The sequence below is a fragment of the Pristiophorus japonicus genome, chromosome 2 (genome assembly GCF_044704955.1).
Source record: "Pristiophorus japonicus isolate sPriJap1 chromosome 2, sPriJap1.hap1, whole genome shotgun sequence".
NCBI classification, from domain to species: domain Eukaryota; kingdom Metazoa; phylum Chordata; class Chondrichthyes; family Pristiophoridae; genus Pristiophorus; species Pristiophorus japonicus.
Window position 1 is genome coordinate 324,336,119 of NC_091978.1, and position 144,179 is coordinate 324,480,297.

Below are 144,179 nucleotides of genomic sequence, written 5' to 3' on the forward strand. Positions count from 1 at the left end.
GTTCTGCTGCTGTTCTACTACTGTTCTACTCCAGCTCTACTACAGTTCCACTACAGTTCTACTACAGTTCTACTACTGTTCTACTACAGTTCTACTACTGTTCTACTACAGTTCTACTACAGTTATACAGTTCTACTACAGTTCTACTACTGTTCTACTAATGTTCTACTGTTCTACTACTGTTCCACTATTCTACAACTGTTCTACTACAGTTCTACTACTGTTCTACTACTGTTCTATTGTTCTACTACTATTCTACCACTGTTCTACTGCAGTTCTACTACTGTTCTACTACTGTTCTACTGTTCTACTACTGTTCTACTACAGTTCTACTACTGTTCTACTACTGTTCTACTACTGTTCTACTGTTCTACTACTGTTCTACTACTGTTCTACTACAGTTCTATTACTGTTCTACTACTGTTCTATTACTCTTCTACTACTGTTCTATTACTGTTCTACTACTGCTCTACTACTGTTCTATTACTGTTCTACTACTGTTCTATTACTGTTCTACTATTGTTCTACTACGGTTCTACTACTCTTCTATTACTGTTCTACTACAGTTCTACTCCTGTTCTACTACAGTTCTACTGTTCTACTACTGTTCTAATATAGTTCTACTACTGTTCTACTCCTGTTCTACTACTGTTCTACTTCAGTTCTACTACAGTTCTACTACAGTTCTACTGTTCTACTACAGTTCTACTACTGTTCTACTACTGTTCTACTACAGTTCTACAGTTCTACTACTGTTCTACTACTGTTCTACTACAGTTCTACTGTTCTACTACAGTTCTACTACTGTTCTACTACTGTTCTATTACAGTTCTACTGTTCCACTACTGTTCTACTACAGTTCTACTGTTCTACTACAGTTCTACTACTGTTCTACTACTGTTCTACGACAGTTCTACTGTTCTACTACAGTTCTACTACTGTTCTACTGCTGTTCTACTGTTCTACTACTGTTCTACTACAGTTCTACTACTGTTCTACGACAGTTCTACTGTTCTACTACAGTTCTACTACTGTTCTACTACTGTTCTACAAAAGTTCTACTGTTCTACTACTGTTCTACTACTGTTCTACTGCTGTTCTGCTGTTCTACTACTGTTCTACTACAGTTCTACTACTGTTCTACTACTGTTCTACTGTTCTACTGTTCTACTACTGTTCTACTACTGTTCTAATACAGTTCTACTACTGTTCTACTCCTGTTTTCCTACTGTTCTACGACTGTTCTACTACAGTTCTACTACAGTTCTACTGTTCTACTGCTGTTCTACTACAGTTCTACTACTGTTCTACTACTGTTCTACTACTGTTCTACTACAGTTCTACTGTTCTACTACAGTTCTACTACTGTTCTACGACTGTTCTACTGCAGTTCTACTGTTCTACTACAGTTCTACTATTGTTCTACTACTGTTCTATTACTGTTCTACTACTGTTCTACTACTGTTCTACTGTTCTATTACTGTTCTCCTACTGTTCTACTGTTCTACGCCTGTTCTAATGCAGTTCTACTAATGTTCGACTCCTGTTCTACTACATTTCTATTATTGTTCTACTACAGTTCTACTACAGTTCTACTGTTCTACTACTGTTCTACTACAGTTCTACTACTGTTCTATTACTGTTCTACTACAGTTCTACTGTTCTACTACAGTTCTACTACTGTTCTTCTACTGTTCTACTGTTCTACTACAGCTCTACTACTGTTCTACTACTGTTCTACTACAGTTCTACTGTTCTATTACTGTTCTACTACAGTTCTACTGGTCTACTACAGTTCTACTACTATACTGCCACAGTTCTACTACTGTTCTACTGCAGTTCTACTACAGTTCTACAGTTCTACTACTGTACTACTACTGTTCTACTACTGTTCTACTCCTGTTCTACTACAGCTCTACTACAGTTCTACTACAGTTCTACTCCTGTTCTACTACAGTTCTACTACTGTTCTACTACTGTTCTACTACAGTTCTACGACTGTTCTACTACTGTTCTACTTATGTTCTACTGCAGTTCTACTGCAGTTCTACTGTTCAACTACTGTTCTACTACAGTTCTACTGTTCTACTACAGTTCTACTACAGTTCTACAGTTCTACTACTGTTCTACTACTGTTCTACTACAGTTCTACTGTTCTACTACAGTTCTACTACTGTTCTACTACTGTTCTACTACAGTTCTACTGTTCTACTACAGTTCTATTACTGTTCTACTACAGTTCTACTGTTCTACTACTGTTCTACTACAGTTCTACTGTTCTACTACAGTTCTACTACTGTTCTACTCCTGTTCTACTACAGTTCTACTGTTCTACTACAGTTCTACTACTGTTCTACTACAGTTCTACTGTTCTACTACTGTTCTACTACAGTTCTACTGTTCTACTACAGTCCTACTACTGTTCTACTACTGTTCTACTACAGTTCTACTGTTCTACTACAGTTCTACTACTGTTCTACTACTGTTCTACTACAGTTCTACTGTTCTACTACAGTTCTACTACTGTACTATTACTGATCTACTACTGTTCTACTATTGTTCTACTGCAGTTCTACTACTGTTCTACTACTGTTCTACTACAGTTCTACTACAGTTCTACTACTGTTCTATTACTGTTCTACTACTGTTCTACTGTTCTACTACTGTTCTAATACAGTTCTACTATTGTTCTACTCCTGTTTTCCTACTGTTCTACGACTGTTCTACTACAGTTCTACTGCAGTTCTACTGTTCTACTACTGTTCTACTACAGTTCTACTACTTTTCTACTACTGTTCTACTGCAGTCTACTGTTCTACTACAGTTCTACTACTGTTCTACGACTGTTCTACTACAGTTCTACTGTTCTACTACAGTTCTACTACTGTTCTACTACTGTTCTACTGTTCTATTACTGTTCTACTACTGTTCTACTGTTCTACGACTGTTCTAATGCAGTTCTACGATTGTTCGACTCCTGTTCTACTACTGTTCTTCTACTGCTCTACTACAGTTCTACTACAGTTCTACTGTTCTACTACTGTTCTACTACAGTTCTACTACTGTTCTATTACTGTTCTATTACTGTTCTACTACTGTTCTGCTACTGTTCTACTGTTCTATTACTGTTCTACTACTGTTCTACTGTTCTACGACTGTTCTAATGCAGTTCTACTACTGTTCGACTCCTGTTCTACTACTGTTCTACTACTGTTCTACTACAGTTCTACTACAGTTCTACTGTTCTACTACTGCTCTACTACAGTTCTACTACTGTTCAATTACTGTTCTACTACAGTTCTACTGTTCTACTACTGTTCTACTACAGTTCTACTGGTCTACTACAGTTCTACTACTGTACTGCCACAGTTCTACTACTGTTCTACTGCAGTTCTACTACAGTTCTACAGTTCTACTACTGTACTACTACTGTTCTACTACTGTTCTACTCCTGTTCTACTACAGCTCTACTACAGTTCTACTACAGTTCTACTACTGTTCTACTACAGTTCTACTACTGTTCTACTACTGTTCTACTACAGTTCTACGACTGTTCTACTATTGTTCTACTACTGTTCTACGACATTTCTACTGCTGTTCTACTACAGTTCTACTAGAGTTCTGCTACTGTTCTACTACTGTTCTACTACAGTTCTACAGTTCCACTACTGTTCTACTACAATTCTACGAGTGGACTACTACTGTTCCACTACAGTTCTACTGTGCTACTACAGTTCTACTACTGTTCTACTGTTCTACTACTGTTCTACTGTTCTACTACTGTTCTAATACAGTTCTACTACTGTTCTACTCCTGTTCTACTACTGTTCTACTTCAGTTCTACTGCAGTTCTACTACAGTTCTACTGTTCTACTACAGTTCTACTACAGTTCTACAGTTCTACTACTGTTCTACTACTGTTCTACTACAGTTCTACTGTACTGCCACAGTTCTACTACTGTTCTACTGCAGTTCTACTACAGTTCTACAGTTCTACTACTCTACTACTACTGTTCTACTACTGTTCTACTCCTGTTCTACTACAGCTCTACTACAGTTCTACTACAGTTCTACTACTGTTCTACTACAGTTCTACTACTGTTCTACTACTGTTCTACTACAGTTCTACGACTGTTCTACTATTGTTCTACTACTGTTCTACTACTGTTCTACTGTTCTACTACTGTTCTAATACAGTTCTACTACTGTTCTACTCCTGTTCTACTACTGTTCTACTTCAGTTCTACTGCAGTTCTACTACATTTCTACTGTTCTACTACAGTTCTACTACAGTTCTACAGTTCTACTACTGTTCTACTACTGTTCTACTACAGTTCTACTGTTCTACTACATTTCTACTACAGTTCTACTACAGTTCTACAGTTCTACTACTGTTCTACTACAGTTCTACTACTGTTCTACTACAGTTCTACTGTTCTACTACTGTTCTACTACAGTTCTACTGTTCTACTACAGTTCTACTACTGTTCTACTCCTGTTCTACTACAGTTCTACTGTTCTACTACAGTTCTACTACGGTTCTACTACAGTTCTACTGTTCTACTACTGTTCTACTACAGTTCTACTCTTCTACTACAGTCCTACTACTGTTCTACTACTGTTCTACTACAGTTCTACTGTTCTACTACAGTTCTACTACTGTTCTACTACTGTTCTACTACAGTTCTACTGTTCTACTACAGTTCTACTACTGTACTATTACTGATCTACTACTGTTCTACTATTGTTCTACTGCAGTTCTACTACTGTTCTACTACTGTTCTACTACAGTTCTGCTACAGTTCTACTACTGTTCTATTACTGTTCTACTACTGTTCTACTGTTCTACTACTGTTCTAATACAGTTCTACTACTGTTCTACTCCTGTTTTCCTACTGTTCTACGACTGTTCTACTACAGTTCTACTGCAGTTCTACTGTTCTACTACTGTTCTACTACAGTTCTACTACTGTTCTACTACTGTTCTACTGCAGTCTACTGTTCTACTACAGTTCTACTACAGTTCTACTACTGTTCTACTACTGTTCTACTACAGTTCTACTACTGTTCTATTACTGTTCTACTACTGTTCTACTGTTCTACTACTGTTCTATTACATTTCTACTGTTCTACTACTGTTCTAATACAGTTCTACTGTTCTGCTGCTGTTCTACTACTGTTCTACTCCAGCTCTACTACAGTTCCACTACAGTTCTACTACAGTTCTACTACTGTTCTATTACTGTTCTACTACTGTTCTACTGTTCTACTACTGTTCTATTACATTTCTACTGTTCTACTACTGTTCTAATACAGTTCTACTGTTCTGCTGCTGTTCTACTACTGTTCTACTCCAGCTCTACTACAGTTCCACTACAGTTCTACTACAGTTCTACTACTGTTCTACTACAGTTCTACTACTGTTCTACTACAGTTCTACTACAGTTATACAGTTCTACTACAGTTCTACTACTGTTCTACTAATGTTCTACTGTTCTACTACTGTTCCACTATTCTACAACTGTTCTACTACAGTTCTACTACTGTTCTACTACTGTTCTATTGTTCTACTACTATTCTACCACTGTTCTACTGCAGTTCTACTACTGTTCTACTACTGTTCTACTGTTCTACTACTGTTCTACTACAGTTCTACTACTGTTCTACTACTGTTCTACTACTGTTCTACTGTTCTACTACTGTTCTACTACTGTTCTACTACAGTTCTATTACTGTTCTACTACTGTTCTATTACTCTTCTACTACTGTTCTATTACTGTTCTACTACTGCTCTACTACTGTTCTATTACTGTTCTACTACTGTTCTATTACTGTTCTACTATTGTTCTACTACTGTTCTACTACTCTTCTATTACTGTTCTACTACAGTTCTACTCATGTTCTACTACAGTTCTACTGTTCTACTACTGTTCTAATATAGTTCTACTACTGTTCTACTCCTGTTCTACTACTGTTCTACTACAGTTCTACAGTTCTACTACTGTTCTACTACTGTTCTACTACAGTTCTACTGTTCTACTACAGTTCTACTACTGTTCTACTACTGTTGTATTACAGTTCTACTGTTCCACTACTGTTCTACTACAGTTCTACTGTTCTACTACAGTTCTACTACTGTTCTACTACTGTTCTACGACAGTTCTACTGTTCTACTACAGTTCTACTACTGTTCTACTGCTGTTCTACTGTTCTACTACTGTTCTACTACAGTTCTACTACTGTTCTACGACAGTTCTACTGTTCTACTACAGTTCTACTACTGTTCTACTACTGTTCTACAAAAGTTCTACTGTTCTACTACTGTTCTACTACTGTTCTACTGCTGTTCTGCTGTTCTACTACTGTTCTACTACAGTTCTACTACTGTTCTACTACTGTTCTACTGTTCTACTGTTCTACTACTGTTCTACTACTGTTCTAATACAGTTCTACTACTGTTCTACTCCTGTTTTCCTACTGTTCTACGACTGTTCTACTACAGTTCTACTACAGTTCTACTGTTCTACTGCTGTTCTACTACAGTTCTACTACTGTTCTACTACTGTTCAACTACTGTTCTACTACAGTTCTACTGTTCTACTACAGTTCTACTACTGTTCTACGACTGTTCTACTGCAGTTCTACTGTTCTACTACAGTTCTACTATTGTTCTACTACTGTTCTATTACTGTTCTACTACTGTTCTACTACTGTTCTACTGTTCTATTACTGTTCTCCTACTGTTCTACTGTTCTACGCCTGTTCTAATGCAGTTCTACTAATGTTCGACTCCTGTTCTACTACATTTCTATTATTGTTCTACTACAGTTCTACTACAGTTCTACTGTTCTACTACTGTTCTACTACAGCTCTACTACTGTTCTACTACTGTTCTACTACAGTTCTACTGTTCTATTACTGTTCTACTACAGTTCTACTGGTCTACTGCAGTTCTACTACTATACTGCCACAGTTCTACTACTGTTCTACTGCAGATCTACTACAGTTCTACAGTTCTACTACTGTACTACTACTGTTCTACTACTGTTCTACTCCTGTTCTACTACAGCTCTACTACAGTTCTACTACAGTTCTACTACTGTTCTACTACTGTTCTACTACAGTTCTACGACTGTTCTACTACTGTTCTACTTATGTTCTACTGCAGTTCTACTGCAGTTCTACTGTTCTACTACTGTTCTACTACAGTTCTACTGTTCTACTACAGTTCTACTACAGTTCTACAGTTCTACTACTGTTCTACTACTGTTCTACTACAGTTCTACTGTTCTACTACAGTTCTACTACTGTTCTACTACTGTTCTACTACAGTTCTACTGTTCTACAACAGTTCTATTACTGTTCTACTACAGTTCTACTGTTCTACTACAGTTCTACTGTTCTACTACAGTTCTACTACTGTTCTACTCCTGTTCTACTACAGTTCTACTGTTCTACTACAGTTCTACTACTGTTCTACTACAGTTCTACTGTTCTACTACTGTTCTACTACAGTTCTACTGTTCTACTACAGTCCTACTACTGTTCTACTACTGTTCTACTACAGTTCTACTGTTCTACTACAGTTCTACTACTGTTCTACTACTGTTCTACTACAGTTCTACTGTTCTACTACAGTTCTACTACTGTACTATTACTGATCTACTACTGTTCTACTATTGTTCTACTGCAGTTCTACTACTGTTCTACTACTGTTCTACTACAGTTCTACTACAGTTCTACTACTGTTCTATTACTGTTCTACTACTGTTCTACTGTTCTACTACTGTTCTAATACAGTTCTACTATTGTTCTACTCCTGTTTTCCTACTGTTCTACGACTGTTCTACTACAGTTCTACTGCAGTTCTACTGTTCTACTACTGTTCTACTACAGTTCTACTACTTTTCTACTACTGTTCTACTGCAGTCTACTGTTCTACTACAGTTCTACTACTGTTCTACGACTGTCCTACTACAGTTCTACTGTTCTACTACAGTTCTACTACTGTTCTACTACTGTTCTACTGTTCTATTACTGTTCTACTACTGTTCTACTGTTCTACGACTGTCTAATGCAGTTCTACTATTGTTCGACTCCTGTTCTACTACTGTTCTTCTACTGCTCTACTACAGTTCTACTACAGTTCTACTGTTCTACTACTGTTCTACTACAGTTCTACTACTGTTCTATTACTGTTCTATTACTGTTCTACTACTGTTCTGCTACTGTTCTACTGTTCTATTACTGTTCTCCTACTGTTCTACTGTTCTACGACTGTTCTAATGCAGTTCTACTACTGTTCGACTCCTGTTCTACTACTGTTCTACTACTGTTCTACTACAGTTCTACTTCTAGTTCTACTGTTCTACTACTGCTCTACTACAGTTCTACTACTGTTCAATTACTGTTCTACTACAGTTCTACTGTTCTACTACTGTTCTACTACAGTTCTACTGGTCTACTACAGTTCTACTACTGTACTGCCACAGTTCTACTACTGTTCTACTGCAGTTCTACTACAGTTCTACAGTTCTACTACTGTACTACTACTGTTCTACTACTGTTCTACTCCTGTTCTACTACAGCTCTACTACAGTTCTACTACAGTTCTACTACTGTTCTACTACAGTTCTACTACTGTTCTACTACTGTTCTACTACAGTTCTACGACTGTTCTACTATTGTTCTACTACTGTTCTACGACATTTCGACTGCTGTTCTACTACAGTTCTACTAGAGTTCTGCTACTGTTCTACTACTGTTCTACTACAGTTCTACAGTTCCACTACTGTTCTACTACAATTCTACGAGTGGACTACTACTGTTCCACCACAGTTCTACTGTGCTACTACAGTTCTACTACTGTTCTACTGTTCTACTACTGTTCTACTGTTCTACTACTGTTCTAATACAGTTCTACTACTGTTCTACTCCTGTTCTACTACTGTTCTACTTCAGTTCTACTGCAGTTCTACTACAGTTCTACTGTTCTACTACAGTTCTACTACAGTTCTACAGTTCTACTACTGTTCTACTACTGTTCTACTACAGTTCTACTGTTCTACTACATTTCTACTACTGTTCTACTACTGTTCTACTACAGTTCTACTGTTCTACTACAGTTCTACTACTGTTCTACTACAGTTCTACTGTTCTACTACTGTTCTACTACAGTTCTACTGTTCTACTACAGTTCTACTACTGTTCTACTCCTGTTCTACTACAGTTCTACTGTTCTACTACAGTTCTACTACTGTTCTACTACAGTTCTACTGTTCTACTACTGTTCTACTACAGTTCTACTGTTCTACTACAGTCCTACTACTGTTCTACTACTGTTCTACTACAGTTCTACTGTTCTACTACAGTTCTACTACTGTTCTACTACTGTTCTACTACAGTTCTACTGTTCTACTACAGTTCTACTACTGTACTATTACTGATCTACTACTGTTCTACTATTGTTCTACTGCAGTTCTACTACTGTTCTACTACTGTTCTACTACAGTTCTGCTACAGTTCTACTACTGTTCTATTACTGTTCTACTACTGTTCTACTGTTCTACAACTGTTCTAATACAGTTCTACTACTGTTCTACTCCTGTTTTCCTACTGTTCTACGACTGTTCTACTACAGTTCTACTGCAGTTCTACTGTTCTACTACTGTTCTACTACAGTTCTACTACTGTTCTACTACTGTTCTACTGCAGTCTACTGTTCTACTACAGTTCTACTACTGTTCTACGACTGTTCTACTACAGTTCTACTGTTCTACTACAGTTCTACTACTGTTCTACTACTGTTCTATTACTGTTCTACTACTGTTCTACTACTGTTCTACTGTCCTATTACTGTTCTACTACTGTTCTACTGTTCTACGACTGTTCTAATGCAGTTCTACTATTGTTCGACTCCTGTTCTACTACTGTTCTTCTACTGTTCTACTACAGTTCTACTACAGTTCTACTGTTCTACTACAGTTCTACTACTGTTCTATTACTGTTCTACTACATTTCTACTGTTCTACTACAGTTCTACTACTTTTCTACTACTGTTCTACTACAGTTCTACTGTTCTACTACTGTTCTACTACAGTTCTACTGTTCTACTACAGTTCTACTACTGTACTGCTACAGTTCTACTACTGTTCTACTGCAGTTCTACGACAGTTCTACTACTGTACTACTACTGTTCTACTACTGTTCTACTCCTGTTCTACTACAGCTCGACTACAGTTCTACTACAGTTCTACTACTGTTCTACTACAGTTCTACTACTGTTCTACTACTGTTCTACTACAGTTCTACGACTGTTCTACTATTGCTCTACTACTGTTCTACGACAGTTCTACTGCTGTTCTACTACAGTTCTACTAGAGTTCTGCTACTGTTCTACTACTGTTCTACTACAGTTCTACAGTTCTACTACTGTTCTCCTACAGTTCTACTACTGTACTACTACTGTTCCACTACAGTTCTACTGTGCTACTACAGTTCTACTACTGTTCTACTGTTCTACTACAATTCTACTGTTCTACTACTGTTCTAATACAGTTCTACTACTGTTCTACTCCTGTTCTACTACTGTTCTGCTTCAGTTCTACTACAGTTCTACTACAGTTCTACTGTTCTACTACTGTTCTACTACAGTTCTACTGTTCTACTACAGTTCTACGACTGTTCTACTACTGTTCTACTACAGATCTACAGTTCTACTACTGTTCTACTACTGTTCTACTACAGTTCTACTGTTCTACTACAGTTCTACTACTGTTCTACTACTGTTCTACCACAGTTCTACTGTTCTACTACAGTTATACTACTGTTCTACTGCAGTTCTACTGTTATACTACTGTTCTACTACAGTTCTACTGTTCTACTACAGTTCTACTACTGTTCTACTACTGTTCTACTACAGTTCTACTGTTCTACTACAGTTCAACTACTGTTCTACTACTGTTCTACTACAGTTCTACTGTTCTACTACAGTTCTACTACTGTACTATTGCTGATCTACTACTGTTCTACTACTGATCTACTTTTCTACTACTGTTCTACTACTGTTCTACTACTGTCCTACTACTGTTCTACTACAGTTCTACTACAGTTCTACTAGTGTTCTATTACTGTTCTACTACTGTTCTACTGTTCTACTACTGTTCTATTACATTTCTACTGTTCTACTACTGTTCTAATACAGTTCTACTGTTCTACTACTGTTGTACTACTTTTCTACTCCAGCTCTACTACAGTTCTACGACAGTTCTGCTACAGTTCTACTAAAGTTCTACTAGAGTTCTGCTACTGTTCTACTACAGTTCTACTGCAGTTCTACTGTTCTACTACTGTTCTACTACAGTTCTACTACTTTTCTACTACTGTTCTACTGCAGTCTACTGTTCTACTACAGTTCTACTACTGTACTACTACTGTTCCACTACAGTTCTACTGTTCTACTACTGTTCTACTCCAGTTCTACTACTGTGCTACTGTTCTACTCCTGTTCTACTACTGTTCTACTACTGTTCTACTGTTCTACTACTGCTCTAATACAGTTCTACTACTGTTCTACTCCTGTTCTACTACTGTTCTACTTCAGTTCTACTACAGTTCTACTACAGTTCTACTGTTCTACTACTGTTCTACTACAGTTCTACTGTTCTACTACAGTTCTACTACTGTTGTACTACTGTTCTACTCCTGTTCGACTACAGTTCTACAGTTCTACTACTGTTCTACTACTGTTCTACTACAGTTCTACTGTTCTACTACAGTTCTACTACTGTTCTACTACTGTTCTACTATAGTTCTACTGTTCTACTACTGTTCTACTACAGTTCTACTGTTCTACTACAGTTCTACTACTGTACTACTACTGTTCTACTACAGTTCTACTACAGTTCTACTACTGTTCTACTACTGTTCTACGACTGTTCTACTGTTCTACTACTGTTCTATTACATTTCTACTGTTCTACTACTGTTCTAATACAGTTCTACTGTTCTACTACTGTTCTACTACTGTTCTACTACAGTTCTACTACAGTTCTACTGTTCTACTACTGTTCTAATACAGTTCTACTACTGTTCTACTCCTGTTTTCCTACTGTTCTACGACTGTTCTACTACAGTTCTACTGCAGTTCTACTGTTCTACTACTGTTCTACTACAGTTCTACTACTTTTCTACTACTGTTCTACTGCAGTCTACTGTTCTACTACAGTTCTACTACTGTTCTACGACTGTTCTACTACAGTTCTACTGTTCTACTACAGTTCTACTACTGTTCTACTACTGTTCTATTACTGTTCTACTACTGTTCTACTACTGTTCTACTGTCCTATTACTGTTCTACTACTGTTCTACTGTTCTACGACTGTTCTAATGCAGTTCTACTATTGTTCGACTCCTGTTCTACTACTGTTCTTCTACTGTTCTACTACAGTTCTACTACAGTTCTACTGTTCTAATACTGTTCTACTACAGTTCTACTACTGTTCTATTACTGTTCTATTGCTGTTCTACTACTGTTCTGCTACTGTTCTACTGTTCTATTACTGTTCTCCTACTGTTCTACTGTTCTACGACTGTTCTAATGCAGTTCTACTACTGTTCGACTCCTGTTCTACTACTGTTCTACTACTGTTCTACTACAGTTCAACTACAGTTCTACTGTTCTACTACTGCTCTCCTACAGTTCTACTACTGTTCAATTACTGTTCTACTACAGTTCTACTGTTCTACTACAGTTCTACTACTGTTCTTCTACTGTTCTACTGTTCTACTACAGTTCTACTACTGTTCTACTACTGTTCTACTACTGTTCTACTGTTCTACTACTGTTCTACTACAGTTCTACTGGTCTACTACAGTTCTACTACTGTACTGCCACAGTTCTACTACTGTTCTACTGCAGTTCTACTACAGTTCTACAGTTCTACTACTGTACTACTACTGTTCTACTACTGTTCTACTCCTGTTCTACTACAGCTCTACTACTGTTCTACTACAGTTCTACTACTGTTCTACTACTGTTCTACTACAGTTCTACGACTGTTCTACTATTGTTCTACTACTGTTCTACGATATTTCTATTGCTGTTCTACTACAGTTCTACTAGAGTTCTGCTACTGTTCTACTACTGTTCTACTACAGTTCTACAGTTCTACTACTGTTCTACTACAATTCTACGACTGGACTACTACTGTTCCACTACAGTTCTACTGTGCTACTACAGTTCTACTACTGTTCTACTGTTCTACTACTGTTCTACTACAGTTCTACTGTTCTACTACAGTTCTACAGTTCTACTACTGTTCTACTACTGTTCTACTGCAGTTCTACTGTTCTACTACATTTGTACTACTGTTCTACTACTGTTCTACTGTTCTACTACTGTTCTACTACAGTTCTACTGTTCTACTACAGTTCTACTACTGTTCTACTCCTGTTCTACTACAGTTCTACTGTTCTACTACAGTTCTACTACTGTTCTACTACAGTTCTACTGTTCTACTACTGTTCTACTACAGTTCTACTGTTCTACTACAGTCCTACTACTGTTCTACTACTGTTCTACTACAGTTCTACTGTTCTACTACAGTTCTACTACTGTTCTACTACTGTTCTACTACAGTTCTACTACAGTTCTACGACTGTTCTACTACTGTTCTACTAGAGTTCTACTGTTCTACTACAGTTCTACTACTGTACTATTACTGATCTACTACTGTTCTACTATTGTTCTACTGCAGTTCTACTACTGTTCTACTACTGTTCTACTACAGTTCTGCTACAGTTCTACTACTGTTCTATTACTGTTCTACTACTGTTCTACTGTTCTACTACTGTTCTAATACAGTTCTACTACTGTTCTACTCCTGTTTTCCTACTGTTCTACGACTGTTCTACTACAGTTCTACTGCAGTTCTACTGTTCTACTACTGTTCTACTACAGTTCTACTACTGTTCTACTACTGTTCTACTGCAGTCTACTGTTCTACTACAGTTCTACTACTGTTCTATGACTGTTCTACTACAGTTCTACTGTTCTACTACAGTTCTACTACTGTTCTACTACTGTTCTATTACTGTTCTACTACTGTTCTACTACTGTTCTACTGTTCTATTACTGTTCTACTACTGTTCTACTGTTCAACGACTGTTCTAATGCAGTTCTACTATTGTTCGACTCCTGTTCTACTACTGTTCTTCTACTGTTCTACTACAGTTCTACTACAGTTCTACTGTTCTACTACTGTTCTACTACAGTTCTACTCCTGTTCTATTACTGTTCAACTACATTTCTACTGTTCTACTACAGTTCTACTACTGTTCTACTACTGTTCTACTACAGTTCTACTGTTCTACTACTGTTCTACTACAGTTCTACTGGTCTACTACAGTTCTACTACTGTACTGCTACAGTTCTACTACTGTTCTACTGCAGTTCTACTACAGTTCTACTACTGTACTACTACTGTTCTACTACTGTTCTACTGTTCTACTACAGCTCTACTACAGTTCTACTACAGTTCTACTACTGTTCTACTACAGTTCTACTATTGTTCTACTACTGTTCTACTACAGTTCTACGACTGTTCTACTATTGTTCTACTACTGTTCTACGACAGTTCTACTGCTGTTCTACTACAGTTCTACTAGAGTTCTCCTACTGTTCTACTACTGTTCTACTACATTTCTCCAGTTCTACTACTGTTCTACTACAGTTCTACTACTGTACTACTACTGTTCCACTACAGTTCTACTGTGCTACTACAGTTCTACTACTGTTCTACTGTTCTACTACTGTTCTACTGTTCTACTACTGTTCTAATACAGTTCTACTACTGTTCTACTCCTGTTCTACTACTGTTCTGCTTCAGTTCTACTACAGTTCTACTACAGTTCTACTGTTCTACTACTGTTCTACTACAGTTCTACTGTTCTACTACAGTTCTACGACTGTTCTACTACTGTTCTACTACAGATCTACAGTTCTACTACTGTTCTACTACTGTTCTACTACAGTTCTACTGTTCTACTACAGTTCTACTACTGTTCTACTACTGTTCTACTACAGTTCTACTGTTCTACTACAGTTCTACTACTGTTCTACTACAGTTCTACTGTTCTACTACTGTTCTACTACAGTTCTACTGTTCTACTACAGTTCTACTACTGTTCTACTACTGTTCTACTACAGTTCTACTGTTCTACTACAGTTCTACTACTGTTCTACTACAGTTCTACTGTTCTACTACAGTTCTACTACTGTACTATTGCTGATCTACTACTGTTCTACTACTGATCTACTTTTCTACTACTGTTCTACTACTGTTCTACTACTGTCCTACTACTGTTCTACTACTGTTCTACTACAGTTCTACTACAGTTCTACTAGTGTTCTATTACTGTTCTACTACTGTTCTACTGTTCTACTACTGTTCTATTACATTTCTACTGTTCTACTACTGTTCTAATACAGTTCTACTGTTCTACTACTGTTGTACTACTTTTCTACTCCAGCTCTACTACAGTTCTACGACAGTTCTGCTACAGTTCTACTAAAGTTCTACTAGAGTTCTGCTACTGTTCTACTACTGTTCTACTGCAGTTCTACAGTTCTACTACTGTTCTACTACAGTTCTACTACAGTTCTACTCTTCTACTACAGTTCTACTACTGTACTACTACTGTTCCACTACAGTTCTACTGTTCTACTACTGTTCTACTCCAGTTCTACTACTGTGCTACTGTTCTACTCCTGTTCTACTACTGTTCTACTACTGTTCTACTGTTCTACTACTGCTCTAATACAGTTCTACTACAGTTCTACTACAGTTCTACTACAGTTCTACTGTTCTACTACTGTTCTACTACAGTTCTACTGTTCTACTACAGTTCTACTACTGTTCTACTACTGTTCTACTCCTGTTCGACTGCAGTTCTACAGTTCTACTACTGTTCTATTACTGTTCTACTACAGTTCTACTGTTCTACTACAGTTCTACTACTGTTCTACTACTGTTCTACTAAAGTTCTACTGTTCTACTACTGTTCTACTACAGTTCTACTGTTCTACTACAGTTCTACTACTGTACTACTACTGTTCTACTACTGTTCTACTGTTCTACTACTGTTCTACTACAGTTCTACTGTTCTACTACAGTTTTACTACTGTTCTACTACTGTTCTACTACAGTTCTACTACAGTTCTACTACTGTTCTATTACTGTTCTACGACTGTTCTACTGTTCTACTACTGTTCTATTACATTTCTACTGTTCTACTACTGTTCTAATACAGTTCTACTGTTCTACTACTGTTCTACTACTGTTCTACTACAGTTCTACTACAGTTCTACTGTTCTACTACAGTTCTACTACAGTTATACTGTTCTACTACTGTTCTACTACAGTTCTACTGTTCTACTACAGTTCTACTACTGTTCTACTACAGTTCTACTACTGTACTGCTACTGTTCTACTACTGTTCTACTACCGTTCTACTGTTCTACTACATTTCTACTACTGTACTGCTACAGTTCTACAACTGTTCTACTACAGTTCTACGACAGTTCTACAGTCCTACTACTGTACTACTACAGTTCGACTGTTCTATTACAGTTCTACTACAGTTTTACTACAGTTCTACTACTGTTCTACTACTGTTCTACTACAGTTCTACTGTTCTACTACTGTTCTACTACAGTTCTACTGTTCTACTACAGTTCTACTACTGTTCTACTACTGTTCTACTACAGTTCTACTGTTCTACTCCTGTTCTACTACAGTTCTACTACAGTTCTACTACAGTTCTACTGTTCTACTACTGTTCTACTACAGTTCTACTGTTCTACTACAGTTCTACTACTGTTCTACTACTGTTCTACTAATGTTCTACGACAGTTCTACAGTTCTACTACTGTTCTATGACCGTTCTACTGCAGTTCTACTGTTCTACTACAGTTCTACTACTGTTCTACTACTGTTCTACTACAGTTCTACTGTTCTACTACTGTTCTACTACAGTTCTACTGTTCTACTGCAGTTCTACTACTGTACTACTACTGTCCTACTGTTCTACTACTGTTCTTCTACTGTTCTACTACAGTTCTACTACTGTTCTACTCCTGTTCTACTACAGTTCTACTACAGTTCTACTGTTCTACTACTGTTCTACTACTGTTCTACTACAGTTCTACTGTTCTACTACAGTTCTACTACTGTTATACTGTTCTACTACAGTTCTACTACAGTTCTACTGTTCTACTACAGTTCTACTACTGTTCTACTACAGTTCTACTGTTCTACTACAGTTCTACTACTGTTCTACTACTGTTCTACTACTGTACTGCTACTGTTCTACTACTGTTCTACGACCGTTCTACTGTTCTACTACAGTTCTACTACTGTACTGCTACAGTTCTACAACTGTTCTACTACAGTTCTACGACAGTTCTACAGTTCTACTACTGTACTACTACAGTTCTACTGTTCTATTACAGTTCTACTACTGTTCTACTACAGTTCTACTACTGTTCTACTTCTGTTCTACTACAGTTCTACTGTTCTACTACTGTTCTACTACAGTTCTACTGTTCTACTACTGTTCTACTACTGTTCTACTACTGTACTACTACTGTTCTACTACTGTTCTACTATTGTTCTACTGTTCTACTACTGTTTTACTACTGTTCTACTACTGTTCTATTACTGTTCTACAACTGTTCTACTGTTCTACTACTGTTCTATTACATTTCTACTGTTCTACTACTGTTCTAATACAGTTCTACTACTGTTCTACTCCTGTTCTACTACTGTTCTACTACTGTTCTACTACAGTTCTACTACTGTTCTACTACTGTTCTACTACAGTTCTACAGTTCTACTACTGTTCTACTACTGTTCTACTCTAGTTCTACTGTTCTACTACAGTTCTACTACTGTTCTACTCCTGTTCTACGACAGTTCTACTGTTCTACTACTGTTCTACTACAGTTCTACTGTTCTATTACAGTTCTACTACTGTTCTACTACTGGTCTACTGTTCTACTACTGTTCTGCTACAGTTCTACTGTTCTACTACAGTTCAACTACTGTTCTACTACTGTTCTACAGCAGTTCTACTGTTCTACTACTGTTCTACTACTGTTCTACTACATTTTTACTGTTCCATTACAGTTCTACTACATTTTTACTGTTCCATTACAGTTCTACTACTGTTCTACTACTGTTCTACTGTTCTACTACTGTTCTACTACAGTTCTACTACTGTTCTACTGTTCTGCTACTGTTCTATTACTGTTCTACTACTGTTCTACTACTGTTCTACTACTGTTCTACTGTTCTACTACCGTTCTACTACTGTTCTACTACTGTTCTACTACTGTTCTACTACAGTTCTACAGTTCTACTACTGTTCTACTACTGTTCTACTATAATTCAACTGTACTGCTACAGTTCTACGACTGTTCTACTACAGTTCTACTACAGTTCTACTGTTCTACTACTGTACTACTACAGTTCTACTACAATTCTACGACTGTTCTACAACTGTTCTAGTACTGTTCTACTACAGTTCTGCTGTTCCGTTACAGTTCTACTACTGTTCTACTACTACTACAGTTCTACTGTTCTACTACTGTTCTACTACAGTTCTACTGTTCTACTACAGTTCTACTACTGTTCTATACTGTTCTACTACTGTTCTACTGTTCAACTACTGTTTTACTACTGTTCTCCTGTTCGACTACTGTTCTACTACAGTTCTACTCCTGTTCTATTACTGTTCTACTACTGTTCTACTGTTGTACTACTGTTCTACTACTGTTCTACAACACTTCTACTGTTCTACGACTGTTCTACGACAGTTCTACTGTTCTATTACAGTCCTACTACTGTTCTACTACTGTTCTACTGTTCTACTACAGTTCTACTACTGTTCTACTACTGTTCTACTTTTCTACTACTGTTCTATTACTGTTCTACTACTGTTCTACTACTATTCTAATACAGTTCTTCTACTGTTCTACTACAGTTCTACTGTTCTATTACAGTTCTACTACTGTTCTACTACTGTTCTACTGTTCTACTACTGATCTAATACAGTTCTACTACTGTTCTACTACTGTTCTACAACAGTTCTACTGTTCTACTACTGTTCTACTACTGTTCTACTACAGTTCTACTGTTCTATTACAGTTCTACTACTGTTCTACTACTGTTCTACTGTTCTGCTACTGTTCTACTACAGTTCTACTGTTCTACTACTGTTCTACTACTGTTCTACTACAGTTTTACTGTTCTATTACAGTTCTACTACTGTTCTACTACTGTTCTACTGTTCTACTACTGTTCTACTACAGTTCTACTACTGTTCTACTGTTCTGCTACTGTTCTATTACTGTTCTGCTACTGTTCTACTACTGTTCTACTACAGTTCTACTATTGTTCTACTACTGTTCTACGACAGTTCTACTGCTGTTCTACTACAGTTCTACTCGAGTTCTACTACTGTTCTACTACTGTTCTACTACAGTTCTACAGTTCTACTACTGTTCTAGTTCAGTTCTCCTACTGTTCTACTACTGTTCTACTACAGTTCTACTGTTCTACTGCAGTTCTACTACTGTTCTTCTACAGTTCTACTGTTCTATTACAGTTCTACTACTGTTCTACTGTTCTACTACTGATATAATACAGTTCTACTATAGTTCTACTCCTGTTCTACTACTGTTCTATTACTGTTCTACTACAGTTCTACTGTTCTACTACTGTTCTACTACAGTTCTACTGTTCTACTACAGTTCTACTACTGTTCTACTACTGTTCTACTCCTGTTCGACTACAGTTCTACAGTTCTACTACTGTTCTACTACTGTTCTACTACAGTTCTACTGTTCTACTACAGTTCTACTACTGTTCTACTACTGTTCTACTACAGTTCTACTGTTCTACTACTGTTCTACTACAGTTCTACTGTTCTACTACAGTTCTACTACTGTACTACTACTGTTCTACGACTGTTCTACTATTCTACTACTGTTCTACTACAGTTCTACTGTTCTACTACAGTTCTACTACTGTTCTACTACTGTTCTACTACAGTTCTACTACAGTTCTACTACTGTTCTATTACTGTTCTACGACTGTTCTACTGTTCTACTACTGTTCTATTACATTTCTACTGTTCTACTACTGTTCTAATACATTCTACTGTTCTACTACTGTTCTACTACTGTTCTACTATAGTTCTACTACAGTTCTACTGTTCTACTACTGTTCTAATACAGTTCTACTACTGTTCTACTCCTGTTTTCCTACTGTTCTACGACTGTTCTACTACAGTTCTACTGCAGTTCTACTGTTCTACTACTGTTCTACTACAGTTCTACTACTTTTCTACAACTGTTCGACTGCAGTCTACTGTTCTACTACAGTTCTACTACTGTTCTACGACTGTTCTACTACAGTTCTACTGTTCTACTACAGTTCTACTACTGTTCTACTACTGTTCTATTACTGTTCTACTACTGTTCTACTACTGTTCTACTGTCCTATTACTGTTCTACTACTGTTCTACTGTTCTACGACTGTTCTAATGCAGTTCTACTATTGTTCGACTCCTGTTCTACTACTGTTCTTCTACTGTTCTACTACAGTTCTACTACAGTTCTACTGTTCTAATACTGTTCTACTACAGTTCTACTACTGTTCTATTACTGTTCTATTACTGTTCTACTACTGTTCTGCTACTGTTCTACTGTTCTATTACTGTTCTACTGTTCTACTGTTCTACGACTGTTCTAATGCAGTTCTACTACTGTTCGACTCCTGTTCTACTACTGTTCTACTACTGTTCTACTACAGTTCTACTGCAGTTCTACTGTTCTACTACTGCTCTACTACAGTTCTACTACTGTTCAATTACTGTTCTACTACAGTTCTACTGTTCTACTACAGTTCTACTACTGTTCTTCTACTGTTCTACTGTTCTACTACAGTTCTACTACTGTTCTACTACTGTTCTACTACAGTTCTACTGTTCTACTACTGTTCTACTACAGTTCTACTGGTCTACTACAGTTCTACTACTGTACTGCCACAGTTCTACTACTGTTCTACTGCAGTTCTACTACAGTTCTGCAGTTCTACTACTGTACTACTACTGTTCTACTACTGTTCTACTCCTGTTCTACTGCAGCTCTACTACAGTTCTACTACAGTTCTACTACTGTTCTACTACAGTTCTACTACTGTTCTACTACTGTTCTACTACAGTTCTACGACTGTTCTACTATTGTTCTACTACTGTTCTACGACATTTCTACTGCTGTTCTACTACAGTTCTACTAGAGTTCTGCTACTGTTCTACTACTGTTCTACTACAGTTCTACAGTTCTACTACTGTTCTACTACAATTCTACGACTGGACTACTACTGTTCCACGACAGTTCTACTGTGCTACTACAGTTCTACTACTGTTCTACTGTTCTACTACTGTTCTACTGTTCTACTACTGTTCTACTACAGTTCTACTGTTCTACTACAGTTCTACTACTGTTCTACTACTGTTCTACTCCTGTTCGACTACAGTTCTACAGTTCTACTACTGTTCTACTACTGTTCTACTCCTGTTCTACTACTGTTCTACTTCAGTTCTACTGCAGTTCTACTACAGTTCTACTGTTCTACTACTGTTCTACTACAGTTCTACTGTTCTACTACAGTTCTACTACTGTTCTACTACTGTTCTACTCCTGTTCGACTACAGTTCTACAGTTCTACTACTGTTCTACTACTGTTCTACTACAGTTCTACTGTTCTACTACAGTTCTACTACTCTTCTACTACTGTTCTACTACAGTTCTACTGTTCTACTACAGTTCTACTACTGTTCTACTACTGTTCTACTACAGTTCTACTACAGTTCTACGACTGTTCTACTACTGTTCTACTACAGTTCTACTGTTCTACTACAGTTCTACTACTGTACTATTACTGATCTACTACTGTTCTACTATTGTTCTACTGCAGTTCTACTACTGTTCTACTACTGTTCTACTACAGTTCTGCTACAGTTCTACTACTGTTCTATTACTGTTCTACTACTGTTCTACTGTTCTACTACTGTTCTAATAAAGTTCTACTACTGTTCTACTCCTGTTTTCCTACTGTTCTACGACTGTTCTACTACAGTTCTACTGCAGTTCTACTGTTCTACTACTGTTCTACTACAGTTCTACTACTGTTCTACTACTTTTCTACTGCAGTCTACTGTTCTACTACAGCTCTACTACTGTTCTACGACTGTACTACTACAGTTCTACTGTTCTACTACAGTTCTACTACTGTTCTACTACTGTTCTATTACTGTTCTACGACTGTTCTACTACTGTTCTACTGTTCTATTACTGTTCTACTACTGTTCTACTGTTCTACGACTGTTCTAATGCAGTTCTACTATTGTTCGACTCCTGTTCTACTACAGTTCTACTACAGTTCTACTGTTCTACTACTGTTCTACTACAGTTCTACTACTGTTCTATTACTGTTCTACTACATTTCTACTGTTCTACTACAGTTCTACTACTGTTCTACTACTGTTCTACTACAGTTCTACTGTTCTACTACTGTTCTACTACAGTTCTACTGTTCTACTACAGTTCTACTACTGTACTGCTACAGTTCTACTACTGTTCTACTGCAGTTCTACTACAGTTCTACGACTGTACTACTACTGTTCTACTACTGTTCTACTGTTCTACTACAGCTCTACTACAGTTCTACTACAGTTCTACTACTGTTCTACTACAGTTCTACTACTGTTCTACTACTGTTCTACTACTGTACTGCTACAGTTCTACTACTGTTCTACTGCAGTTCTACTACAGTTCTACGACTGTACTACTACTGTTCTACTACTGTTCTACTGTTCTACTACAGTTCTACGACTGTTCTACTATTGTTCTACTACTGTTCTACGACAGTTCTACTGCTGTCCTACTACAGTTCTACTAGAGTTCTGCTACTGTTCTACTACTGTTCTACTACAGTTCTACAGTTCTACTACTGTTCTACTACAGTTCTACTACTGTACTACTACTGTTCCACTACAGTTCTACTGTGCTACTACAGTTCTACTACTGTTCTACTGTTCTACTACTGTTCTACTGTTCTACTACTGTTCTAATACAGTTCTACTACTGTTCTACTCCTGTTCTACTACTGTTCTGCTTCAGTTCTACTACAGTTCTACTACAGTTCTACTGTTCTACTACTGTTCTACTACAGTTCTACTGTTCTACTACAGTTCTACGACTGTTCTACTACTGTTCTACTACAGATCTACAGTTCTACTACTGTTCTACTACTGTTCTACTACAGTTCTACTGTTCTACTACAGTTCTACTACTGTTCTACTACTGTTCTACTACAGTTCTACTGTTCTACTACAGTTCTACTACTGTTCTACTACAGTTCTACTGTTCTACTACTGTTCTACTACAGTTCTACTGTTCTACTACAGTTCTACTACTGTTCTACTACTGTTCTACTACAGTTCTACTGTTCTACTACAGTTCTACTACTGTTCTACTACTGTTCTACTACAGTTCTACTGTTCTACTACAGTTCTACTACTGTACTATTGCTGATCTACTACTGTTCTACTACTGATCTACTACTGTTCTACTACTGTTCTACTACTGTCCTACTACTGTTCTACTACTGTTCTACTACAGTTCTACTACAGTTCTACTAGTGTTCTATTACTGTTCTACTACTGTTCTACTGTTCTACTACTGTTCTATTACATTTCTACTGTTCTACTAATGTTCTAATACAGTTCTACCGTTCTACTACTGTTGTACTACTTTTCTACTCCAGCTCTACTACAGTTCTACGACAGTTCTGCTACAGTTCTACTAAAGTTCTAGTAGAGTTCTGCTACTGTTCTACTACTGTTCTAATACAGTTCTACTACTGTTCTACTCCTGTTCTACTACTGTTCTGCTTCAGTTCTACTACAGTTCTACTACAGTTCTACTGTTCTACTACTGTTCTACTACAGTTCTACTGTTCTACTACAGTTCTACGACTGTTCTACTACTGTTCTACTACAGATCTACAGTTCTACTACTGTTCTACTACTGTTCTACTACAGTTCTACTGTTCTACTACAGTTCTACTACTGTTCTACTACTGTTCTACTACAGTTCTACTGTTCTACTACAGTTCCACTACTGTTCTACTACAGTTCTACTGTTCTACTACTGTTCTACTACAGTTCTACTGTTCTACTACAGTTCTACTACTGTTCTACTACTGTTCTACTACAGTTCTACTGTTCTACTACAGTTCTACTACTGTTCTACTACTGTTCTACTACAGTTCTACTGTTCTACTACAGTTCTACTACTGTACTATTGCTGATCTACTACTGTTCTACTACTGATCTACTACTGTTCTACTACTGTTCTACTACTGTCCTACTACTGTTCTACTACTGTTCTACTACAGTTCTACTACAGTTCTACTAGTGTTCTATTACTGTTCTACTACTGTTCTACTGTTCTACTACTGTTCTATTACATTTCTACTGTTCTACTAATGTTCTAATACAGTTCTACCGTTCTACTACTGTTGTACTACTTTTCTACTCCAGCTCTACTACAGTTCTACGACAGTTCTGCTACAGTTCTACTAAAGTTCTAGTAGAGTTCTGCTACTGTTCTACTACTGTTCTACTGCAGTTCTACAGTTCTACTACTGTTCTACTACAGTTCTACTACAGTTCTACTCTTCTACTACAGTTCTACTACTGTTCTACTACTGTTCTACTGTTCTACTACTGCTCTAATACAGTTCTACTACTGTTCTACTCCTGTTCTACTACTGTTCTACTTCAGTTCTACTACAGTTCTACTACAGTTCTACTGTTCTACTACTGTTCTACTACAGTTCTACTGTTCTACTACAGTTCTACTACAGTTCTACTACTGTTCTACTCCTGTTCGACTACAGTTCTACAGTTCTACTACTGTTCTACTACTGTTCTACTACTGTTCTACTACAGTTCTACTGTTCTACTACAGTTCTACTACTGTTCTACTACTGTTCTACTACAGTTCTACTGTTCTACTACTGTTCTACTACAGTTCTACTGTTCTACTACAGTTCTACTACTGTACTACTACTGTTCTACTACTGTTCTACTGTTCTACTACTGTTCTACTACAGTTCTACTGTTCTACTACAGTTCTACTACTGTTCTACTACTGTTCTACTACAGTTCTACTACAGTTCTACTACTGTTCTATTACTGTTCTACGACTGTTCTACTGTTCTACTACTGTTCTATTACTTTTCTACTGTTCTACTACTGTTCTAATACAGTTCTACTGTTCTACTACTGTTCTACTACTGTTCTACTACAGTTCTACTACAGTTCTACTGTTCTACTACAGTTCTACTACAGTTATACTGTTCTACTACTGTTCTACTACAGTTCTACTGTTCTACTACAGTTCTACTACTGTTCTACTACAGTTCTACTACTGTACTGCTACTGTTCTACTACTGTTCTACTACCGTTCTACGTTTCTACTACATTTCTACTACTATACTGCTACAGTTCTACAACTGTTCTACTACAGTTCTACGACAGTTCTACAGTCCTACTACTGTACTACTACAGTTCTACTGTTCTATTACAGTTCTACTACAGTTCTACTACAGTTCTACTACTGTTCTACTACTGTTCTACTACAGTTCTACTGTTCTACTACTGTTCTACTACAGTTCTACTGTTCTACTACAGTTCTACTACTGTTCTACTACTGTTCTACTACAGTTCTACTGTTCTACTCCTGTTCTACTCCAGTTCTACTACAGTTCTACTACAGTTCTACTGTTCTACTACTGTTCTACTACAGTTCTACTGTTCTACTACAGTTCTACTACTGTTCTACTACTGTTCTACTAATGTTCTACGACAGTTCTACAGTTCTACTACTGTTCTACTACTGTTCTACTGCAGTTCTACTGTTCTACTACAGTTCTACTACTGTTCTACTACTGTTCTACTACAGTTCTACTGTTCTACACGGTTCTACTACAGTTCTACTGTTCTACTGCAGTTCTACTACTGTACTACTACTGTTCTACTGTTCTACTACTGTTCTTCTACTGTTCTACTACAGTTCTACTACTGTTCTACTCCTGTTCTACTACAGTTCTACTACAGTTCTACTGTTCTACTACTGTTCTACTACTGTTCTACTACAGTTCTACTGTTCTACTACAGTTCTACTACTGTTATACTGTTCTACTACAGTTCTACTACAGTTCTACTGTTCTACTACAGTTCTACTACTGTTCTACTACAGTTCTACTGTTCTACTACAGTTCTACTACTGTTCTACTACTGTTCTACTACTGTACTGCTACTGTTCTACTATTGTTCTACGACCGTTCTACTGTTCTACTACAGTTCTACTACTGTTCTACTACAGTTCTACTGTTCTATTACAGTTCTACTACTGTTCTACTACTGTTCTACTGTTCTACTACTGTTCTACTACAGTTCTACTGTTCTACTACTGTTCTACTACTGTTCTACTACAGTTTTACTGTTCTATTACAGTTCTACTACTGTTCTACTACTGTTCTACAACAGTTCTACTGTTCTACTACTGTTCTACTACTGTTCTACTACAATTTTACTGTTCTATTACAGTTCTACTACTGTTCTACTACTGTTCTACTGTTCTACTACTGTTCTACTACAGTTCTACTACTGTTCTACTGTTCTGCTACTGTTCTATTACTGTTCTACTACTGTTCTACTACTGTTCTACTACTGTTCTACTATTGTTCTACTACTGTTCTACGACAGTTCTACTGGTGTTCTACTACAGTTCTACTCGAGTTCTACTACTGTTCTACTACTGTTCTACTACAGTTCTACAGTTCTACTACTGTTCTACTTCAGTTCTCCTACTGTTCTACTACTGTTCTACTACAGTTCTACTGTTCTACTGCAGTTCTACTACTGTTCTACTACAGTTCTACTGTTCTATTACAGTTCTACTACTGTTCTACTGTTCTACTACTGATATAATACAGTTCTACTATAGTTCTACTCCTGTTCTACTACTGTTCTATTACTGTTCTAATACAGTTCTACTGTTCTACTACAGTTCTACTACTGTTCCACTACTGTTCTGCAACAGTTCTACTGTTCTACTACTGTTCTACTACTGTTATAATACAGTTCTACTATAGTTCTACTCCTGTTCTACTACTGTTCTATTACTGTTCTAATACAGTTCTACTGTTCTACTACAGTTCTACTACTGTTCCACTACTGTTCTGCAACAGTTCTACTGTTCTACTACTGTTCTACTACTGTTCTACTACTGTACTACTGTTCTACTACTGTTCTACTGCAGTTCTACTGTTCTATTACAGTTCTACTACTGTTCTACAGTTCTACTACTTTTCTACTGTTCTACTACTGTTCTACTACAGTTCTACTACTGTTCTATTACTGTTCTACTACAGTTCTACTGTTCTATTACAGTTCTACTACTGTTCTACAGTTCTACTACTGTTCTACTGTTCTACTACTGTTCTACTACAGTTCTACGACTGTTCTACTACTGTTCTACTGTTCTACTACTGTTCTACTACAGTTCTACTGTTCTATTACAGTTCTACTACTGTTCTACAGTTCTACTACTGTTCTACTGTTCTGCTACTGTTCTACTACAGTTCTACTGTTCTACTACTGTTCTACTACTGTTCTACTACAGTTCTACTGTTCTATTACAGTTCTACTACTGTTCTACTACTGTTCTACTGTTCTACTACTGTTCTACTACAGTTCTACTGTTCTACTACTGTTCTACTACTGTTCTACTACAGTTTTACTGTTCTATTACAGTTCTACTACTGTTCTACTACTGTTCTACTGTTCTACTACTGTTCTACTACAGTTCTACTACTGTTCTACTGTTCTGCTACTGTTCTATTACTGTTCTGCTACTGTTCTACTACTGTTCTACTACAGTTCTACTATTGTTCTACTACTGTTCTACGACAGTTCTACTGCTGTTCTACTACAGTTCTACTCGAGTTCTACTACTGTTCTACTACTGTTCTACTACAGTTCTACAGTTCTACTACTGTTCTAGTTCAGTTCTCCTACTGTTCTACTACTGTTCTACTACAGTTCTACTGTTCTACTGCAGTTCTACTACTGTTCTTCTACAGTTCTACTGTTCTATTACAGTTCTACTACTGTTCTACTGTTCTACTACTGATATAATACAGTTCTACTATAGTTCTACTCCTGTTCTACTACTGTTCTATTACTGTTCTACTACAGTTCTACTGTTCTACTACTGTTCTACTACAGTTCTACTGTTCTACTACAGTTCTACTACTGTTCTACTACTGTTCTACTCCTGTTCGACTACAGTTCTACAGTTCTACTACTGTTCTACTACTGTTCTACTACAGTTCTACTGTTCTACTACAGTTCTACTACTGTTCTACTACTGTTCTACTACAGTTCTACTGTTCTACTACTGTTCTACTACAGTTCTACTGTTCTACTACAGTTCTACTACTGTACTACTACTGTTCTACGACTGTTCTACTATTCTACTACAGTTCTACTACAGTTCTACTACTGTTCTACTCCTGTTCGACTACAGTTCTACAGTTCTACTACTGTTCTACTACTGTTCTACTACTGTTCTACTACAGTTCTACTGTTCTACTACAGTTCTACTACTGTTCTACTACTGTTCTACTACAGTTCTACTGTTCTACTACTGTTCTACTACAGTTCTACTGTTCTACTACAGTTCTACTACTGTACTACTACTGTTCTACTACTGTTCTACTGTTCTACTACTGTTCTACTACAGTTCTACTGTTCTACTACAGTTCTACTACTGTTCTACTACTGTTCTACTACAGTTCTACTACAGTTCTACTACTGTTCTACGACTGTTCTACTGTTCTACTACTGTTCTATTACTTTTCTACTGTTCTACTACTGTTCTAATACAGTTCTACTGTTCTACTACTGTTCTACTACTGTTCTACTACAGTTCTACTACAGTTCTACTGTTCTACTACAGTTCTACTACAGTTATACTGTTCTACTACTGTTCTACTACAGTTCTACTGTTCTACTACAGTTCTACTACTGTTCTACTACAGTTCTACTAATGTACTGCTACTGTTCTACTACTGTTCTACTACCGTTCTACGTTTCTACTACATTTCTACTACTATACTGCTACAGTTCTACAACTGTTCTACTACAGTTCTACGACAGTTCTACAGTCCTACTACTGTACTACTACAGTTCTACTGTTCTATTACAGTTCTACTACTGTTCTACTACAGTTCTACTACTGTTCTACTACTGTTCTACTACAGTTCTACTGTTCTACTACTGTTCGACTACAGTTCTACAGTTCTACTACTGTTCTACTACTGTTCTACTCCTGTTCTACTACTGTTCTACTTCAGTTCTACTGCAGTTCTACTACAGTTCTACTGTTCTACTACTGTTCTACTACAGTTCTACTGTTCTACTACAGTTCTACTACTGTTCTACTACTGTTCTACTCCTGTTCGACTACAGTTCTACAGTTCTACTACTGTTCTACTACTGTTCTACTACAGTTCTACTGTTCTACTACAGTTCTACTACTGTTCTACTACTGTTCTACTACAGTTCTACTGTTCTACTACAGTTCTACTACTGTTCTACTACTGTTCTACTACAGTTCTACTACAGTTCTACGACTGTTCTACTACTGTTCTACTACAGTTCTACTGTTCTACTACAGTTCTACTACTGTACTATTACTGATCTACTACTGTTCTACTATTGTTCTACTGCAGTTCTACTACTGTTCTACTACTGTTCTACTACAGTTCTGCTACAGTTCTACTACTGTTCTATTACTGTTCTACTACTGTTCTACTGTTCTACTACTGTTCTAATAAAGTTCTACTACTGTTCTACTCCTGTTTTCCTACTGTTCTACGACTGTTCTACTACAGTTCTACTGCAGTTCTACTGTTCTACTACTGTTCTACTACAGTTCTACTACTGTTCTACTACTTTTCTACTGCAGTCTACTGTTCTACTACAGCTCTACTACTGTTCTACGACTGTACTACTACAGTTCTACTGTTCTACTACAGTTCTACTACTGTTCTACTACTGTTCTATTACTGTTCTACGACTGTTCTACTACTGTTCTACTGTTCTATTACTGTTCTACTACTGTTCTACTGTTCTACGACTGTTCTAATGCAGTTCTACTATTGTTCGACTCCTGTTCTACTACAGTTCTACTACAGTTCTACTGTTCTACTACTGTTCTACTACAGTTCTACTACTGTTCTATTACTGTTCTACTACATTTCTACTGTTCTACTACAGTTCTACTACTGTTCTACTACTGTTCTACTACAGTTCTACTGTTCTACTACTGTTCTACTACAGTTCTACTGTTCTACTACAGTTCTACTACTGTACTGCTACAGTTCTACTACTGTTCTACTGCAGTTCTACTACAGTTCTACGACTGTAATACTACTGTTCTACTACTGTTCTACTGTTCTACTACAGCTCTACTACAGTTCTACTACAGTTCTACTACTGTTCTACTACAGTTCTACTACTGTTCTACTACTGTTCTACTACTGTACTGCTACAGTTCTACTACTGTTCTACTGCAGTTCTACTACAGTTCTACGACTGTACTACTACTGTTCTACTACTGTTCTACTGTTCTACTACAGTTCTACGACTGTTCTACTATTGTTCTACTACTGTTCTACGACAGTTCTACTGCTGTCCTACTACAGTTCTACTAGAGTTCTGCTACTGTTCTACTACTGTTCTACTACAGTTCTACAGTTCTACTACTGTTCTACTACAGTTCTACTACTGTACTACTACTGTTCCACTACAGTTCTACTGTGCTACTACAGTTCTACTACTGTTCTACAGTTCTACTACTGTTCTACTATTCTACTACTGTTCTAATACAGTTCTACTACTGTTCTACTCCTGTTCTACTACTGTTCTGCTTCAGTTCTACTACAGTTCTACTACAGTTCTACTGTTCTACTACTGTTCTACTACAGTTCTACTGTTCTACTACAGTTCTACGACTGTTCTACTACTGTTCTACTACAGATCTACAGTTCTACTACTGTTCTACTACTGTTCTACTACAGTTCTACTGTTCTACTACAGTTCTACTACTGTTCTACTACTGTTCTACTACAGTTCTACTGTTCTACTACAGTTCTACTACTGTTCTACTACAGTTCTACTGTTCTACTACTGTTCTACTACAGTTCTACTGTTCTACTACAGTTCTACTACTGTTCTACTACTGTTCTACTACAGTTCTACTGTTCTACTACAGTTCTACTACTGTTCTACTACTGTTCTACTACAGTTCTACTGTTCTACTACAGTTCTACTACTGTACTATTGCTGATCTACTACTGTTCTACTACTGATCTACTTTTCTACTACTGTTCTACTACTGTTCTACTACTGTCCTACTACTGTTCTACTACTGTTCTACTACAGTTCTACTACAGTTCTACTAGTGTTCTATTACTGTTCTACTACTGTTCTACTGTTCTACTACTGTTCTATTACATTTCTACTGTTCTACTAATGTTCTAATACAGTTCTACCGTTCTACTACTGTTGTACTACTTTTCTACTCCAGCTCTACTACAGTTCTACGACAGTTCTGCTACAGTTCTACTAAAGTTCTAGTAGAGTTCTGCTACTGTTCTACTACTGTTCTACTGCAGTTCTACAGTTCTACTACTGTTCTACTACAGTTCTACTACAGTTCTACTCTTCTACTACAGTTCTACTACTGTTCTACTACTGTTCTACTGTTCTACTACTGCTCTAATACAGTTCTACTACTGTTCTACTCCTGTTCTACTACTGTTCTACTTCAGTTCTACTACAGTTCTACTACAGTTCTACTGTTCTACTACTGTTCTACTACAGTTCTACTGTTCTACTACAGTTCTACTACAGTTCTACTACTGTTCTACTCCTGTTCGACTACAGTTCTACAGTTCTACTACTGTTCTACTACTGTTCTACTACTGTTCTACTACAGTTCTACTGTTCTACTACAGTTCTACTACTGTTCTACTACTGTTCTACTACAGTTCTACTGTTCTACTACTGTTCTACTACAGTTCTACTGTTCTACTACAGTTCTACTACTGTACTACTACTGTTCTACTACTGTTCTACTGTTCTACTACTGTTCTACTACAGTTCTACTGTTCTACTACAGTTCTACTACTGTTCTACTACTGTTCTACTACAGTTCTACTACAGTTCTACTACTGTTCTATTACTGTTCTACGACTGTTCTACTGTTCTACTACTGTTCTATTACTTTTCTACTGTTCTACTACTGTTCTAATACAGTTCTACTGTTCTACTACTGTTCTACTACTGTTCTACTACAGTTCTACTACAGTTCTACTGTTCTACTACAGTTCTACTACAGTTATACTGTTCTACTACTGTTCTACTACAGTTCTACTGTTCTACTACAGTTCTACTACTGTTCTACTACAGTTCTACTACTGTACTGCTACTGTTCTACTACTGTTCTACTACCGTTCTACGTTTCTACTACATTTCTACTACTATACTGCTACAGTTCTACAACTGTTCTACTACAGTTCTACGACAGTTCTACAGTCCTACTACTGTACTACTACAGTTCTACTGTTCTATTACAGTTCTACTACAGTTCTACTACAGTTCTACTACTGTTCTACTACTGTTCTACTACAGTTCTACTGTTCTACTACTGTTCTACTACAGTTCTACTGTTCTACTACAGTTCTACTACTGTTCTACTACTGTTCTACTACAGTTCTACTGTTCTACTCCTGTTCTACTCCAGTTCTACTACAGTTCTACTACAGTTCTACTGTTCTACTACTGTTCTACTACAGTTCTACTGTTCTACTACAGTTCTACTACTGTTCTACTACTGTTCTACTAATGTTCTACGACAGTTCTACAGTTCTACTACTGTTCTACTACTGTTCTACTGCAGTTCTACTGTTCTACTACAGTTCTACTACTGTTCTACTACTGTTCTACTACAGTTCTACTGTTCTACACGGTTCTACTACAGTTCTACTGTTCTACTGCAGTTCTACTACTGTACTACTACTGTTCTACTGTTCTACTACTGTTCTTCTACTGTTCTACTACAGTTCTACTACTGTTCTACTCCTGTTCTACTACAGTTCTACTACAGTTCTACTGTTCTACTACTGTTCTACTACTGTTCTACTACAGTTCTACTGTTCTACTACAGTTCTACTACTGTTATACTGTTCTACTACAGTTCTACTACAGTTCTACTGTTCTACTACAGTTCTACTACTGTTCTACTACAGTTCTACTGTTCTACTACAGTTCTACTACTGTTCTACTACTGTTCTACTACTGTACTGCTACTGTTCTACTATTGTTCTACGACCGTTCTACTGTTCTACTACAGTTCTACGACTGTTCTACTACAGTTCTACTGTTCTATTACAGTTCTACTACTGTTCTACTACTGTTCTACTGTTCTACTACTGTTCTACTACAGTTCTACTGTTCTACTACTGTTCTACTACTGTTCTACTACAGTTTTACTGTTCTATTACAGTTCTACTACTGTTCTACTACTGTTCTACAACAGTTCTACTGTTCTACTACTGTTCTACTACTGTTCTACTACAATTTTACTGTTCTATTACAGTTCTACTACTGTTCTACTACTGTTCTACTGTTCTACTACTGTTCTACTACAGTTCTACTACTGTTCTACTGTTCTGCTACTGTTCTATTACTGTTCTACTACTGTTCTACTACTGTTCTACTACTGTTCTACTATTGTTCTACTACTGTTCTACGACAGTTCTACTGCTGTTCTACTACAGTTCTACTCGAGTTCTACTACTGTTCTACTACTGTTCTACTACAGTTCTACAGTTCTACTACTGTTCTACTTCAGTTCTCCTACTGTTCTACTACTGTTCTACTACAGTTCTACTGTTCTACTGCAGTTCTACTACTGTTCTACTACAGTTCTACTGTTCTATTACAGTTCTACTACTGTTCTACTGTTCTACTACTGATATAATACAGTTCTACTATAGTTCTACTCCTGTTCTACTACTGTTCTATTACTGTTCTAATACAGTTCTACTGTTCTACTACAGTTCTACTACTGTTCCACTACTGTTCTGCAACAGTTCTACTGTTCTACTACTGTTCTACTACTGTTATAATACAGTTCTACTATAGTTCTACTCCTGTTCTACTACTGTTCTATTACTGTTCTAATACAGTTCTACTGTTCTACTACAGTTCTACTACTGTTCCACTACTGTTCTGCAACAGTTCTACTGTTCTACTACTGTTCTACTACTGTTCTACTACTGGTCTACTACTGTACTACTGTTCTACTACTGTTCTACTGCAGTTCTACTGTTCTATTACAGTTCTACTACTGTTCTACAGTTCTACTACTTTTCTACTGTTCTACTACTGTTCTACTACAGTTCTACTACTGTTCTATTACTGTTCTACTACAGTTCTACTGTTCTATTACAGTTCTACTACTGTTCTACAGTTCTACTACTGTTCTACTGTTCTACTACTGTTCTACTACAGTTCTACGACTGTTCTACTACTGTTCTACTGTTCTACTACTGTTCTACTACAGTTCTACTGTTCTATTACAGTTCTACTACTGTTCTACAGTTCTACTACTGTTCTACTGTTCTGCTACTGTTCTACTACAGTTCTACTGTTCTACTACTGTTCTACTACTGTTCTACTACAGTTCTACTGTTCTATTACAGTTCTACTACTGTTCTACTACTGTTCTACTGTTCTACTACTGTTCTACTACAGTTCTACTGTTCTACTACTGTTCTACTACTGTTCTACTACAGTTTTACTGTTCTATTACAGTTCTACTACTGTTCTACTACTGTTCTACTGTTCTACTACTGTTCTACTACAGTTCTACTACTGTTCTACTGTTCTGCTACTGTTCTACTACAGTTCTACTATTGTTCTACTACTGTTCTACGACAGTTCTACTGCTGTTCTACTACAGTTCTACTCGAGTTCTACTACTGTTCTACTACTGTTCTACTACAGTTCTACAGTTCTACTACTGTTCTAGTTCAGTTCTCCTACTGTTCTACTACTGTTCTACTACAGTTCTACTGTTCTACTGCAGTTCTACTACTGTTCTTCTACAGTTCTACTGTTCTATTACAGTTCTACTACTGTTCTACTGTTCTACTACTGATATAATACAGTTCTACTATAGTTCTACTCCTGTTCTACTACTGTTCTATTACTGTTCTACTACAGTTCTACTGTTCTACTACTGTTCTACTACAGTTCTACTGTTCTACTACAGTTCTACTACTGTTCTACTACTGTTCTACTCCTGTTCGACTACAGTTCTACAGTTCTACTACTGTTCTACTACTGTTCTACTACAGTTCTACTGTTCTACTACAGTTCTACTACTGTTCTACTACTGTTCTACTACAGTTCTACTGTTCTACTACTGTTCTACTACAGTTCTACTGTTCTACTACAGTTCTACTACTGTACTACTACTGTTCTACGACTGTTCTACTATTCTACTACTGTTCTACTACAGTTCTACTGTTCTACTACAGTTCTACTACTGTTCTACTACTGTTCTACTACAGTTCTACTACAGTTCTACTACTGTTCTATTACTGTTCTACGACTGTTCTACTGTTCTACTACTGTTCTATTACATTTCTACTGTTCTACTACTGTTCTAATACAGTTCTACTGTTCTACTACTGTTCTACTACTGTTCTACTACAGTTCTACTACAGTTCTACTGTTCTACTACTGTTCTAATACAGTTCTACTACTGTTCTACTCCTGTTTTCCTACTGTTCTACGACTGTTCTACTACAGTTCTACTGCAGTTCTACTGTTCTACTACTGTTCTACTACAGTTCTACTACTTTTCTACAACTGTTCGACTGCAGTCTACTGTTCTACTACAGTTCTACTACTGTTCTACGACTGTTCTACTACAGTTCTACTGTTCTACTACAGTTCTACTACTGTTCTACTACTGTTCTATTACTGTTCTACTACTGTTCTACTACTGTTCTACTGTCCTATTACTGTTCTACTACTGTTCTACTGTTCTACGACTGTTCTAATGCAGTTCTACTATTGTTCGACTCCTGTTCTACTACTGTTCTTCTACTGTTCTACTACAGTTCTACTACAGTTCTACTGTTCTAATACTGTTCTACTACAGTTCTACTACTGTTCTATTACTGTTCTATTACTGTTCTACTACTGTTCTGCTACTGTTCTACTGTTCTATTACTGTTCTACTGTTCTACTGTTCTCCGACTGTTCTAATGCAGTTCTACTACTGTTCGACTCCTGTTCTACTACTGTTCTACTACTGTTCTACTACAGTTCTACTGCAGTTCTACTGTTCTACTACTGCTCTACTACAGTTCTACTACTTTTCAATTACTGTTCTACTACAGTTCTACTGTTCTACTACAGTTCTACTACTGTTCTTCTACTGTTCTACTGTTCTACTACAGTTCTACTACTGTTCTACTACTGTTCTACTACAGTTCTACTGTTCTACTACTGTTCTACTACAGTTCTACTGGTCTACTACAGTTCTACTACTGTACTGCCACAGTTCTACTACTGTTCTACGACAGTTCTACTACAGTTCTACAGTTCTACTACTGTACTACTACTGTTCTACTACTGTTCTACTCCTGTTCTACTGCAGCTCTACTACAGTTCTACTACAGTTCTACTACTGTTCTACTACAGTTCTACTACTGTTCTACTACTGTTCTACTACAGTTCTACGACTGTTCTACTATTGTTCTACTACTGTTCTACGACATTTCTACTGCTGTTCTACTACAGTTCTACTAGAGTTCTGCTACTGTTCTACTACTGTTCTACTACAGTTCTACAGTTCTACTACTGTTCTACTACAATTCTACGACTGGACTACTACTGTTCCACTACAGTTCTACTGTGCTACTACAGTTCTACTACTGTTCTACTGTTCTACTACTGTTCTACTGTTCTACTACTGTTCTACTACAGTTCTACTGTTCTACTACAGTTCTACTACTGTTCTACTACTGTTCTACTCCTGTTCGACTACAGTTCTACAGTTCTACTACTGTTCTACTACTGTTCTACTCCTGTTCTACTACTGTTCTACTTCAGTTCTACTGCAGTTCTACTACAGTTCTACTGTTCTACTACTGTTCTACTACAGTTCTACTGTTCTACTACAGTTCTACTACTGTTCTACTACTGTTCTACTCCTGTTCGACTACAGTTCTACAGTTCTACTACTGTTCTACTACTGTTCTACTACAGTTCTACTGTTCTACTACAGTTCTACTACTGTTCTACTACAGTTCTACTGTTCTACTACAGTTCTACTACTGTTCTACTACTGTTCTACTACAGTTCTACTACAGTTCTACGACTGTTCTACTACTGTTCTACTACAGTTCTACTGTTCTACTACAGTTCTACTACTGTACTATTACTGATCTACTACTGTTCTACTATTGTTCTACTGCAGTTCTACTACTGTTCTACTACTGTTCTACTACAGTTCTGCTACAGTTCTACTACTGTTCTATTACTGTTCTACTACTGTTCTACTGTTCTACTACTGTTCTAATAAAGTTCTACTACTGTTCTACTCCTGTTTTCCTACTGTTCTACGACTGTTCTACTACAGTTCTACTGCAGTTCTACTGTTCTACTACTGTTCTACTACAGTTCTACTACTGTTCTACTACTTTTCTACTGCAGTCTACTGTTCTACTACAGCTCTACTACTGTTCTACGACTGTACTACTACAGTTCTACTGTTCTACTACAGTTCTACTACTGTTCTACTACTGTTCTATTACTGTTCTACGACTGTTCTACTACTGTTCTACTGTTCTATTACTGTTCTACTACTGTTCTACTGTTCTACGACTGTTCTAATGCAGTTCTACTATTGTTCGACTCCTGTTCTACTACAGTTCTACTACAGTTCTACTGTTCTACTACTGTTCTACTACAGTTCTACTACTGTTCTATTACTGTTCTACTACATTTCTACTGTTCTACTACAGTTCTACTACTGTTCTACTACTGTTCTACTACAGTTCTACTGTTCTACTACTGTTCTACTACAGTTCTACTGTTCTACTACTGTTCTACTACTGTACTGCTACAGTTCTACTACTGTTCTACTGCAGTTCTACTACAGTTCTACGACTGTACTACTACTGTTCTACTACTGTTCTACTGTTCTACTACAGCTCTACTACAGTTCTACTACAGTTCTACTACTGTTCTACTACAGTTCTACTACTGTTCTACTACTGTTCTACTACTGTACTGCTACAGTTCTACTACTGTTCTACTGCAGTTCTACTACAGTTCTACGACTGTTCTACTATTGTTCTACTACTGTTCTACGACAGTTCTACTGCTGTCCTACTACAGTTCTACTAGAGTTCTGCTACTGTTCTACTACTGTTCTACTACAGTTCTACTGTTCTACTACAGTTCTACTACTGTACTGCTACAGTTCTACTACTGTTCTACTGCAGTTCTACTACAGTTCTACGACTGTACTACTACTGTTCTACTACTGTTCTACTGTTCTACTACAGCTCTACTACTGTTCTACTACTGTTCTACTGTTCTACTACAGTTCTACGACTGTTCTACTATTGTTCTACTACTGTTCTACGACAGTTCTACTGCTGTCCTACTACAGTTCTACGAGAGTTCTGCTACTGTTCTACTACTGTTCTACTACAGTTCTACAGTTCTACTACTGTTCTACTACAGTTCTACTACTGTACTACTACTGTTCCACTACAGTTCTACTGTGCTACTACAGTTCTACTACTGTTCTACTGTTCTACTACTGTTCTAATACAGTTCTACTACTGTTCTACTCCTGTTCTACTACTGTTCTGCTTCAGTTCTACTACAGTTCTACTACAGTTCTACTGTTCTACTACTGTTCTACTACAGTTCTACTGTTCTACTACAGTTCTACGACTGTTCTACTACTGTTCTACTACAGATCTACAGTTCTACTACTGTTCTACTACTGTTCTACTACAGTTCTACTGTTCTACTACAGTTCTACTACTGTTCTACTACTGTTCTACTACAGTTCTACTGTTCTACTACAGTTCTACTACTGTTCTACTACAGTTCTACTGTTCTACTACTGTTCTACTACAGTTCTACTGTTCTACTACAGTTCTACTACTGTTCTACTACTGTTCTACTACAGTTCTACTGTTCTACTACAGTTCTACTACTGTTCTACTACTGTTCTACTACAGTTCTACTGTTCTACTACAGTTCTACTACTGTACTATTGCTGATCTACTACTGTTCTACTACTGATCTACTTTTCTACTACTGTTCTACTACTGTTCTACTACTGTCCTACTACTGTTCTACTACTGTTCTACTACAGTTCTACTACAGTTCTACTAGTGTTCTATTACTGTTCTACTACTGTTCTACTGTTCTACTACTGTTCTATTACATTTCTACTGTTCTACTAATGTTCTAATACAGTTCTACCGTTCTACTACTGTTGTACTACTTTTCTACTCCAGCTCTACTACAGTTCTACGACAGTTCTGCTACAGTTCTACTAAAGTTCTAGTAGAGTTCTGCTACTGTTCTACTACTGTTCTACTGCAGTTCTACAGTTCTACTACTGTTCTACTACAGTTCTACTACAGTTCTACTCTTCTACTACAGTTCTACTACTGTTCTACTACTGTTCTACTGTTCTACTACTGCTCTAATACAGTTCTACTACTGTTCTACTCCTGTTCTACTACTGTTCTACTTCAGTTCTACTACAGTTCTACTACAGTTCTACTGTTCTACTACTGTTCTACTACAGTTCTACTGTTCTACTACAGTTCTACTACAGTTCTACTACTGTTCTACTCCTGTTCGACTACAGTTCTACAGTTCTACTACTGTTCTACTACTGTTCTACTACTGTTCTACTACATTTCTACTGTTCTACTACAGTTCTACTACTGTTCTACTACTGTTCTACTACAGTTCTACTGTTCTACTACTGTTCTACTACAGTTCTACTGTTCTACTACAGTTCTACTACTGTACTACTACTGTTCTACTACTGTTCTACTGTTCTACTACTGTTCTACTACAGTTCTACTGTTCTACTACAGTTCTACTACTGTTCTACTACTGTTCTACTACAGTTCTACTACAGTTCTACTACTGTTCTATTACTGTTCTACGACTGTTCTACTGTTCTACTACTGTTCTATTACTTTTCTACTGTTCTACTACTGTTCTAATACAGTTCTACTGTTCTACTACTGTTCTACTACTGTTCTACTACAGTTCTACTACCGTTCTACTGTTCTACTACAGTTCTACTACAGTTATACTGTTCTACTACTGTTCTACTACAGTTCTACTGTTCTACTACAGTTCTACTACTGTTCTACTACAGTTCTACTACTGTACTGCTACTGTTCTACTACTGTTCTACTACCGTTCTACGTTTCTACTACATTTCTACTACTATACTGCTACAGTTCTACAACTGTTCTACTACAGTTCTACGACAGTTCTACAGTCCTACTACTGTACTACTACAGTTCTACTGTTCTATTACAGTTCTACTACAGTTCTACTACTGTTCTACTACTGTTCTACTACAGTTCTACTGTTCTACTACTGTTCTACTACAGTTCTACTGTTCTACTACAGTTCTACTACTGTTCTACTACTGTTCTACTACAGTTCTACTGTTCTACTCCTGTTCTACTCCAGTTCTACTACAGTTCTACTACAGTTCTACTGTTCTACTACTGTTCTACTACAGTTCTACTGTTCTACTACAGTTCTACTACTGTTCTACTACTGTTCTACTAATGTTCTACGACAGTTCTACAGTTCTACTACTGTTCTACTACTGTTCTACTGCAGTTCTACTGTTCTACTACAGTTCTACTACTGTTCTACTACTGTTCTACTACAGTTCTACTGTTCTACACGGTTCTACTACAGTTCTACTGTTCTACTGCAGTTCTACTACTGTACTACTACTGTTCTACTGTTCTACTACTGTTCTTCTACTGTTCTACTACAGTTCTACTACTGTTCTACTCCTGTTCTACTACAGTTCTACTACAGTTCTACTGTTCTACTACTGTTCTACTACTGTTCTACTACAGTTCTACTGTTCTACTACAGTTCTATTACTGTTATACTGTTCTACTACAGTTCTACTACAGTTCTACTGTTCTACTACAGTTCTACTACTGTTCTACTACAGTTCTACTGTTCTACTACAGTTCTACTACTGTTCTACTACTGTTCTACTACTGTACTGCTACTGTTCTACTATTGTTCTACGACCGTTCTACTGTTCTACTACAGTTCTACGACTGTTCTACTACAGTTCTACTGTTCTATTACAGTTCTACTACTGTTCTACTACTGTTCTACTGTTCTACTACTGTTCTACTACAGTTCTACTGTTCTACTACTGTTCTACTACTGTTCTACTACAGTTTTACTGTTCTATTACAGTTCTACTACTGTTCTACTACTGTTCTACAACAGTTCTACTGTTCTACTACTGTTCTACTACTGTTCTACTACAATTTTACTGTTCTATTACAGTTCTACTACTGTTCTACTACTGTTCTACTGTTCTACTACTGTTCTACTACAGTTCTACTACTGTTCTACTGTTCTGCTACTGTTCTATTACTGTTCTACTACTGTTCTACTACTGTTCTACTACTGTTCTACTATTGTTCTACTACCGTTCTACGACAGTTCTACTGCTGTTCTACTACAGTTCTACTCGAGTTCTACTACTGTTCTACTACTGTTCTACTACAGTTCTACAGTTCTACTACTGTTCTACTTCAGTTCTCCTACTGTTCTACTACTGTTCTACTACAGTTCTACTGTTCTACTGCAGTTCTACTACTGTTCTACTACAGTTCTACTGTTCTATTACAGTTCTACTACTGTTCTACTGTTCTACTACTGATATAATACAGTTCTACTATAGTTCTACTCCTGTTCTACTACTGTTCTATTACTGTTCTAATACAGTTCTACTGTTCTACTACAGTTCTACTACTGTTCCACTACTGTTCTGCAACAGTTCTACTGTTCTACTACTGTTCTACTACTGTTATAATACAGTTCTACTATAGTTCTACTCCTGTTCTACTACTGTTCTACTGCAGTTCTACTGTTCTATTACAGTTCTACTACTGTTCTACAGTTCTACTACTTTTCTACTGTTCTACTACTGTTCTACTACAGTTCTACTACTGTTCTATTACTGTTCTACTACAGTTCTACTGTTCTATTACAGTTCTACTACTGTTGTACAGTTCTACTACTGTTCTACTGTTCTACTACTGTTCTACTACAGTTCTACGACTGTTCTACTACTGTTCTACTGTTCTACTACTGTTCTACTACAGTTCTACTGTTCTATTACAGTTCTACTACTGTTCTACAGTTCTACTACTGTTCTACTGTTCTACTACTGTTCTACTACAGTTCAACTACTGTTCTACTACTGTTCTACAACAGTTCTACTGTTCTACTACTGTTCTACTACAGTTCGACTGTTCTATTACAGTTCTACTACTGTTCTACTGTTCTACTACTGTTCTACTACAGTTCTACTACTGTTCTACTACTTTTCTACTGTTCTACTACAGTTCTATTACTGTTCTACTACTGTTCTACTGTTCTACTACTGTTCTAATACAGTTCTACTACTATTCTACTCCTGTTCTACGACTGTTCTAATACTGTTCTACTACAGTTCTACTACTGTTCTACTACAGTTCCACTACTGTTCTACTATTGTTCTACTACTGTTCTACGACAGTTCTACTGCTGTTCTACTACAGTTCTATTAGAGTTCTACTACTGTTCTACTACTGTTCTACTACTGTTCTACTACTGTTCTACTACAGTTCTACAGTTCTACTACAGTTCTACTGCAGTTCTACTGTTCTACTACAGTTCTACTACTGTTCTACTACTGTTCTACAACAGTTCTACTGTTCTACTACTGTTCTACTACTGTTCTACGAGAGTTCAACTGTTCTATTACCGTTCTACTACTGTTCTACTACTGTTCTACTGTTCTACTACTGTTCTACTACTGTTCTACTGTTCTACTACTGTTCTACTACAGTTCTACTGTTCTACTACAGTTCTACTACTGTTCTACTATTGTTCTACTACTGTTCTACGACAGTTCTACTGCTGTTCTACTACAGTTCTACTAGAGTTCTACTACTGTTCTACTACTGTTCTATTACAGTTCTACTACTGTTCTACTACAGTTCTACTACAGTTCTACTGTTCTACTACAGCTCTACTACTGTTATACTACTGTTCTACTACAGTTCTACTGTTCTACTACAGTTCTACTACTGTTCTACTGCTGTTCGACTATAGATCTACTGTTCTACAACTGTTCTACTACTGTTCGACTGTTCTACTACAGTCTATTACTGTTCTACTACAGTTCTACTACAGTTCTACTACTGTTCTACTACTGTTCTACTACAGTTCTACTGTTCTACTACAGTTCTACTACTGTTCTACTACTGTTCTACTACAGTTCTACTGTTCTACTACTGTTCTACTACTGTTCTACTACTGTTCTACTACAGTTCTATTACTGTTCTACTACTGTTCTACTGTTCTACTACTGTTCTACGACTGTTCTACTACTGTTCTACTACAGCTCTACAGTTCTACTACTGTTCTACTACAGTTCTACTACAGTTCTACTGTTCTACTACAGTTCTACTACTGTTCTACTACTGTTCTACAACAGTTCTACTGTTCTACTACTGTTCTACGAGAGTTCAACTGTTCTATTACCGTTCAATACTGTTCTACTACTGTTCTACTGTTCTACTACTGTTCTACTACAGTTCTACTGTTCTACTACAGTTCTACTACTGTTCTACTATTGTTCTACTACTGTTCTATGACAGTTCTACTGCTGTTCTACTACAGTTCTACTAGATTTCTACTGCTGTTCTACTACTGTTCTACTACAGTTCTACAGTTCTACTACTGTTCTACAACAGTTCTACTACAGTTCTACTGTTCTACTACAGCTCTACTACTGTTATACTACTGTTCTACTACAGTTCTACTGTTCTACTACAGTTCTACTACTGTTCTACTACTGTTCTACTATAGTGCTACTGTTCTACTACTGTTCTACTACTGTTCTACTACAGTTCTACGGTTATATTACAGTTCTACTACTGTTCTACTACTGTTCTACTGTTCTACTACTGTTCTACTACTGTTCTACTGTTCTACTACTGTTCTATTACTGTTCTACTACTGTTCTACTGTTCTACTACTGTTCTAATGCAGTTCTACTACTGTTCGACTCCTGTTCTACTACTGTTCTACTACTGTTCTATTACTGTTCTACTACAGTTCTACTGTTCTACTACAGTTCTACTAATGTTCTTCTACTGTTCTACTGTTCAACTACAGTTCTACTACTGTTCTACTCCTGTTCTACTACAGTTCTACTGTTCTACTACAGTTCTACTGTTCTACTACAGTTCTACTACTGTACTGCTACAATTCTACTACTGTTCTACTGCAGTTCTACTACAGTTCTACAGTTCTACTACTGTACTTCTACTGTTCTAATACTGTTCTACTACAGCTCGACTACAGTTCTACTACAGTTCTACTACTGTTCTACTACAGTTCTACTACTGTTCTACGACTGTTCTACTACAGTTCTACGACTGTTCTACTATTGTTCTACTACTGTTCTACGACAGTTCTACTGCTGTTCTACTACAGTTCTACTAGAGTTCTGCTACTGTTCTACTACTGTTCTACTACAGTTCTACAGTTCTACTACTGTTCTACTACAGTTCTACTACAGTTCTACTGTTCTACTACTGTTCTACTACAGTTCTACTGTTCTACTACAGTTCTACTACTGTTCTACTACGGTTCTACTACAGTTCTACTACAGTTCTACTACTGTTCTATTACTGTTCTACTACTGTTCTACTGTTCTACTATTGTTCTATTACATTTCTACTGTTCTACTACTGTTCTAATACAGTTCTACTGTTCTACTACTGTTCTACTACTGTTCTACTCCAGCTCTGCTACAGTTCTACTACTGTTCTACTACAGTTCTACTGTTCTACTACAGTTCTACTACTGTTCTACTACTGTTCTACTACTGTTCTACTACAGTTCTACTTTTCTACTACAGTTCTACTACTGTTCTACTCCTGTTCTACTACTGTTCTACTGTTCTACTACTGTTCTATTACTGTTCTACTACAGTTCTACTGTTCTACTACTGTTCTAATACAGTTCTACTACTGTTCTACTCCTGTTCTACGACTGTTCTACTTCAGTTCTACTACAGTTCTACTACAGTTCTACTGTTCTACTACTGTTCTACTACAGTTCTACTGTTCTACTACAGTTCTACTACTGTTCTAATACTGTTCTACTACTGTTCTACTACTGTTCTACAGTTCTACTACTTTTCTACTACTGTTCTACTACAGTTCTACTGTTCCACTACAGTTCTACTACTGTTCTACTACTGTTCTATTACAGTTCTACTGTTCTACTACAGTTCTACTACTGTTCTACTACAGTTCTACTGTTCTACTACAGTTCTACTACTGTTCTACTACTGTTCTACGACAGTTCTACTGTTCTACTACAGTTCTACTACAGTTCTACTACTGTTCTACAAATGTTCTACTGTTCTACTACTGTTCTACTACTGTTCTACTGCTGTTCTACTGTTCTACTACTGTTCTACTAAAGTTCTACTACAGTTCTACTACAGTTCTACTACAGTTCTACTGTTCTACTACTGTTCTACTACAGTTCTACTACTGTTCTACTACTGTTCTACTACTGTTCTACTGCAGTTCTACTGTTCTACTACAGTTCTACTACTGTTCTACGACTGTTCTACTGCAGTTCAACTGTTCTTCTACATTTCTACTACTGTTCTACTACTGTTCTATTATTGTTCTACTACTGTTCTACTGCTGTTCTACTACAGTTCTACGACAGTTCTACTGTTCTACTACTGTTCTACTACAGTTCTACTACTGTTCTATTACTGTTCTACTACAGTTCTACTGTTCTACTACAGTTCTACTACTGTTCTTCTACTGTTCTACTGTTCTGCTACAGTTCTACTACTGTTCTACTACAGTTCTACTACTGTTCTATTACTGTTCTACTACAGTTCTACTGTTCTACTACAGTTCTACTACTGTTCTTCTACTGTTCTACTGTTCTACTACAGTTCTACTACTGTTCTACTACTGTTCTACTACAGTTCTACTGTTCTACTACTGTTCTACTACAGTTCTACTGTTCTACTACAGTTCTACTACTGTACTACTACTGTTCCACTACAGTTCTACTGTGCTACTACTGTTCTACTACAGTTCTACTACTGTTCTATTACTGTTCTACTACAGTTCTACTGTTCTACTACAGTTCTACTACTGTTCTTCTACTGTTCTACTGTTCTACTACAGTTCTACTACTGTTCTACTACTGTTCTACTACAGTTCTACTGTTCTACTACTGTTCTACTACAGTTCTACTGTTCTACTACAGTTCTACTACTGTTCTTCTACTGTTCTACTGTTCTACTACAGTTCTACTACTGTTCTACGACTGTTCTACTACAGTTCTACGACTGTTCTACTATTGTTCTACTACTGTTCTACGACAGTTCTACTGCTGTTCTACTACAGTTCTACTAGAGTTCTGCTACTGTTCTACTACTGTTCTACTACAGTTCTACAGTTCTACTACTGTTCTACTACAGTTCTACTACAGTTCTACTGTTCTACTACTGTTCTACTACAGTTCTACTGTTCTACTACAGTTCTACTACTGTTCTACTACGGTTCTACTACAGTTCTACTACAGTTCTACTACTGTTCTATTACTGTTCTACTACTGTTCTACTGTTCTACTATTGTTCTATTACATTTCTACTGTTCTACTACTGTTCTAATACAGTTCTACTGTTCTACTACTGTTCTACTACTGTTCTACTCCAGCTCTGCTACAGTTCTACTACTGTTCTACTACAGTTCTACTGTTCTACTACAGTTCTACTACTGTTCTACTACTGTTCTACTACTGTTCTACTACAGTTCTACTTTTCTACTACAGTTCTACTACTGTTCTACTCCTGTTCTACTACTGTTCTACTGTTCTACTACTGTTCTATTACTGTTCTACTACAGTTCTACTGTTCTACTACTGTTCTAATACAGTTCTACTACTCTTCTACTCCTGTTCTACGACTGTTCTACTTCAGTTCTACTACAGTTCTACTACAGTTCTACTGTTCTACTACTGTTCTACTACAGTTCTACTGTTCTACTACAGTTCTACTACTGTTCTAATACTGTTCTACTACTGTTCTACTACTGTTCTACAGTTCTACTACTTTTCTACTACTGTTCTACTACAGTTCTACTGTTCCACTACAGTTCTACTACTGTTCTACTACTGTTCTATTACAGTTCTACTGTTCTACTACAGTTCTACTACTGTTCTACTACAGTTCTACTGTTCTACTACAGTTCTACTACTGTTCTACTACTGTTCTACGACAGTTCTACTGTTCTACTACAGTTCTACTACAGTTCTACTACTGTTCTACAAAAGTTCTACTGTTCTACTACTGTTCTACTACTGTTCTACTGCTGTTCTACTGTTCTACTACTGTTCTACTAAAGTTCTACTACAGTTCTACTACAGTTCTACTACAGTTCTACTGTTCTACTACTGTTCTACTACAGTTCTACTACTGTTCTACTACTGTTCTACTACTGTTCTACTGCAGTTCTACTGTTCTACTACAGTTCTACTACTGTTCTACGACTGTTCTACTGCAGTTCAACTGTTCTTCTACATTTCTACTACTGTTCTACTACTGTTCTATTATTGTTCTACTACTGTTCTACTGCTGTTCTACTACAGTTCTACGACAGTTCTACTGTTCTACTACTGTTCTACTACAGTTCTACTACTGTTCTATTACTGTTCTACTACAGTTCTACTGTTCTACTACAGTTCTACTACTGTTCTTCTACTGTTCTACTGTTCTGCTACAGTTCTACTACTGTTCTACTACAGTTCTACTACTGTTCTATTACTGTTCTACTACAGTTCTACTGTTCTACTACAGTTCTACTACTGTTCTTCTACTGTTCTACTGTTCTACTACAGTTCTACTACTGTTCTACTACTGTTCTACTACAGTTCTACTGTTCTACTACTGTTCTACTACAGTTCTACTGTTCTACTACAGTTCTACTACTGTACTACTACTGTTCCACTACAGTTCTACTGTGCTACTACTGTTCTACTACAGTTCTACTACTGTTCTATTACTGTTCTACTACAGTTCTACTGTTCTACTACAGTTCTACTACTGTTCTTCTACTGTTCTACTGTTCTACTACAGTTCTACTACTGTTCTACTACTGTTCTACTACAGTTCTACTGTTCTACTACTGTTCTACTACAGTTCTACTGTTCTACTACAGTTCTACTACTGTTCTTCTACTGTTCTACTGTTCTACTACAGTTCTACTACTGTTCTACGACTGTTCTACTACAGTTCTACGACTGTTCTACTATTGTTCTACTACTGTTCTACGACAGTTCTACTGCTGTTCTACTACAGTTCTACTAGAGTTCTGCTACTGTTCTACTACTGTTCTACTACAGTTCTACAGTTCTACTACTGTTCTACTACAGTTCTACTACAGTTCTACTGTTCTACTACTGTTCTACTACAGTTCTACTGTTCTACTACAGTTCTACTACTGTTCTACTACGGTTCTACTACAGTTCTACTACAGTTCTACTACTGTTCTATTACTGTTCTACTACTGTTCTACTGTTCTACTATTGTTCTATTACATTTCTACTGTTCTACTACTGTTCTAATACAGTTCTACTGTTCTACTACTGTTCTACTACTGTTCTACTCCAGCTCTGCTACAGTTCTACTACTGTTCTACTACAGTTCTACTGTTCTACTACAGTTCTACTACTGTTCTACTACTGTTCTACTACTGTTCTACTACAGTTCTACTTTTCTACTACAGTTCTACTACTGTTCTACTCCTGTTCTACTACTGTTCTACTGTTCTACTACTGTTCTATTACTGTTCTACTACAGTTCTACTGTTCTACTACTGTTCTAATACAGTTCTACTACTCTTCTACTCCTGTTCTACGACTGTTCTACTTCAGTTCTACTACAGTTCTACTACAGTTCTACTGTTCTACTACTGTTCTACTACAGTTCTACTGTTCTACTACAGTTCTACTACTGTTCTAATACTGTTCTACTACTGTTCTACTACTGTTCTACAGTTCTACTACTTTTCTACTACTGTTCTACTACAGTTCTACTGTTCCACTACAGTTCTACTACTGTTCTACTACTGTTCTATTACAGTTCTACTGTTCTACTACAGTTCTACTACTGTTCTACTACAGTTCTACTGTTCTACTACAGTTCTACTACTGTTCTACTACTGTTCTACGACAGTTCTACTGTTCTACTACAGTTCTACTACAGTTCTACTACTGTTCTACAAAAGTTCTACTGTTCTACTACTGTTCTACTACTGTTCTACTGCTGTTCTACTGTTCTACTACTGTTCTACTAAAGTTCTACTACAGTTCTACTACAGTTCTACTACAGTTCTACTGTTCTACTACTGTTCTACTACAGTTCTACTACTGTTCTACTACTGTTCTACTACTGTTCTACTGCAGTTCTACTGTTCTACTACAGTTCTACTACTGTTCTACGACTGTTCTACTGCAGTTCAACTGTTCTTCTACATTTCTACTACTGTTCTACTACTGTTCTATTATTGTTCTACTACTGTTCTACTGCTGTTCTACTACAGTTCTACGACAGTTCTACTGTTCTACTACTGTTCTACTACAGTTCTACTACTGTTCTATTACTGTTCTACTACAGTTCTACTGTTCTACTACAGTTCTACTACTGTTCTTCTACTGTTCTACTGTTCTGCTACAGTTCTACTACTGTTCTACTACAGTTCTACTACTGTTCTATTACTGTTCTACTACAGTTCTACTGTTCTACTACAGTTCTACTACTGTTCTTCTACTGTTCTACTGTTCTACTACAGTTCTACTACTGTTCTACTACTGTTCTACTACTGTTCTACTACAGTTCTACTGTTCTACTACAGTTCTACTACTGTACTACTACTGTTCCACTACAGTTCTACTGTGCTACTACAGTTCTACTACTGTTCCACTGTTCTACTACTGTTCTACTGTTCTACTACTGTTCTAATACAGTTCTACAACTGTTCTAGTCCTGTTCTACTACTGTTCTACTTCAGTTCTACTACTGTTCTATTACTGTTCTACTACAGTTCTACTGTTCTACTACAGTTCTACTACTGTTTTTCTACTGTTCTACTGTTCTACTACAGTTCTACTACTGTTCTACTACTGTTCTACTACAGTTCTACTGTTCTACTACTGTTCTTCTACTGTTCTACTGTTCTACTACAGTTCTACTACTGTTCTACTACTGTTCTACTACAGTTCTACTGTTCTACTACTGTTCTACTACAGTTCTACTGTTCTACTACAGTTCTACGACTGTTCTACTACTGTTCTACTACAGTTCTACAGTTCTACTACTGTTCTACTACTGTTCTAATACAGTTCTACTGTTCTACTACAGTTCTACTACTGTTCTACGACTGTTCTACTACAGTTCTACTGTTCTACTACAGTTCTACTACTGTTCTTCTACTGTTCTACTGTTCTGCTACAGTTCTACTACTGTTCTACTACAGTTCTACTACTGTTCTATTACTGTTCTACTACAGTTCTACTGTTCTACTACAGTTCTACTACTGTTCTTCTACTGTTCTACTGTTCTACTACAGTTCTACTACTGTTCTACTACTGTTCTACTACAGTTCTACTGTTCTACTACTGTTCTTCTACTGTTCTACTGTTCTACTACAGTTCTACTACTGTTCTACTACTGTTCTACTACAGTTCTACTGTTCTACTACTGTTCTACTACAGTTCTACTGTTCTACTACAGTTCTACGACTGTTCTACTACTGTTCTACTACAGTTCTACAGTTCTACTACTGTTCTACTACTGTTCTAATACAGTTCTACTGTTCTACTACAGTTCTACTACTGTTCTACGACTGTTCTACTACAGTTCTACTGTTCTACTACAGTTCTACTACTGTTCTACTACAGTTCTACTGTTCTACTACTGTTCTACTACAGTTCTACTGTTCTACTACAGTTCTACTACTGTTCTACTACTGTTCTACTACAGTTCTACTACAGTTCTACTACTGTTTTATTACTGTTCTACTACTGTTCTACTGTTCTACTATTGTTCTATTACATTTCTACTGTTCTACTACTGTTCTAATACAGTTCTACTGTTCTACTACTGTTCTACTACTGTTCTACTCCAGCTCTACTACAGTTCTACTACTGTTCTACTACAGTTCTACTACTGTTCTACTGCAGTTCTACTGTTCTACTACAGTTCTACTACTGTTCTACTACTGTTCTACTACAGTTCTACTACAGTTCTACTACTGTTCTATTACTGTTCTACTACTGTTCTACTGTTCTACTACTGTTCTAAAACAGTTCTACTGTTCTACTACTGTTCTACTACTGTTCTACTCCAGCACTACTACAGTTCTACTACAGTTCTACTACAGTTCTACTACTGTTCTACTACAGTTCTACTACTGTTCTACTACTGTTCTACGACTGTTCTATTACTGTTCTACTGCTGTTCTACTCGAGTTCTGCTACTGTTCTACTACTGTTCTACTGCAGTTCTACAGTTCTACTACTGTTCTACTACAGTTCTACTACAGTTCTACTGTTCTACTACAGTTCTACTACTGTTCTACTACTGTTCTACTGTTCTACTACTGTTCTACTGTTCTACTACTGTTCTACTACAGTTCTACTACTGTTCTACTACTGTTCTACTGTTCTACTACTGTTCTACTACAGTTCTACTACTGTTCTACTACTGTTCTACTGTTCTACTACTGTTCTACTACTGTTCTATTACTGTTCTACTACTGTTCTATTACTGTTCTACTATTGTTCTACGACTGTTCTACTACTGTTCTATTACTGTTCTACTACTCTTCTACTACTGTTCTGCTACTCTTCTATTACTGTTCTACTACTGTTCTACTACTGTTCTATTACTGTTCTACTACTGTTCTATTACTGTTCTACTACTGTTCTACTACTGTTCTACTGTTCTACTACTGTTCTACTACTGTTCTACTGTTCTACTGTTCTACTGTGGATGGGCAATGGCAGACATTTAGAGACCGCATGGATGAACTACAACAATTGTACATTCCTGTCTGGCATAGAAATAAAAAAGGGAAGGTGGCTCAACCGTGGCTATCAAGGGAAATCAGGGATAGTATTAAAGCCAAGGAAGTGGCATACAAATTGGCCAGAAATAGCAGCGAACCTGGGGACTGGGAGAAATTTAGAACTCAGCAGAGGAGGACAAAGGGTTTGATTAGGGCAGGGAAAATGGAGTATGAGAAGAAGCTTGCAGGGAACATTAAGACGGATTGCAAAAGTTTCTATAGATATGTAAAGAGAAAAAGGTTAGTAAAGACAAATGTAGGTCCCCTGCAGTCAGAATCAGGGGAAGTCATAACGGGGAACAAAGAAATGGCGGACCAATTGAACAAGTACTTTGGTTCGGTATTCACGAAGGAAGACACGAACAACCTTCCGGTTATAAAAGGGGTCGGGGGGTCTAGTAAGGAGGAGGAACTGAGGGAAATCCTTATTAGCCGGGAAATTGTGTTGGGGAAATTGATGGGATTGAAGGCCGATAAATCCCCAGGGCCTGATGGACTGCATCCCAGAGTACTTAAGGAGGTGGCCTTGGAAATAGTGGATGCGTTGACAGTCATTTTCCAACATTCCATTGACTCTGGATCAGTTCCTATCGAGTCGAGGGTAGCCAATGTAACCCCACTTTTTAAAAAAGGAGGGAGAGAGAAAACAGGGAATTATAGACCGGTCAGCCTGACATCGGTAGTGGGTAAAATGATGGAATCAATTATTAAGGATGTCATAGCAGTGCATTTGGAAAGAGGTGACATGATAGGTCCAAGTCAGCATGGATTTGTGAAAGGGAAATCATGTTTGACAAATCTTCTGGAATTTTTTGAGGATGTTTCCAGTAGAGTGGATAAGGGAGAACCAGTTGATGTGGTATATTTGGACTTTCAGAAGGCGTTCGACAAGGTCCCACACAAGAGATTGATGTGCAAAGTTAGAGCACATGGGATTGGGGGTAGTGTACTGACATGGATTGAGAACTGGTTGTCAGACAGGAAGCAAAGAGTAGGAGTAAATGGGTACTTTTCAGAATGGCAGGCAGTGACTAGTGGGGTACCGCAAGGTTCTGTGCTGGGGCCCCAGCTGTTTACACTGTACATTAATGATTTAGATGAGGGGATTAAATGTAGTATCTCCAAATTTGCGGATGACACTAAGTTGGGTGGCAGTGTGAGCTGCGAGGAGGATGCTGTGAGGCTGCAGAGCGACTTGGATAGGTTAGGTGACTGGGCAAATGCATGGCAGATGAAGTATAATGTGGATAAATGTGAGGTTATCCACTTTGGTGGTAAAAACAGAGAGACAGACTATTATCTGAATGGTGACAGATTAGGAAAAGGGGAGGTGCAAAGAGACCTGGGTGTCATGGTACATCAGTCATTGAAGGTTGGCATGCAGGTGCAGCAGGCGGTTAAGAAAGCAAATGGAATGTTGGCCTTCATAGCAAGGGGATTTGAGTACAGGGGCAGGGAGGTGTTGCTACAGTTGTACAGGGCATTGGTGAGGCCACATCTGGAGTATTGTGTACAGTTTTGGTCTCCTAACCTGAGGAAGGACATTCTTGCTATTGAGGGAGTGCAGCGAAGGTTCACCAGACTGATTCCCGGGATGGCGGGACTGACCTATCAAGAAAGACTGGATCAACTGGGCTTGTATTCACTGGAGTTCAGAAGAATGAGAGGGGACCTCATAGAAACATATAAAATTCTGACGGGGTTAGACAGGTTAGATGCAGGAAGAATGTTCCCAATGTTGGGGAAGTCCAGAACCAGGGGTCACAGTCTAAGGATAAGGGGTAAGCCATTTAGGACCGAGATGCGGAGGAACTTCTTCACCCAGAGAGTGGTGAACCTGTGGAATTCTCTACCACAGAAAGTTGTTGAGGCCAATTCACTAAATATATTCAAAAAGGAGTTAGATGAGGTCCTTACTGCTAGGGGGATCAAGGGGTATGGCGAGAAAGCAGGAATGGGGTACTGAAGTTGAATGTTCAGCCATGAACTCATTGAATGGCGGTGCAGGCTAGAAGGGCCGAATGGCCTACTCCTGCACGTATTTTCTATGTTTCTATGTTTCTATGTTACTACTGTTCTACTGTTCTACTACTGTTCTACTACTGTTCTACTATTGTTCTACGACTGTTCTACTACTGTTCTATTACTGTTCTTCTACTGTTCTACTACTGTTCTACTACTCTTCTATTACTGTTCTTCTACTGTTCTTCTACTGTTCTATTACTGTTCTACTACTGTTCTATTACTGTTCTACTACTGTTCTACTACTGTTCTACTGTTCTACTACTGTTCTACTACTGTTCTACTGTTCTACTGTTCTACTACTGTTCTATTACTGTTCTACTACTGTTCTACTGTTCTGCTACTGTTCTACTGTTCTACTGTTCTACTACTGTTCTATTACTGTTCTACAACTGTTCTACTGTTCTACTACTGTTCTACTGTTCTATTACTGTTCTACTACTGTTCTACTACTGTTCTACTACTGTTCTACGACTGTTCTATTACTGTTCTACTACTGTTCTACTGTTCTACGACTGTTCTATTACTGTTCTACTACTGTTCTATTACTGTTCTACAACTGTTCTACTGTTTTACTACTGTTCTACTGTTCTACTACTGTTCTACTACTGTTCTACTACTGTTCTACTGTTCTACTACTGTTCTATTACTGTTCTACTACTGTTCTATTACGGTTCTACTACTGTTCTACTGTTCTACTACTGTTCTACTACTGTTCTACTACTGTTCTACTGTTCTACTCCAGTTCTACTACTGTTCTACTGTTCTACTACTGTTCTACTGTTCTACTACAGTTCTACTGTTCTACTACAGTTCTACTACTGTTCTACTACTGTTCTACTGTTCTACTACTGTTCTACTGTTCTACTACTGTTCCACTACATTTCTTCTACTGTTCTACTACTGTTCTACTGTTCTACTACTATTCTACTACTGTTCTACTACAGTTCTACTACTGTTCTACTACTGTTCTACTGTTCTACTACTGTTCTACTACAGTTCTACTACTGTTCTACTACTGTTCTACTGTTCTACGACTGATCTACTACTGTTCTATTACTGTTCTACTACTGTTCTATTACTGTTCTACTACTGTTCTACTACTGTTCTACTACTCTTCTATTACTGTTCTACTACTGTTCTACTACTGTTCTATTACTGTTCTACTACTGTTCTATTCCTGTTCTACTACTGTTCTACTGTTCTACTGTTCTACTACTGTTCTACTACAGTTCTACTACTGTTCTACTGTTCTACTACTGTTCTACTACTGTTCTACTATAGTTCTACGACTGTTCTACTACTGTTCTACTATTGTTCTACGACTGTTCTACTACTGTTCTATTACTGTTCTTCTACTGTTCTATTACTGTTCTACTACTGTTCTACTACTCTTCTATTACTGTTCTTCTACTGTTCTACTACTGTTCTATTACTGTTCTACTACTGTTCTACTACTGTTCTACTGTTCTACTACTATTCTACTACTGTTCTACTGTTCTACTGTTCTACTACTGTTCTACTACTGTTCTGCTACTGTTCTACTGTTCTGCTACTGTTCTACTGTTCTACTGTTCTACTACTGTTCTACTACAGTTCTACTACTGTTCTATTACTGTTCTACTACTGTTCTACTGTTCTACTACTGTTCTATTACTGTTCTACAACTGTTCTACTGTTCTACTACTGTTCTACTGTTCTACTACTGTTCTACTACTGTTCTACTACTGTTCTACTACTGTTCTACGACTGTTCTATTACAGTTCTACTACTGTTCTACTACTGTTCTATTACTTTTCTAATACTGTTCTATTACTGTTCTACTACTGTTCTACTGTTCTACGACTGTTCTATTACTGTTCTACTACTGTTCTACTACTGTTCTACTGTTCTACTACTGTTCTATTACTGTTCTACTACTGTTCTATTACGGTTCTGCTACTGTTCTACTGTTCTACTACTGTTCTACTGTTCAACTCCAGTTCTACTACTGTTCTACTGTTCTACTACTGTTCTACTGTTCTACTACAGTTCTACTGTTCTACTACAGTTCTACTACTGTTCTACTACTGTTCTACTGTTCTACTACTGTTCTACTGTTCTACTCCTGTTCTACTACATTTCTTCTACTGTTCTACTACTGTTCTACTGTTCTACTACTATTCTACTACTGTTCTACTACAGTTCTACTACTGTTCTACTACTGTTCTACTGTTCTACTACTGTTCTACTACAGTTCTACTACTGTTCTACTACTGTTCTACTGTTGTACTACTGTTCTACTACTGTTCTACTACTGTTCTATTACTGTTCTGCTATTGTTCTACGACTGATCTACTACTGTTCTATTACTGTTCTACTACTGTTCTATTACTGTTCTACTACTGTTCTACTACTGTTCTACTACTCTTCTATTACTGTTCTACTACTGTTCTACTACTGTTCTATTACTGTTCTACTACTGTTCTATTCCTGTTCTATTCCTGTTCTACTACTGTTCTACTACTGTTCTACTGTTCTACTACTGTTCTACTACTGTTCTACTGTTCTACTACTGTTCTACTACTGTTCTACTGCAGTTCTACTACTGTTCTACTGTTCTACTACTGTTCTACTATAGTTCTACGACTGTTCTACTACTGTTCTATTACTGTTCTTCTACTGTTCTTCTACTGTTCTGCTACTGTTCTACTACTCTTCTATTACTGTTCTACTACTGTTCTACTACTGTTCTACTGTTCTACTGTTCTACTACTGTTCTACTACTGTTCTACTGTTCTACTACTGTTCTACTGTTCTACTGTTCTACTACTGTTCTATTACTGTTCTACTACTGTTCTACTGTTCTACTACTGTTCTACTGTTCTACTGTTCTATTACTGTTCTACTACTGTTCTACTGTTTTACTACTGTTCTATTACTGTTCTACAACTGTTCTACTGTTCTACTACTGTTCTACTGTTCTATTACTGTTCTACTACTGTTCTACTACTGTTCTACTACTGTTCTACTGTTCTACTACTGTTCTACTGTTCTACTACTGTTCTATTACTGTTCTACTACTGTTCTACTACTGTTCTACTACTGTTCTACTACTGTTCTACTGTTCTACTGTTCTACTACTGTTCTACTGTTCTCCTACTGTTCTCCTACTGTTCTACTGTTCTACTACTGTTATACTGTTCTACTACTGTTCTATTACTGTTCTACTACTGTTCTATTACTGTTCTACTACTGTTCTACTACTGTTCTACTACTGTTCTACTGTTCTACTACAGTTCTACTACTGTTCTACTACTGTTCTACTGTTCTACCTTTCTACTACTGTTCTACTGTTCTACTACTGTTCTACTACTGTTCTACTACTGTTCTACTACTGTTCTACTACTGTTCTACTGTTCTAATGCTGTTCTACTACTGTTCTACTACTGTTCTACTACTGTTCTATTACTGTTCTACTACTGTTCTATTACTGTTCTATTACTGTTCTACTGTTCTACTACTGTTCTACTGTTCTACTACTGTTCTACTACGGTTCTACTACGGTTCTACTACTGTTCTACTACAGTTCTACTACTGTTCTACTACTGTTCTACTGTTCTACTACTGTTCTAATACAGTTCTACTACTGTTCTACTGCTGTTCTACTACAGTTCTACTGTTCTACTACTGTTCTACTACTGTTCTACTACTGTTCTATTACTGTTCTACTACTGTTCTATTACTCTTCTACTACTGTTCTATTACTCTTCTACTACTGTTCTATTACTGTTCTACTACTGTTCTACTGCTGTTCTATTACTGTTCTACTACTGTTCTACTACTGTTCTATTACTGTTCTACTGCTGTTCTATTAATGTTCTACTACTGTTCTACTACTGTTCTATTACTGTTCTACTACTGTTCTACTACTGTTCTATTACTGTTCTACTACTGTTCTATTACCGTTCTACTACTGTTCTACTACTGTTCTATTATTGTTCTACTACTGTTCTACTACTGTTCTATTACTGTTCTACTACTGTTCTATTACTGTTCTACTACTGTTCTACTACTGTTCTACTACTGTTCTACTGTTCTACTGTTCTACTACTGTTCTACTACAGTTCTACTACTGTTCTACTACTGTTCTACTGTTCTACTACTGTTCTACTACAGTTCTACTACTGTTCTACTACTGTTCTACTACTGTTCTATTAATGTTCTACTACTGTTCTACTGTTCGACTACTGTTCTACTACTGTTCTACTACTGTTCTATTACTGTTCTACTACTGTTCTACTGTTCTACTACTGTTCTACTGTTCTACTACTGTTCTACTACTGTTCTACTACTGTTCTACTGTTCTACTACTGTTCTACTGTTCTACTACTGTTCTACTACAGTTCTACTACTGTTCTACTACTGTTCTACTGTTCTACTACTATTCTACTACTGTTCTACTACAGTTCTACTACTGTTCTACGACTGTTCAACTGTTCTACTACTGTTCTACGAGAGTTCTACTACTGTTCTACTACTGTTCTACGACTGTTCTACTGTTCTACTACTGTTCTACTACTGTTCTACTACTGTTCTACTACTGTTCTATTACTGTTCTACTACTGTTCTATTACTCTTCTACTACTGTTCTATTAGTGTTCTACTACTGTTCTATTACTTTTCTACTACTGTTCTACTGCTGTTCTATTACTGTTCTACTACTGTTCTACGACTGTTCTATTACTGTTCTACTACTGTTCTATTACTGTTCTACTACTGTTCTATTACTGTTCTACTATTGTTTTACTACTGTTCTACTACTGTTCTATTACTGTTCTACTACTGTTCTACTACTGTTCTACTACTGTTCTACTACTGTTCTACTGTTCTACTACTGTTCTACTACTGTTCTACTACTGTTCTACTGTTCTACTACTGTTCTACTACTGTTCTATTACTGTTCTACTACTGTTCTACTGCTGTTCTGCTGTTCTACTACTGTTCTACTACTGTTCTACTGTTCTACTACAGTTCTACTACTGTTCTACTACATTTCTACTACTGTTCTACTGCTGTTCTACTGTTCTACTACAGTTCTACTACTGTTCTACTACAGTTCTACTGTTCTACTACAGTTCTACTACTGTTGTACTACTGTTCTACTACAGTTCTACTGTTCTACTACAGTTCTACTACTGTTCTCCTACTGTTCTAATACAGTTGTACTGTTCTACTACTGTTCTACTACTGTTCTACTGTTCTACTACTGTTCTACTACTGTTCTACTACAGTTCAACTACTGTTCTACTACTGTTCTACTGTTCTACTACTGTTCTACGACTGTTCTACTACTGTTCTACTACTGTTCTACTGCAGTTCTACAGTTCTACTACTGTTCTACTACAGTTCTACTACAGTTCTACTGTTCTACTACAGTTCTACTACTGTTCTACTACTGTTCTACTACAGTTCTACAGTTCTACTACTGTTCTATTACAGTTCTACTACAGTTCTACTGTTCTACTACAGTTCTACTACTGTTCTACTACTGTTCTACTATAGTTCTACTGTTCTACTGTTCTACTACTGTTCTACTACAGTTCTACTACTGTTCTACTACTGTTCTACTGTTCTACTACGGTTCTACGACTGTTCTACTACTGTTCTACTACTGTTCTACTACAGTTCTACAGTTCTACTACTGTTCTACTACAGTTTTACTACAGTTCTACTGTTCTACTACAGTTCTACTACTGTTCTACTACTGTTCTTCAACAGTTCTACTGTACTACTACTGTTCTACGAGAGTTCAACTGTTCTACTGCTGTTCGAATACAGTTCTACTACTGTTCTACTCCTGTTCTATGACTGTTCTAATACGGTTCTACTACAGTTCTACTACTGTTCTACTACAGTTCTACTACTGTTCTACTATTGTTCTACTACTGTTCTACGACAGTTCTACTGCTGTTCTACTACAGTTCTACTAGAGTTCTACGACTGTTCTACTACTGTTCTACTACAGTTCTACAATTCTACTAATGTTCTACTACAGTTCTACTGTTCTACTACAGTTCTACTACTGTTCTACTTCTGTTCTACTACTGTTCTACTACTGTTCTACTGTTCTACTACTGGTCTACTACTGTTCTACTACAGTTCTTCAACTGTTCTACTACTGATCTACTCTTCTACTACTGTTCTACTACTGTTCTACTACAGTTCTACTACAGTTCTACAGTTCTACTACTGTTCTACTACAGTTCTACTACAGTTCTACTGTTCTACTACAGTTCTACTACTGTTCTACTACTGTTCTACAACAGTTCTACTGTTCTACTACTGTTCTACTACTGTTCTACGAGAGTTCAACTGTTCTATTACCGTTCTACTACTGTTCTACTACTGTTCTACTGTTCTACTACTGTTCTACTACAGTTCTACTGTTCTACTACAGTTCTACTACTGTTCTACTATTGTTCTACTACTGTTCTACGACAGTTCTACTGCTGTTCTACTACAGTTCTACTAGAGTTCTACTACTGTTCTACTACTGTTCTATTACAGTTCTACAGTTCTACTACTGTTCTACTACAGTTCTACTACAGTTCTACTGTTCTACTACAGCTCTACTACAGTTATACTGCTGTTCTACTACAGTTCTACTGTTCTACTACAGTTCTACTACTGTTCTACTACTGTTCTACTATAGTTCTACTGTTCTACTACTGTTCTACGACTGTTCTACTGTTCTACTACAGTTCTACTACTGTTCTACTACTGTTCTACTGTTCTACTACAGTTCTACTACTGTTCTACTTCTGTTCTACTATAGTTCTACTGTTCTACTACTGTTCTACTACTGTTCTACTGTTCTACTACAGTTCTACTACTGTTCTACTACAGTTCTAATACTGTTCTACTACTGTTCTACTATAGTTCTACTACAGTTCTACTACTGTTCTACTACAGTTCTACTGTTCTACTACAGGTCTACTACTGTTCTACTACTGTTCTACTACAGTTCTACTGTTCTACTACAGTTCTACTACAGTTCTACTGCTGTTCTACTACAGTTCTACTAGAGTTCTGCTACTGTTCTACTACTGTTCTACTACAGTTCTACAGTTCTACTACTGTTCTACTACAGTTCTACTACTGTACTACTACTGTTCCACTACAGTTCTACTGTGCTACTACAGTTCTACTACTGTTCTACTGTTCTACTACTGTTCTACTGTTCGACTACTGTTCTAATACAGTTCTACTACTGTTCTACTCCAGTTCTACTACAGTTCTACAACAGTTCTACTGTTCTACTACTGTTCTACTACAGTTCTACTGTTCTACTATAGTTCTACGACTGTTCTACTACTGTTCTACTACAGTTCTACAGTTCTACTACTATTCTACTACTGTTCTACTACAGTTCTACTGTTCTACTACAGTTCTACTACTGTTCTACTACTGTTCTACTACAGTTCTACTTTTCTACTACAGTTCTACTACTGTTCTACTACAGTTCTACTGTTCTACTACTGTTCTACTACAGTTCTACTGTTCTACTACAGTTCTACTACTGTTCTACTACTGTTCTACTACTGTTCTACTACAGTTCTACTGTTCTACTACAGTTCTACTACTGTTCTACTACTGTTCTACTACAGTTCTACTGTTCTACTACAGTTCTACGACTGTACTATTACTGATCTACTACTGTTCTACGACTGTTCTACTGTTCTACTACTGTTCTACTCACAGTTCTACTGATCTACTACAGTTCTACTACTGTTCTACTACTGTTCTACTACTGTTCTACTACTGTACTACTGTTCTACTACTGTTCTACTGTTCTACTACTGTTCTATTACTGTTCTACTACTGTTCTACTGCTCTACTACTGTTCTAATGCAGTTCTACTACTGTTCGACTCCTGTTCTACTACTGTTCTACTACTGTTCTATTACTGTTCTACTACAGTTCTACTGTTCTACTACAGTTCTACTAATGTTCTTTTACTGTTCTACTGTTCAACTACAGTTCTACTACTGTTCTACTCCTGTTCTACTACAGTTCTACTGTTCTACTACTGTTCTACTACTGTTCTACTGTTCTACTACAGTTCTACTACTGTTCTACTACAGTTCTAATACTGTTCTACTACTGTTCTACTATAGTTCTACTACAGTTCTACTACTGTTCTACTACAGTTCTACTGTTCTACTACAGGTCTACTACTGTTCTACTACTGTTCTACTACAGTTCTACTGTTCTACTACAGTTCTACTACAGTTCTACTGCTGTTCTACTACAGTTCTACTAGAGTTCTGCTACTGTTCTACTACTGTTCTACTACAGTTCTACAGTTCTACTACTGTTCTACTACAGTTCTACTACTGTACTACTACTGTTCCACTGCAGTTCTACTGTGCAACTACAGTTCTACTACTGTTCTACTGTTCTACTACTGTTCTACTGTTCGACTACTGTTCTAATACAGTTCTACTACTGTTCTACTTCAGTTCTACTACAGTTCTACAACAGTTCTACTGTTCTACTACTGTTCTACTACAGTTCTACTGTTCTACTATAGTTCTACGACTGTTCTACTACTGTTCTACTACAGTTCTACAGTTCTACTACTGTTCTACTACTGTTCTACTACAGTTCTACTGTTCTACTACAGTTCTACTACTGTTCTACTACTGTTCTACTACAGTTCTACTTTTCTACTACAGTTCTACTACTGTTCTACTACAGTTCTACTGTTCTACTACTGTTCTACTACAGTTCTACTGTTCTACTACAGTTCTACTACTGTTCTACTACTGTTCTACTACTGTTCTACTACAGTTCTACTGTTCTACTACAGTTCTACTACTGTTCTACTACTGTTCTACTACAGTTCTACTGTTCTATAACAGTTCTACGACTGTACTATTACTGATCTACTACTGTTCTACTACTGTTCTACTGTTCTACTACTGTTGTACTCACAGTTCTACTGATCTACTACAGTTCTACTTCTGTTCTACTACTGTTCTACTACTGTTCTACTACAGTTCTACTGTTCTACTACTGTTCTACTACAGTTCTACTACAGTTCTACTAGAGTTCTACTACTGTTCTACTACTGTTCTATTACAGTTCTACAGTTCTACTACTGTTCTACTACAGTTCTAATACAGTTCTACTGTTCTACTACAGCTCTACTACTGTTATACTACTGTTCTACTACAGTTCTACTGTTCTACTACAGTTCTACTACTGTTCTACTACTGTTCTACTATAGTTCTACTGTTCTACTACTGTTCTACTACTGTTCTACTACTGTTCTACTACAGTTTTACTACTGTTCTACTATTGTTCTACTGTTCTACTACTGTTCTACGACTGTTCTACTACTATTCTACTACTGTTCTACTACAGTTCTACAGTTCTACTACTGTTCTACTACAGTTCTACTACAGTTCTACTGTTCTACTACAGTTCTACTACTTTTCTACTACTGTTCTACAACAGTTCTACTGTTCTACTACTGTTCTACTACTGTTCTACGAGTGTTCAACTGTTCTATTACTGATCTACTACTGTTCTACTACTGTTCTACTGTTCTACTACTGTTCTACTACAGTTCTACTGTTCTACTACAGTTCTACTACTGTTCTACTATTGTTCTACTTCTGTTCTACGACAGTTCTACTGCTGTTCTACTACAGTTCTACTAGAGTTCTACTACTGTTCTACTACTGTTCTACTACAGTTCTACAGTTCTACTACTGTTCTACTACAGTTCTACTACAGTTCTACTGTTCTACTACAGCTCTACTACTGTTATACTACTGTTCTACTACTGTTCTACTACAGTTCTACTGTTCTACTACAGTTCTACTACTGTACTATTTCTGATCTACTGCTCTACTACTGTTCTACTACTGTTCTACTGTTCTACTACTGTTCTATTACTGTTCTACTACTGTTCTACTGTTCTACTACTGTTCTAATGCAGTTCTACTACTGTTCGACTCCTGTTCTACTACTGTTCTACTACTGTTCTATTACTGTTCTACTACAGTTCTACTGTTCTACTACAGTTCTACTAATGTTCTTCTACTGTTCTACTGTTCAGCTACAGTTCTACTACTGTTCTACTCCTGTTCTACTACAGTTCTACTGTTCTACTACTGTTCTACTACAGTTCTACTGTTCTACTACAGTTCTAGTACTGTACTGCTACAGTTCTACTACTGTTCTACTACTGTTCTACTACAGTTCTACGACTGTTCTACTATTGTTCTACTACTGTTCTACGACAGTTCTACTGCTGTTCTACTACAGTTCTACTAGATTTCTGCTACTGTTCTCCTACAGTTCTACTACAGTTCTACTACTGTTCTACTACTGTACTACTACTGTTCTACTACGGTTCTACTACAGTTCTACTACAGTTCTACTACTGTTCTACTACAGTTCTACTACTGTTCTACTACTGTTCTACTAAGTTCTACGACTGTTCTACTATTGTTCTACTACTGTTCTACGACAGTTCTACTGCTGTTCTACTACAGTTCTACTAGATTTCTGCTACTGTTCTACTACAGTTCTACTGTTCTACTACAGTTCTACTACTGTACTACTACTGTTCTACTACAGTTCTACTGTGCTACTACAGTTCTACTACTGTTCTACTGTTCTACTACTGTTCTACTACAGTTCTACTCCTGTTCTACTACTGTTCTACTGTTCTACTACTGTTCTATTACTGTTCTACTACAGTTCTACTGTTCTACTACTGTTCTAATACAGTTCTACTACTGTTCTACTCCTGTTCTACTACTGTTCTACTTCAGTTCTACTGCAGTTCTACTACAGTTCTACTGTTCTACTACTGTTCTACTACAGTTCTACTGTTCTACTACAGTTCTACTACTGTTCTACTACTGTTCTACTGCAGTTCTACTGTTCTACTACAGTTCTACTACAGTTCTACAGTTCTACTACTGTTCTACTACTGTTCTATTACAGTTCTACTGTTCTACTACTGTTCTACTTCAGTTCTACTGTTCTACTACAGTTCTACTACTGTTCTACTACTGTTCTACGACAGTTCTACTGTTCTACTACAGTTCTACTACTGTTCTACTACTGTTCTACAAACGTTCTACTGTTCTACTACTGTTCTACTACAGCTCTACGAGAGTGTGTTTGTTCTATTACAGTTCTACTACTATTCCACTACTGTTCTACAGTTCTACTACTGTTCTACTACAGTTCTACTACTGTTCTACTACTGTTCTACTGTTCTACTGTTCTACTCCTGTTCTACTACAGTTCTACAGTTCTACTACTGTTCTACTACAGTTCTACTACAGTTCTACTGTTCTACTACAGTTCTACTACTGTTCTACTACTGTTCTACAACAGTTCTACTGTTCTACTACTGTTCTACTACTGTTCTACGAGAGTTCAACTGTTCTATTACCATTCTACTACAGTTCTACTACTGTTCTACTGTTCTACTACTGTTCTACTACAGTTCTACTGTTCTACTACAGTTCTACTACTATTCTACTATTGTTCTACTACTGTTCAACGACAGTTCTACTGCTGTTCTACTAAAGTTCTACTAGAGTTCTACTACTGTTCTACTACTGTTCTACTACAGTTCTACAGTTCTACTACTGTTCTACTACAGTTCTACTACAGTTCTACTGTTCTACTACAGCTCTACTACTGTTATACTACTGTTCTACTACAGTTCTACTGTTCTACTACAGTTCTACTACTGTTCTACTACTGTGCTACTGTAGTTCTACTGTTCTACTACTGTTCTACTACTGTTCTACTACAGTTCTACTGTTCTATTACAGTTCTACTACTGTTCTACTACTGTACTACTGTTCTACTACTGTTCTACTGTTCTACTACTGTTCTATTACTGTTCTACTACTGTTCTACTGCTCTACTACTGTTCTAATGCAGTTCTACTACTGTTCCACTCCTGTTCTACTACTGTTCTACTACTGTTCTATTACTGTTCTACTACAGTTCTACTATTCTACTACAGTTCTACTAATGTTCTTTTACTGTTCTACTGTTCAACTACAGTTCTACTACTGTTCTACTCCTGTTCTACTATAGTTCTACTGTTCTACTACTGTTCTACTACAGTTCTACTACTGTTCTACTGTTCTACTACAGTTCTACTACTGTTCTACTACTGTTCTACTGTTCTACTACAGTTCTACTACTGTTCTACTTCTGTTCTACTATAGTTCTACTGTTCTACTACTGTTCTACTACTGTTCTACTACAGTTCTAATACTGTTCTACTACTGTTCTACTATAGTTCTACTGTTCTACTACTGTTCTACTACTGTTCTACTGTTCTACTACAGTTCTACTACTGTTCTACTACAGTTCTACTGTTCTACTACAGTTCTACTACTGTTCTACTACTGTTCTACTACAGTTCTACTACAGTTCTACGACTGTTCTACTACTGTTCTACTACAGTTCTACTGTTCTACTACTGTTCTACTACTGTTCTACTACTGTTCTACTACAGTTTCACTACTGTTCTACTATTGTTCTACTGTTCTACTACTGTTCTACGACTGTTTTACTACTATTCTACTACTGTTCTACTACAGTTCTACAGTTCTACTACTGTTCTACTACAGTTCTACTACAGTTCTACTGTTCTACTACAGTTCTACTACTTTTCTACTACTGTTCTACAACAGTTCTACTGTTCTACTACTGTTCTACTACTGTTCTACGAGTGTTCAACTGTTCTATTACTGATCTACTACTGTTCTACTACTGTTCTACTACTGTTCTACGAGTGTTCAACTGTTCTATTACTGATCTACTACTGTTCTACTACTGTTCTACTGTTCTACTACTGTTCTACTACAGTTCTACTGTTCTACTACAGTTCTACTACTGTTCTACTATTGTTCTACTTCTGTTCTACGACAGTTCTACTGCTGTTCTACTACAGTTCTACTAGAGTTCTACTACTGTTCTACTACTGTTCTACTACAGTTCTACAGTTCTACTACTGTTCTACTACAGTTCTACTACAGTTCTACTGTTCTACTACAGCTCTACTACTGTTATACTACTGTTCTACTACTGTTCTACTACAGTTCTACTGTTCTATTACAGTTCTACTACTGTTCTACTACTGTTCTACTGCTCTACTACTGTTCTACTACTGTTCTACTGTTCTACTACTGTTCTATTACTGTTCTACTACTGTTCTACTGTTCTACTACTGTTCTAATGCAGTTCTACTACTGTTCGACTCCTGTTCTACTGCTGTTCTACTACTGTTCTATTACTGTTCTACTACAGTTCTACTGTTCTACTACAGTTCTACTAATGTTCTTCTACTGTTCCACTGTTCAGCTACAGTTCTACTACTGTTCTACTCCTGTTCTACTACAGTTCTACTGTTCTACTACTGTTCTACTACAGTTCTACTGTCCTACTACAGTTCTAGTACTGTACTGCTACAGTTCTACTACTGTTCTACTACTGTTCTACTGCAGTTCTACGACTGTTCTACTATTGTTCTACTCCTGTTCTCCGACAGTTCTACTGCTGTTCTACTACAGTTCTACTAGATTTCTGCTACTGTTCTACTACAGTTCTACTACAGTTCTACTACTGTTCTACTACTGTACTGCTACTGTTCTACTACGGTTCTACTACAGTTCTACTACAGTTCTACTACTGTTCTACTACAGTTCTACTACTGTTCTACTACTGTTCTACTAAGTTCTACGACTGTTCTACTATTGTTCTACTACTGTTCTACGACAGTTCTACTGCTGTTCTACTACAGTTCTACAGTTCTACTACTATTCTACTACTGTTCTACTACAGTTCTACTGTTCTACTACAGTTCTACTACTGTTCTACTACTGTTCTACTACAGTTCTACTTTTCTACTACAGTTCTACTACTGTTCTACTACAGTTCTACTGTTCTACTACTGTTCTACTACAGTTCTACTGTTCTACTACAGTTCTACTACTGTTCTACTACTGTTCTACTACTGTTCTACTACAGTTCTACTGTTCTACTACAGTTCTACTACTGTTCTACTACTGTTCTACTACAGTTCTACTGTTCTACTACAGTTCTACGACTGTACTATTACTGATCTACTACTGTTCTACGACTGTTCTACTGTTCTACTACTGTTCTACTCACAGTTCTACTGATCTACTACAGTTCTACTACTGTTCTACTACTGTTCTACTACTGTTCTACTACTGTACTACTGTTCTACTACTGTTCTACTGTTCTACTACTGTTCTATTACTGTTCTACTACTGTTCTACTGCTCTACTACTGTTCTAATGCAGTTCTACTACTGTTCGACTCCTGTTCTACTACTGTTCTACTACTGTTCTATTACTGTTCTACTACAGTTCTACTGTTCTACTACAGTTCTACTAATGTTCTTTTACTGTTCTACTGTTCAACTACAGTTCTACTACTGTTCTACTCCTGTTCTACTACAGTTCTACTGTTCTACTACTGTTCTACTACTGTTCTACTGTTCTACTACAGTTCTACTACTGTTCTACTACAGTTCTAATACTGTTCTACTACTGTTCTACTATAGTTCTACTACAGTTCTACTACTGTTCTACTACAGTTCTACTGTTCTACTACAGGTCTACTACTGTTCTACTACTGTTCTACTACAGTTCTACTGTTCTACTACAGTTCTACTACAGTTCTACTGCTGTTCTACTACAGTTCTACTAGAGTTCTGCTACTGTTCTACTACTGTTCTACTACAGTTCTACAGTTCTACTACTGTTCTACTACAGTTCTACTACTGTACTACTACTGTTCCACTGCAGTTCTACTGTGCAACTACAGTTCTACTACTGTTCTACTGTTCTACTACTGTTCTACTGTTCGACTACTGTTCTAATACAGTTCTACTACTGTTCTACTTCAGTTCTACTACAGTTCTACAACAGTTCTACTGTTCTACTACTGTTCTACTACAGTTCTACTGTTCTACTATAGTTCTACGACTGTTCTACTACTGTTCTACTACAGTTCTACAGTTCTACTACTGTTCTACTACTGTTCTACTACAGTTCTACTGTTCTACTACAGTTCTACTACTGTTCTACTACTGTTCTACTACAGTTCTACTTTTCTACTACAGTTCTACTACTGTTCTACTACAGTTCTACTGTTCTACTACTGTTCTACTACAGTTCTACTGTTCTACTACAGTTCTACTACTGTTCTACTACTGTTCTACTACTGTTCTACTACAGTTCTACTGTTCTACTACAGTTCTACTACTGTTCTACTACTGTTCTACTACAGTTCTACTGTTCTATAACAGTTCTACGACTGTACTATTACTGATCTACTACTGTTCTACTACTGTTCTACTGTTCTACTACTGTTGTACTCACAGTTCTACTGATCTACTACAGTTCTACTTCTGTTCTACTACTGTTCTACTACTGTTCTACTACAGTTCTACTGTTCTACTACTGTTCTACTACAGTTCTACTACAGTTCTACTAGAGTTCTACTACTGTTCTACTACTGTTCTATTACAGTTCTACAGTTCTACTACTGTTCTACTACAGTTCTAATACAGTTCTACTGTTCTACTACAGCTCTACTACTGTTATACTACTGTTCTACTACAGTTCTACTGTTCTACTACAGTTCTACTACTGTTCTACTACTGTTCTACTATAGTTCTACTGTTCTACTACTGTTCTACTACTGTTCTACTACTGTTCTACTACAGTTTTACTACTGTTCTACTATTGTTCTACTGTTCTACTACTGTTCTACGACTGTTCTACTACTATTCTACTACTGTTCTACTACAGTTCTACAGTTCTACTACTGTTCTACTACAGTTCTACTACAGTTCTACTGTTCTACTACAGTTCTACTACTTTTCTACTACTGTTCTACAACAGTTCTACTGTTCTACTACTGTTCTACTACTGTTCTACGAGTGTTCAACTGTTCTATTACTGATCTACTACTGTTCTACTACTGTTCTACTGTTCTACTACTGTTCTACTACAGTTCTACTGTTCTACTACAGTTCTACTACTGTTCTACTATTGTTCTACTTCTGTTCTACGACAGTTCTACTGCTGTTCTACTACAGTTCTACTAGAGTTCTACTACTGTTCTACTACTGTTCTACTACAGTTCTACAGTTCTACTACTGTTCTACTACAGTTCTACTACAGTTCTACTGTTCTACTACAGCTCTACTACTGTTATACTACTGTTCTACTACTGTTCTACTACAGTTCTACTGTTCTACTACAGTTCTACTACTGTACTATTTCTGATCTACTGCTCTACTACTGTTCTACTACTGTTCTACTGTTCTACTACTGTTCTATTACTGTTCTACTACTGTTCTACTGTTCTACTACTGTTCTAATGCAGTTCTACTACTGTTCGACTCCTGTTCTACTACTGTTCTACTACTGTTCTATTACTGTTCTACTACAGTTCTACTGTTCTACTACAGTTCTACTAATGTTCTTCTACTGTTCTACTGTTCAGCTACAGTTCTACTACTGTTCTACTCCTGTTCTACTACAGTTCTACTGTTCTACTACTGTTCTACTACAGTTCTACTGTTCTACTACAGTTCTAGTACTGTACTGCTACAGTTCTACTACTGTTCTACTACTGTTCTACTACAGTTCTACGACTGTTCTACTATTGTTCTACTACTGTTCTACGACAGTTCTACTGCTGTTCTACTACAGTTCTACTAGATTTCTGCTACTGTTCTCCTACAATTCTACTACAGTTCTACTACTGTTCTACTACTGTACTACTACTGTTCTACTACGGTTCTACTACAGTTCTACTACAGTTCTACTACTGTTCTACTACAGTTCTACTACTGTTCTACTACTGTTCTACTAAGTTCTACGACTGTTCTACTATTGTTCTACTACTGTTCTACGACAGTTCTACTGCTGTTCTACTACAGTTCTACTAGATTTCTGCTACTGTTCTACTACAGTTCTACTGTTCTACTACAGTTCTACTACTGTACTACTACTGTTCTACTACAGTTCTACTGTGCTACTACAGTTCTACTACTGTTCTACTGTTCTACTACTGTTCTACTACAGTTCTACTCCTGTTCTACTACTGTTCTACTGTTCTACTACTGTTCTATTACTGTTCTACTACAGTTCTACTGTTCTACTACTGTTCTAATACAGTTCTACTACTGTTCTACTCCTGTTCTACTACTGTTCTACTTCAGTTCTACTGCAGTTCTACTACAGTTCTACTGTTCTACTACTGTTCTACTACAGTTCTACTGTTCTACTACAGTTCTACTACTGTTCTACTACTGTTCTACTGCAGTTCTACTGTTCTACTACAGTTCTACTACAGTTCTACAGTTCTACTACTGTTCTACTACTGTTCTATTACAGTTCTACTGTTCTACTACTGTTCTACTTCAGTTCTACTGTTCTACTACAGTTCTACTACTGTTCTACTACTGTTCTACGACAGTTCTACTGTTCTACTACAGTTCTACTACTGTTCTACTACTGTTCTACAAACGTTCTACTGTTCTACTACTGTTCTACTACAGCTCTACGAGAGTGTGTTTGTTCTATTACAGTTCTACTACTATTCCACTACTGTTCTACAGTTCTACTACTGTTCTACTACAGTTCTACTACTGTTCTACTACTGTTCTACTGTTCTACTGTTCTACTCCTGTTCTACTACAGTTCTACAGTTCTACTACTGTTCTACTACAGTTCTACTACAGTTCTACTGTTCTACTACAGTTCTACTACTGTTCTACTACTGTTCTACAACAGTTCTACTGTTCTACTACTGTTCTACTACTGTTCTACGAGAGTTCAACTGTTCTATTACCATTCTACTACAGTTCTACTACTGTTCTACTGTTCTACTACTGTTCTACTACAGTTCTACTGTTCTACTACAGTTCTACTACTATTCTACTATTGTTCTACTACTGTTCAACGACAGTTCTACTGCTGTTCTACTAAAGTTCTACTAGAGTTCTACTACTGTTCTACTACTGTTCTACTACAGTTCTACAGTTCTACTACTGTTCTACTACAGTTCTACTACAGTTCTACTGTTCTACTACAGCTCTACTACTGTTATACTACTGTTCTACTACAGTTCTACTGTTCTACTACAGTTCTACTACTGTTCTACTACTGTGCTACTGTAGTTCTACTGTTCTACTACTGTTCTACTACTGTTCTACTACAGTTCTACTGTTCTATTACAGTTCTACTACTGTTCTACTACTGTACTACTGTTCTACTACTGTTCTACTGTTCTACTACTGTTCTATTACTGTTCTACTACTGTTCTACTGCTCTACTACTGTTCTAATGCAGTTCTACTACTGTTCCACTCCTGTTCTACTACTGTTCTACTACTGTTCTATTACTGTTCTACTACAGTTCTACTATTCTACTACAGTTCTACTAATGTTCTTTTACTGTTCTACTGTTCAACTACAGTTCTACTACTGTTCTACTCCTGTTCTACTATAGTTCTACTGTTCTACTACTGTTCTACTACAGTTCTACTACTGTTCTACTGTTCTACTACAGTTCTACTACTGTTCTACTACTGTTCTACTGTTCTACTACAGTTCTACTACTGTTCTACTTCTGTTCTACTATAGTTCTACTGTTCTACTACTGTTCTACTACTGTTCTACTACAGTTCTAATACTGTTCTACTACTGTTCTACTATAGTTCTACTGTTCTACTACTGTTCTACTACTGTTCTACTGTTCTACTACAGTTCTACTACTGTTCTACTACAGTTCTACTGTTCTACTACAGTTCTACTACTGTTCTACTACTGTTCTACTACAGTTCTACTACAGTTCTACGACTGTTCTACTACTGTTCTACTACAGTTCTACTGTTCTACTACTGTTCTACTACTGTTCTACTACTGTTCTACTACAGTTTCACTACTGTTCTACTATTGTTCTACTGTTCTACTACTGTTCTACGACTGTTTTACTACTATTCTACTACTGTTCTACTACAGTTCTACAGTTCTACTACTGTTCTACTACAGTTCTACTACAGTTCTACTGTTCTACTACAGTTCTACTACTTTTCTACTACTGTTCTACAACAGTTCTACTGTTCTACTACTGTTCTACTACTGTTCTACGAGTGTTCAACTGTTCTATTACTGATCTACTACTGTTCTACTACTGTTCTACTACTGTTCTACGAGTGTTCAACTGTTCTATTACTGATCTACTACTGTTCTACTACTGTTCTACTGTTCTACTACTGTTCTACTACAGTTCTACTGTTCTACTACAGTTCTACTACTGTTCTACTATTGTTCTACTTCTGTTCTACGACAGTTCTACTGCTGTTCTACTACAGTTCTACTAGAGTTCTACTACTGTTCTACTACTGTTCTACTACAGTTCTACAGTTCTACTACTGTTCTACTACAGTTCTACTACAGTTCTACTGTTCTACTACAGCTCTACTACTGTTATACTACTGTTCTACTACTGTTCTACTACAGTTCTACTGTTCTATTACAGTTCTACTACTGTTCTACTACTGTTCTACTGCTCTACTACTGTTCTACTACTGTTCTACTGTTCTACTACTGTTCTATTACTGTTCTACTACTGTTCTACTGTTCTACTACTGTTCTAATGCAGTTCTACTACTGTTCGACTCCTGTTCTACTGCTGTTCTACTACTGTTCTATTACTGTTCTACTACAGTTCTACTGTTCTACTACAGTTCTACTAATGTTCTTCTACTGTTCCACTGTTCAGCTACAGTTCTACTACTGTTCTACTCCTGTTCTACTACAGTTCTACTGTTCTACTACTGTTCTACTACAGTTCTACTGTCCTACTACAGTTCTAGTACTGTACTGCTACAGTTCTACTACTGTTCTACTACTGTTCTACTGCAGTTCTACGACTGTTCTACTATTGTTCTACTCCTGTTCTACGACAGTTCTACTGCTGTTCTACTACAGTTCTACTAGATTTCTGCTACTGTTCTACTACAGTTCTACTACAGTTCTACTACTGTTCTACTACTGTACTGCTACTGTTCTACTACGGTTCTACTACAGTTCTACTACAGTTCTACTACTGTTCTACTACAGTTCTACTACTGTTCTACTACTGTTCTACTAAGTTCTACGACTGTTCTACTATTGTTCTACTACTGTTCTACGACAGTTCTACTGCTGTTCTACTACAGTTCTACTAGATTTCTGCTACTGTTCTACTACAGTTCCACTGTTCTACTACAGTTCTACTACTGTACTACTACTGTTCTACTACAGTTCTACTGTGCTACTACAGTTCTACTACTGTTCTACTGTTCTACTACTGTTCTACTACAGTTCTACTCCTGTTCTACTACTGTTCTACTGTTCTACTACTGTTCTATTACTGTTCTACTACAGTTCTACTGTTCTACTACTGTTCTAATACAGTTCTACTACTGTTCTACTCCTGTTCTACTACTGTTCTACTTCAGTTCTACTGCAGTTCTACTACAGTTCTACTGTTCTACTACTGTTCTACTACAGTTCTACTGTTCTACTACAGTTCTACTACTGTTCTACTACTGTTCTACTACTGTTCTACTACAGTTCTACAGTTCTACTACTGTTCTACTACTGTTCTACTGCAGTTCTACTGTTCTACTACAGTTCTACTACAGTTCTACAGTTCTACTACTGTTCTACTACTGTTCTATTACAGTTCTACTGTTCTACTACTGTTCTACGTCAGTTCTACTGTTCTACTACAGTTCTACTACTGTTCTACTACTGTTCTACGACAGTTCTACTGTTCTACTACAGTTCTACTACTGTTCTACTACTGTTCTACAAACGTTCTACTGTTCTACTACTGTTCTACTACTGTTCTACGAGAGTGTGTTTGTTCTATTACAGTTCTACTACTATTCTACTACTGTTCTACTGTTCTACTACTGTTCTACTACAGTTCTACTACTGTTCTACTACTGTTCTACTGTTCTACTGTTCTACTCCTGTTCTACTACAGTTCTACAGTTCTACTACTGTTCTACTACAGTTCTACTACAGTTCTACTGTTCTACTACAGTTCTACTACTGTTCTACTACTGTTCTACAACAGTTCTACTGTTCTACTACTGTTCTACTACTGTTCTACGAGAGTTCAACTGTTCTATTACCATTCTACTACAGTTCTACTACTGTTCTACTGTTCTACTACTGTTCTACTACAGTTCTACTGTTCTACTACAGTTCTACTACTATTCTACTATTGTTCTACTACTGTTCAACGACAGTTCTACTGCTGTTCTACTAAAGTTCTACTAGAGTTCTACTACTGTTCTACTACTGTTCTACTACAGTTCTACAGTTCTACTACTGTTCTACTACAGTTCTACTACAGTTCTACTGTTCTACTACAGCTCTACTACTGTTATACTACTGTTCTACTACAGTTCTACTGTTCTACTACAGTTCTACTACTGTTCTACTACTGTGCTACTGTAGTTCTACTGTTCTACTACTGTTCTACTACTGTTCTACTACAGTTCTACTGTTCTATTACAGTTCTACTACTGTTCTACTACTGTACTACTGTTCAACTACTGTTCTACTGTTCTACTACTGTTCTATTACTGTTCTACTACTGTTCTACTGCTCTACTACTGTTCTAATGCAGTACTAATACTGTTCCACTCCTGTTCTACTACTGTTCTACTACTGTTCTATTACTGTTCTACTACAGATCTACTGTTCTACTACAGTTCTACTAATGTTCTTTTACTGTTCTACTGTTCAACTACAGTTCTACTACTGTTCTACTCCTGTTCTACTACAGTGCTACTGTTCTACTACTGTTCTACTACAGTTCTACTGGTCTACTACAGTACTACTACTGTACTGCTACAGTTCTACAACAGTTCTACTGCAGTTCTACTACAGTTCTACAGTTCTACTACTGTACTACTACTGTTCTACTACTGTTCTACTACAGCTCTACTACAGTTCTACTACAGTTCTACTACAGTTCTACTATTGTTCAACTACAGTTCTACTACTGTTCTACTACTGTTCTACTACAGTTCTACGACTGTTCTACTATTGTTCTACTACTGTTCTACGATAGTTCTACTACTGTTCTACTACAGTTCTACTGTTCTACTACAGTTCTACTACTGTACTACTACTGTTCTACTACAGTTCTATTGTGCTACTACAGTTCTACTACTGTTCTACTGTTCTACTACTGTTCTACTACAGTTCTACTCCTGTTCTATTACTGTTCTACTGTTCTACTTCAGTTCTACTACAGTTCTACTGCAGTTCTACTGTTCTACTACTGTTCTACTACAGTTCTACTGTTCTACTACAGTTCTACTACTGTTCTACTACAGTTCTACAGTTCTACTGCTGTTCTACTACTGTTCTACTACAGTTCTACTGTTCTACTACAGTTCTACTACTGTTCTACTACTGTTCTATTACAGTTCTACTGTTCTGCTACTGTTCTACTACAGTTCTACTGTTCTACTACAGTTCTACTACTGTTCTACTACTGTTCTACGACAGGTCTACTGTTCTACTACAGTTCTACTACTGTTCTACTACTGTTCTACAAAAGTTCTACTGTTCTACTACTGTTCTAATCCTGTTCTACTGCTGTTCTACTGTTCCACTACTGTTCTACTACAGTTCTACTACTGTTCTACTACTGTTCTACTGTTCTACTGTTCTACTACTGTTCTACTGTTCGACTACTGTTCTAATACAGTTCTACTGCTGTTCTACTCCTGTTTTCCTACTGTTCTAACACTGTTCTACTACAGTTCTACTATTCTACTACTGTTCTACTACAGTTCTACTACTGTTCTACTACTGTTCTACTACTGTTCTACTACAGTTCTACTGTTCTACTACAGTTCAACTACTGTTCTACTACTGTTCTACTACTGTTCTACTACAGTTCTACTGTTCTACTACAGTTCTACTACTGTACTATTACTGATCTACTACTGTTCTACTACTGTTCTACTGTTCTACTACTGTTCGACTCCTGTTCTACTACTGTTCTACTACTGTTCTATTACTGTTCTACTACAGTTCTACTGTTCTACTACAGTTCTACTAGTGTGCTTTTACTGTTCTACTGTTCAACTACAGTTCTACTACTGTTCTACTCCTGTTCTACTACAGTTCTACTGTTCTACTACTGTTCTACTACAGTTCTACTGGTCTACTACAGTACTACTACTGTACTGCTACAGTTCTACAACAGTTCTACTGCAGTTCTACTACAATTCTACAGTTCTACTACTGTACTACTACTGTTCTACTACTGTTCTACTACAGCTCTACTACAGTTCTACTACAGTTTTACTACAGTTCTACTATTGTTCAACTACAGTTCTACTACTGTTCTACTACTGTTCTACTACAGTTCTACGACTGTTCTACTATTGTTCTACTACTGTTCTACGATAGTTCTACTGCTGTTCTACTACAGTTCTACTAGAGTTCTGCTATTGTTCTACTACTGTTCTACTACAGTTCTACAGTTCTACTACTGTTCTACTACAGTTCTACTACAGTTCTACTGTTCTACTACAGTTCTACTACTGTACTACTACTGTTCTACTGCAGTTCTATTGTGCTACTACAGTTCTACTACTGTTCTACTGTTCTACTACTGTTCTACTACAGTTCTACTCCTGTTCTATTACTGTTCTACTGTTCTACTACAGTTCTACTACTGTTCTACTGTACTACTACTGTTCTACTACTGTTCTACTACAGTTCTACTACTGTTCTGCTACTGTTCTACTGTACTACTACTGTTCTACTACTGTTCTACTACAGTTCTAATACTGTTCTACTACTGTTCTACTACTGTTCTATTACAGTTCTACTGTTCTGCTACTGTTCTACTACAGTTCTACTGTTCTACTACAGTTCTACTACTGTTCTACTACTGTTCTACGACAGGTCTACTGTTCTACTACAGTTCTACTACTGTTCTACTACTGTTCTACAAAAGTTCTACTGTTCTACTACTGTTCTACTACAGTTCTACTGTACTACTACAGTTCTACTACTGTTCTACTACTGTTCTACTGTTCTACTGTTCTACTACTGTTCTACTGTTCGACTACTGTTCTAATACAGTTCTACTACTGTTCTACTCCTGTTTTCCTACTGTTCTACTACTGTTCTACTACAGTTCTACCACTGTTCTACTACTGTTCTACTAAAGTTCTACTACTGTTCTACTACTGTTCTACTACTGTTCTACTACAGTTCTACTGTTCTACTACAGTTCTACTACTGACCTACTACTGTTCTATTACTGTTCTACTGTTCTACTACTGTTCTACTGTTCTATTACTGTTCTACTACTGTTCTACTGTTCTACGACTGTTCTAATGCAGTTCTACTACTGTTCGACTCCTGTTCTACTACTGTTCCACTACTGTTCTACTACAGTTCTACTACAGTTCTACTGTTCTACTACTGTTCTACTACAGTTCTACTGTTCTACTACTGTTCTACTACAGTTCTACTGTTCTACTACAGTTCTACTACTGTACTGCTACAGTTCTACTGCTGTTCTACTGCAGTTCGACTACAGTTCTACAGTTCTACTAATGTACTACTACTGTTCCACTACAGTTCTACTGTGCTACTACAGTTCTACTCCTGTTCTACTGTTCTACTACTATTCTAATACAGTTCTACTACTGTTCTACTCCTGTTCTACTACTGTTCTACTTCAGTTCTACTACAGTTCTACTACAGTTCTACTGTTCTACTACTGTTCTACTACAGTTCTACTGTTCTACTACAGTTCTACGACTGTTCTACTACTGTTCTACTACAGTTCTACAGTTCTACTACTGTTCTACTACTGTTCTACTGCAGTTCTACTGTTCTACTACAGTTCTACTACTGTTCTACTACAGTTCTACTGTTCTACTACAGTTCTACTACTGTTCTACTACAGTTCTACTGTTCTACTACTGTTCTACTACAGTTCTACTGTTCTACTACAGTTCAACTACTGTTCTACTACTGTTCTACTACTGTTCTACTACAGTTCTACTTTTCTACTACAGTTCTACTACTGTTCTACTGCTGTTCTACTACAGTTCTACTGTTCTACTACAGTTCTACTACTGTACTATTACTGATCTACTACTGTTCTACTACTGTTCTACAGTTCTACTACTGTTCTACTACTGTTCTACTACAGTTCTACTACTGTTCTACTACTGTTCTACTACAGTTCTACTACAGTTCTACTACTGTTCTACTACTGTTCTACTGTTCTACTACTGTTCTATTACATTTCTACTGTTCTACTACTGTTCTAATACAGTTCTACTGTTCTGCTGCTGTTCTACTACTGTTCTACTCCAGCTCTACTACAGTTCCACTACAGTTCTACTACAGTTCTACGACTGTTCTACTACAGTTCTACTACTGTTCTACTACAGTTCTACTACAGTTATACTGTTCTACTACAGTTCTACTACTGTTCTACTAATGTTCTACTGTTCTACTACTGTTCCACTATTCTACAACTGTTCTACGACAGTTCTACTACTGTTCTACTACTGTTCTATTGTTCTACTACTATTCTACCACTGTTCTACTGCAGTTCTACTACTGTTCTACTACTGTTCTACTGTTCTACTACTGTTCTACTACAGTTCTACTACTGTTCTACTACTGTTCTACTACTGTTCTACTGTTCTACTACTGTTCTACTACTGTTCTACTACAGTTCTATTACTGTTCTACTACTGTTCTATTACTCTTCTACTACTGTTCTATTACTGTTCTACTACTGCTCTACTACTGTTCTATTACTGTTCTACTACTGTTCTATTACTGTTCTACTACTGTTCTACTACTGTTCTACTACTCTTCTATTACTGTTCTACTACAGTTCTACTACTGTACTGCTACAGTTCTACTGCTGTTCTACTGCAGTTCGACTACAGTTCTACAGTTCTACTAATGTACTACTACTGTTCCACTACAGTTCTACTGTGCTACTACAGTTCTACTCCTGTTCTACTGTTCTACTACTATTCTAATACAGTTCTACTACTGTTCTACTCCTGTTCTACTACTGTTCTACTTCAGTTCTACTACAGTTCTACTACAGTTCTACTGTTCTACTACTGTTCTACTACAGTTCTACTGTTCTACTACAGTTCTACGACTGTTCTACTACTGTTCTACTACAGTTCTACAGTTCTACTACTGTTCTACTACTGTTCTACTGCAGTTCTACTGTTCTACTACAGTTCTACTACTGTTCTACTACAGTTCTACTGTTCTACTACAGTTCTACTACTGTTCTACTACAGTTCTACTGTTCTACTACTGTTCTACTACAGTTCTACTGTTCTACTACAGTTCAACTACTGTTCTACTACTGTTCTACTACTGTTCTACTACAGTTCTACTGTTCTACTACAGTTCTACTACTGTTCTACTGCTGTTCTACTACAGTTCTACTGTTCTACTACAGTTCTACTACTGTACTATTACTGATCTACTACTGTTCTACTACTGTTCTACAGTTCTACTACTGTTCTACTACTGTTCTACTACAGTTCTACTACTGTTCTACTACTGTTCTACTACAGTTCTACTACAGTTCTACTACTGTTCTACTACTGTTCTACTGTTCTACTACTGTTCTATTACATTTCTACTGTTCTACTACTGTTCTAATACAGTTCTACTGTTCTGCTGCTGTTCTACTACTGTTCTACTCCAGCTCTACTACAGTTCCACTACAGTTCTACTACAGTTCTACGACTGTTCTACTACAGTTCTACTACTGTTCTACTACAGTTCTACTACAGTTATACTGTTCTACTACAGTTCTACTACTGTTCTACTAATGTTCTACTGTTCTACTACTGTTCCACTATTCTACAACTGTTCTACGACAGTTCTACTACTGTTCTACTACTGTTCTATTGTTCTACTACTATTCTACCACTGTTCTACTGCAGTTCTACTACTGTTCTACTACTGTTCTACTGTTCTACTACTGTTCTACTACAGTTCTACTACTGTTCTACTACTGTTCTACTACTGTTCTACTGTTCTACTACTGTTCTACTACTGTTCTACTACAGTTCTATTACTGTTCTACTACTGTTCTATTACTCTTCTACTACTGTTCTATTACTGTTCTACTACTGCTCTACTACTGTTCTATTACTGTTCTACTACTGTTCTATTACTGTTCTACTACTGTTCTACTACTCTTCTATTACTGTTCTACTACAGTTCTACTCCTGTTCTACTACAGTTCTACTGTTCTACTACTGTTCTAATATAGTTCTACTACTGTTCTACTCCTGTTCTACTACTGTTCTACTTTTCTGCTTCAGTTCTACTACAGTTCTACTACAGTTCTACTGTTCTACTACAGTTCTACAGTTCTACTACTGTTCTACTATTGTTCTACTACAGTTCTACTGTTCTACTACAGTTCTACTACTGTTCTACTACTGTTCTATTACAGTTCTACTGTTCCACTACTGTTCTACTACAGTTCTACTGTTCTACTACAGTTCTACTACTGTTCTACTACTGTTCTACGACAGTTCTACTGTTCTACTACAGTTCTACTACTGTTCTACTGCTGTTCTACTGTTCTACTACAGTTCTACTACTGTTCTACGACAGTTCTACTGTTCTACTACAGTTCTACTACTGTTCTACTACTGTTCTACAAAAGTTCTACTGTTCTACTACTGTTCTACTACTGTTCTACTGCTGTTCTGCTGTTCTACTACTGTTCTACTACAGTTCTACTACTGTTCTACTACTGTTCTACTGTTCAACTGTTCTACTACTGTTCTAATACAGTTCTACTACTGTTCTACTCCTGTTTTCCTACTGTTCTACGACTGTTCTACTACAGTTCTACTACAGTTCTACTGTTCTACTGCTATTCTACTACAGTTCTACTACTGTTCTACTACTGTTCTACTACTGTTCTACTACAGTTCTACTGTTCTACTACAGTTCTACTACTGTTCTATGACTGTTCTACTGCAGTTCTACTGTTCTACTACAGTTCTACTACTGTTCTACTACTGTTCTATTACTGTTCTACTACTGTTCTACTACTGTTCTACTGTTCTATTACTGTTCTCCTACTGTTCTACTGTTCTACGCCTGTTCTAATGCAGTTCTACTAATGTTCGACTCCCGTTCTACTACTGTTCTATTATTGTTCTACTACAGTTCTACTACAGTTCTACTGTTCTACTACGGTTCTACTACAGTTCTACTACTGTTCTATTACTGTTCTACTACAGTTCTACTGTTCTACTACAGTTCTACTACTGTTCTTCTACTGTTCTACTGTTCTACTACAGTTCTACTACTGTTCTACTACTGTTCTACTACAGTTCTACTGTTCTATTACTGTTCTACTACAGTTCTACTGGTCTACTACAGTTCTACTACTGTACTGCCACAGTTCTACTACTGTTCTACTGCAGTTCTACTACAGTTCTACAGTTCTACTACTGTACTACTACTGTTCTACTACTGTTCTACTCCTGTTCTACTACAGCTCTACTACGGTTCTACTACAGTTCTACTCCTGTTCTACCACAGTTCTACTACTGTTCTACTACTGTTCTACTACAGTTCTACGACTGTTCTACTATTGTTCTACTACTGTTCTACGACAGTTCTACTGCTGTTCTACTACAGTTCTACTAGAGTTCTGCTACTGTTCTACTGCTGTTCTACTACAGTTCTACAGTTCTACTACTGTTCTACTACAATTCTACTACTGGACTATTACTGTTCCACTACAGTTCTACTGTGCTACGACAGTTCTACTACTGTTATACTGTTCTACTACTGTTCTACTGTTCTACTACTGTTCTAATACAGTTCTACTACTGTTCTACTCCTGTTCTACTACTGTTCTACTTCTGTTCTACTGCAGTTCTACTGCAGTTCTACTGTTCTACTACTGTTCTACTACAGTTCTACTGTTCTACTACAGTTCTACTACAGTTCTACAGTTCTACTACTGTTCTACTACTGTTCTACTACAGTTCTACTGTTCTACTACAGTTCTACTACTGTTCTACTACTGTTCTACTACTGTTCTACTGTTCTATTACTGTTCTACTACTGTTCTACTGTTCTACGACTGTTCTAATGCAGTTCTACTATTGTTCGACTCCTGTTCTACTACTGTTCTACTACTGTTCTACTACAGTTCTACTACAGTTCTACTGTTCTGCTACTGCTCTACTACAGTTCTACTACTGTTCAATTACTGTTCTACTACAGTTCTACTGTTCTACTACTGTTCTACTACAGTTCTACTGGTCTACTACAGTTCTACTACTGTACTGCCACAGTTCTACTACTGTTCTACTGCAGTTCTACTACAGTTCTACAGTTCTACTACTGTACTACTACTGTTCTACTACTGTTCTACTCCTGTTCTACTACAGCTCTACTACAGTTCTACTACAGTTCTACTACTGTTCTACTACAGTTCTACTACTGTTCTACTACTGTTCTACTACAGTTCTACGACTGTTCTACTACTGTTCTACTACAGTTCTACAGTTCTACTACTGTTCTACTACAATTCTACGACTGGACTACTACTGTTCCACTACAGTTCTACTGTGCTACTACAGTTCTACTACTGTTCTACTGTTCTACTACTGTTCTACTGTTCTACTACTGTTCTAATACAGTTCTACTACTGTTCTACTCCTGTTCTACTACTGTTCTACTTCAGTTCTACTGCAGTTCTACTACAGTTCTACTGTTCTACTACAGTTCTACTACAGTTCTACAGTTCTACTACTGTTCTACTACTGTTCTACTACAGTTCTACTGTTCTACTACATTTCTACTACTGTTCTACTACTGTTCTACTACAGTTCTACTGTTCTACTACAGTTCTACTACTGTTCTACTACAGTTCTACTGTTCTACTACTGTTCTACTACAGTTCTACTGTTCTACTACAGTTCTACTACTGTTCTACTCCTGTTCTACTACAGTTCTACTGTTCTACTACAGTTCTACTACTGTTCTACTACAGTTCTACTGTTCTACTACTGTTCTACTACAGTTCTACTGTTCTACTACAGTCCTACTACTGTTCTACTACTGTTCTACTACAGTTCTACTGTTCTACAACAGTTCTACTACTGTTCTACTACTGTTCTACTACAGTTCTACTGTTCTACTATATTTCTACTACTGTACTATTACTGATCTACTACTGTTCTACTATTGTTCTACTGCAGTTCTACTACTGTTCTATTACTGTTCTACTACTGTTCTACTGTTCTACTACTGTTCTAATACAGTTCTACTACTGTTCTACTCCTGTTTTCCTACTGTTCTACGACTGTTCTACTACAGTTCTACTGCAGTTCTACTGTTCTACTACTGTTCTACTACAGTTCTACTACTGTTCTACTACTGTTCTACTGCAGTCTACTGTTCTACTACAGTTCTACTACTGTTCTACGACTGTTCTACTACAGTTCTACTGTTCTACTACAGTTCTACTACTGTTCTACTACTGTTCTATTACTGTTCTACTACTGTTCTACTACTGTTCTACTGTTCTATTACTGTTCGACTACTGTTCTACTGTTCTACGACTGTTCTAATACAATTCTACTATTGTTCGACTCCTGTTCTACGACTCTTCTTCTACTGCTCTACTACAGTTCTACTACAGTTCTACTGTTCTACTACTGTTCTACTACAGTTCTACTACTGTTCTATTACTGTTCTACTACATTTCTACTGTTCTACTACAGTTCTACTACTGTTCTACTACTGTTCTACTACAGTTCTACTGTTCTACTACTGTTCTACTACAGTTCTACTGTTCTACTACAGTTCTACTACTGTACTGCTACAGTTCTACTACTGTTCTACTGCAGTTCTACTACAGTTCTACTACTGTACTACTACTGTTCTACTACTGTTCTACTACTGTTCTACTACAGCTCTACTACAGTTCTACTACAGTTCTACTACTGTTCTACTACAGTTCTACTACTGTTCTACTACTGTTCTACTACAGTTCTACGACTGTTCTACTATTGTTCGACTACTGTTCTACGACAGTTCTACTGCTGTTCTACTACAGTTCTACTACTGTACTACTACTGTTCCACTACAGTTCTACTGTGCTACTACAGTTCTACTACTGTTCTACTGTTCTACTACAGTTCTACTGTTCTACTACTGTTCTAATACAGTTCTACTACTGTTCTACTCCTGTTCTACTACTCTTCTGCTTCAGTTCTACTACAGTTCTACTACAGTTCTACTGTTCTACTACTGTTCTACTACAGTTCTACTGTTCTACTACAGTTCTACGACTGTTCTACTACTGTTCTACTACAGATCTACAGTTCTACTACTGTTCTACTACTGTTCTACTACTGTTCTACGACAGTTCTACTGTTCTACTACAGTTCTACTACTGTTCTACTACTGTTCTACTACAGTTCTACTGTTCTACTACAGTTCTACTACTGTTCTACTACAGTTCTACTGTTCTACTACTGTTCTACTACAGTTCTACTATTCTACTACAGTTCTACTACTGTTCTACTACTGTTCTACTACAGTTCTACTGTTCTACTACAGTTCTACTACTGTTCTACTACTGTTCTACTACTGTTCTACTACAGTTCTACTGTTCTACTACAGTTCTACTACTGTACTATTGCTGATCTACTACTGTTCTACTACTGATCTACTTTTCTACTACTGTTCTACTACTGTTCTACTACTGTTCTACTATTGTTCTACTACAGTTCTACTACAGTTCTACTACTGTTCTACTCCTGTTCTACTGCTGTTCTACTTCAGTTCTACTACAGTTCTACTACAGTTCTACTGTTCTACTACTGTTCTACTACAGTTCTACTGTTCTACTACAGTTCTACTACTGTTCTACTACTGTTCTACTCCTGTTCGACTACAGTTCTACAGTTCTACTACTGTTCTACTACTGTTCTACTACAGTTCTACTGTTCTACTACAGTTCTACTACTGTTCTACTACTGTTCTACTACAGTTCTACTGTTCTACTACTGTTCTACTACAGTTCTACTGTTCTACTACAGTTCTACTACTGTACTACTACTGTTCTACTACTGTTCTACTGTTCTACTCCTGTTCTACTACAGTTCTACTGTTCGACTACAGTTCTACTACTGTTCTACTACTGTTCTACTACAGTTCTACTACAGTTCTACTACTGTTCTATTACTGTTCTACGACTGTTCTACTGTTCTACTACTGTTCTATTACATTTCTACTGTTCTACTACTGTTCTACTACAGTTCTACTACAGTTCTACTGTTCTACTACTGTTCTAATACAGTTCTACTACTGTTCTACTCCTGATTTCCTACTTTTCTACGACTGTTCTACTACAGTTCTACTGCAGTTCTACTGTTCTACTACTGTTCTAGTACAGTTCTACTACTTTTCTACAACTGTTCTACTGCAGTCTACTGTTCTGCTACAGTTCTACTACTGTTCTGCGACTGTTCTACTACAGTTCTACTGTTCTACTACAGTTCTACTACTGTTCTACTACTGTTATATTACTGTTCTACTACTGTTCTACTACTGTTCTACTGTTCTATTACTGTTCTACTACTGTTCTACTGTTCTACGACTGTTCTAATGCAGTTCTACTATTGTTCGACTCCTGTTCTACTACTGTTCTTCTACTGTTCTACTACAGTTCTACTACAGTTCTACTGTTCTACTACTGTTCTACTACAGTTCTACTACTGTTCTATTACTGTTCTATTACTGTTCTACTACTGTTCTGCTACTGTTCTACTGTTCTATTACTGTTCTCCTACTGTTCTACTGTTCTACGACTGTTCTAATGCAGTTCTACTACTGTTCGACTCCTGTTCTACTACTGTTCTACTACTGTTCTACTACAGTTCTACTACAGTTCTACTGTTCTACTACAGTTCTACTACTGTTCTACTACTGTTCTACTACAGTTCTACTTCAGTTCTACTACTGTTCTATTACTGTTCTACGACTGTTCTACTGTTCTACTACTGTTCTTTTACATTTCTACTGTTCTACTACTGTTCTAATACAGTTCTACTGTTCTACTACTGTTCTACTACTGTTCTACTGCAGTTCTACAGTTCTACTACTGTTCTACTACAGTTCTACTACAGTTCTACTCTTCTACTACAGTTCTACTACTGTACTACTACTGTTCCACTACAGTTCTACTGTTCTACTACTGTTCTACTCCAGTTCTACTACTGTGCTACTGTTCTACTCCTGTTCTACTACTGTTCTACTACTGTTCTACTGTTCTACTACTGCTCTAATACAGTTCTACTACTGTTCTACTCCTGTTCTACTGCTGTTCTACTTCAGTTCTACTACAGTTCTACTACAGTTCTACTGTTCTACTACTGTTCTACTACAGTTCTACTGTTCTACTACAGTTCTACTACTGTTCTACTACTGTTCTACTCCTGTTCGACTAAAGTTCTACAGTTCTACTACTGTTCTACTACTGTTCTACTACAGTTCTACTGTTCTACTACAGTTCTACTACTGTTCTACTACTGTTCTACTACAGTTCTACTGTTCTACTACTGTTCTACTACAGTTCTACTGTTCTACTACAGTTCTACTACTGTACTACTACTGTTCTACTACTGTTCTACTGTTCTACTCCTGTTCTACTACAGTTCTACTGTTCTACTACAGTTCTACTACTGTTCTACTACTGTTCTACTACAGTTCTACTACAGTTCTACTACTGTTCTATTACTGTTCTACGACTGTTCTACTGTTCTACTACTGTTCTATTACATTTCTACTGTTCTACTACTGTTCTAATACAGTTCTACTGTTCTACTACTGTTCTACTACTGTTCTACTACAGTTCTACTGTTCTACTACTGTTCTAATACAGTTCTACTACTGTTCTACTCCTGTTTTCCTACTGTTCTACGACTGTTCTACTACAGTTCTACTGCAGTTCTACTGTTCTACTACTGTTCTACTACAGTTCTACTACTTTTCTACTACTGTTCTACTGCAGTCTACTGTTCTACTACAGTTCTACTACTGTTCTACGACTGTTCTACTACAGTTCTACTGTTCTACTACAGTTCTACTACTGTTCTACTACTGTTCTATTACTGTTCTACTACTGTTCTACTACTGTTCTACTGTTCTATTACTGTTCTACTACTGTTCTACTGTTCTACGACTGTTCTAATGCAGTTCTACTATTGTTCGACTCCTGTTCTACTACTGTTCTTCTACTGTTCTACTACAGTTCTACTACAGTTCTACTGTTCTACTACTGTTCTACTACAGTTCTACTACTGTTCTATTACTGTTCTATTACTGTTCTACTACTGTTCTGCTACTGTTCTACTGTTCTATTACTGTTCTCCTACTGTTCTACTGTTCTACTACAGTTCTACTACTGTTCTTCTACTGTTCTACTGTTCTACTACAGTTCTACTACTGTTCTACTACTGTTCTACTACAGTTCTACTGTTCTACTACTGTCCTACTACAGTTCTACAGTTCTACTACTGTTCTACTACTGTACTGCCACAGTTCTACTACTGTTCTACTGCAGTTCTACTACAGTTCTACAGTTCTACTACTGTACTACTACTGTTCTACTACTGTTCTACTCCTGTTCTACTACAGCTCTACTACAGTTCTACTACAGTTCTACTACTGTTCTACTGTTCTACTACAGTTCTATTACTGTTCTACTACTGTTCTACTGTTCTACTAATGTTCTAATACAGTTCTACTACTATTCTACTCCTGTTCTACGACTGTTCTAATACTGTTCTACTACAGTTCTACTACTGTTCTACTACAGTTCTACGACTGTTCTACTATTGTTCTACTACTGTTCTACGACATTTCTACTGCTGTTCTACTACAGTTCTACTAGAGTTCTGCTACTGTTCTACTACTGTTCTACTACAGTTCTACAGTTCTACTACTGTTCTACTACAATTCTACGACTGGACTACTACTGTTCCACTACAGTTCTACTGTGCTACTACAGTTCTACTACTGTTCTACTGTTCTACTACTGTTCTACTGTTCTACTACTGTTCTAATACAGTTCTACTTCTGTTCTACTCCTGTTCTACTACTGTTCTACTTCAGTTCTACTGCAGTTCTACTACAGTTCTACTGTTCTACTACTGTTCTACTACAGTTCTACTGTTCTACTACAGTTCTACTACTTCTACAGTTCTACTACTGTTCTACTACTGTTCTACTACAGTTCTACTGTTCTACTACATTTCTACTACTGTTCTACTACTGTTCTACTACAGTTCTACTGTTCTACTACAGTTCTACTACTGTTCTACTACAGTTCTACTGTTCTACTACTGTTCTACTACAGTTCTACTGTTCTACTACAGTTCTACTACTGTTCTACTCCTGTTCTACTACAGTTCTACTGTTCTACTACAGTTCTACTACTGTTCTACTACAGTTCTACTGTTCTACTACTGTTCTACTACAGTTCTACTGTTCTATTACAGTCCTACTACTGTTCTACTACTGTTCTACCACAGTTCTACTGTTCTACTACAGTTCTACTACTGTTCTACTACTGTTCTACTACAGTTCTACTGTTCTACTACAGTTCTACTACTGTACTATTACTGATCTACTACTGTTCTACTATTGTTCTACTGCAGTTCTACTACTGTTCTATTACTGTTCTACTACTGTTCTACTGTTCTACTACTGCTCTAATACAGTTCTACTACTGTTCTACTCCTGTTTTCCTACTGTTCTACGACTGTTCTACTACAGTTCTACTGCAGTTCTACTGTTCTACTACTGTTCTACTACAGTTCTACTACTGTTCTACTACTGTTCTACTGCAGTCTACTGTTCTACTACAGTTCTACTACTGTTCTACGACTGTTCTACTACAGTTCTACTGTTCTACTACAGTTCTACTACTGTTCTACTACTGTTCTATTACTGTTCTACTACTGTTCTACTACTGTTCTACTGTTCTATTACTGTTCTACTACTGTTCTACTGTTCTACGACTGTTCTAATGCAGTTCTACTATTGTTCGACTCCTGTTCTACTACTGTTCTTCTACTGTTCTACTACAGTTCTACTACAGTTCTACTGTTCTACTACTGTTCTACTACAGTTCTACTACTGTTCTATTACTGTTCTACTACATTTCTACTGTTCTACTACAGTTCTACTACTGTTCTACTACTGTTCTACTACAGTTCTACTGTTCTACTACTGTTCTACTACAGTTCTACTGTTCTACTACAGTTCTACTACTGTACTGCTACAGTTCTACTACAGTTCTACTGCAGTTCTACTACAGTTCTACTACTGTACTACTACTGTTCTACTACTGTTCTACTCCTGTTCTATTACAGCTCTACTACAGTTCTACTAAAGTTCTACTACTGTTCTACTACAGTTCTACTACTGTTCTACTACTGTTCTACTACAGTTCTACGACTGTTCTACTATTGTTCTACTACTGTTCTACGACAGTTCTACTGCTGTTCTACTACAGTTCTACTAGAGTTCTGCTACTGTTCTACTACTGTTCTACTACAGTTCTACAGTTCTACTACTGTTTTACTACAGTTCTACTACTGTACTACTACTGTTCCACTACAGTTCTACTGTGCTACTACAGTTCTACTACTGTTCTACTGTTCTACTACAGTTCTACTGTTCTACTACTGTTCTAATACAGTTCTACTACTGTTCTACTCCTGTTCTACTACTGTTCTGCTTCAGTTCTACTACAGTTCTGCTACAGTTCTACTGTTCTACTACTGTTCTACTACAGTTCTACTGTTCTACTACAGTTCTATGACTGTTCTACTACTGTTCTACTACAGATCTACAGTTCTACTACTGTTCTACTACAGTTCTACTGTTCTACTACAGTTCTACTACTGTTCTACTACTGTTCTACTACAGTTCTACTGTTCTACTACAGTTCTACTACTGTTCTACTACAGTTCTACTGTTCTACTACTGTTCTACTACAGTTCTCCTGTTCTACTACAGTTCTACTACTGTTCTACTACTGTTCTACTACAGTTCTACTGTTCTACTACAGTTCTACTACTGTTCTACTACTGTTCTACTACTGTTCTACTACAGTTCTACTGTTCTACTACAGTTCTACTACTGTACTATTGCTGATCTACTACTGTTCTACTACTGATCTACTTTTCTACTACTGTTCTACTACTGTTCTACTACTGTCCTACTACTGTTCTACTACTGTTCTACTACAGTTCTACTACAGTTCTACTACTGTTCTATTACTGTTCTACTACTGTTCTACTGTTCTACTACTGTTCTATTACATTTCTACTGTTCTACTACTGTTCTAATACAGTTCTACTGTTCTACTACTGTTCTACTACTTTTCTACTCCAGCTCTACTACAGTTCTACGACAGTTCTGCTACAGTTCTACTAAAGTTCTACGAGAGTTCTGCTACTGTTCTACTACTGTTCTACTGCAGTTCTACAGTTCTACTACTGTTCTACTACAGTTCTACTACAGTTCTACTCTTCTACTACAGTTCTACTACTGTACTACTACTGTTCCACTACAGTTCTACTGTTCTACTACTGTTCTACTCCAGTTCTACTGCTGTGCTACTGTTCTACTCCTGTTCTACTACTGTTCTACTACTGTTCTACTGTTCTACTACTGCTCTAATACAGTTCTACTACTGTTCTACTCCTGTTCTACTACTGTTCTACTTCAGTTCTACGACAGTTCTACTACAGTTCTACTGTTCTACTACTGTTCTACTACAGTTCTACTGTTCTACTACAGTTCTTCTCCTGTTCTACTACTGTTCTACTACAGTTCGACTACAGTTCTACAGTTCTACTACTGTTCTACTACTGTTCTACTACAGTTCTACTGTTCTACTACAGTTCTACTGTTCTACTACAGTTCTACTACTGTACTACTACTGTTCTACTACTGTTCTACTGTTCTACTACTGTTCTACTACAGTTCTACTGTTCTACTACAGTTCTACTACTGTTCTACTACTGTTCTACTACAGTTCTACTACAGTTCTACTACTGTTCTATTACTGTTCTACGACTGTTCTACTGTTCTACTACTGTTCTATTACATTTCTACTGTTCTACTACTGTTCTAATACAGTTCTACTGTTCTACTACTGTTCTACTACTGTTCTACTACAGTTCTACTACAGTTCTACTGTTCTACTACAGTTCTACTACAGTTATACTGTTCTACTACTGTTCTACTACAGTTCTACTGTTCTACTACAGTTCTACTACTGTTCTACTACAGTTCTACTACTGTACTGCTACTGTTCTACTACTGTTCTACTACCGTTCTACTGTTCTACTACATTTCTACTACTATACTGCTACAGTTCTACAACTGTTCTACTACAGTTCTACGACAGTTCTACAGTCCTACTACTGTACTACTACAGTTCTACTGTTCTATTACAGTTCTACTACTGTTCTACTACAGTTCTACTACTGTTCTACTACTGTTCTACTACAGTTCTACTGTTCTACTACTGTTCTACTACAGTTCTACTGTTCTACTACTGTTCTATTACTGTTCTACTACTGTTCTATTACTGTTCTACTACATTTCTACTGTTCTACTACAGTTCTACTACTGTTCTACTACTGTTCTACTACAGTTCTACTGTTCTACTACTGTTCTACTACAGTTCTACTGTTCTACTACAGTTCTACTACTGTACTGCTACAGTTCTACTACTGTTCTACTGCAGTTCTACTACAGTTCTACTACTGTACTACTACTGTTCTACTACTGTTCTACTCCTGTTCTACTACAGCTCTACTACAGTTCTACTACATTTCTACTACTGTTCTACTACAGTTCTACTACTGTTCTACTACTGTTCTACTACAGTTCTACGACTGTTCTATTATTGTTCTACTACTGTTCTACGACAGTTCTACTGCTGTTCTACTACAGTTCTACTAGAGTTCTGCTACTGTTCTACTCCTGTTCTACTACAGTTCTACAGTTCTACTACTGTTCTACTACAGTTCTACTACTGTACTACGACTGTTCCACTACAGTTCTACTGTGCTACTACAGTTCTACTACTGTTCTACTGTTCTACTACAGTTCTACTGTTCTACTACTGTTCTAATACAGTTCTACTACAGTTCTACTCCTGTTCTACTACTGTACTGCTTCAGTTCTACTACAGTTCTACTACAGTTCTACTGTTCTACTACTGTTCTACTACAGTTCTACTGTTCTACTACAGTTCTACGACTGTTCTACTACTGTTCTACTACAGATCTACAGTTCTACTACTGTTCTACTACTGTTCTACTACAGTTCTACTGTTCTACTACAGTTCTACTACTGTTCTACTACTGTTCTACTACAGTTCTACTGTTCTACTACAGTTCTACTACTGTTCTACTACAGTTCTACTGTTCTACTACTGTTCTACTACAGTTCTACTGTTCTACTACAGTTCTGCTACTGTTCTACTACAGTTCTACTGTTCTACTACAGTTCTACTACTGTTCTACTACTGTTCTACTACAGTTCTACTGTTCTACTACAGTTCTACTACTGTACTATTGCTGATCTACTACTGTTCTACTACTGATCTACTTCTCTACTACTGTTCTACTACTGTCCTACTACTGTTCTACTACTGTTCTACTACAGTTCTACTACAGTTCTACTACTGTTCTATTACTGTTCTACTGTTCTACTACTGTTCTAATACAGTTCTACTGTTCTACTACTGTTCTACTACTTTTTACTCCAGCTCTACTACAGTTCTACGACAGTTCTGCTACAGTTCTACTAAAGTTCTACTAGAGTTCTGCTACTGTTCTACTACTGTTCTACTGCAGTTCTACAGTTCTACTACTGTTCTACTACAGTTCTACTACAGTTCTACTCTTCTAATACAGTTCTACTACTGTACTACTACTGTTCCACTACAGTTCTACTGTTCTACTACTGTTCTACTCCAGTTCTACTACTGTGCTACTGTTCTACTCCTGTTCTACTACTGTTCTACTACTGTTCTACTGTTCTACTACTGCTCTAATACAGTTCTACTACTGTTCTACTCCTGTTCTACTACTGTTCTACTTCAGTTCTACTACAATTCTACTGCAGTTCTACTGTTCTACTACTGTTCTACTACAGTTCTACTGTTCTACTACAGTTCTACTACTGTTCTACTACTGTTCTACTCCTGTTCGACTACAGTTCTACAGTTCTACTACTGTTCTACTACTGTTCTACTACAGTTCTACTGTTCTACTACAGTTCTACTACTGTCCTACTACTGTTCTACTACAGTTCTACTGTTCTACTACTGTTCTACTACAGTTCTACTGTTCTACTACAGTTCTACTACTGTACTACTACTGTTCTACTACTGTTCTACTGTTCTACTACTGTTCTACTACAGTTCTACTGTTCTACTACAGTTCTACTACTGTTCTACTACTGTTCTACTACAGTTCTACTACAGTTCTACTACTGTTCTATTACTGTTCTACGACTGTTCTACTGTTCTACTACTGTTCTATTACATTTCTACTGTTCTACTACTGTTCTAATACAGTTCTACTGTTCTACTACTGTTCTACTACTGTGCTACTACAGTTCTACTACAGTTCTACTGTTCTACTACAGTTCTACTACAGTTATACTGTTCTACTACTGTTCTACTACAGTTCTACTGTTCTACTACAGTTCTACTACTGTTCTACTACTGTTCTACTACTGTACTGCTACTGTTCTACTACTGTTCTACTACCGTTCTACTGTTCTACTACTGTTCTACTACAGTTCTACTGTTCTACTACAGTTCTACTACTGTTCTACTTCTGTTCTACTACAGTTCTACTGTTCTACTACAGTTCTACTACTGTTCTACTACTGTTCTACTACAGTTCTACTGTTCTACTACAGTTCTACTACTGTACTATTGCTGATCTACTACTGTTCTACTACTGATCTACTTTTCTACTACTGTTCTACTACTGTTCTACTACTGTCCTACTACTGTTCTACTACTGTTCTACTACAGTTCTACTACAGTTCTACTACTGTTCTATTACTGTTCTACTACTGTTCTACTGTTCTACTACTGTTCTATTACATTTCTACTGTTCTACTACTGTTCTAATACAGTTCTACTGTTCTACTACTGTTGTACTACTTTTCTACTCCAGCTCTACTACAGTTCTACGACAGTTCTGCTACAGTTCTACTAAAGTTCTACTAGAGTTCTGCTACTGTTCTACTACTGTTCTACTGCAGTTCTACAGTTCTACTACTGTTCTACTACAGTTCTACTACAGTTCTACTCTTCTACTACAGTTCTACTACTGTACTACTACTGTTCCACTACAGTTCTACTGTTCTACTACTGTTCTACTCCAGTTCTACTACTGTGCTACTGTTCTACTCCTGTTCTACTACTGTTCTACTACTGTTCTACTGTTCTACTACTGTTCTACTTCAGTTCTACTACAGTTCTACTGCAGTTCTACTGTTCTACTACTGTTCTACTACAGTTCTACTGTTCTACTACATTTCTACTACTGTTCTACTACTGTTCTACTCCTGTTCGACTACAGTTCTACAGTTCTACTACTGTTCTACTACTGTTCTACTACAGTTCTACTGTTCTACTACAGTTCTACTACTGTTCTACTACTGTTCTACTACAGTTCTACTGTTCTACTACTGTTCTACTACAGTTCTACTGTTCTACTACAGTTCTACTACTGTACTACTACTGTTCTACTACTGTTCTACTGTTCTACTACTGTTCTACTACAGTTCTACTGTTCTACTACAGTTCTACTACTGTTCTACTACTGTTCTACTACAGTTCTACTACAGTTCTACTACTGTTCTACTACTGTTCTACTACAGTTCTACTGTTCTACTACTGTTCTACTACAGTTCTACTGTTCTACTACAGTTCTACTACTGTACTACTACTGTTCTACTACTGTTCTACTGTTCTACTACTGTTCTACTACAGTTCTACTGTTCTACTACAGTTCTACTACTGTTCTACTACTGTTCTACTACAGTTCTACTACAGTTCTACTACTGTTCTATTACTGTTCTACGACTGTTCTACTGTTCTACTACTGTTCTATTACATTTCTACTGTTCTACTACTGTTCTAATACAGTTCTACTGTTCTACTACTGTTCTACTACAGTTCTACTACAGTTCTACTGTTCTACTACAGTTCTACTACAGTTATACTGTTCTACTACTGTTCTACTACAGTTCTACTGTTCTACTACAGTTCTACTACTGTTCTACTACAGTTGTACTACTGTACTGCTACTGTTCTACTACTGTTCTACTACCGTTCTACTGTTCTACTACATTTCTACTACTATACTGCTACAGTTCTACAACTGTTCTACTACAGTTCTACGACAGTTCTACAGTCCTACTACTGTACTACTACAGTTCTACTGTTCTATTACAGTTCTACTACAGTTCTACTACAGTTCTACTACTGTTCTACTGCTGTTCTACTACAGTTCTACTGTTCTACTACTGTTCTACTACAGTTCTACTGTTCTACTACAGTTCTACTACTGTTCTACTACTGTTCTACTACAGTTCTACTGTTCTACTCCTGTTCTACTCCAGTTCTACTACAGTTCTACTACAGTTCTACTGTTCTACTACTGTTCTACTACAGTTCTACTGTTCTACTACAGTTCTACTACTGTTCTACTACTGTTCTACTAATGTTCTACGACAGTTCTACAGTTCTACTACTGTTCTACTACTGTTCTACTGCAGTTCTACTGTTCTACTACAGTTCTACTACTGTTCTACTACTGTTCTACTACAGTTCTACTACTGTTCTACTCCTGTTCTACTACAGTTCTACTGCAGTTCTACTGTTCTACTACTGTTCTACTACTGTTCTACTACAGTTCTACTGTTCTACTACAGTTCTACTACTGTTATAATGTTCTACTACAGTTCTACTACAGTTCTACTGTTCTACTACAGTTCTACTACTTTTCTACTACAGTTCTACTGTTCTACTACAGTTCTACTCCTGTTCTACTACAGTTCTACTACTGTACTGCTACTGTTCTACTACTGTTCTACGACCGTTCTACTGTTCTACTACAGTTCTACTACTGTACTGCTACAGTTCTACAACTGTTCTACTACAGTTCTACGACAGTTCTACAGTTCTACTACTGTACTACTACAGTTCTACTGTTCTATTACAGTTCTACTACTGTTCTACTACAGTTCTACTACTGTTCTACTTCTGTTCTACTACAGTTCTACTGTTCTACTACTGTTCTACTACAGTTCTACTGTTCTACTACTGTTCTACTACTGTTCTACTACTGTACTACTACTGTTCTACTACTGTTCTACTATTGTTCTACTGTTCTACTACTGTTTTACTACTATTCTACTACTGTTCTATTACTGTTCTACTACTGTTCTACTACAGTTCTACTACTGTTCTACTACTGTTCTACTACAGTTCTACAGTTCTACTACTGTTCTACTACTGTTCTACTATAGTTCTACTGTTCTACTACAGTTCTACTACTGTTCTACTCCTGTTCTACGACAGTTCTACTGTTCTACTACTGTTCTACTACAGTTCTACTGTTCTACTACAAATCTACTACTGTACTGCTACAGTTCTACGACTGTTCTACTACAGTTCTACTACAGTTCTACAGTTCTACTACTGTACTACTACAGTTCTACTGTTCTACTACTGTTCTACTACAGTTCTACTGTTCTATTACAGTTCTACTACTGTTCTACTACTGTTCTACTGTTCTACTGCTGTTCTACAGCAGTTCTACTGTTCTACTACATTTTTACTGTTCCATTACAGTTCTACTACTGTTCTACTACTGTTCTACTGTTCTACTACTGTTCTACTACAGTTCTACTACTGTTCTACTGTTCTGCTACTGTTCTATTACTGTTCTACTACTGTTCTACTACTGTTCTACTACTGTTCTACTACTGTTCTACTGTTCTACTACCGTTCTACTACTGTTCTACTACTGTTCTACTACTGTTCTACTACAGTTCTACAGTTCTACTGCTGTTCTACTACTGTTCTTCTATAATTCAACTGTACTGCTACAGTTCTACGACTGTTCTACTACAGTTCTACTACAGTTCTACAGTTCTACTACTGTACTACTACAGTTCTACTGTTCTACTACAATTCTACGACTGTTCTACAACTGTTCTAGTACTGTTCTACTACAGTTCTGCTGTTCCGTTACAGTTCTACTACTGTTCTACTACTACTACAGTTCTACTGTTCTACTACTGTTCTACTACAGTTCTACTGTTCTACTACAGTTCTACTACTGTTCTATACTGTTCTACTACTGTTCTACTGTTCAACTACTGTTTTACTACTGTTCTCCTGTTCGACTACTGTTCTACTACAGTTCTACTCCTGTTCTATTACTGTTCTACTATTGTTCTACTGTTGTACTACTGTTCTACTACTGTTCTACAACACTTCTACTGTTCTACGACTGTTCTACGACAGTTCTACTGTTCTATTACAGTCCTACTACTGTTCTACTACTGTTCTACTTTTCTACTACTGTTCTATTACTGTTCTACTACTGTTCTACTACTATTCTAATACAGTTCTTCTACTGTTCTACTACAGTTCTACTGTTCTATTACAGTTCTACTACTGTTCTACTACTATTCTACTGTTCTACTACTGTTCTACGACTGTTCTACTACTGTACTACTACTGTTCTACTACTGTTCTACTATTGTTCTACTGTTCTACTACTGTTTTACTACTATTCTACTACTGTTCTATTACTGTTCTACAACTGTTCTACTGTTCTACTACTGTTCTATTACATTTCTACTGTTCTACTACTGTTCTAATACAGTTCTACTACTGTTCTACTACTGTTCTACTACAGTTCTACTATTGTTCTACTACTGTTCTACTACAGTTCTACAGTTCTACTACTGTTCTACTACTGTTCTACTATAGTTCTACTGTTCTACTACAGTTCTACTACTGTTCTACTCCTGTTCTACGACAGTTCTACTGTTCTACTACTGTTCTACTACAGTTCTACTGTTCTACTACAAATCTACTACTGTACTGCTACAGTTCTACGACTGTTCTACTACAGTTCTACTACAGTTCTACAGTTCTACTACTGTACTACTACAGTTCTACTGTTCTACTACTGTTCTACTACAGTTCTACTGTTCTATTACAGTTCTACTACTGTTCTACTACTGTTCTACTGTTCTACTACTGTTCTACAGCAGTTCTACTGTTCTACTACTGTTCTACTACTGTTCTACTACATTTTTACTGTTCCATTACAGTTCTACTACTGTTCTACTACTGTTCTACTGTTCTACTACTGTTCTACTACAGTTCTACTACTGTTCTACTGTTCTGCTACTGTTCTATTACTGTTCTACTACTGTTCTACTACTGTTCTACTACTGTTCTACTACTGTTCTACTGTTCTACTACCGTTCTACTACTGTTCTACTACTGTTCTACTACTGTTCTACTACAGTTCTACAGTTCTACTACTGTTCTACTACTGTTCTACTATAATTCAACTGTACTGCTACAGTTCTACGACTGTTCTACTACAGTTCTACTACAGTTCTACAGTTCTACTACTGTACTACTACAGTTCTACTGTTCTACTACAATTCTACGACTGTTCTACAACTGTTCTAGTACTGTTCTACTACAGTTCTGCTGTTCCGTTACAGTTCTACTACGGTTCTACTACTACTACAGTTCTACTGTTCTACTACTGTTCTACTACAGTTCTACTGTTCTACTACAGTTCTACTACTGTTCTATACTGTTCTACTACTGTTCTACTGTTCAACTACTGTTTTACTACTGTTCTCCTGTTCGACTACTTTTCTACTACAGTTCTACTCCTGTTCTATTACTGTTCTACTACTGTTCTACTGTTGTACTACTGTTCTATTACTGTTCTACTACTGTTCTACTACTATTCTAATACAGTTCTTCTACTGTTCTACTACAGTTCTACTGTTCTATTACAGTTCTACTACTGTTCTACTACTATTCTACTGTTCTACTACTGATCTAATACAGTTCTACTACTGTTCTACTACTGTTCTACAACAGTTCTACTGTTCTACTACTGTTCTACTACTGTTCTACTACAGTTCTACTACAGTTCTACTCCTGTTCTACTACTGTTCTACTGTTCTACTACTGTTCTATTACTGTTCTACTACAGTTCTACTGTTCTACTACTGTTCTACTACTGTTCTACTCCTGTTCTATGACTGTTCTACTTCAGTTCTACTACTGTTCTACTACAGTTCTACTGTTCTACTACAGTTCTACTACTGTTCTAATACTGTTCTACTACTGTTCTACTACTGTTCTACAGTTCTACTACTTTTCTACTACTGTTCTACTACAGTTCTACTGTTCCACTACAGTTCTACTACTGTTCTACTACTGTTCTATTACAGTTCTACTGTTCTACTACAGTTCTACTACTGTTCTACTACAGTTCTACTGTTCTACTACAGTTCTACTACTGTTCTACTACAGTTCTACTACAGTTCTACTACTGTTCTACAAAAGTTCTACTGTTCTACTACTGTTCTACTACTGTTCTACTGCTGTTCTACTGTTCTACTACTGTTCTACTACTGTTCTACTAAAGTTCTACTACAGTTCTACTACAGTTCTACTGTTCTACTACTATTGTACTACAGTTCTACTACTGTTCTACTGCAGTTCTACTGTTCTACTACAGTTCTACTACTGTTCTATGACTGTTCTACTGCAGTTCAACTGTTCTACTACATTTCTACTACTGTTCTACTACTGTTCTATTATTGTTCTACTACTGTTCTACTACTGTTCTACTGTTCTATTACTATTCTACTACTGATCTACTGTTCTACGACTGTTCTAATGCAGTTCTACTACTGTTCGACTCCTGTTCTACTACTGTTCTACTGCTGTTCTACTGCAGTTCTACGACAGTTCTACTGTTCTACTACTGTTCTACTACAGTTCTACTACTGTTCTATTACTGTTCTACTACAGTTCTACTGTTCTACTACAGTTCTACTGCTGTTCTTCTACTGTTCTACTGTTCTGCTACAGTTCTACTACTGTTCTACTACTGTTCTACTACAGTTCTACTGTTCTACTACTGTTCTACTACAGTTCTACTGTTCTACTACAGTTCTACTACTGTACTGCTACAGTTCTACTACTGTTCTAATACAGTTCTACTACTGTTCTATTACTGTTCTACTACAGTTCTACTGTTCTACTACAGTTCTACTACTGTTCTTCTACTGTTCTACTGTTCTACTACAGTTCTACTACTGTTCTACTACTGTTCTACTACAGTTCTACTGTTCTACTACTGTTCTACTACAGTTCTACTGTTCTACTACAGTTCTACTACTGCACTACTACTGTTCCACTACAGTTCTACTGTGCTACTACAGTTCTACTACTGTTCCACTGTTCTACTACTGTTCTACTGTTCTACTACTGTTCTAATACAGTTCTACTACTGTTCTAGTCCTGTTCTACTACTGTTCTACTTCAGTTCTACTGCAGTTCTACTACAGTTCTACTGTTCTACTACTGTTCTACTACAGTTCTACTGTTCTACTACAGTTCTATGACTGTTCTACTACTGTTCTACTACAGTTCTACAGTTCTACTACTGTTCTACTACTGTTCTAATACAGTTCTACTGTTCTACTACAGTTCTACTACTGTTCTACGACTGTTCTACTACAGTTCTACTGTTCTACTACAGTTCTACTACTGTTCTACTACAGTTCTACTGTTCTACTACTGTTCTACTACTGTTCTATTATTGTTCTACTACTGTTCTACTACTGTTCTACTGTTCTATTACTATTCTACTACTGATCTACTGTTCTACGACTGTTCTAATGCAGTTCTACTACTGTTCGACTCCTGTTCTACTACTGTTCTACTGCTGTTCTACTACAGTTCTACGACAGTTCTACTGTTCTACTACTGTTCTACTACAGTTCTACTACTGTTCTATTACTGTTCTACTACAGTTCTACTGTTCTACTACAGTTCTACTGCTGTTCTTCTACTGTTCTACTGTTCTGCTACAGTTCTACTACTGTTCTACTACTGTTCTACTGCAGTTCTACTGTTCTACTACTGTTCTACTACAGTTCTACTGTTCTACTACAGTTCTACTACTGTACTGCTACAGTTCTACTACTGTTCTAATACAGTTCTACTACTGTTCTATTGCTGTTCTACTACAGTTCTACTGTTCTACTACAGTTCTACTACTGTTCTTCTACTGTTCTACTGTTCTACTACAGTTCTACTACTGTTCTACTACTGTTCTACTACAGTTCTACTGTTCTACTACTGTTCTACTACAGTTCTACTGTTCTACTACAGTTCTACTACTGTACTACTACTGTTCCACTACAGTTCTACTGTGCTACTACAGTTCTACTACTGTTCCACTGTTCTACTACTGTTCTACTGTTCTACTACTGTTCTAATACAGTTCTACTACTGTTCTAGTCCTGTTCTACTACTGTTCTACTTCAGTTCTACTGCAGTTCTACTACAGTTCTACTGTTCTACTACAGTTCTACTACTGTACTGCTACAGTTCTACTACTGTTCTAATACAGTTCTACTACTGTTCTATTACTGTTCTACTACAGTTCTACTGTTCTACTACAGTTCTACTACTGTTCTTCTACTGTTCTACTGTTCTACTACAGTTCTACTACTGTTCTACTACTGTTCTACTACAGTTCTACTGTTCTACTACTGTTCTACTACAGTTCTACTGTTCTACTACAGTTCTACTACTGTACTACTACTGTTCCACTACAGTTCTACTGTGCTACTACAGTTCTACTACTGTTCCACTGTTCTACTACTGTTCTACTGTTCTACTACTGTTCTAATACAGTTCTACTACTGTTCTAGTCCTGTTCTACTACTGTTCTACTTCAGTTCTACTGCAGTTCTACTACAGTTCTACTGTTCTACTACTGTTCTACTACAGTTCTACTGTTCTACTACAGTTCTATGACTGTTCTACTACTGTTCTACTACAGTTCTACAGTTCTACTACTGTTCTACTACTGTTCTAATACAGTTCTACTGTTCTACTACAGTTCTACTACTGTTCTATGACTGTTCTACTACAGTTCTACTGTTCTACTACAGTTCTACTACTGTTCTACTACAGTTCTACTGTTCTACTACTGTTCTACTACTGTTCTATTATTGTTCTACTACTGTTCTACTACTGTTCTACTGTTCTATTACTATTCTACTACTGATCTACTGTTCTACGACTGTTCTAATGCAGTTCTACTACTGTTCGACTCCTTTTCTACTACTGTTCTACTGCTGTTCTACTACAGTTCTACGACAGTTCTACTGTTCTACTACTGTTCTACTACAGTTCTACTACTGTTCTATTACTGTTCTACTACAGTTCTACTGTTCTACTACAGTTCTACTGCTGTTCTTCTACTGTTCTACTGTTCTGCTACAGTTCTACTACTGTTCTACTACTGTTCTACTACAGTTCTACTGTTCTACTACTGTTCTACTACAGTTCTACTGTTCTACTACAGTTCTACTACTGTACTGCTACAGTTCTACTACTGTTCTAATACAGTTCTACTACTGTTCTATTACTGTTCTACTACAGTTCTACTGTTCTACTACAGTTCTACTACTGTTCTTCTACTGTTCTACTGTTCTACTACAGTTCTACTACTGTTCTACTACTGTTCTACTACAGTTCTACTGTTCTACTACTGTTCTACTACAGTTCTACTGTTCTACTACAGTTCTACTACTGTACTACTACTGTTCCACTACAGTTCTACTGTGCTACTACAGTTCTACTACTGTTCCACTGTTCTACTACTGTTCTACTGTTCTACTACTGTTCTAATACAGTTCTACTACTGTTCTAGTCCTGTTCTACTACTGTTCTACTTCAGTTCTACTGCAGTTCTACTACAGTTCGACTGTTCTACTACTGTTCTACTACAGTTCTACTGTTCTACTACTGTTCTATGACTGTTCTACTACTGTTCTACTACAGTTCTACAGTTCTACTACTGTTCTACTACTGTTCTAATACAGTTCTACTATTCTACTACAGTTCTACTACTGTTCTACGACTGTTCTACTACAGTTCTACTGTTCTACTACAGTTCTACTACTGTTCTACTACAGTTCTACTGTTCTACTACTGTTCTACTACAGTTCTACTGTTCTACTACAGTTCTACTACTGTTCTACTACTGTTCTACTACAGTTCTACTACAGTTCTACTACTGTTCTATTACTGTTCTACTACTGTTCTACTGTTCTACTATTGTTCTATTACATTTCTACTGTTCTACTACTGTTCTAATACAGTTCTACTGTTCTACTACTGTTCTACTACTGTTCTACTCCAGCTCTACTACAGTTCTACTACTGTTCTACTACAGTTCTACTACTGTTCTACTACAGTTCTACTGTTCTACTACAGTTCTACTACTGTTCTACTACTGTTCTACTACAGTTCTACTACAGTTCTACTACTGTTCTATTACTGTTCTACTACTGTTCTACTGTTCTACTACTGTTCTAATACAGTTCTACTGTTCTACTACTGTTCTACTACTGTTCTACTCCAGCACTACTACAGTTCTACTACAGTTCTACTACAGTTCTACTACTGTTCTACTACAGTTCTACTACTGTTCTACTGCAGTTCTACAGTTCTACTACTGTTCTACTACAGTTCTACTACAGTTCTACTGTTCTACTACAGTTCTACTACTGTTCTACTACTGTTCTACTGTTCTACTACTGTTCTACTGTTCTACTACTGTTCTACTACAGTTCTACTACTGTTCTACTACTGTTCTACTGTTCTACTACTGTTCTACTACAGTTCTACTACTGTTCTACTACTGTTCTACTGTTCTACTACTGTTCTACTACTGTTCTATTACTGTTCTACTACTGTTCTATTACTGTTCTACTATTGTTCTACGACTGTTCTACTACTGTTCTATTACTGTTCTACTACTGTTCTACTACTGTTCTGCTACTCTTCTATTACTCTTCTACTACTGTTCTACTACTGTTCTATTACTGTTCTACTACTGTTCTATTACTGTTCTACTACTGTTCTACTACTGTTCTACTGTTCTACTACTGTTCTTCTACTGTTCTACTGTTCTACTGTTCTACTGTGGATGGGCAATGGCAGACATTTAGAGACCGCATGGATGAACTACAACAATTGTACATTCCTGTCTGGCATAGAAATAAAAAAGGGAAGGTGGCTCAACCGTGGCTATCAAGGGAAATCAGGGATAGTATTAAAGCCAAGGAAGTGGCATACAAATTGGCCAGAAATAGCAGCGAACCTGGGGACTGGGAGAAATTTAGAACTCAGCAGAGGAGGACAAAGGGTTTGATTAGGGCAGGGAAAATGGAGTATGAGAAGAAGCTTGCAGGGAACATTAAGACGGATTGCAAAAGTTTCTATAGATATGTAAAGAGAAAAAGGTTAGTAAAGACAAATGTAGGTCCCCTGCAGTCAGAATCAGGGGAAGTCATAACGGGGAACAAAGAAATGGCGGACCAATTGAACAAGTACTTTGGTTCGGTATTCACGAAGGAGGACACGAACAACCTTCCGGTTATAAAAGGGGTCGGGGGGTCTAGTAAGGAGGAGGAACTGAGGGAAATCCTTATTAGCCGGGAAATTGTGTTGGGGAAATTGATGGGATTGAAGGCCGATAAATCCCCAGGGCCTGATGGACTGCATCCCAGAGTACTTAAGGAGGTGGCCTTGGAAATAGTGGATGCGTTGACAGTCATTTTCCAACATTCCATTGACTCTGGATCAGTTCCTATCGAGTCGAGGGTAGCCAATGTAACCCCACTTTTTAAAAAAGGAGGGAGAGAGAAAACAGGGAATTATAGACCGGTCAGCCTGACATCGGTAGTGGGTAAAATGATGGAATCAATTATTAAGGATGTCATAGCAGTGCATTTGGAAAGAGGTGACATGATAGGTCCAAGTCAGCATGGATTTGTGAAAGGGAAATCATGTTTGACAAATCTTCTGGAATTTTTTGAGGATGTTTCCAGTAGAGTGGATAAGGGAGAACCAGTTGATGTGGTATATTTGGACTTTCAGAAGGCGTTCGACAAGGTCCCACACAAGAGATTGATGTGCAAAGTTAGAGCACATGGGATTGGGGGTAGTGTACTGACATGGATTGAGAACTGGTTGTCAGACAGGAAGCAAAGAGTGGGAGTAAATGGGTACTTTTCAGAATGGCAGGCAGTGACTAGTGGGGTACCGCAAGGTTCTGTGCTGGGGCCCCAGCTGTTTACACTGTACATTAATGATTTAGATGAGGGGATTAAATGTAGTATCTCCAAATTTGCGGATGACACTAAGTTGGGTGGCAGTGTGAGCTGCGAGGAGGATGCTGTGAGGCTGCAGAGCGACTTGGATAGGTTAGGTGAGTGGGCAAATGCATGGCAGATGAAGTATAATGTGGATAAATGTGAGGTTATCCACTTTGGTGGTAAAAACAGAGAGACAGAATATTATCTGAATGGTGACAGATTAGGAAAAGGGGAGGTGCAAAGAGACCTGGGTGTCATGGTACATCAGTCATTGAAGGTTGGCATGCAGGTGCAGCAGGCGGTTAAGAAAGCAAATGGCATGTTGGCCTTCATAGCAAGGGGATTTGAGTACAGGGGCAGGGAGGTGTTGCTACAGTTGTACAGGGCATTGGTGAGGCCACATCTGGAGTATTGTGTACAGTTTTGGTCTCCTAACCTGAGGAAGGACATTCTTGCTATTGAGGGAGTGCAGCGAAGGTTCACCAGACTGATTCCCGGGATGGCGGGACTGACCTATCAAGAAAGACTGGATCAACTGGGCTTGTATTCACTGGAGTTCAGAAGAATGAGAGGGGACCTCATAGAAACATATAAAATTCTGACGGGGTTAGACAGGTTAGATGCAGGAAGAATGTTCCCAATGTTGGGGAAGTCCAGAACCAGGGGTCACAGTCTAAGGATAAGGGGTAAGCCATTTAGGACCGAGATGCGGAGGAACTTCTTCACCCAGAGAGTGGTGAACCTGTGGAATTCTCTACCACAGAAAGTTGTTGAGGCCAATTCACTAAATATATTCAAAAAGGAGTTAGATGAGGTCCTTACTGCTAGGGGGATCAAGGGGTATGGCGAGAAAGCAGGAATGGGGTACTGAAGTTGAATGTTCAGCCATGAACTCATTGAATGGCGGTGCAGGCTAGAAGGGCCGAATGGCCTACTCCTGCACCTATTTTCTATGTTTCTATGTTTCTATGTTACTACTGTTCTACTGTTCTACTACTGTTCTACTACTGTTCTACTATTGTTCTACGACTGTTCTACTACTGTTCTATTACTGTTCTTCAACTGTTCTATTACTGTTCTACTACTGTTCTACTACTCTTCTATTACTGTTCTTCTACTGTTCTACTACTGTTCTATTACTGTTCTACTACTGTTCTATTACTGTTCTACTACTGTTCTACTACTGTTCTACTGTTCTACTACTGTTCTACTACTGTTCTACTGTTCTACTGTTCTACTACTGTTCTATTACTGTTCTACTACTGTTCTACTGTTCTGCTACTGTTCTACTGTTCTACTGTTCTACTACTGTTCTATTACTGTTCTACAACTGTTCTACTGTTCTACTACTGTTCTACTGTTCTATTACTGTTCTACTACTGTTCTACTACTGTTCTACTACTGTTCTACGACTGTTCTATTACAGTTCTACTACTGTTCTACTACTGTTCTATTACTTTTCTACTACTGTTCTATTACTGTTCTATTACAGTTCTACTACTGTTCTACTACTGTTCTATTACTTTTCTACTGCTGTTCTATTACTGTTCTACTACTGTTCTACTGTTCTACGACTGTTCTATTACTGTTCTACTACTGTTCTATTACTGTTCTACAACTGTTCTACTGTTCTACTACTGTTCTACTGTTCTATTACTGTTCTACTACTGTTCTATTACGGTTCTACTGCTGTTCTACTGTTCTACTACTGTTCTATTACTGTTCTACTACTGTTCTATTACGGTTCTACTACTGTTCTACTACTGTTCTACTACTGTTCTACTAATGTTCTACTGTTCTACTCCAGTTCTACTACTGTTCTACTGTTCTACTAATGTTCTACTGTTCTACTACAGTTCTACTGTTCTACTACTGTTCTACTGTTCTACTACTGTTCTACTGTTCTACTACTATTCTACTACTGTTCTACTACAGTTCTACTACTGTTCTACTACTGTTCTACTGTTCTACTACTGTTCTACTACAGTTCTACTACTGTTCTACTACTGTTCTACTGTTCTACTACTGTTCTACTACTGTTCTACTACTGTTCTATTACTGTTCTGCTATTGTTCTACGACTGATCTACTACTGTTCTATTACTGTTCTACTACTGTTCTATTACTGTTCTACTACTGTTCTACTACTGTTCTACTACTCTTCTATTACTGTTCTACTACTGTTCTACTACTGTTCTATTACTGTTCTACTACTGTTCTATTCCTGTTCTACTACTGTTCTACTACTGTTCTACTGTTCTACTACTGTTCTACTACTGTTCTACTGTTCTACTGTTCTACTACTGTTCTACTACTGTTCTACTGTTCTACTACTGTTCTACTACTGTTCTACTATAGTTCTACGACTGTTCTACTACTGTTCTATTACTGTTCTTCTACTGTTCTTCTACTGTTCTACTACTGTTCTACTCTTCTATTACTGTTCTACTACTGTTCTACTACTGTTCTACTACTGTTCTACTACTGTTCTATTACTGTTCTACTACTGTTCTACTGTTCTACTACTGTTCTACTGTTCTACTACTGTTCTATTACTGTTCTACTACTGTTCTACTACTGTTCTACTGTTCTACTACTGTTCTACTGTTCTACTGTTCTACTACTGTTCTACTGTTCTCCTACTGTTCTCCTACTGTTCTACTGTTCTACTACTGTTATACTGTTCTACTACTGTTCTATTACTGTTCTACTACTGTTCTATTACTGTTCTACTACTGTTCTACTACTGTTCTACTACTGTTCTACTGTTCTACTACAGTTCTACTACTGTTCTACTACTGTTCTACTGTTCTACCTTTCTACTACTGTTCTACTGTTCTACTACTGTTCTACTACTGTTCTACTACTGTTCTACTGTTCTACTGCTGTTCTACTACTGTTCTACTACTGTTCTATTACTGTTCTACTACTGTTCTATTACTGTTCTATTACTGTTCTACTGTTCTACTACTGTTCTACTGTTCTACTACTGTTCTACTACTGTTCTACTACTGTTCTCCTACAGTTCTACTACTGTTCTACTACAGTTCTACTGTTCTACTACTATTCTACTACTGTTCTACTACAGTTCTACTACTGTTCTACTACTGTTCTACTGTTCTACTACTGTTCTAATACAGTTCTACTACTGTTCTACTGCTGTTCTACTACAGTTCTACTGTTCTACTACTGTTCTACTACTGTTCTACTACTGTTCTATTACTGTTCTACTACTGTTCTATTACTCTTCTACTACTGTTCTATTACTGTTCTACTACTGTTCTACTGCTGTTCTATTACTGTTCTACTACTGTTCTACTACTGTTCTACTACTGTTCTACTGCTGTTCTATTAATGTTCCACTACTGTTCTACTACTGTTCTACTACTGTTCTACTACTGTTCTACTACTGTTCTATTACTGTTCTACTACTGTTCTACTACTGTTCTATTATTGTTCTACTACTGTTCTACTACTGTTCTATTACTGTTCTACTACTGTTCTATTACTGTTCTACTACTGTTCTACTACTGTTCTACTACTGTTCTACTGTTCTACTGTTCTACTACTGTTCTACTACTGTTCTACTACTGTTCTATTAAAGTTCTACTACGGTTCTACTGTTCGACTACTGTTCTACTACTGTTCTATTACTGTTCTACTACTGTTCTACTGTTCTACTACTGTTCTACTGTACTACTACTGTTCTACTACTGTTCTACTACTGTTCTACTGTTCTACTACTGTTCTACTACTGTTCTACTACAGTTCTACTACTGTTCTACGACTGTTCAACTGTTCTACTACTGTTCTACTAGAGTTCTACTACTGTTCTACTACTGTTCTACTACTGTCCTACTGTTCTACTACTGTCCTACTACTGCTCTACTACTGTTCTACTACTGTTCTATTACTGTTCTACTACTGTTCTATTACTCTTCTACTACTGTTCTATTAGTGTTCTACTACTGTTCTATTACTTTTCTACTACTGTTCTACTGCTGTTTTATTACTGTTCTACTACTGTTCTACGACTGTTCTATTACTGTTCTACTACTGTTCTATTACTGTTCTACTACTGTTCTATTACTGTTCTACTATTGTTCTACTACTGTTCTACTACTGTTCTATTACTGTTCTACTACTGTTCTATTACTGTTCTACTACTGTTCTACTACTGTTCTACTGTTCTACTACAGTTCTACTACTGTTCTACTACTGTTCTACTACTGTTCTACTGTTCTACTACTGTTCTATTACTGTTCTACTACTGTTCTACTGCTGTTCTGCTGTTCTACTGCTGTTCTACTGTTCTACTGTGCTGCTACTGTTCTACTACAGTTCTACTAGTGTTCTATTACTGTTCTACTACTGTTCTATTACTGTTCTACTACTGTTCTACTGCTTTTCTACTGTTCTACTACTGTTCTACTACTGTTCTACTACTGTTCTACTGTTCTACTGTTTTATTACTGTTCTACTACAGTTCTACTACTGTTCTATTACTGTTCTACTACTATTCTATTACTGTTCTACTACTGTTCTATTACTGTTCTACTACTGTTCTACTACTGTTCTACTCCAGTTCTACTACTGTTCTACTACAGTTCTACTGTTCTACTACTATTCTACTACTGTTCTACTACAGTTCTACTACTGTTCTACTACTGTTCTACTGTTCTACTACTGTTCTAATACAGTTCTACTACTGTTCTACTGCTGTTCTACTACAGTTCTACTGTTCTACTACTGTTCTACTACTGTTCTACTACTGTTCTATTACTGTTCTACTACTGTTCTATTACTCTTCTACTACTGTTCTATTACTCTTCTACTACTGTTCTACTGCTGTTCTATTACTGTTCTACTACTGTTCTACTACTGTTCTATTACTGTTCTACTGCTGTTCTATTAATGTTCTACTACTGTTCTACTACTGTTCTACTATTGTTCTACTACTGTTCTATTACTGTTCTACTACTGTTCTATTACTGTTCTACTACTGTTCTACTACTGTTCTATTATTGTTCTACTACTGTTCTACTACTGTTCTATTACTGTTCTACTACTGTTCTATTACTGTTCTACTACTGTTCTACTACTGTTCTACTACTGTTCTACTGTTCTACTGTTCTACTACTGTTCTACTACTGTTCTACTACTGTTCTACGACTGTTCAACTGTTCTACTACTGTTCTACTAGAGTTCTACTACTGTTCTACTACTGTTCTACGACTGTTCTACTGTTCTACTACTGTCCTACTACTGCTCTACTACTGTTCTACTACTGTTCTATTACTGTTCTACTACTGTTCTATTACTCTTCTACTACTGTTCTATTAGTGTTCTACTACTGTTCTATTACTTTTCTACTACTGTTCTACTGCTGTTCTATTACTGTTCTACTACTGTTCTACGACTGTTCTATTACTGTTCTACTACTGTTCTATTACTGTTCTACTACTGTTCTATTACTGTTCTACTATTGTTCTACTACTGTTCTACTGCTGTTCTATTACTGTTCTACTACTGTTCTGTTACTGTTCTACTACTGTTCTACTACTGTTCTACTACTGTTCTACTGTTCTACTACAGTTCTACTACTGTTCTACTACTGTTCTACTACTGTTCTACTGTTCTACTACTGTTCTACTACTGTTCTATTACTGTTCTACTACTGTTCTACTGCTGTTCTGCTGTTCTACTGCTGTTCTACTGTTCTACTGTGCTGCTACTGTTCTACTACAGTTCTACTACTGTTCTATTACTGTTCTACTACTGTTCTATTACTGTTCTACTACTGTTCTACTGCTTTTCTACTGTTCTACTACTGTTCTACTACTGTTCTACTACTGTTCTACTGTTCTACTGTTTTATTACTGTTCTACTACAGTTCTACTACTGTTCTATTACTGTTCTACTACTATTCTATTACTGTTCTACTACTGTTCTATTACTGTTCTACTACTGTTCTACTACTGTTCTACTCCAGTTCTACTACTGTTCTATTACTGTTCTACTACTGTTCTACTGTTCTACTGTTCTACTACTGTTCTATTACTGTACCACTACTGTTCTACTGTTCTACTACTGTACTACTGTTCTACTGTTCTACTACTGTTCTACTACAGTTCTACTACTGTTCTATTACTGTTCTACTACTGTTCCATTACTGTACTACTACTGTTCTACTGCATTACTACTGTTCTACTACTGTTCTACTACTGATCTACTGTTCTACTGTTCTACTACTGTTCTACTACAGTTCTACTACTGTTCTATTACTGTTCTACTACTGTTCTATTACTGTTCTACTATTGTTCTACTGCTGTTCTATTACTGTTTACTACTGTTCTACTACTGTTCTACTACAGTTCTACTACTGTTCGATTACTGTTCTACTACTGTTCTACTACTGTTCTATTACTGTTCTACTACTGTTCTATTACTGTTCTACTACTGTTCTATTACTGTTCTACTACTGTTCTACCGTTCTACTACTGTTCTACTACTGTTCTACTACTGTTCTACTACTGTTCTACTACTGTTCTATTACTGTTCTACTATTGTTCTACTACTGTTCTATTACTGTTTTACTACTGTTCTACTGTTCTACTACTGTTCTACTACTGTTCTATTACTGTTCTGCTACTGTTCTACAACTGGTCTACTACTGTTCTACTGTTCTACTACTGTTCTATTACTGTTCTACTACTGTTCTACTGTTCTACTACTGTTCTACTACTGTTCTATTACTGTTCTGCTACTGTTCTACGACTGGTCTACTACTGTTCTACTGTTCTACTACTGTTCTACTACTGTTCTATTACTGTTCTACAGTTCTACTACTGTTCTACTACTGTTCAATTACTGTTCTGCTACTGTTCTACGACTGGTCTACTACTGTTCTACTGTTCTACTACAGTTCTATTATTGTTCTACTACTGTTCTACTGTTCTACTACTGTTCTATTACTGTTCTACTACTGTTCTACTGTTCTACTACTGTTCTGCTACTGTTCTATTACTGTTCTGCTACTGTTCTACGACTGGTCTACTACTGTTCTACTGTTCTACTACTGTTCTACTACTGTTCTATTACTGTTCTACAGTTCTACTGCTGTTCTACTACTGTTCAATTACTGTTCTGCTACTGTTCTTCGACTGGTCTACTGCTGTTCTACTGTTCTACTACTGTTCTACTACTGTTCTATTACTGTTCTACAGTTCTACTACTGTTCTACTACTGTTCAATTACTGTTCTGCTACTGTTCTACGACTGGTCTACTACTGTTCTACTGTTCTACTACAGTTCAATTACTGTTCTGCTACTGTTCTACGACTGGTCTACTTTTGTTCTACTGTTCTACTAGTGTTCTACTGTTCTACTACTGTTCTACTGCTGTTCTACTGTTCTACTACTGTTCTACTACTGTTCTACTACTGTTCTATTACTGTTCTACTACTGTTCTACTGTTCTACTGTTCTACTACTGTTCTACTACTGTTCTACTACTGTTCTACTACTGTTCTGCTACTGTTCTATTACTGTTCTACTACTGTTCTACTGTTCTACTGTTCTACTACTGTTCTACTACTGTTCTACTGCTGTTCTACTGTTCTACTACTGTTCTACTGTTCTACTGTTCTACTACTGTTCTACTACAGTTCTACTACTGTTCTATTACTGTTCTACTACTGTTCTATTACTTTTCTACTACTGTCCTACTACTGTTCTACTACTGTTCTACTGTTCTACTGTTTTATTACTGTTCTACTACAGTTCTACTACTGTTCTATTACTGTTCTACTACTATTCTATTACTGTTCTACTACTGTTCTATTACTGTTCTACTACTGTTCTACTACTGTTCTACTACTGTTCTATTACTGTTCTGCTACTGTTCTACTGTTCTACTGTTCTTCTACTGTTCTATTACTGTTCTACTACTGTTCTACTACTCTTCTATTACTGTTCTACTACTGTTCTACTACTGTTCTATTACTGTTCTGCTACTGTTCTACAACTGGTCTACTACTGTTCTACTGTTCTACTACTGTTCTATTACTGTTCTACTACTGTTCTACTGTTCTACTACTGTTCTACTACTGTTCTATTACTGTTCTGCTACTGTTCTACGACTGGTCTACTACTGTTCTACTGTTCTACTACTGTTCTACTACTGTTCTATTACTGTTCTACAGTTCTACTACTGTTCTACTACTGTTCAATTACTGTTCTGCTACTGTTCTACGACTGGTCAACTACTGTTCTACTGTTCTACTACAGTTCTATTATTGTTCTACTACTGTTCTACTGTTCTACTACTGTTCTATTACTGTTCTACTACTGTTCTACTGTTCTACTACTGTTCTGCTACTGTTCTATTACTGTTCTGCTACTGTTCTACGACTGGTCTACTACTGTTCTACTGTTCTACTACTGTTCTACTACTGTTCTATTACTGTTCTACAGTTCTACTGCTGTTCTACTACTGTTCAATTACTGTTCTGCTACTGTTCTTCGACTGGTCTACTGCTGTTCTACTGTTCTACTACTGTTCTACTACTGTTCTATTACTGTTCTACAGTTCTACTACTGTTCTACTACTGTTCAATTACTGTTCTGCTACTGTTCTACGACTGGTCTACTACTGTTCTACTGTTCTACTACAGTTCAATTACTGTTCTGCTACTGTTCTACGACTGGTCTACTTTTGTTCTACTGTTCTACTAGTGTTCTACTGTTCTACTACTGTTCTACTGCTGTTCTACTGTTCTACTACTGTTCTACTACTGTTCTACTACTGTTCTATTACTGTTCTACTACTGTTCTACTGTTCTACTGTTCTACTACTGTTCTACTACTGTTCTACTACTGTTCTACTACTGTTCTGCTACTGTTCTATTACTGTTCTACTACTGTTCTACTGTTCTACTGTTCTACTACTGTTCTACTACTGTTCTACTGCTGTTCTACTGTTCTACTACTGTTCTACTGTTCTACTGTTCTACTACTGTTCTACTACAGTTCTACTACTGTTCTATTACTGTTCTACTACTGTTCTATTACTGTTCTACTACTGTCCTACTACTGTTCTACTACTGTTCTACTGTTCTACTGTTTTATTACTGTTCTACTACAGTTCTACTACTGTTCTATTACTGTTCTACTACTATTCTATTACTGTTCTACTACTGTTCTATTACTGTTCTACTACTGTTCTACTACTGTTCTACTACTGTTCTATTACTGTTCTGCTACTGTTCTACTGTTCTACTGTTCTACTACAGTTCTACTACTGTTCTACTACTGTTCTACTGTTCTACTACTGTACTACTGTTCTACTGTTCTACTACTGTTCTACTACAGTTCTACTACTGTTCTATTACTGTTCTACTACTGTTCTACTACTGTTCTATTACTGTTCTACTGTTCTACTGTTCTACTACTGTTCTATTACTGTTCTACTACTGTTCTACTGTTCTACTACTGTTCTACTACTGTTCTATTACTGTTCTACTACAGTTCTACAGTTCTACTACTGTTCTACTACTGTTCAATTACTGTTCTGCTACTGTTCTACGACTGGTCTACTACTGTTCTACTGTTCTACTACAGTTCTATTATTGTTCTACTACTGTTCTACTGTTCTCCTACTGTTCTACTACTATTCTATTACTGTTCTACTACTGTTCTACAGTTCTACTACTGTTCTACTACAGTTCAATTACTGTTCTGCTACTGTTCTACGACTGGTCTACTTTTGTTCTACTGTTCTACTACTGTTCTACTGTTCTACTACTGTTCTGCTACTGTTCTATTACTGTTCTACTACTGTTCTACTGTTCTACTACTGTTCCACTACTGTTCTATTACTGTTCTGCTACTGATCTATTACTGTTCTACTACTGTTCTACTGCTGTTCTACTGTTCTACTACTGTTCTACTACTGTTCTACTACTGTTCTACTGTTCTACTGTTCCACTACTGTTCTACTACAGTTCTACTACTGTTCTATTACTGTTCTACTACTGTTCTATTACTGTTCTACTACTGTTCTACTACTGTTATATTACTGTTCTACTACTGTTCTACTACTGTTCTACTACTGTTCTATTACTGTTCCACTACTGTTCTACTACTCTTCTACTACTGTTCTACTACTGTTCTATTACTGTTCTATTACTGTTCTACTGCTGTTCTACTACTGTTCTACTGTTCTACTACTGTTCTACTACTGTTCTATTACTGTTCTACTACTGTTCTACTGTTCTACTGTTCTACTACTGTTCTACTACAGTTCTACTACTGTTCTACTACTGTTCTACTACTGTTCTACTACTGTTCTACTGTTCTACTACTGTTCTACTACAGTTCTACTACTGTTCTACTACTGTTCTACTGTTCTACTACTGTTCTATTACTGTTCTACTGTTCTACTACTGTTCTACTGTTCTGCTGTTCTACTACTGTTCTATTACTGTTCTACTACTGTTCTACTGCTGTTCTACTGTTCTACTACTGTTCTACTGTTCTACTACTGTTCTACTACAGGTCTACTACTGTTCTATTACTGTTCTACTACTGTTCTATTACTGTTCTACTACTGTTCTACTGCTTTTCTACTGTTCTACTACTGTTCTACTTTTCTACTGTTTTATTACTGTTCTACTACAGTTCTACTACTGTTCTATTACTGTTCTACTACTGTTCTATTACTGTTCTACTACTGTTCTACTGCATTTCTACTGTTCTACTACTGTTCTACTACTGTTCTACTACTGATCTACTGTTCTACTGTTCTACTACTGTTCTACTACAGTTCTACTACTGTTCTATTACTGTTCTACTACTGTTCTATTACTGTTCTACTATTGTTCTACTACTGTTCTATTACTGTTCTACTACTGTTCTACTGCTGTTCTACTACAGTTCTACTACTGTTCGATTACTGTTCTACTACTGTTCTATTACTGTTCTACTACTGTTCTACTACTGTTCTACTACTGTTCTACTACTGTTCTATTACAGTTCTACTACTGTTCTACTGTTCTACTACTGTTCTACTACTGTTCTATTACTGTTCTACTACTGTTCTATTACTGTTCTACTATTGTTCTACTATTGTTCTATTACTGTTCTACTACTGTTCTACTGTTCTACTACTGTTCTACTACTGTTCTACTACTGTTCTACGACTGGTCTACTACTGTTCTACTGTTCTACTACTGTTCTACTACTGTGCTATTACTGTTCTACTACTGTTTTACTACTGTTCTATTACTGTTCTACTACTGTTCTACTGTTCTACTACTGTTCTACTACTGTTCTATTACTGTTCTACTACTGTTCTACTACTGTTCTACTACTGTTCTATTACTGTTCTACTACTGTTCTACTACTGTTCTATTACTGTTCTACGACTGGTCTACTAATGTTCTACTACTGTTCTATTACTGTTCTACTACTGTTCTACTGTTCTACTATTGTTCTACTACTGTTCTATTACTGTTCTGCTACTGTTCTACGACTGGTCTACTGTTCTACTACTGTTCTACTACTGTTCTATTACTGTTCTACTTCTGTTCTACTGTTCTACTACTGTTCTACTACTGTTCTATTACTGTTCTGCTACTGTTCTACGACTGGTCTACTACTGTTCTACTACTGTTCTAGTACTGTTCTACTGTTCTACTACTGTTCTATTACTGTTCTGCTACTGTTCTACTGTTCTACTACTGTTCTACTACTGTTCTACTACTGTTCTATTACTGTTCTGCTACTGTTCTACTACTGTTCTACTACTGTTCTACTACTGTTCTGCTACTGTTCTACGACTGGTCTACTACTGTTCTACTACTGTTCTACTGTTTTATTACTGTTCTGCTACTGTTCTACTGTTCTATTACTGTTCTACTACTGTTCTACTACTGTTCTATTACTGGTCTGCTACTGTTCTACTCTTCTATTACTGTTCTACTACTGTTCTACTACTGTTCTATTACTGTTCTGCTACTGTTCTACTGTTCTATTACTGTTCTACTACTGTTCTACTACTGTTCTATTACTGTTCTACTACTGTTCTACTCCTGTTCTATTACTGTTCTACTGTTCTATTACTGTTCTGCTACTGTTCTACTACTGTTCTACTACTGTTCTATTACTGTTCTACTGCTGTTCTACTACTGTTCTATTACTGTTCTACTATTGTTCTACTGTTCTACTACTGTTCTACTACTGTTCTATTACTGTTCTGCTACTGTTCTATGAGTGGTCTACTACTGTTCTACTGTTCTACTACTGTTCTATTACTGTTCTATTACTGTTCTACTGTTCTACTACTGTTCTACTACTGTTCTATTACTGTTCTGCTACTGTTCTACGACTGGTCTACTACTGTTCTACTGTTCTACTACTGTTCTACTATTGTTCTATTACTGTTCTACTACTGTTCTACAGTTCTACTACTGTTCTACTACTGTTCAATTACTGTTCTGCTACTGTTCTACGACTAGTCTACTACTGTTCTACTGTTCTACTACAGTTCTATTATTGTTCTACTACTGTTCTACTGTTCTACTACTGTTCTACTACTGTTCTATTACTGTTCTACTACTGTTCTACAGTTCTACTACTGTTCTACTACTGTTCAATTACTGTTCTGCTACTGTTCTACGACTGGTCTACTTTTGTTCTACTGTTCTACTACTGTTCTACTGTTCTACTACTGTTCTACTGTTCTACTACTGTTCCACTACTTTTCTGTTACTGTTCTGCTACTGTTCTATTACTGTTCTACTGCTGTTCTACTGTTCTACTACTGTTCTACCACTGTTCTACTACTGTTCTACTGTTCTACTACTGTTCGACTACAGTTCTACTACTGTTCTATTACTGTTCTACTACTGTTCTATTACTGTTCTACTACTGTTCTACTACAGTTCTACTGTTCTACAACTGTTCTACTACTGTTCTACTGTTCTACTACTGTTCTACTGTTCTACTACTGTTCTACTACAGTTCTGCTGTTCTACTACTGTTCTACTACTGTTCTACTACTGTTCTACTGTTCTACTACTGTTCTACTACTGTTCTACTGTTCTACTACTGTTCTACTACAGTTCTACTACTGTTCTACTGTTCTACTACTGTTCTACTACTGTTCTATTACTGTTCTACTACTGTTCTACTGTTCTACTACTGTTCTACTACTGTTCTATTACTGTTCTATTACTGTTCTACTACTGTTCTACTTTTCTACTACTGTTCTACTACTGTTCTATTACTGTTCTACTACTGTTCTACTTTTCTACTACTGTTCTACTACTGTTCTATTACTGTTCTACTACTGTTCTACTGTTCTACTACTGTTCTACTACTGTTCTACGACTGGTCTACTACTGTTCAACTGTTCTACTACTGTTCTATTACTGTTCTACTACTGTTCTACTGTTCTACTACTGTTCTACTACTGTTCTATTACTGTTCTACTACTGTTCTACTGTTCTACTACTGTTCTACTACTGTTCTATTACTGTTCTACTACTGTTCTACTACTGTTCTATTACTGTTCTACGACTGGTCTACTATAGTTCTACTACTGTTCTATTACTGTTCTACTACTGTTCTACTACTGTTCTACTACTGTTCTATTACTGTTCTGCTACTGTTCTATTACTGTTCTACTACTGTTCTACTGTTCTACTACAGTTCTACTACTGTTCTACTACTGTTCTACTACAGTTCTACTACTGTTCTACTGTACTACTACTGTTCTACTACTGTTCTACTACAGTTCTACTACTGTTCTACTACTGTTCTACTACAGTTCTACTACTGTTCTACTACTATTCTACTACAGTTCTACTGCTGTTCTACTACTGTTCTACTGCTGTTCTACTACTGTTCTACTACTGTTCTACTACAGTTCTACTGCTGTTCTTCTGCTGTTCTACTACAGTTCTTCTACTGTTCTGCTGTTCTACTACTGTTCTACTGCTGTTCTACTGCAGTTCTACTACATTTCTACTACTGTTCTACTCCTGTTCTACTACAGTTCTACTACTGTTCTACTACATTTCTACTACTGTTCTACTACTGTTCTAGCTGTTCTACTGTACTAGTGCAGTACTACTACTGTTCTACTACAGTTCTACTACTGTTCTACTACTGTTCTACTACTCTTCTACTGTACTACTGCAGTACTACTGCTGGTTTGAAGGCAAATTGGTGTGAAATTATGTTTTTGATGTGGCCTCATGCCATTTGCTAAATTGGATATGGGTGACGTCACACCTGATTTATACCATATATTTCCTATTGATGTGAAACCTAAATAACTTTGGGTGAAAATTTTTGCCTGCTTTCCCTTCTTACTCCTAACTCCTTAATTATTCACTTGCATCCCAGATATTTGAACCCTTTGTCACAGGGAGTAATTTGCATGGATCAGCATTGACAATTTTCTTTCTCATCTTGAAATTCCCATAATAATCGTGAGGTTTAATGTCATAGGAAGAGGAAGAGGCAATTCAGTCCCTCAAGCCTGTTCAACCATTCAGTGAGATCATGGCTGATCTGTAACTCAACTCAATCCACCTTCCTTGGCTCCGTATCCGTGTATACCCTTGTCTAGCAAAAGTCTGTCAATCTCATCTTTAAAATTCTTATATTCAAATTATAATCAGTTCTCCAACTTTCTGCAAAATCCCAATCAAAACTAAAAATTTTTTGATGGGACAGTTAAATATAACTTGAGCAATGCGTCACAAAACTAAAGCTGTCGCAATACTGGTACTTCAGTTCTGGTATAACACGTTTGGCAGCTTTAAGGTTAACATATTGACTTCTCATGCATGCATGGCTCTACATAGAGCATAAAGCAATCTGTGGAAAGTTCAGCAAATGTGGGAAGAATCCGAACCGATTTTATGATGGTTTTGTTTGATGCAGGACCTGGTATTTCTAACCAGCATGTCCTGAAATTCATAGTCTAATTATACAACTGCCTGTGAAGTTTTATATTTACTCAGATCACCAACTGTCTCATAGCCCCTCTAGGAAAACAGTTAATTAATTCAAAGAAAAGTGCTGGCTATTCCACTGTGTCATTTATCTAATAGTCTAGCAAAAAAACAATTAAACTGTCAGATTATTTTTTTACTGAAATAAATAACAGGTCATGTCAGTCAGTGTTCATGCTTTGCCCCTCCCCCAACAAAAAAATGCAATTATAGAAAAATACAACAGACTGCTCGAATAAAGTTACAAATATCCTAATGAAACAATGGGTTCTCTCTCCTAAACTCTCTCTTTACAAATAAGTAAATGAGACAATTAATATATACAAATTCATAGATAGATAGGCTTCAGTTTGCATCCTATGCTTCTCCTTAGTACAATGTGGAATTTCTTCAAGTAATCTTTTCGATTTGTTACGCTGATTCCTCCTCAGCTCCCTTTCAGGATCCCACTGCTTGATTAAATACTACATTAAAACCAAGAAACAGTCGCTGGTGAATCCTGATAATCAACTGAACGATGGCGGAAAACTTTCCACAGTATACTGAAGTCAGGAATAAAACTGGAACACAAAATTAAAAAGCCCAGTGTAACTGATAGCACCACACAATCTCCATATTAAAAATTCCTGAGCAGGAGGTGGGATGTTCACTAAAACCTTAGTATTTTCCACAGTATTTTAACATGCTTCACTGATAGTTTAATAAAATTGCTGACACAATGGGGACAATCTTCATTAAATAAATGGACATTGGGCAGGCAGTAGGAAGAGCAATTGAACTATCCACCCAATATCCTCGGTGAGAGGCGAGCCACTTTGAAGGTCAGGTATCAGTTATATCTGATTGGTGAGGTGCAAGCACTGATCACAGCGCTGATCAGGAGAGTGAAGTCCAGAAACTCCTCCATGGGCCCGAGCCAGAAATGAGAGATTAATGGGGGAAGGCAATCAAGCCGGGGGTGTGGGGGGCGGGGGGGAATGGAGGGCGGGGGGTGGGGGGGTTTAGTTGGGGGGGGGGGTTAGTGGGCGAGGTGGGGAGAGAAGGTAGTGGGATGGAGGGACAATCAAAGGGTGAATGTGTTGGCGGGCCAGGAGGAGCAGTACCACTCAAAAAGCATTAAGAAAATGGAAACTTAGCAGTTTTGTGAGTGTCTTGCAGAGGTCCCTTTAACGACCACTGGGTAGGCCGTTCTACATCTAGTACCACTAGGTAGAGTGTGAACATCACCAAACCCTGATTTACATTCCTTAGCCAATCGTCTAAAATAGGCCGAATCATTTCCAGGACCAGTTGGAAATGGTGGCAAGCGGGAATGGGATGGGTAGTTTGGTGCCACAATTTTCAGAGCGCCAGCGCCTCATTCCTGCAGGCAAAGCATTGAAAATCGGTCCCAATAGGAATAATGTTATACAAAGGCAAAATACTGCGGATGCTGGAAATCTGAAATATAAACAGAAAATGTTGGAAATACTCAGCAGGCCAGGCAGCATCTGTGGAGCGAGAAACAGTTAACATTTCAGGTCGATGACCTTTTGTCAGAACTAGAAAAAGCTATAGACGTCGGGCTGAAAATTCATCACCTTTCCGTCCATTTTACGACCGTTTACCGCCGAAAAATAGTTTACCGCTGAAATGACGCACAAGCTCAAAATTACCGCCCATTTACCGCCCAAAAATATCGCCAGCAGTAAACAATACCACCCGCCCATTTTTTAATAGTTATTTTGACGTCATTTATGGTGCAATGCCCAAATACCGGCCAAAAATACAGCCGGTGGTAAATTCATCAAATCACTCATTTTTACCACCGGACTAAAATACCGCCCAGAAAACCCAGGTCTTACCTGATCCTAACCCAGTGACAGCGATGGCATTTTGAAAATCGGAGGCTCTTGAGGAAAGGCTGTTTGAAGTTAGTGAGACCTTAAAAGTTATTTGTGAGTACAGTTAAAGAGTGTTTGAATTTTTTTGAGAGAATCTGAGCACATTGTGGTTAATTTAAAGGACATTTATGGTTATTTAAGGACATTTACGGATACTTAAGGACATTTTAGGACATTAATAAGAATGGGGGTTGTAATTTCTCTGCCAATATTGCTGAATAGAACTGGAAGAAGGTTTATTGAAGAGTATTATGAGCTCAATCAAAGAGGTCGCAGACTTTTGAGGAGGAGGAGGCCACACCCCCAAAGAATTTACAGGGAGAAGCACTCACACCTGCACCTGTCTGATACACAGTGCATTAGAAGGCTGCGCTTCCGAAAAGAGGTGATCAATGAGATATGCCAGCTCATGCAGCCTACCAGCACCAGGGAGGTGCAGAGTGAGAGAGCTTTGGGTTTTTCAAGAATTGCTAACTTCCCCAAGGTTCAGGGTGCCATAGACTGTACGCACATCGCACTGCAAGCACCTTTAGAGGAGCCAGAGGTTTACTGAAACTGAAAGGGATTCCACTTCCTGAACGTGCAACTCGTCATCAACCACGCGCAGCGCTTCATGACAGTAAATGCCAATTTTCCAAGGAGCATCCATGATGCGTACATCTTGCGTGAGAGCACTGTCTCGGACCTGTTTAATACTCAGCTACAAGGTCACTGCTGGATGCTGGGGGACAAAGGATACGGCCTCGCCACCTGGCTCATGACCCCCCCCCCGCCCTCTGGAACCCTCAGACAGATGCCGAGCATCGCTACAATAACAACCATATAGCCACACGCAATATTGTCGAAAAGACAATTGGAGTGCTGAAGCAGCACTTCGAATGCCTGGACCACTTTGGAGGCAGCCTGCAATACTACCCTGAGCAGGTCGCTGAGTTCATTGTGGTGGGTTGCATGTTGCACAACTTAGCCATCATGAGGGGACAGGAATTGCCACAGAGGACTGCAGGACCACCTCAGGAGAGCGGGGAGGAGGACAAGGAGGATGAGGAGCCTGGCGATGAACCCATGCCACCACCCCACTATGTCAGCAGTTCATAAATGAATGCTTTGTTTCGACAGTGAGAGTTACATTTCACCTTTGCCTAGCCATTGTGTGAAATCCTTATAATGATTGTTACTCTCATTTTCTAAAAGTGAGTGAGGCATTGCACAAGAATAAAATATTTTTATTAAATTTGAAATTTTGTACAACTTTGCAAAACAAAATTAAATAATAAATCTTTTTAAATAAAATCTGTCAAATAAAATTTTTCATAGAAATATAACAAAACAAACAGTAACAACAACAACTAACACCCCAATAGCCCCCATCCTGCAACAATTTTTGATTGAAATAGAAATAACAAATAAAAGAAACAGTTTTCTGGGAGGGGAACCCAACAGAAAGGGATCCTAATGAGGAAGCGATGGCCACAGGTAAAATTTCCAACCCCTGATTAACCTCCTCCATCACCTCCTGCACTTCTTCTACAATCTCGCTGCCCACCCCCCACCCCGCCGCACCCCCCCCCCCCACTACAGCTTGAAGAGGGTCATCCAGGCGAGCCTTTTCTTCCTCTGTCGACTCTCCTTCTGCTAAACATACATAACTGATGGACGCAGAGGCGGAGGGTCCTGTGCAGGCCTGGACAGTATGCTGCTCCTCCTGTGCAACTAGGAAACATAATATGAGTGGTTAGCAGCAGGGGAGGGGTCAGGGTGATATGAGTATGCTCACATTGTGACAGCTTATGTAGAGGACAACCACTACTGCATTATATGTCGCCGAGAAACAATACATGAAATTAACGTAAACCGAATGGACAGAAACTGCATGACATTACATTTCATGGCCCGAGCATTAAATTACATTATATTGACATTATATTGATATAACATTAAATTACATGACAGCAACACAGCTTGGGGATCATGCAGGACTTACCCTCCGCTGTCACCGGATCAGCACCACCACGGGTAGCCGTAAGATTATGGGCTCTGACCAGGGCTGTGGCACAATCCTCCAGGTCAGGCAATTCAGTAAGGTTTGGTGTCACCGCTCAGCCCGATTGTTGCATATTTTCTTCTGCAAAGATGACAATAGCAATGTTTAACCTAACTGCCAAGCTACTCGTACGGAACATACAAATAGACATCCCCAATTAGCCATCCCCAATCCTTTCTTTAATGTCCCATTAATGTACCATTAAGATGCACATGGTGCATGATGAACATATATAAATACAAGATCTCAGAAAACCATCGCAATAAGATAATTGATGGCAAAAAAGGCGTGACACTAAGCTTACCTACATTAATGTATGTCAGATTTACATTTTAAGTAGTGAGGGAGTGCATGATTAAAATTATTACTTAATTTAGCGGCCGAAATTATGTCATTCCATTGTTTACGGCACCGATTTGTCCCTGATGGACCTGCGCAACTGAAGACACCAATTCCGAAATTTCCCTCCAGATCCGCTGATCTATGGCAGGGGCGGGTTTCCCACGCCCACCCTGGGTCAATTGACCCCATCTAGCTTCAACTTTGTGGACTAGCGCCTCTTGGGCATCCAAAGAAAATCTCCTGGCCCTCCTCCTTCCCCTTACTTCTCTTTCCACCTCTCCCTCTCCTTCTCTCTGCATTATTTTTATATTTGTATAAAAATATTCAAACTATTTCTTATTTATAATTTTATAATTCTTTAAATAAAAGTTCTCTGTTTGTTTCTGAAGCTTGACAACCTCTTTTTAGCTCTCTCCTGTCTCTCTCTCTCCCTCTCCCTCCCTTTCACTAACTGAATTGCTGCAAACGGGCTTTCTGCACATGCGTGGGCGCCCCCTGACCCCGAATTGCGGGAAAACATAATCTCAGAGTGAAAATAATCGCGCATGCGCAGTAGGCCCGTTTTCCCGGACTCCAGTCTTCCACGACTAAGAATACTGCCACCGCCGGTCAAATTGTGATGAAACAAGCGGGTTTCGTTCTTAGCGGTATTTTGGCAGTAATAAAACGCGATCGGCGTTTACCGCCAGAAAACCACTGAGATATGGGCGGTGGCGGTAATTAATGAATTTCCAGCTCATAACAGTTTTAAGCAAGCACAGAGGCAGGGAAAGGTAGGTAAAGAAGGAAAGACAACAGAGAATGTCTGAGATAGGGCGGAAGGCAGGAGAGATTAAATGAACAGCAGAATCAGTACCAGCACCTACTGTCCGAAAAAAATAGGAGCTGTGATTCTGATCTGAAATTGTTGAAATCAGTATTGAGTCCAGAAGGCTGTAAAGTGCCTAATCGAAAAATGAAGTGCTGTTCCTCGAGCTTCCATTGAGCTTCATTGGAACAGTGTAGGAGGCTGAGGACAGAGAGGTCAGAGTGGGAGTGGAGCAGAGAATTAAAGTGACAGGCGACCAGAAGTTCAGGGTCATGCTGTATCTACCAAGGCAGAACTGTTTACGGCCCTCGTAGACCCATCGTTTCAGCCTGTTCTTGCCCCATGGAACTGATTTCTTCCTATTTTGATTCTACTTTTACTCCCCTTGTCCAATCTCTTCACACTTACATCCCCGACTCTTCCTACGTATCCGCCATTTTAACAGTTTTGAGTTTCCTGGCTCTAATCATCTCCTTTTCAACATGGACATCCAATCCCTCTACATCTCCATTCCCCACCAGGACAGCCTGAGAACGCACCACTTCTTTATTGAACAGAGACCCAACCAGTCCCCATCCACCACCACACTCCTCCGCCTAGCTGAACTTGTTCGCCCATTGAATAACTTCTCCTTTGACTCGACTCATTTCCTCCAAATATAATGGGCCAGACTTTCCCTAAAGGCCCTCAACGCCCAATTGCCCGCTGAGAGGAACCACTAACGTCCAGCGAGAAAAGCTGGCTAGAATTTCCATTTTTATGTTTAAAGTAAGTAAAACTAATCGCCCGGTGAGAAAATGGGTGTTGCACACTCATTGTCAGTGGTTTTCTCGGCGGGTAAGTGGAAAGTTAGCAACATGGGCAGTCGTTACCGGAATGGGCGGTAAGTAGTAAAATTTAGTCCGAGGCTATGGTTGGGCCGAGGGAGGGGGAAACTTTAAAAAAAATTATCATTAAAAAAGAATTAAAACATACAAAGCATTCCCAAGACAGTTTTAAATCTAATCGCATTTTAAAATTAAAAATAAATAAATAAAGAACCTTTAACTTACCTTTTGTTGCAGGTTCCCCCCTTACCGCCCTGTTTAAGCAGCTTTTACAGGGCGGTTCTCTCGGCAATCTGGACGTCGGCGGTTGAGGCCAAACTTATGCCCTGGTGGTTGTTCTCGGTGTTGCATGTGGGCGGTTTGGTTCTGGCGGGCGAGTTCATATGTGTGCAATAACATTGAAAAACTTACGTGGAAACTTTCACCGGGTGGAAAACCAGCTGTAACGCCGAGAAAATCGGCAACAATGAAGCTGAAGGTCAAGCCCAATTTGTTGCTATGGGGACCCATAGGGGTCCTAGCTATACCTGTCTTTTTGTGGGATATGGAACATTCTTTGTTCCAGTCCTACTCAGGTCCCCTCCCTCACCTCTTTTTCTGGTACATTGATGACTGCATTGGTGCTATTTCTTGCTCTCGACTTGTGACTGTGACAAAGGCAAATTAGCTCTCTTCTTTCTTGACTTGTCTGCAGCCTTTGACATGGTTGACCACTTTTTCCTTCTCCAAAGCCTCTCCACCATCGTCCAGCTGGGTGGGACTGTACTTGCCTGGTTCCATTCTTATCTATCTAATCGGAGCCAGAGAATCACCTGTAATGGCTTCTCTTCCCACCCCCGCATTGTTACCTCTGGTGTCCCTCAAGGATCTATCTTTGGCCTCCTCCTATTTCTCATCTACATGTTGCCCCTTGGCGACATCATCCGAAAACACACCATCAGTTTCCACATGTATGCTGATGGCTCCCAGCTCTACCTCACTACCACTTCTCTCGACCCCTCCACAGTCTCCAAATTGTCAAACTGCTTGTCCGACATCGGGTTCTGGATGAGCAGAATTTTTTTCCCTTTGAATATTGGAAGACCAAAACCATTGTCTTTGGTCCTCGCCACTAACTCCGTTCCCTAATCACTGACTCCATCCCTCTCAACAACTTCTGTCTGAGGCTGAACCAGACTGTTCACAACCCTGGTGTCATATTTGACCTTGAAATGAGCTTTCGAACACATATTCGCAGCATAACTAAGACCGTCTAGTTCCACCTCCGACTCATCGCCCGTCTCCACCCCTGCTTCAGCTCATCTGAAGCCGAAACCCACATTTGTCCTTGTGCCTTTGTCACCTCCAGATGCTAATGCTCTCTAACCTGGCCTCCCATCCTCTACTCTCTGTAAACTTCAGCTCTTCAAAGCTCTATTGCCTATATTTTATCCTGCACCAAGCCCTGTTCACCCATCATCCCTGTGCTTACTGACCAACACTGGCTCCCGGTCTCCCAAAATCTCCAATTTAAAATTATCATTCTCGTCTTTAAATCCCTTCATTGGCTTACTCCTCCTTATCTCTGTAACTGCTGTACATGCTGAGGTCAGTTTTCTCAGGTGAAAAGCAGCCAAACCAACTGTCTTTAAAGGGATCGTTGACGGTTAGCCAGTAAAGAATATTTTTACTTACCTGAATGTAGACCCAGGAGTGTACCTCTTAGCTCCACATTAATATTGTGGGCAGCTGTCAGCCTCTGCTCACCTTCCTGATCGCCTCCCCCTTGGACTCAGAGTGGGCACAGTGCCAGCATCCCCACCGGCCGACTCTCATCTTCTTTAGGATTGGCACACTGCCTCTTGGAGCATGACTAGTGCCACCAGCTCGACGGTGGCATCTTGAAGGTGCAAGAAGACCATTTTTTGTGTGGACCTCTTGCGCATCAGTTTCAGAGCAGCAGTTCGTGGCCACCATTGGATTTGCACCCAAAGTCTGGCGAGAAACAACTTCTCGGCACAATCGTTACAATTCGAATAAAGAACTGTATGCTTCAAGCAAATGTTCAAAGAGAAGGTCACCATAGGGTCTAAACTTGTAATATTCCCTTAAACAAATTAGAGTACAGGTACATGTCAATGCAAATCCCGCTTGGCAGATAGAAAGAAGTAGGTTCAACAGGCTAGATAGCTTTTTCATATTCAATGCCTTATGTTCAGTTTTCTCTGAGTGAACCTTAAAGCTATAAAGCAGACACTGTTAAAAACAACTAGCATGGTGTGCTAGAATTTTATTGTAACATAGTTCATCTTGAATGTTTCTTTTAGGAGGATAACATCCTATGGGAGGAATGGCAGATTGTGATTGTCTCTTCATGCCTATCAGCACTGAAATTGACAATAACAAGATTCCTGCAATCTAAAATAAATGGTGCTATTTGTATTCAGTCTGGAGACTTGTGATGCCTCTTCTCCTGCTCCCTTAATGAATAGGTCACCGAAGAAGCAGAGTGGATAACCCTGCCTTTACATGGCATATTGAACGTACTGAATCTGAGCATTTACACAGTATCTTCATGTCCCTGGAGTAAGGCATGTGCTGGGTTCTATCAAATTACTGTCTGGTGCACGTACTGAGTTGTACAACAGGGGGAACAATCTAATGGGGGATTCAAACCAGTATGTTTGCACAGCTCTGACCCAAACTTACCGTGATTCACAGTTGCTTTAAAACTAGCAGAGTGCAATTTTCCCCCTTTTCCTTCAGGAGTAAAAATGGAGTGTACAAGTTTGTATGCTACATTTTAACGGGGAAACAGATGTAGGTTGAATACAAAACCAAATTAACAGCTGCTACATTAATGGAGAGGGTCTCGATAGATTACAACTTTATTGCTGAAAGTGGACAACATCAGCTGCCAGGAAGATTAGATTTTAAAAACACTGAGTAGAAAGCATATGGAACAAATATGATTTTACTCTCAAAATCGTAAACTGTAATGGAAGTCACGTAAGAAGCATCAAGGATTTCAGGATTCACAGAAAGTTATGTTTCATTCAGTGAGGGAACTGAATTAGCTGTCAGACGTCACAACAGCACCCTCTAGTGTGCCACGATATCATCATCATCATCATAGGCGGTCTCTCGAACGAGGATGACATGCTTCCACGAGAGTTCACAGATGTTTCAATGAAGGACCCGATGTTCCAGTCCTGAACTCCAATTGAGGAGGTGGAAGATGCCTGTGTGTGAATTTTTTTTAACGTGTGGTGACTGTTGCACATCAGCCACCACACGGGCTTGACAGAGCTAAGCCTTTATCCAGTGGCAAGGATTAACCAGGACGACTGGAGACCTGCTGTGCTGCATGGACCTAGTGCGCACACCTATCACAGTGTGGGCTGGCCCGTGCTGCCCTGGGCCCTCGGCTCTTCTGGGCCCCGTATCCACATTCACCGCATCTCTGCCACGATGTATAGTGATACCAAATGACATATCTGTCACTCCTGCAAGATATCCCAGCTACACCTCTCTGAACATCACAGCAGTTAGTTTCTGGATGTCGGACTTTTGGACCTTTTTTTTTAGCGAATCATTGTCAATTGTTTTCGAAAAATATTCTGGGAATTTTTCATTTTTCAATTTCTTTGGTAAAGTGCTTTGGGACACATTGAGGACGTAAAAAGGATTGTATAGATACAAGTTTTTTCTTGTCTTTCTTTGTAGCTTTGGATTTATTGGGGTAGATTTTGACTTTGTGCGATAGAGCAAAACAGGTGACAGTGAATCGGCAGCCATTTTACATCTTTGCCAATTTGCTATCACCTGTTTTACATTATTGCAGAAAGTCAAAATTTAACCCAGTGATTCTGTTTTTACTTTTTTTTTATTTTCTGGGAGGGGGGGTTCCTTTTTTAACATTTCAGTGAAATTTTATAGAAAATCTTTTGTTATCTTGATATTGCTGCTCAGTGTTCCCTTTCCTTTAATTTTTTGAGAGCTTTCTTTTTGTATTTGGGTTAAGTCTTCCAGTATGAATTTAGCAAATAAAAACCGTATTAAACATTGGTTTTCAAAAATGCATGTCCAAATTGATCCTTTTAGAGTTTTTTTTTTAAATCTTGAACTGAACATGTTTTCTTTGGAATGGAGAAGATTTAGAAAGGTTTTAATTCAAGATTTAAAATGCTGAGAAGGACAATGTAGGTGCATTTAATAATGTTACTAAATAAAGGTTTTGAATTTCAATATAAATAAGTGCACAACCCAGAACAACAACTTGCTTTTATATAATCACCGTTAATGGGCCAAAATTTATTCATAGAGTACGCCATCATATCGCCTTTAAAATGAACAACAAGTTCGGGATTAAGCGCAAACACTAAATCTCGAACTTGCAATCTGTCAAGTTCCGACTTGACAGATGATCAGCACCGACATTGAAATCCTCATTGCGGGTGCAGAGTTGGGCTAATTGCCCACCAACTGCCCAGCAAGTATGTATGAAAATTTTACAGCTGGCTCAAACAGGCAGAGGGCCTGTTTGCATAGCGTAAGGGGACACCTCCAGACAAATCCAAGTAACATGTTAAATTTTAAAAGCTATCTGAGGCCAGAAATGGAAGCATTTACATATGATTCACAGGAGTTTGGCCATGCAAACTACTGGATGGAATTTTCATTTCCAGGGCGGGTTGTGTGGTTAGTATGGCAGCTCGGATCCCTGTTCTTCTTTCCATCCCATGCCTCAGAGGAACTTTCCATTAACGGTTCTATTAAATGATTTGATGACATAATCGATGACTCATTTCCAGCGGGGATATTTATAGCAGCCATGGACACAATGCATTTGGAGGTTCATCTAGGAATGTGTAGGCAGTGCATATCACAATCTAGTTATTGCTGAGCCTTGCACAGATGGCTTCACAGAGACAGAGGGCTGCACCCAGGTTCTCAGATGATTCCCTATATATTCTTGTGGAGGGAGTCAGAGCACACAGGGAGGTCCACTTCCCTGCTGATGGGCAAAAGAGATTTCCCCAGGAGAATAAAAGACCATGGCTTCAAATTGCAGCGGAGGTCAACAGCAGGGATGTAGTGAAGAGGACTTAGATGGAGTGCCAGAAGCGCTTCAATGATCTCATGAGATCAGGAAATGTGAGTGCAAAGCCCCACTCAATGACATCCTGCTGTGCCTATCATCACATCCCCATCACTCTGCCTTCCCAAGCCTACTCCTGCACATCATTACCTACATCAACATACCTTGCACTTCCACCCATCCCTCTCTATGTATATACTCATACCCATCTGACTAATCACCCTTCATACTCACCCTCATCCTAATGCAATCATACCAACTAACAACACACAAGAAAGCCACTTTGCAGTGGCACTTTGGTATTGGCACCACACTCCCTCATAGTCACTCTGTAAAGATGTAACCCACACATTCCTTACACTCGTGTCATCACTCTAACTCAAACATCTCTTCTTTCCCTCCTTGCAGGAGAAGACAGCCCACAATAACAGGGAGAGGGAGAGAACCAGAGGTGAGCCTCCATCCCTTTGCCATGTTGACTGCAGCAGAGAATGTTGACCTGGAAGTGTCAGGAGTTGTGGAGTAGCTGGCGGTGAGAGACCGTGAGAGAGGGTCATCTCAGCAACCTGGTGACAGAATTACATCTCATACAGCCACATGGCATACAGCAATCATTCCTATGAGGATTTAAGTCAGCAGCCAGTGTATGTTCATCATGTGCATAATGGTATTGTTACTCATTCTTGATATAACATTTCTAAATCATCTCTTTACTCCCCCACAGGTCCATGTGTGCTGTGCATTTTCTGATTGCAAAACCTCCCTCTTTTATGTTTTTCTGCAGAAGTATTCAATCCCTGTACACATCAGGAAAGATGAAAATGTAAAAATAAGTCTTGCAAGGTGATAATTGTACATTCAGTACATTCTTCACTATTTTATTTAGGGGATTTTAACAATATTGCAATAAATTTTTAGATAATCAAAACAAGACTTAAAATCATACAAAGTGTTCTGAAAAGGAAAAGCAGAAAAATAGGAACACCAAATTAATTAAAGATGACAATGAAAAAAATAATAGGAAATGAGGAAGATTGGAATGAAGGAAAATAATATGCTTATTAAACTGAAAAGAATTGTGCAAAAATACATAAGGTAATTCCAAAGTATAAATGAGAAGATAACACAACAGCTATAGATACTGAGTGTGAAAATTACCTTTGTTCCCATGCTCATGAATTAATATGTTTTATTTATGGGAAATTGGTATTTGAAGCCCAGACAATCATTTTAAGGCGCAGGGAATGAAAGTCCCTGGTGAAGATTCTGAAGAACATAGCCGTGGGCCAGTGCAGGTTTTGTCAGTATGTTTTCAAACCAATTGGCAGACAAATATTTAAAACAAAAGCCTGTGTCAGGCAGACTTTTACTGTTTTTTTGCAAATTTCCACCTAGGTAGACTTTAAAAAATTGTATTAAATTCTTTATTTTATACACTGGTTATATATTTCTCAAAATGAGACATGTTTCCTGATGTGAAATAACTCCAGCCAATTCTTATTTTTAAAATAACCTATGCAGAACTATTGATTATGCAATAATCAGCTCAATCCACATTTGTGAAATAAATAACAGGAATTTCAAACAGTTTTAAATAATTGATTAGTTCATAAAGAGAAACTGTGATAGTTTACAGAGTATTTTGAGAAGATTCAGACTAAATTCTTCAATAAACTCTGGGAAAGAATGGGGGAATTTTAATAGTCAAGAGCGTGTGGGTAAGGTTTTGGGCGAGTTCATTCTCTGATTGGCATAGTGGTAACATTGTCCACCGACACCTTGGGAGAGAAGTTCGGTTGTGAAGACCCTCATTTTGCACCTCGATAGGGAGTTAATGCGTCTCAAATGGCTTACCGCTCAACCGCTAAGCTTGTAGCACCCCGCCGGAAAATTTGGTTCAGGTTTACTGGTGGTGCAAACCGCTGCTGCCTCGCTGTCTAATTTCAGTCAGATCACAACATCAGTACTCGTGCAATGACCCGCCCGTGCCCCGCTCACAAATTTTGGTGTATCTGCGTCGTTTAGCGTCCGCCCCTTATCACGCTGGAGAAACAAGCTGGTCCAACCTTCCGTAGGCGATACCTGGAAGCTATTTAAAGGGAGGAGCAGCCAGATTCATAGGAGGTCACAGTGAGTTCAACGTTTCGACAGAGCACGATGCGTGCACCTCTTACTTTGCAGCAGCAGATTTATCAGACCTTACAGGTTCCTAGCAACTTGACTTTGACAATTTAATGGGTGCATTACTAGCTCGCCAACACCGCCTTCTACATGCTCTTGTTAGGCAGCATCAAGATAAATGGGCTGTTGGCCATGTCAGCCCATGAATGAGGAGATCCCGTAAACGTCAGGACAGGAAGCCTTACCCCCACGGGTTTACCGGCAGCAATGATCATACCTCGACCCGTCAGGGGAGCAGTGTGTCAGAAGTCTGCACTTCCGAAAGGAGGCCTTGACAGAGATATGCCATCTCCTGCAGCCAAACCTGCAGCCTCATATCAGCACCAGGACTGTGCTACCCGTCGCAGTGAAGGTCACTGTGGCGCTGACCTTCTATGCCTCTAGCTCCTTCCAGGCTGCATCATGGGACATATGCAAGCCTCTCTCAATTCGACTCACATCGCTGCAGCCGTGACATGCCACAGGCTCTGTATCGATAATGGAGTTCATAACTTTCCCAATGAGTGGAGATAAACAGAATGAGCGGTCATGTGGGTTTGCCAGGATAGCGGGCTTTCCGAAGATTAAAGGAGCCATTGACTGCACATACATGGCCTTGCGACCACCATTCCAGAATGCTGATGTATTCCAAAACTGAAAGAGATACCACACCCTGAATGTGCAGCTGGTGTGTGGTCACAGCACATCCTCGCAGTGAATGCCCACTATACTAGCAGCACACATGGCGTGTTCATCCTGCGTGAGAGCAATGTGCCACGAATGTTTCAGCCTCTACGGGAAGGTCACAGCTGGCTTCTTGGTGACAAAGGATATGGCCTAGTCATCTGGCTAATGACCTTCCTCTGAAACCCACCACACAAGCGGAGCATCACTACAATGACAGCCATGCAGCCACCTACAACATCATCGAGCAGACAATAGGGGTGCTGAAGCAGTGTTTCTGATGCCTGGACCGCTCTGGAGGCAGCCTTCAATACTCCACTCAACAGGTATTGCTATTCATTGTGGTGTGCTGCATACTGCACAACTTGGCCATAATGAGGGCCCAGGCATTTGGCAGTGGCGATTGCAGCCCCACCCCAGGAGGGGGAGGAAGAGGAAGAGGAGCCTGCCGAGGCCCCAAATGGCCAGCCAGAGGAGGAGGAGGAGCAGCAACAGGCATGGAGGAGGCACTGTGGCAATGCTGATGGTGCAAGGACCACACATTAGCAACGCATAATGCATCACTTCTCTTGAATGGAGGAAGCTGAGGGGTGCAGCTAATATTGACCACGCTATGTGCTACGATAATGGCACATCTCCGTGAAATTCCACATTAATGCACAAGACGGCAATGCAAATGGTCAAATGAACATTTTAATAACTCCATGAAAAGTCTCACAGCAAAACCCCTCACCAGCAACTAATAAAATATGTAATAAATGCCCCTTAAAACAGCATAACACACAATCAACTTCAGCAATATCTGTACAACTGCCCCTGCCATTTGTAATTCCACACCAGCTTCCATGTGCCATATTAGGCCCAGACCCATACACCAATAGCAGGCGTCAAACAGCAGCATATATACAGGATGAGGAGATCTGTCCATGGTGGCCAAAGTCTTTATTGAGATTTGCTCTGCAATTTCCCACCCCTTTCCTTAACCCCCCCTCCCACGCCTACTGCTTCTCCTTAATGTGGCCGCAGTGCCTGCAGCAAGGCTGCTTGAAGGCTGCTGTGTCTGTAAGGCAGACACAACAGATGGTCTAGCAGGACACCCTGGACAAGCTTTGGGCCTGGAAGGCCCGACTGCGGACTCCACTGCCTCAGCATCGGTAGCAATAGTTTCAAATGACTGGGGTGTAGACCGCGCCAGGTGGAAAGGCGGAGTGGCAGTGGTGGGAGCAGGAATGCTGTCATCTCGAGCAAGGATAGCACCTTTCATTTCCAGCGGCCCACTGCCACTTCCCCAGGGTAGAGCCTCAGTATCCGGAGCAACTTGTGGAAGCGCAGATTGCTGGCCTGCTTTGGCACCATCAGTTCCCCGTTGGACTGTGGGGAACAGAGAGGATGGCAGCAGTCAGTGTTTGCATGGTATCACTCTGAGACTGACTCAGAGCAGACTGAGCTTGAAATGCAGCAATCTGAGAGTTGATGCCAGCAAGCAGTGATTGCATCACATCACGAAGGCCTTGCATAGCTTCGGCCTGTGATGTAATAGCTGTTGCCACATAAGCCATGGCACACATCATCACCTCTGGGACTCCACTGTAACTCATTGAGTCCATTTCCCTCTGTAACCGGGCAAGGATGGGCTCATTGGGCTGCTGAGAGGCACGGGCAATGTTTGGGGCAGCTTCCCCCAACCTCAGAGTAAGTGCATCCATGCTCTGCGGAAACCTTTCCAAAGCACCCATGTGCTCTCAGTGCATTACCATGGACTCTCTCAACATAGCCTCCAAATCCAGGTACACATCTGAGTGTCTCTGAGCAGGACTCATGGGCCGACTCACCCTCTGGGGAGATGGCCCCCGAGCTTCCCCTCGTGCTGGGCATTGCTGCAGGCCACTGGGGCCAGGCGCCTCAGGCTCTTCAAATCCCAGGAATGTTGTGTCCCCACTCGGTGCAGCTGATGGAGGGCTCCTCTCTGTCGCATCACTTTCATCCCCTTCCTCCTCGGCTCCCCCGTCGTTCAATGTGGAGGGCTCATGGGCAGGCTGCCGCGCTTCTGGCTCATCATCCGTAAGCACAAAGCAACAGAACAGTGTTTAGCAGCAGGGGAGGGGGCAGGAAGGGAAGAAGGAGGTGGCATTGGATATTTATATGTAAAGGGAATAAGGCATGTGATATTAAAGGTAAAGGGTCTCACAGAAAATGCGAAGGGCATTAACATACCGTCACTGTCCATAGGGTGCTCGGCTTTGCCAATCGCTACCACACCAAGTGGTGTGCCCATGAGGGCGGACACTCACTCCTCCACCTCCGTGAGATCCTGGATGTCAGGCTCCCCTCCTCCGGTGCGCTGCTGCTCTTGCCTGTTGTGTGCCAGTTTTGACTGCAATAACAAACACAAGAAGGTGGAAGTGTGCAGCTCATTGTATGCCACATGTGCCTTCCATAGTTGAATAGCTTCTACTGTCTGGAAGTGTGCAGACCTCCATTTGAATCTGCATTGCTGTGCAGAGTGAATGTGTTAATGGTGGGATTAGGTATCAGCTACCTAAGATTAAGGATGAGGCAGAAGTCTTGTGAATGCATATCAAGAGTGAAACACTAGTGCAAGGAGGGGGTCAGGCTGAGTAGGGAACAAGAAGGTGAGCGATGCTTGGATGGGCAGGGCATGGATGCTGAACTGAGGCTGAACTTTTATGGTGGCTTCACCAATGAAGACCATGGCCTGGTACACATAGAGAAGGAGCAGGTATTGAAAAGACTTTACATTGTGTGAGGCAGTGAGATTCACATTATGGAATTGCAATGTTAATAGAAAGGATACTCACCCTGACGACCCTAGTGAGGTCGTTGAACTTCTTGCGACATTGTGTCATAGTTCTGGCCACCGTGTTCCTGGCAGAAATGTGCTGGGCCACCTCCCTCCAAAGCCTTCTGAACACTTTCGGAATGGGCCTCCTTCCACTTGGAGGTTGCAGCACAATCCACTGCCTGTCCATAGCCTCGATTAAGGCGTCGACGGCCGAAGGCGAGAAGAGGTGGGCAGGCTAGTGACCTTCTTGCTCCTCCATTTTTGGCTGTCCATGAGACGTATAGCGGCCTTCGGAGCATGTGCATTGTTTCTTCAAATTTATCACTGAGATTTTCGGTTCCACCGCCTTAGGAGAATTGTGGAACGACTGATTTAGCACTCGTTTTCCCTCTTGGTGCGATGAAACCTAATTTCACGGTACGCGGCGCAAACTTTTCGAGGGTGCTGGTTACCACCCCAACAGGATTAATGCCTCAAAATGGGCGATACCAAATTTCCAGCCCCTTGATTTTAAAATTCTAATCCTCACATTAAAATCCCTCCATGGTCTTACCTCTTCCTATCTGAACTCGACAGTGTGAGCGCTCCTAACCCAGGAGGGCGAGCCCTGTCTGTTCTCTGAAAGCAGTAGTGTTAGCACTGTGAGCTCTACAACTTGGCTGTCACAATAAGATAATCAAATTACACTTTGTAAAGTAATTGATTACTCAGTCAGGTAGGTTACAATTATACATTCCAGACAAACTGCTGGTTGTGTCTTATCCTCCAAGGGGACCAATCAGAAACCTGATCTTGTCTTCCAAGGGCACCAATCAGAACTTTGGTGTTGCAAATAATTATAGCCCAAATTAAAAGGCATGAATATGGAGATCAATAAATACTCAGTGCACATAGCTAGTTTCTTACCTCCCTCTGGGAGATTTGTTGAGACTCCTTGTTTGGAGAGTCTAATTTTTGGATTGTGGAGGTATTAACACTCAGAATATCAGGATGGGTGGTGCTATGGCTGCCTTAGATTGGACTTCAGACGAGGAGCAAATTGACCATCAGTTGCAGCAATGGCCTGTTGTGGAGAGACGTACAGGGAGTAATCAGAGAGGGGAGCAACAGAGGGGTCGGGGTTGCAGGAGACACTACCCACGTGCCCAGAGGCTCAGCTTCCTTGATTTCTCAGAACAGCAGTGATTTTGGAGGCTGAGATTGCCACATCAGGTGGTGGCAGACATCTGCAGCCTTCTAGAAGAAGACCTGCTTCCTGCTGGATCCTGTGGATCTGGTGGTCACACATTGCAAGTGGCTGTGAAAGTGACCACTACCCTCACCTTTTAAGCCTCTGGATCCTTCCAGGGCACTATTGGAGACGTATCAAGGATCTCCCAGTCGGCTTCACATAAATGCATAAGACAGGTGACTGATGGATTGTTTGCTAGGGCTGCCAATTATGACAACTTTGCCTGTGATGACGCGAGGCAAAATGAGCGTATGATCGGGTTTGTGTCTCTGGCTGGCTTCTCACCGATGCAGGGTGCCATCGATTGCACATGCGCAGCAATCTGAACAACCTCATATCAACCAGGAATATTTGTCAACCACAAGGGATTTAATTCAATGAACATGCAGCTGGTGTACAACCCCAAGAAAGGGTTCATGGAGGTGTGTGCCAGATTCCATGGGAGCTGCCATTATATTTTTATCCTGCAGCAGTCCAAGGTACCTGACCTCTTTAGACCTGCAAGCAGACTTAAGGCATGGGTGTTAGGAGACAAAAAATACCCCCTTCAAACTTGGCTGATCATTCCCGTGAGGAACCCCACCAACAAAGCCCAAGAGCAGTCCAAAGACAGCCAAGCAACCATCAGATGTGTCATCGAGCAAGATGCTCTTCAGGTGCCTTGACAGATCTGGAGCCGCTCTTCAATACTTGCCAGTGAGTGTCTCTAGGATAATTGTGGTGTGCAAAAGCAGCTGCGAGAGCGAGAAGAACAAAACGCTCAGGACACATTGTCTGCGGATGATACCAATCAAGAGGAGGAGGATGAAGATGGCGCCCCCAACGCCGCACCAACCACTCACATTGCTGACTGGGATTCTAAGGATTCCCTTATAGGTTCAGTTAGCCTGGATTGTTGTAACGGCTGTCTTGCTCTTTTCGCTTCGTTGCTTTAAACGTCGAATTACACGCACACACTCAGTTGTAGCAAAGGCCAGATCGGGTCTTTTATTCAGACATTTATATGAGCCACAAAACTTCACAAGACAACTCTCTGCTTGCAAAGGCAGCTCGTCAAGAAGTGACACACTTTTCGAGATTCCATTGTGCAGTGTCTAATGTCAAACTCTCATCTTTATACTGAAAAAGCCTTTGAACTCTTATTTCTTTGCATAGTACATTGAGACAATTAACAAGCAATGATGTAGAATTGTCCTGAAATCACGGCTAACTGCTTTCTGAATTACTATACACAAACCATTTAATTTAACATACAGATGGTGTCATCAAATAGTAACAAGGTACACTCAAATACAGACAATGTCATGAATTACTATTATTCGCATCGTAACAAGTTACACTCAATTACAGAAAATGTCATGAATTACTATACACAACTCAGATGATCAGTGGAGGAGCTTCTTTGATTCCGTGTATAGATAGTATCGATGATACATACAAATAATTAACATACAGATGACCAGCACTCATTTCAATGACTAAAAGGCACCATATCGTCTATTGGCCTGTTTTAAACAAATTTTGAATCTTCCAACTTTTAACCCTTTCAACCTCCAGACCGCGCTAAAGCAAAGAGTTCAGAAATGCAGGCTTGCGCTCCCACATGGACCAATGTAACTATCACATCCAAAGGATACACTCCCAGCACCAGCTCCTCCCCCCAATCCCACTGACACTAACCATTCATCCAGTACACATCCCCCCATTCGTCCCCGTCAATTCATGTCTTCCCATTCATCAACAAGTAACTGAAAATATGAGCTACCACCTGCAAGCCAAGAATGGGCAACATAAGAAAGTAGTGCAAAATAATACATTTTATGTGATTCTATGGAAACTTAATAACCTAACATTTGCAATAACACCAATGTGCATTGTTGAACGACACAGCTTTTCTCTTCCTTTTCCTACTGCTCCTATGTGATGTAACCCCTGTGGCTTCAGCAGAGGTAGAGGCAGGCTGCTCAAATCCTCGTTCTGACTGTTGAGATGCTTTGTCCAATGGCCCTCACAGACTCTGGGTGTTAGAGTCTGTGAGGGCCCCGGCAAAGACTGCTCCACCTGCACCTGAGCAGGGGCAGACTCGGCCATGCGGAAAGGAGGCAGCATTTTGGGTATTAATTAAGAGATTGGAGGAGAATGGGTGAGAAAGTACGAGCGCTTTGAGAGGAGTTCCTACTTCCATATCCCATTTATCATCATCCTAGGCCTGCATAGACTTATTTGATTGCCGCGATTGATGTTCCATGGAGGAGGGCTGATTGTCTGCTGCCCCTCAATGATTATCCTTTTTATCAATGGCCCCTGGAGTACAGCACCTGTGCCCAGCTGAGTAGAGCTTGGAGAGGGCTGCATTTTCCAACCCGGACTCTCCACAGCTGTTCCTACCACCACTGTCTGCTCTTGCTCACTTGTGAACTGTGAGTTGTCAAATGAAAACCAATCTAACAGCCTTACTGGACCCACCGAAGTGTGAGTCTCTGCACTGGTGCATGGTAGGCATGTGTCTTGTAACGGTGCACCCTCGGAAGGAATCAGCTCCTCTGAGGAATCATCGTCCGGGAGCTCCACTGACTGCTGCTGTATGCATGAAGGCCCTGGTAGAGAGAAAAAATATGAATTAGTACTGGAAAGGTAAATGTTGCAACTTAGCATTATGAAGATCATTATAGTTCACTCGTTGCTGAAACCAAGTCAACATGACTGAGTATTGTAAGACATGCGAGGCTGGCCTGACGCCTGCCACGCTCATCATCGACTAATTTCTTGATTGGATCCTTCAGCAGGCATTAGGCCCATAGTTTACTTACTTATGGAGCTTAACGCCTGTTTTAGGATGGGACATCTAAATAAAGGCCTCCGCAATTTTAGCAACACTTGCACAGATTGGGCACAGGCCTTCCAGATTGGAGTCCATTAGTAAGGAAGCAGTCGCAGGGCATTTGGAAAAGCATAACTCAATCAAGCAGAGTCACCATGGTTTTATGAAAGGGAAATCGTGTTTGACAAATTTTCTGGGGTTCTTTGAGGATGTAACGAGCAGGGTGGATAAGGGGGAAACCAGTCGATGTGGTGTATTTAGATTTCTAGAAGGCATTTGATAAGGTGCCACATAAAATGGTACCACACAAGATAAAATTTCACAGAGTTGGGGGTAATATATTAGCATGGATAAAGGATTGGCTAACTAACAGAAAACGGGTAATTTTCCAGTTAGCAAACTGTAACTACAGGGGTGCAGCAGGGATCGGTGCTGGGACCTCAACTATTTATAATCCATAGTAATGACTTGGATGAAGGGACCGAGTGTAATGTAGCCAAGTTTACTGATGATACAAAGATGGGTGGGAAAGCAAACTGTGAGGAAGACACAAAAAAATTGCAAAGGGATATAGACAGGATAATGAGTGGGAAAAAAATTGGCAGATGGAGTACAATGCGGGAAAATGTGAGGTTATTGAATTTGGCAGAAAAAATATAAAAGCAAATTATAATTTAATTGGAGAAAAATTGCAAAGTGCTGCAGTACAGAGGAACTTGGGGGTCCTTGTGCAGGAAACACAAAAAGTTACGGTACAGCAAGTAAACAAAGGCAAATGGATTGTTGGACTTTACTGCAAGGGGAATAGAGTATAAAAGCAGAGAAGTCCTGCTACAACTGTACAGGGTATTGGTGAGGCCACAACTGGAATACTGCATACAGTTTTGGTCTCCCTATTTAAGGAAGGATCTACTTGCATTGGAAGCTGTTCAGAG